The sequence below is a fragment of the Pezoporus occidentalis genome, unplaced genomic scaffold (assembly GCF_034315485.1).
Source record: "Pezoporus occidentalis ecotype Australia unplaced genomic scaffold, CSIRO_AGI_Poc_V1 ctg246, whole genome shotgun sequence".
Taxonomy (NCBI): domain Eukaryota; kingdom Metazoa; phylum Chordata; class Aves; order Psittaciformes; family Psittacidae; genus Pezoporus; species Pezoporus occidentalis.
In genome coordinates, this window is record NW_026914350.1 from 246947 (window position 1) to 384484 (window position 137538).

A 137538-nucleotide genomic window follows, 5' to 3' on the forward strand; every position below is an offset into this window, starting at 1 on the left:
CTGTCTGGAAGCTGGGGTGGACTGAAATAGGTAGGTCCGTACCTGATGTGCTCCTGAGGATTTTTGAGACGCCTTCGGAAATCTTCTCGGACTCTTCTCCTTCCGTATTTGCTTTTACAAATGCTTCTTATTTTGTAATTATCTAAGCACCCCCCCGCCCCTTAGCTCGCAGTGGGAGGGAGAGAGTTAAGATGTCCTGGAAACCCCGCTCGTAAAGCTGCTTACTTCCATTAGAAACACATGAATATCCTGAAATACAAAGTGTCTTTAAAACGGAGGCAGGAATGTTTACCTCAATCCTTGTTGCTTTAGAAATTGTGGAAGAAAACATCTGTGACTGTACTGCTCCAAATTAACCTTCTGGCAGGTAAATTTCATTTGCTCATGAAAATCAAGTTCGATTAAGGTTCTTGCTCCTGCTATCACTTCACTCCGCGTCTTCCAAGACTCCTGGGCTCTGCCGGACCGAGATTATTAGTAGTAACCAAGATCACCGTTTAGCTCCTCCATTATCAGCTAAGACCTTTTAGCGGGTTTAGGGGGATTTAGCTCTGTCACAAACATATATTTGCAGCAATCAGCCACGATTTTCCCCCCACTTAATGCTCATTAATTAGCTCTAAGAAGGGGATGGAAAAATAAGAGTGGATTTATTTGGGCGATAGTTTTTCTGCTCTATTTGTACGATTGCGATTATCCTACAAGAAATGAGAATTCTCCTCAGCCGGGCATTCCCGCGGCAGGGCTCCGGAGGGTGGATGGGGGTGTTACCACACAAAGGCTGGCTTGGAAAAATAAAAACCCTAAACCTTCTATATGCTCTGTCGACAAACTCCGTATTTGCAAAAGCTGATATTTAGCTGAAAACACTTTTTGCTTCTCTAAGGAAAGCGAAATTTTAAGGCCTCTTTAGGAAAGTAAGTGGCCATATTCCTATCGCATGGGGAGATTTACAAATTATTTATATGCTCTCGTTTAAGGCCGAAATCCCGCAGCCCTCACCATGCCAAGACTATCTTTGGCTTTACGGTGCCAGGAATACACAATGACCTGATTCAAAACACTTGTAAGGGCAAAATTCCACCCTCACACCTGCGAAGTGGGTCAAACACATCCGACCACTCTCAGGGCAGCCAAGGGAAGAAAACGCCACTAAAGCTTTTTGTAGTACCTGAGATGGGTATGGCCGTGCACTACGAGGTGGGGCTGCCGCCGAATAGGAAAATCAGTGAGAAATTGCCAGGCTCCAAAAGGATTCAGTACCTTCTAAAATCCTCCTGCTGATCATGGTTGTTCATCCCCTTGCTCCCTAAGGAATTAATAGTCGTTTTGAAGGAAACGTTTTAACAGATGTATTTCTCTCCAAGATGTTTTATACGCTATATAAATGCAAAGCAGTTCGGAAGTTTGCATCAGATCTCTTGGAAAAAATGTTGAGACTCTACCATACGTTTCTATTTGCTATATCCTAACTTTATTTCGGACGAAAAAGGGGAAGAAAAAAAAAAGAAAAGGACAAGAACAAGAAGCAGAAGCAGCAGCTTCGATTGGTCTGTCGGTTGCATGCATGGAAGCATTCAATTATCAAGTTAATGTCCCAAAATGAAGCGTTTGTGGAGCACGGCCAAATCAATCAATAAACTCTTTCTGCCTTTTGGTTAATTTATCCAGCGCACCCTAAGACTTAAGTTGCAAAAAATAAAAGCTCTTCCACAATCGGTAGGGAACGGTATATGTGCAAGGCGGGGGTTGTCTCGGGCATATTTTTATCCCTGGTGTTCAATACAGGGTTCATGATTTTCGAAGAACATCTGTTCTGCTCGATGCCTTCAGCCCTCACCGTTCTTTTCTAATATTTAATGGTAAATACCCTTTAAGGCAGGAAGGAACTATAGCTGGGGAATGAAAACTTACGGGGGGGGGGGGGGGTGTGATATGAAATCTAAAGTAGTTGACGAGGCTTTTCTCCTCTCTTGGTGTCAAGAATTTATTAAAAGTCAGTCAAATTCTAAAAGCAAAGCAAAGGCGTAAAGTTCCGCATCCGACAATAACTGTTATGCTGCTGCTGCATACGCGCCCTGCAGATGCCATTTTGCCTCTTCTGAGGAAACGGTCTCATTGCCTGACTCCCCCCCCCCCCCCCGCCATAGCAAACGGGATAGGGACAGTCGTATCATTGCTCTTATCACCATGAAAAGCATGGCCCTCTTCCCAAATGATCAAATTGAGCTCTAGAGCGAGGGAGAGATGCAGGGAAGGGAGAAAAGAAAAGCTCTTTAATCTAATCTTCCTTCTCCCTTTCTCACACAAGGCTGGAAAAGCCCCAAGTGGGTAAACAAAACAAAAAAACAACCACTAAAACTCAGTAGATCGGATGCTCTCCCTGTACCCCCCTCTTCCCCCCCCCAATCCTCTACCACTTGTGCAGTTTGCACCGGGGCTGAAAGCTACAGTTCTACGCGGCTTCTCCTTGCTCATGGAAAGTCTCTTGGAAAGCAGGGTCAGATGAGGGAGAAGAGCTCCGCGGCTGAAGGAGAGGAGTTTACAAAAGGGGGCCGAACTGGGGAGGGGGAGAGATGTGGAGATTAATATTCTCATGGCTACCCGTTTTTTAACAAATCAGACAGATCTTAGGGCTGTGAATGACAGTTCTCACATTGGCTAGACTGCAACTTTCAACTTGACCTTGGCCTCTAGCCGTGTCTAACCCGTATGTAAAACAACGCTGCCCCATAGAGCTGCCTTCCTTTACCACCTAGTGCCCCCTGCCTCCCCCCCCCCCCCCCCGCCCCCCCTTTGCAACGCGATTTTCAGAAGCAGCCTCGAGCATAACAGACAGAAACAAACCGACCCAGTTCATGCCAGCCAAGCAATGTCTGGCCTGGGGAATCCACAGGTTTCAAAACTGGAGCCTCAAAAAAAAAGGAGAAATATGCAGGGAATAAATATTTGCTTTTGGCCATGAGGAAGAATGCGGAAAAGTGTATGCAAAGTCAGGATGGGAACTCTTTATTGGCTACAACGAAGGAAAAAAGGGCTAAACCGGTGCCAAATTAGCAGGGGAATGACAGCGACTCCAGGTATCCCAACTCATTGGAAAAAGCACCTTGAAAAAAGAAATAAAACAAAACTCCATGGGCGCCAAAGGGCTACTTCTCATGACCGGGAGCTCTGCGCTAGGCAAGGAAAAGCCTGCTCGGTAACAATGTACGTCCCGGGATTGCTCTGCGCTTGTAGCCATGCGGGCAAAACAATGCGACAACGTCAATGGGAAGCACAATAGGATAATAAATACGCCGAGCTGTCAGGCGCAAAACAAAGCAACATGCAATTGTGTGTGTGGGGAATAGAATTAGTTTTCAGGATGGGAGTATTTGGGGCTGTTTTGTCCACATGCGAGAAGGCTGAGAGCTGTTAACAACGAGATGAACGCTGCTTTAGGTCAAGTTTATTGATAGCTCAGTGATGGAGGGTTTAGAGTTCAAGGCTGTACGCAAATGAAGACGGGAAATGTATCTGCGCCGGTGGGAGTGGGAGAATATTAAAAATTGAAATTATTTGGCCCTATGAAAGATTGTAACATTTATCACGAAAAGGGAAAGCAATTGTAAGTTTGTGGGTTTGTTTGGGATTTGTTTTTTTTTTTTTTAGCTTTCGCCTGCAGAGAGGTAGGAGCTTGAAAAAGAATAATTTTCAGCCAATAAACCATATTTTTCCCAGCACGAAAAAGCGCCGTGGGACTGTGTGCGCACTGTACAAGCCTACATGGTATTTTATAGCCAAGAAAGATTCAAGACGAATTGTAGGCCCCGGGTTTTATTATTACAGCAACGAATAATACAGCAGAGTGGCGATGGAGATCCAGTTAACCCTCCCGCTCCCCGAGCGCGTCCTAAAGGATAATAATACATAAATTCGTGATTTCCTGATCTGTTCCTCTTATCTGACTTCTGAGGCTTTGTGGCAAGAGGAGCGAGATGGGTCTTGGGCTTTCGACGGGCGGGAAGGAAGGAGGAAAACACCCGGAAAGGACCCTGAGGCTCTGTTTCCAGAGCCTTATCTGTCCCGGCATGCGGCCCGGGGAACGGCCCGGGAGCCCGTCAGCCATCTCCGGGCAGAGGCACCGGTTCAGGCCGGGGAGGTCGGAGGGGTGCGGCTCGGCCCCCTTCCCGGTATATGAGGGGAGGACTCCGGGGCTCCCGCGGCCCTCGGGGCGGGGATAAGCTGCGCGGGGGAGAAATCCGGCGGGGTGCCGGGGTAGCCCCGCACCTTCAGGAGAGTGCCGCAGGCAACAACGGGGCCAAAATGCTCACTCTTCGGTGGCGAGGGGAGAGAGCGAGGGAGGGTGGGAGGGCCGGAGGGAGGAAGGAGGAAGAAGGGAGGGAGAGGGCTGACGGGCGGTCCCCCCCCACCTCTCCTCCCCCCGCCGCACCCGCGCCCCGCGCTGCAGCAGGACCTCGCCGTGCCCGCCCCCCTGCCCGTGCCCGCGCCCCCGTGCCGGGACCCGGCCCTGCGCTGTTATGGCGTTATTTAATTATCTCCACTTTATTCCTTCAGATGTTTATCAGCTGCTTTGCATATCACGTGGGGGAGCGCGGCCCAATGAGGGCCGGCCTGGCGCGACACTGGCGCGTCAGCCTTGGTCAAGTCCCGCAGATTCAGTATCTCTTTTTTCAGTCTTTGGGGCTTTTAAAAAAGAGCCACTAGTCTCAATGCGGAGCGGGCTATGACAGCCTCCGTGCTCCTCCACCCCCGCTGGATCGAGCCCGTCATGTTCCTCTACGACAACAGCCTGGATGAGATCAATAAGAACATGGACGGGTTTCACGCCGGCAGCAACTTCGCGGCGGCGGCGGCGGCCAACCCCTGCCGCAACCTGATGGCTCACCCCGCGCCCCTGGCCGCCCCCAGCTCCGCTGCCTACACCTCCAGCGAGGCCCCCGCCGCCGGCATGGCTGAGCCCGCTGTCAAGCAGTGCAGCCCCTGCTCGGCCGCCGTGCAGAGCTCCTCTGGCGCCGCGCTACCCTACGGCTACTTCGGCAGCGGCTACTACCCCTGCCGCATGACCCACCACAACGCCATCAAATCCTGCGCCCAGCCCGCCTCCACTTTCGCCGACAAGTACATGGACACTTCGGTCTCCGGCGAGGAGTTCACGTCGCGGGCCAAGGAGTTCGCCTTCTACCAGGGCTACGCCGCCGGGCCCTACCAGCCGGTGCCCGGCTATTTGGATATGCCTGTGGTGCCCGCCATCGGCGGCCCCGGCGAGCCGCGCCACGACCCCCTGCTCCCCATGGACAGCTATCAGCCTTGGGCCATCACCAATGGGTGGAATGGGCAAGTGTACTGCCCCAAGGAGCAGACCCAGCCGCCTCACCTCTGGAAATCCACCCTCCCGGGTAATACACCTGCATGGCTCCCCTGCAACTTCCACCCCCCTTCTCTTCTTCCCCCACTCACTCCTCCCGGGTATTCCGCCGGCGGGGCTCCAGGATTATCCCCGGGCTGACCCTTCCCCGCCCCTCCCGCTATCCGCGGCCCCATCTCGCACATGCCTCGGCTCCGCTGGAGAGGCCCCGGTGCCGCCCCCTGCCCCCCACAGGCTCACGGCGCATCCCGCCTAGCCCGCCCGGCCCTGCTGCCGGCACCGGGAGAGGAAACAGCTGAAAAGGGCCGCAGAGAGGGCTGCGGTACTATTTCCCGTAAGTGCCGGAGCACGCAGCCTAGGGCAATGGCTGCAGCCCCGCGCGGTTCTCCCTCGAGTCTGTGGCCGTGACTGTCTGTCTGACAGCAGCGAGCCCTCCCGTGCCTGAAAGCTGCCTGCGGCGGCCAGGCAGCGGAAACCCCGGAGGCTAAGCCGAGCTTTAGCAGCCGGGCTGGAGCGGGACAGGCAGGGACTGCGCTGTAACTCTCAGCCCTGCACCTCTTGTAGATGTACTAAGCGGTTCGAGCTGTTTTCTAACGCTTCCCTCCGTGGTTTTTCTATTCCAGACGTCGTTTCGCATCCCTCGGACGCGAACTCGTACAGACGTGGGAGAAAGAAACGAGTGCCTTACACAAAGGTCCAGTTAAAAGAACTCGAAAGGGAATACGCTACAAATAAATTCATAACCAAAGACAAACGGAGGAGGATATCTGCGACTACAAATCTATCAGAGAGACAGGTCACAATCTGGTTCCAAAACAGAAGAGTCAAAGAGAAAAAAGTGATCAACAAATTGAAGACCACCAGTTAATGGATTAAAAATGGAGAAGCAGCAACTCAAAAGTTTCAGAACATTTTTTTTCGTGTTCAGATTAAAATAATTATTAATAATAATTAAACAGAGAAAAGACAATGAACCTCTTATTTCAGAACAAGAAATCTGTATCTTTGGAATTATAGCTTCTTTTTTTTTTTCCTTACTTTTGCTTTTTTTTTTTTTTTTAATATTGCTGTTGCAAAAATGGCTAAACCTGACAGTTCTCCTGAAATCCCAAGCAGCCAGCCAGTATCACTGACAGACTGGAAAGCCCATCCGCCCAGCACCGAGAGATACACTTGCAGTTAAGACACGCTTTTCTGAGAAACTTGTAAGTATTTCTACGACCTTATTATTTGAGAAGACTCTTCGTGGCCACAATGCAAGAGGTGATTAACGTGAGGATGTCGATGTGGACACATAATTTGGTTTTCTTCCATTGCAATCCAAACTCTATGTTGAATGACTGCTCAGGTAAACCATAGTGGGGAAAAAAAAACCCAAACAATTACTGTAAGATTTTAAACAATGCATTTAATGTCAAAAAATAATAATAAACTTCGAAGGTACTGAATAAGGATTTCAGAGACATCAGTAATGAAGGAAGCTCTATGGAGGATCTATCTTGATAGCAAATTCTAAAACATCGTGAAGTAGTGGGGATAGGAAGGAAAACATTTGCTTGGAGATGTCTTTCGGTTTTAATTTTTATTTTCAACAGATGATTTCTTGTCATCTGAACTGTTTTTTTGTTGTTGTTTATTTTTCTCCTGGAGACCGTACAATCCATATCTTTTTAAGGACTATGCCTATTATAAACCTTAAATAATCTTCAAGAATTCATACTCTAAGTCCCTGGAAAATTTTTAATGTTTGACTCTGGGTGGATACAAAACCAGTGAACATTGGCATTTCTTTACAGTAGGAAAAAACCAAACCCTTCCTAGAAAAAAAATCCAAGAACTTTTAACTGAAATGCATTTTTTCCCAGAAGTATTTTGATTTATATAATCTATATTTTGATCTATAAGTAATTAGTCGTTTCTCCTTGTTTATTATCTGTTATGAGGCCGCAGTAGAAGGTTTAGGGATTCTTTTTACAGCACCTTTTAATCCAATCAGTTATTTCAACCAGCACATTATTTTGTTTTTATTCACTATAAGAAGCTATCTTGTAAATAAAAAAAAATCAGCGCACTGTGAAAATGTACTTGTGCACCCTTTTTTTTTTTTTTTTTATATTTCTACTGAAAAATGAAAACCCAAGACGTGTAGACAGGTATAGTAGTATTAATACTGTTAATAAAATAGTCACTGTAATAAACCCTGACAGAAATACTCTTTATTTTTCCATACCTACATGCATTTCATCAGAAAAAAAAAATATATATATAATGTATCTGTCTTAATATTGTAATACCGTTGTCTTCCATTACATAGCTTATGTGTATATGGTGGGCTCTTTTTTTCTGGATGGTGTTTATCTGAGGACTGGCATGCCTCATAAGCAGCGTTCCTAAACTGTGAATATTTCAGTAATGTTGAGCAGTGGTTTTGCAGAGGGCTGGGGGCCGGGGGGAGGAAGTGCAGGATGATACCCGCGCAGAGCTGCAACCCTGGCCGGGAAATGGAGGCCAGTGGCCGGCCCTTGGGACAAGGGAAGCTGCCCAGCCCAGCGTTGCCTCGTCGGGAAGGTGGGGGGGGGGGGGGGGAGTTGCTGCATGGCGATGACAGGACGGGCAAGGCCTGAAACCTTGACCTTGAGGAAAAAACAGCCGATTTGTGACCTTGACTTTTGACAGCTACCCGCGCCGGAGGGATCTGCGGGCCGACAGCGCCACCTCGTGGCCGCCGCCGTGCTGCGCCCTCACCTGACCGCGCCCGCGCAGCATCTTCCCTGCCGGCGGGCGCGCACACTTGTGGGACCCGCATATCCCTCTGCGTAGAATACGCCTGAGCCTGCAAGGCAGAGCACGGAGCAAGTTCTGCTTTGCTCTCTCTTTCTAGTGGTGGCAGGACACCGATGAGCCCTAGCCAGGCGTGAGAATCGGCGTTCAGCCAGTACCCGGCGAGGGGATGAAGGTGCAGGGCGAGGAGCCGCCGGTGTCCGGCCGGTGCTGTGAGTGGCGGGAGAGCTCGGTCGGGCACAAAGAGATGTTTGCTTTCGCCGCCCGTCTCCTGCGGTGGTCTGCAGCTCTAATTAGAGCTACTGGGGGACCTTTACGGTGCATTTAGAGGGTATCAGATACCGCGCTCTCTGAGTGCTTCTAGCTTTACATTTGTGAAATTCAAAAGGAGCCACCTCGACAGGGATCAGCTCCAAGCGCTTTCTGCCCCTCAGATCTGGCTGTAACGCGTTCGTGCAATAACTTACGTGAAAAGTACCTGCGGGAGCGGGATCTGTTTTCCAGGAGGCTGGCGTGTCGGGGCTTTGCGCTCCATGAGTGCGGGTTTTTAACTTTCCTGCCGTGTGCCTTTCGGGGTGCGCAGAGACTGCGGAGTGCTGTGGTTTTTCAAGCCGTGAAAACCCGCGGCTGCGGAGCGTGGGAATGTCGGCTGCATCGCTTCAGAGGCCGGACAGGAATATTCTGGGCAAGATTTCCCCCATCCCGCTCAGAAAGTAGGAGGGAAGAGATATAGAAATGGCAGCTGGTTTCCAGGCCGTGCAGTTGAGCTGTGGCTTGGGGTGACCCCGTGTCCCTCTAGGATGGCGGGGAACAGCCCTTTATAACGAGGACTGTGACTGCCGGCGGCCTGGAACAGTGGTCAAAGACCCACGGACACATCACCCGAGAGGGCAACATCCCATGCCTATGAGGTAGGGGCTTGGGATGCACACGGGCCAGGGGACCCGCGTGGGACCCGCCTCGCCCTCGGGGAGCCAGCAGCATCCATGACTCTCGTGGCCTGGGGCTTTCACAGGGGCTGAGGGAGGCAGCAAGCGCCGCGCTGGGTTTGGGGTTACTGAAGCCGCCCGCAGCCTCTCTTCCCGGCTGCACCCTGCGCGGGGTCAGGGGCTGTGGACTGGCTCTTCTGGCCGATCTCGCACCGGCTGTACCTGACGCCCGCCGGCAGATATCCGCCCGTTGTACTGGCTGCACGCACCGGACAGCCGCCTTTCCTCCGCCTCTTTGCAACTCTCTCTCCTGAAGGAGCTCAATTGCCTGGAGAAAGCCACTTGTGAATTACACTTGTTCTCTCTCCGAGTGAATAATTCTATTTATTCCGCTATATTTCGCAACCTGTATAATTATTGCATGAGACACGCCGCAAATTACATGTACTGCAGGTCGGAGATGGGGGAGATAGGCAGGATTCGAATCCTTCGTATCTTAGGCAGGATCTTCTATTTTCACACCATGCCCCAGAGCGATATAATTCAAGGGCTCCTTGAAAGAAACCCACAACGAGAATATGGCCGACACTAGTAAAATAAAAGGGGTTTGGGTTTTGCTGTGTTTTTTTTTCCTTTAATGGTAACTTTTAATCGGACCTAGCGTTTAAAAATTGTTTTCACACTGAACTACCTACCGTTCAAATCTGCTAAACATTTCTAGACTAACCGTGGATTAGCGAATTTAAATTCCCACTACTGTTCAAATAGCTCTGCCGCATATATATTTCACAGGGTAAAAACGGGAGCGTTTGACTCGCGATTGCTGGCAGGAGTAAGGTAACATTTTGGATCGCACCCCTGCTACCATGTAAGTCAGCGTCGAGGCTCTCGCAGGCTTCAACCGGAGGAGCAGGTCATATTTCCCGGCCCTGCAACAGAGAGTCCCCGCGGAGAAGAGGGATCGGGCTGGCTGCGGAGCTCCCCATCCCGCCGGGGTGTCTCCCTCGGTCAACCGGGCGTGTGGCGGCTCTTCTCAGGAGGCTCCACGCTAGGTCCGGCGGTGCCAGCGGCTCCTCTCGTACCTGCTGCCACCTCTTCGGGCCCGACTCGAGGCCGAGCTCGAAAAATGTCCCATGTGAGGGCGAGTGGCTTGTTCAAGTGAGTAAAGGCCGGGAACTCCGGGAACCCAAGATGAGGGGACTGCAGGGAGCGGCGGTGCCCGGCGGAACCCTCTGCTACGCGGATACGAGTGTATGAGGTTTTATGAGCAGCGAAAGATTCCTTGTGTGGGTCTTGCGTGGCCTGCCTGCCCTCGCACCGGTTTCACCGCATGTCGGGCAATCCACGGCTGCACACCGCGCCCCCATCCCTTCGTCCCTCGGCCGGGTCGGTGTGGTCTCGGAGCGTGGGGGAGAGCGTGTGTGTGTGTGTGTGTGGGGGGGGTGTTCGTGTTATTTATTGCCTTCGTTTACCGTCCAAAAGCTGTTGGCACATACATTTTCAAGTACAAATTACTGTTGTATTGCATAGTCCCCTCTCACCAATCTGCCGCCAGAGTCCTAAAATACATCCCTAATATGTTTTGCAAGCAAATATATCACCAACGAAAATAATTAAACAGTGTGATACATTACCTCACGAAGCCCGTCCCTGCACGCAGTTCGGGCAGAATTATTATTATATTCCCCGTGTTACCGAGAATATTTAAATGGGGGTGGTGAACTTACTGTGCCTGGCTCACTGTGCAGAGTTATATGTGCGAGGAGGTTTACTTGAAGACATTAAAAAAAAAAAATAAATAAATAAAAATGCCGGAAGAAGGATTTGAAAAGAAAGCAAACACAAAATTAAAAAACAAAGCGTTCATAACCCAAAGTAGGGTCTCTATTTTCTCAGCTCTCCTGAAATTAAAATATTCAGTATATTAGGTATAATATTTAAGTGGGTGTGCCGAGGGACGCAAGGACAGAGGAGAAAAATTATTACTGCATATTGGGTTTATTTATTGAAACAGTAATGACTGAGCGGTATTTCGCCGTGTAAAATGCAAAACATAAATGAAGACAAAAAAAAAGATTAGTTCAGTTTCACTTCAAGTAATTCTTGTGGGATTCGGCGATGTCTACTTTGATTCCCAGTGTCTGAGCATGTTAGTTTAAAAACACCTAATTCTGGGCGCCCTTGGTCCTTCAGATTTGGAATTCCCATGGTCAGACAGTGGCCTTTACTGCTCTGAGGCGGGCGGGCGGGTACAGCAAATGTTTTGTATTTTTTCCCACCAAGAGAATAAGCCGGTATTTAATCTACTCCGCCTCGAGCTCTTGGCAGTGGCGAAGGCGGTTTGCTATGGGAAATAAAGCTTGACAGGAGCATATTTCTGAAAAGAATAAGTAGAACTGCAAAGCTGTATCTTTTTCTGCCTCCTTTTTGCTCGGAAAGGCTCCTGCTTAAAAACCCTCGGTAGGCGAGATGGCCTCAGCAGCAAACAGAAAAAAAATATGGTGCTCAATATCGACATGCTCAGGAAAGAAAATAGCCCATAGCTTCCAGAGCAGCGCCCTGATTTTGTATGCCTCTGAACGAACGGGTAAGCATCTCGGCCTTTAGCCTATACATTAGTTATTTCAAAAATAAAAAAAAATGGTTATGGCTTAAATAAACCCCCATTCCTGATGCATTTCAGCATTCTCCGTGGGCAGCGTTAGCAATAAAATCAAGACAGCGTTTAATAAAAAAAAAATATTGGCAGGCGCTAAAAGGCCGCTTGTTGCCATTCATAACTTGGAGATGTGTTTTAATGCACTTTAATGATGATTTGAAGAGATGGCCTTGCGCCTTCTCGGCCGCTAAAGGAGTCTAAAATGGGGGGGGGGGGCGAGACAGAGGTTGGCTTTTCCTCGTGGGGCGGCAGAGACGTAGGGCGGTGGGGGCCGGGCTGATGCGCCCCTACCGCGGGTGTTTTAACCACGCCGGGAGCCCTTCCCTGGCCCCCCTGGCCCCCTCCTCCTTGAACGTAGTTGATTCATGACCAAGGGTACAAAATGCAAACGTTCATTAAGTCTTTCTTCCCTTCCTCCTCCCTCTATCCTCCCTCCCGCCTCCGCACCCCCTTCCAAAAAAAAAAAAAGGGAAAAAAAAGGAAAAAGATTTTTTTCTCTTTTTTTTTCGCCTCCAATGAACAGCTTTAGCATGGCGTGCTGAAAGGCAGAAGCTTTGCCCTTTCCTAGATCTGAACTGTGATTAAACATCCCTGAAGAGAGCATCTCTCTTCCTCCCACCGCTTCCCCCCCCCCTCCCTCCCCTCCCTGTAGCGTAGAGGAAAGCGCCCTCTTCTACGTAGGAAAGGTCAAGTCCTACAGCGCACAACCCACGGTCATTACTGTACGGTGACCCGGGGTGTACTGGGGAGGAACGGCCGGGTGTCCCGTGATCAAAAACACTGGGACTTTATTTTTCTTTTTCTTTCCTTTTTTTTTTTTTTTTTTTTCCCTCCTCCTCGTACGATGGGAATCCGTGGAATTAGACAGCATTCTAGCCTCCTGCAATCACCTTGTGTGCAAATCGTCATCGGAAATCCTAGGGAACCAGGAGAAACAGAGAGGAGAAAAACAAATAGCAGTAATAATACTAATTATACCAGCAGTAATCGTCATTAGTCTGTGATATTGCTGCGTTTTGCCTGAAGCTGGCAGGAAGGACGATGTGCCCTAGTGGCTAGATTTCTCTTCGTCGAAAGACAGACCAACAACAACTAGAACAAAAAAATTATATAAAACCACAAATCAACAGCAACCAAGTCACTGAGAGATCGTGAAGGAGTGCTTTGTGACCGGGTATATTTAATCTGTAAAGGAGAAAAGCCAAATAATAAGCAATCTATCCTCATTGATCTGGAGGTCTACAGCCCAGCGCAGGATCCTAGCTGTCAGTCTCCGTGGGGATATATTTTTGCACAGGCGAGAGTCTTCTGGATGGTGGGGTAAGATTTTCATGCTCTTCCTGGAAGCGGCCGAATGTTTCTCCTCTCCCCTTGGCTCGGTGGTGAATTAAGCAAACAAGCCAACACCAAACACCCACCCGGTCCTCCCGCAAAGCCCCTTGCGTGACTGGAGCAAGGTCATTTGAAAGGCTTCTCTGGAGGGTTTCCCAGGCCCCGTCTCTCCCCCCAGTCCACCCCTTTACCTCCCCACCACGCTCCCTTTCTCCCACGGTGTAGGAGGCCGAAGTGCTGCTTCTGCGGGGACGTGGTTGAAGAAGGCTGCTTGGGCTAAGAGAGCCGAAGAGCCCGCTGAGAAAAGTAAGATTGCTTTTCCTAGCTTGGATGCTGGCTCCACCTTTCTCAGATGTGCTGCTTCCCATTCTAGCATAGGTAGAACGTAAAGAAGGCTCCTGGCAGGAAAGTGAACCAGAAGAAGCTGGGGTCAGAGCCCAAGATGTGGGCAGACTTGTAGATAAGAGCTGCTGTTTGCTTAGCTTTGTGCTGCCCCGGGGTGTCTTGAAGATTTGGGTCTGGTTGCGTGGAAATGCGGCTCCTGGGTTTTAATCCCGGTTGGTTTATTGACATGTGTTTGCCTCTGAAATTATTTTTACCGTTCTAGAGATGGGGAGGAGGGTGGACGGCTATGTGTGGAAGAAAGCAGGAGAAGCATGTTGAACCCGTCTGCTTTTCGCCGTTGTCTATGTGTATCTGGCGAGGAAAATGCCAGCCAGGAGATATAACCTGCCAGTTTAAATTAATCAGAACTTCATCGTGATCGCTTTGATTTAAACGCACCAAGCAAAGTGCTTTCATTTATTCCTGACTGCATAAATCGGCCTCTCTAGTCAGCCTGGGAGAGGAGCAATGGAAGAGCAGGGTGTTTTAAGTCTGGTTTTAGCATTCGAGATGCCCTCGGGTAGGCATAAAAGATAATGGATTTTAATACAAAGTAATCCTGAATGGGCATTGTCTCAAGTTAGTGGCTGGTTTATGTTTAAATACGAGAAGGTTTGTAAAGTGAAAATACCGTGCTGCGAACACTTAGCAGGAAAGTAAAACCGAAAGAGAAAGGAGTGACCAACACACTGAGCCCGGTCTGGTTAGGGGGTTTGACTGAATTCCCCCGGCCTCTACAGTGAGGACCTGTCGCGTTGATGTGCCCCGATTTCTGTAAGGAGTGACATTAGTATCAGCCTTTGTTGGAAAGTCGGGAAAGGGGAAATAAATGAGACCGTGAGCAGGTTTCCACCCCGGCATAGGAAAAAGCAGCTATATTAGTCTTAGAGGGAGTGCTATTTTTATGGTATCTTTGGATGACATAGGAGAGAATGGAGAAGAAGGGCTCCTTATAGAGCTGGCTGAGCTATATGGAGGCATGAGATCACATCCTCAGCTGCAGTGAGGATTTTAAGCTCGTGTTAGACAAATAGCTTCCTATAAAGGTTACACAAATACAGGTACCTTCATTGCAATGGAATTCTGAGAGTCCATCAAAATATGAAGTTGGGGCTTTGAAGTCGTTGATTTGACAGCCCCAGTATAGTGATACTTCCTGTACCCGCCCCCTAAAACAATCCTTGATGAAGAAATGCCTTTACTTCGGTGGGTTTCACGATATGTGAATAAGGTTCCCCTATAAAGTTAGCGGTATGGTACAGTAAAATCTGATGTGTTTCTTGGCGAGTTGGGCAAAATAAAAAAACAAACAAACAAACAAAAAAAACTTTATAAATCATTGTTAAAATTCAATGTGGATTAGAGAGAACCCAATATCCTATAAAATTCAATTTAGCTTAGAATCCAAGTCGATTGCTTTGACTTGAATTTCTGTGCAAAGTGTGGGTCTTGGCATCGCAGGAACAGTCTATCTATGACAAGCTTGTCTTGGCATTGAGACATTTCACTTTGTGTAGCTTTCTGCTCTTAATCGAGAGGGCGCATTATATATCTCGTAACTCTGGTGTGATGTTTGCATCGTGAATTTGTAGGGGGGGAAAAATGCTCGTTTATCCGAGGCAACGCAGTAGAATTTTTTTCCCCTCTCACTGAATATATTTCCTGGATTAACAAATCTAAGGTCAAGTTCAAGGCACCAGTTGTAGCAATACTTTTAAATCTAAATGGACATGGGAATGTTTTGGCGGCCTTTTTTTTTTTTCCCCCCCTAAGGTAGAGGGTAAAGCAGCATGCCGGGCTGCGGGCGAACTTTGCTTGGGAGCATCGCTTGAGATGTGGCTGTCCGTAGGGCTAACCGCGTCGTTTAATAGCACTGCACTTTCGAGGGATTTCTGGGGATGTTCCCTAAACCATTTTGATGAATTCCACATAAAGATACATCGGCACGAAAGGGGACTGCTGCCTGCTTCCTACAAACGGCGCTAAAGACTTGGGGTTTGTGTGTCTGGGTGGGAGTCGCTGTGAAGTGCCTGCTTTGCTGTACCGGCGGATTATAACCAGGGAAATTTGCTTTCGCGCTCGTTTTAAGCCCGCCGCTTGGTCTAGACACCCCTCTCCCGCAGCCTAGTTTTGCCGAAGTCTTTTGCACCTGTATGTGGATAGACTGTATGTGTGTGAAATGGATGACTGGATGTGAGTATTCGTGTGTCGGGAAAGTCTCGCAGACAATTCAACGGGAAAAAAAAAAAAAAAAGAAAAAAAAAGAGGCATTTATGGTAGCACCGTCAGTCAACCAATTTCTGATATACTTTGCCGTCTGAGAAAATATCTCCTCATAACCCCCTTATCGCCAAAACTGCATTCTCTTTCACGACCAAGCTACTAAATATAAAATATTCCCGATATAAAACAAACCGAATTTTAGAGGGGTTCAACTCCCAGGAGTGTGGGCAGGCAGGGCTAGAAGACCCGGGGAGGGGAGGGGGGGCGGGAGAGGGCGCTGAGAAAGACTCCCCGCGCTTGGGAAGGCGCCGGGAGTCTGTCACAACAGCCAATTTGGCTGCAAAAGGGCAGGAAAATAGTAGTCGAAAAAGGGAATTTATCCCTCTGGAAGAAGCTTCGTGTCTTGAAAGAAAGAAAAAAAAAAAAAGAGCCCTCGGTATTTTGGCTTGCTGCAGCTGTCGGAATCAGGGTCTGCCTTTAGATAGAGCCCTCGAATGTACAAGGGATGCAAAACAGCCGGGTTGGTCGCCAGCGATGGGTAGATCTCTATAGGTCTGCAGCCGTCTAATCCTAATAGGCAAACTAAACGTGAGGGCTGGGAAGAGGTAAAACGCAGCCACCCTCAGAAGCTTTTCCATCTCAGCGACTTAAAAAGACACAGAAGGCGATGGAGGAAAGGATTTCGGAATCGACACTAAATATCAACCTAAAATATTCTCCTGCCAGATGAGCGCAGCCTTTTGAGATGTTCAAGCCTCTGAAATAATATAACGCGATTAAATACAACAAAAAGAGTCAGAATAACCTTGACTTGAATTGTGTGTGTCCGCCCTTTCTCTTTAGACGTATTTTGCAGTTCTCTAGAAAAATCACAACCGTACAGATTCAGGTTTTGGAAGATAAATATTGTATCCCATACTACAGCACGGGGCTTTCATCTCGCCGATTAAAAATATTAGCTATTATTTGAATTATTATAAACATTTTAGCTAACTATTGAAACACACTCCTATTGCAGTGTTACGGGAACATATTTAGTTAAAAAATAAAAAGAAAAATAAAACCAAAGACTATGTATAGCTTCTTTCCATACCGGACAAAAAGGCAAACAGAAAAGAAGAAACAACAGTAAAGCAATTCCAAGCCCTAAACGTTTAAAACCCAAACTAAGCACTTTTTTTTTTTTTTTTTCCCTGAAGCTGCATTCCTGGTCAATTTTGCGAAGAATTATCGCCTTATGGCCTTATTTTCATTGGGAAAGTTGGGAGCGGTTTGCGCTTTTCTCTGGCAATAAGGTTGCGAATTCCCTAATACTATTTTTTTCTAATAAGCCTTTTAGACTGTAATCAACCCCCAGGTTTACCGAACACTGTCCTAATTTCTGAGACATTTTATCCTGCTCGAGCCGGAACGCACCTCACCCTTCGTAGGCGAGAGGAGCAGCAGCGATTGAAGCCAGCCATCGTGTAATATTTTAATTGGTTACTCTTGAAGCAAATTCCTTTTAGCACAAGTCTCTCCTGTTAATTATAAGCACTCACACTATTGGCAAGGTAAATGGCCGGCTTCAATTTTTTTTTTTTTCCCCCAAGCAAAACCCTGTACAAAAAGACAACAATTTAGATACTTTAGAACTTGACCTCTTGGAGACTAGCGGTAGTAACATAAACAGTCCCCTTCGCACGCCATGTGTATATATAAAAGCTGGCTATCGAGGCGTCCTAGCTCTGTTTATATTCCTCCAAAGAAGAGATGTAGCTTTCTTCCTTTGCTTTGTTTAGTTTAGCTATGGGTAAATGTGCTCACAGTCACTCCACCTCTTGGCCACGCTTCTCCTTTGCAAAAACGTCCTGCAGCAGAGCTCCCAAATTCAGAGCGGTTTTACCCTCTCTAATCCGGCCGAAATACATGGGAAGGCGTAACGAATGCATTTTGCTTCTCCAAACGAAATGCCTGCCTTTGTTTATGTTGTTTTCAGTGAGGTTAGCGAGGGGAAGGCTCAGTTTTCCCTCTTCCTCAACGCTGAAGTCCCAATTACTGTATTAAAAGAGCAATTCAACATTAGACTAAATAATCAACATCCATAATTGTGCTGAACACAGCAACTTAACAGCAGGCTCCCTGCAATTACCCGCACATTCCGGGACTTTAAGCGTACATTATCTCTGTTTCACTTAACAGCAAATAAAGCAGAGAACAGCCTGTGCCTTGGGTATCTACTCACTCCTAGACAAGCTGCACCTCTTGCAGTCTTCCCCATCACCCTCCCAGTTTACTCTGCATGAGGAGCCCAAAAGCATTTTGGGGTCCCCTTACATTGCTAAAGGGCTTAGATAAATAAGCTGCTAGGTTTGGGAATTGTGGGGGGGGGATGGGGATGTGCGAGGGGATACACACACACAACTAGAGCGATGCAAAAGTAGGCATCAGGGCTGCATCTGTGCATGCTGTGCAAGCACACATATGCCCAGACACACGCTCACACCCCACACGCACACACACGCCTATTCGCAGTTGCATTCTCGCCCTTCTTGCCTTAATTTCCTTTTGTTTCCCAGAGGCAGCCCCGACCTCTGGCACGGCAGAGCCTCGCAAGGCGCCGCAGACCCGGCCGCCGAAAGGAGCGAGGAAGAGCCCCATACAAACCTGTGCCAGCTCCGCTCCCCACTTCTAGCCCAAGGGTCTGAAATTTATTGAAATGCAAGAAGGGAGGGGGGGAGGGGGGGGGCTGCAGTGAGCCCGAGGATGTGGCGTCCCGCGATTAAGCGCTGGGCAGCTCTGTCATGTCTGCTCTGACACAAGCTGAAGTTGACTGCCAAAGTGCTATAAAACCGCAGGTCAGTCTAGAACTGTTTTCGGTTCTCCTAGACGCGCCGTGTTCAATTATAGCCTTAAAAGCCCTAATACAAGTGCAAGAATTTGTTTGCCATCACACAGAGGCGGGGCGAGGCTCTGCAGTGGTGGTGCCTTTGTTATCTCAAAGTCACTGAAATCCTTATACATTCCTTTTTGTTGGAACGGATGGGTGTCCGAGTGTGAGCAGGGTGTGGGGAGAGAGTTTTCATCTACGGAATTGAAGGGTGGGGGGACACAGGGAAAAGAAACAGCACTCGGACACCAAAAGAGGGCTTCCGACCCCCCAATCCCACCCCACACCCCCATCCCCCTTCAGAAGCGGAAAGTATAACGTTAAGGAAAAAGCCAACCAGAGCTCTTGCACACACACTCCCCCACCCAAGTTGAAAAAAAAAAAAGGAAATAAAATAAAGAGAGGGAAAAAATAAAGAGGGAAACCCCAAACCCTTTTACAATCCTTAAACGACGCTGCAGTCTTCTGCTGGCAGTTTTGACTATGCGCAAGCTCTTTCCATCCACTTTCTAGCAAATATGTCAAGCTGGAAGATTAATTCATTAATTTCAAGTTCAGCTTGCAGACGTGCAGTAAGCGCAAGAAGTTCTTGCAGCAAACCAAAATAAAGAGTTCATTACAGGGATACGTCCAGAGAATTTGATTTGTGAACGGCAACCCTTGTAAAATAAGAAAAAGGCATATAAACATTAATGCTAATAAATTAGTTTATTCCACTGCAAAGTAATTACTTGATAATACTGAATTTACAGCTTGAATTCAAACGCAATAGTTAACTGTAATGTAGGGAAAATACATAATGAGAATATTTTCTCTGTGCACAACATGATTAGATTTGTTATTAAGTCAGTTACGATAAGCTAAGCAATAAATAAACAAATCGATGTTGACATTTAAATACCGAAGATCTCCAGAATTTACTGGAGAACTTTCTCCGGATATATAAATACTTCCACAACACTGCAGAGGAAGAGGGGGGAAAATCCAAATATTCCTTCCCTAACGTTTTCGTTTCCCTTCCATTAGCCTCCAAAGTCCACGGGGACATGGATCTTGAACTACATCTGATTTCCTAAGAGCACAGACTTCACAATAGCCTTTTGCCGTTCTGTTTTTCTATTTTGATGAAATCCAGCCGGAACCCAAATATTTCTTTTCTGAAATCGAGCATCAGAAGAGCAAAAAAATATTTTCTCCGAGAGCCTAGGGATGTCCATGCCTCAAAAGGTGCTGTATTCTTTGGCGTATTTCTATGTTTTCTTTGGCTCTGCTCATTCGGTGGGCTGTGCATTTTTATTGGCAGAGAAGTACTTTTTAGTCTCTGCCCTGTTCAATCCGCTTTCTATATCATCCCTTTCATGCAACAATAGTAAAAGTTTAACCACGATTTTAAAATAGGTCTCCCTGGGTCTCAGCCTTCAGCGACGGTACGAAGCAAAAAGGAAAGTATCTCGGTACGGCAAGTTTGTTCCTAGGGGTTAACAGTATGTCAAATAATTTTAACTAGGCTTCTGGCAATTAAACTCTACGTATTTGTCAAACTAGGGTAGCCCAATCTCCATTGATTTTCCAAGTATTTGGCGGCAGCGTTGAGGCGGAGAGATCAGCAAACACTCTTAGCTCCGTGGTCTGCAATTTAAAGGGCTTTCTGGAGTTGCGAAGGAGGCAAGGGACTGGGGGGGGGGGGGGGGGAACCTGCGTCCTGGGAACCCGACGTTGTTAACTACCTCCAGCAAAGCTTGACTGAAGCCGAGCGGGGTATTTGAGGTTAATATGTAAGTAAGGGAAGGAAGACACTAAGCGCTTCGGAAGTGAACATGAATGCAAGCATGTAATCTATTCACCATGAAAATCAGTACAGACTTGACCCTGGCACATTCTTCCTAGTTTCAAGAAAAACCCTGCGGGGCGAGGGCTTTTCTTTTTTTTTTTTTTTTTTTTTTTTTTGAGGTGTGATAACTCCAACCGAACTAAACCAAACGGGTAAAAAAAAAAATGGGGTGTGGGGAAATAAGCCCCCGGTCGGTTCCTTGAGGAGCGTTTCCTGCTCGGCAGCAGCTCTCCAGCAGGAGCCATGCCTGGATCTCTGCCGTGCCCTCCGCCCGGAGCCTGCCGTCCGTCCGGAGAACGCCCCAGCCCGCACACGGCCAGCGGGAAGGTCTCACCCTGCCCTGGTGAAACCGCTAAGGCTGTGCCCCAGCGCCAGCTGGCGGCTCGGTCCGAGCGGCCCGGTCCGGGACTTCGGCAGTGGCCCGGTGTGTCCGTGTCCCCCGGGGCTCCCCCCCCCGCGCTCGGCTCGCCCCTGGGCGCCGGCGACGAGCTGTTGCTTCCCCCCGCGCTGGCCACAAAGGGAGCGGGGCCCGGACCCGCCGCTCGTCAATGTCAACGTCGGGCCACGTGACCACACCTCCCTGCCGCCGCCGGGGAGAGCTTTCCACGTCAGCTTACGTCTCCCCATCTCTTACTTCACGGATCTGCTTCAAAGAGGCAGCTGCGTTAGAGAATCATGTTAAGCTCAGCTAATGCGGAGAAGCCGAGGTAGCCCTAATGATGGATTTTGATGAGCGTGTTCCTTGTTCCTCTAACATGTATTTGCCAAGTTGTACTTACTACGTCTCGGGTCCTGATTTTTCCAGCCTCCCTTCTTTTTTGCCCCAGACCCCGTCTTCTCGCCCTATGACATACTCCTACTCCTCCAACCTACCCCAGGTCCAACCTGTGAGAGAAGTTACCTTCAGGGAATATGCCATTGATCCCTCCAGTAAATGGCACCCCAGGAACAATCTGCCCCACTGCTACTCCGCAGAGGAGATCATGCACAGAGACTGCCTGCCTGCCACCAACACTGCTAGCATGGGCGAGATGTTCGGCAAAAACACAGCTAACGTCTACCACCCCAGCAGCAACGTCTCCTCCAATTTCTATAGCACAGTGGGCAGGAACGGGGTCCTGCCCCAGGCTTTCGACCAGTTTTTCGAGACGGCTTATGGCACGGCGGAAAACCTGGCCTCGGCGGACTACTCGGTAGACAAGAGTGGCGAGAAGGCGCCCGCGGCCGCCGGGGCGGCGGCGGCAACTTCAAGTTCGGAGGGCGGCTGCGGCAGGGCGGCGGCGGCGGCGAAGGAGAGGCAGAGGCGGCCGGAGAGCAGCAGCAGCCCGGAGTCATCTTCCGGCAACAATGAGGAGAAATCCGGCAGCTCCAGTACGTATAAAGGCAGCGCCCGAGCGCTTTTAGGAAAGGCAGCTTGAAATCTAGCGCACCGCCGCTGTTAAATTTTTATATGCTGTTTTATAAGCATATAAGGTTTATGAAGGGCCTTTAGATTTCCCCCAACAAAACTTTGTTATAAAAGGCGAGATCACGTGTTTAGTGCTGAAATTGGCCGTGAAATACCCACCGGGTAATGGATGCCTTAAAAAAAAATTCTCTCTCTTTACTTTTTTTTTTTTTTAATAATAATAAAGAAGAGCTCTGTGGTCAGCTCTCGAAAATATAATAACGTCCGTTCGGTGTCTGTAAATTCGGAAAAAAAAAAAAAAAAGAAAAGAGGAGATCCCGACTCCTTTGATATCAATGTAATCCAGTGATTTTATAAAAGCCATGTGTTGCACCAGAAGTCTAGTTAGGAGCTGAATTCAAAGCCTTAGCCGTTTTAACGATTGCACTAGAATAGCGTTTAACAGATAAAGTAGCCGCCTGAACTGCAGCAATATATTAAAAGAAACAAATTAACCTAAAGCTGGCCTTTTTGTCTAAAGGAAGCCATTTTACTAAAGCACTGTGGCAATTATGTGTTGCCTTCTGTCCAACAGTTTGTTACTTACAATTGTTATTCAATCTGTCAAAGTCTGATTTTTTTATGTGGGCTTCTTAAAAGGCAAAGCCAAGATATGGCTAGGGGGAAAAATACCTCGACAATGAACTGTACCAGAAAAGGAAGTTTTTAAACGGATAGGAGCTAGGTTTAACGTAAAGAGCTCCTGAACCCTGAAACCTTTTATATTCTGCTTAATGAACTTTAAAACCGTAATGACTAATCGAGAGGAGAATACCTCGATGTTGCGGAGAGCATGCTTCAAAATAGCCGGCTGGGGGAGAATGATGCGCCTTGGCCCTGGGCTCAGGGCTTTTTTCCCCTGCTGGGGATTAACCTAGGGAAGGAGGGCGAGATCCGAGCGGGTACAGGCTCAAAGAAGGCTGGGCGCGGGATCCCCCTGCCCGCTGCCGCCCTGCCAGCAGCAAGCAGCCAGGTGACGGCTGCTCCCTGGGCAGCTCCGTGTGCACGGCGCCCAGCGAAGTACTCTACAAAGGCTTCCCTCCAGGTCGTGAAACCCGCAGGAACCCCCCACCACCAGCCCTTCCTCCGGCCGCCCGCCTCACCGAGGCAGTGAGGCCGGATCCCTGCTACCCGCTGGGGCTTTCGCCCTGCCTGACACCTGGGGCAGAGGCTGATCCCGGCTTGTCCCGCTCCCTGGCTGCCACCACCGGCCAAGGCGTGGGGCTGGCGCCCAGCCCCGGACCTGCCACCGCCAGCCCTGGAGCGGGCAGAGCCCTTCTTTTCCCTGTTAACGTGTTTTTTTGGACTGTGCCCCCCCCCACCTCTCCTCAGCCCCCCGCCAGGTCTCAAATGCTTCTGCCTTTTTTCGCTCCACAGGTGGACAACGTACCCGTAAAAAGAGATGCCCATACACCAAATATCAGATTAGGGAGTTAGAAAGGGAATTCTTCTTCAGTGTCTACATAAACAAAGAGAAACGCCTCCAGCTCTCCCGAATGCTCAATCTGACCGACCGCCAAGTGAAAATATGGTTTCAAAATAGAAGAATGAAAGAAAAAAAAATTAACAGGGACCGATTACAATATTACTCAGCTAATCCACTACTTTAAAACTCATAGCATTTTTCAAGACGAGATTAAATTCAGATTTCGCCCTTGACAAGGTCAAGCCACGGGGTTACATGGAGGGAGGAGGTGTGTATCTGACGGGACTAGAAGAATCCAAGGTTTTACATACATGTAAATCTACTCTGGAACTTCAATGGTGATTTTACATATATCGATATATTTACATATCAACTGGAATCAATTTGATTTTGACACACATGGCACCCATTTTGGAGCGGGCACGTCACCTCTGGGGGCAAAATCCATACCTCTTACCTTTCCAGGCACTGCTACTCACCCTGCTACCGCTTTCGGGGGACACAGACCGGGGGACGGCATCCTTCTGTCCCCGGACTCGCCCATTCCCTGCCTTCCTTCTCCCCTGGGCGGCTGCGGACCAGGGTCTGGAGATTGCCAGGTCGAGCTCACCCACCTAGGACCACTGCAGAATACAAACTCTGAGAAAAAACCTTTTGTTCTTCCTTAGCAGAAAATATGTCTAAGTTAGAGGCAGTGCTCTACTGCCCGTGTGTTTGAAAGGAGAATTTGAGGGGACGCACACCCAACACAGAGAGAATTAAAGGGAGGGGGGGATGACATGCCTACACCTTCACAAGCCAACCGCGAGCAGTTGTAATGTGGATGTAGTGATGGTTCTAATAATGTTTCCTTTGGGGGTGTGGGGAGGAAAGGGCTAGGGGAAAGAAAGAGAACTAAATGAAAGACTTAATTATTTACTGAAAAAAAAAATATCAGGTATAAATTCGCCATATATCGTAAAGAAACAATCACTGAAAGAAGAAATTAGCAGATTTTTAGCTCTTGTATTATTTATGACAACTGACTATGCGTTGCCATCTTTTAGGAGACAAATCATATTTAAATACTAAAAATAAAAAGGGGGGAGGGGAGAGAAGTGTGAATTTAAGTGTTTTAAAAGAAACAACTCCATAAAGGAAACTAACCTTCTGGCTTCTGGCTCACAAACTTTCTTCAGGAAATACCTGTGGAGAACGACAGTTTAGCAAACACCACACAACACTAATTGAAACTTGGAGTTGTGCAATGCACTAACATTGGATCATTAAAATAACCCCATCGCATGTTCTTTTAAAAGTGACTAGTGAAGAGTTTAAACAGAAGCCAAACAATGTAAATATGGTAATTTTGTTGTTGTCTACTTTAAATGTCAAGAGCTCTACTTTGTAGCCCAGTCGACATATGCAAAGAATTGAGAGATGTTCGGACTTATTTTAAGTATATATAAATATATATATTTCCCTGCAGGAACCAAAGTGTAAAAGAAATAAAAAAAAAAGGAAAAAAAAAAAAACAAAAAAACCACACCCACCCAAGAAATAAAAAAACCCTGAAATTAAAAAAAAAAAAAGAAAATATATATTAAGAAAAAGGAAAATATTTAAAATTCTTCATCAGTTTACAAAGGATACTGTGTTCTATCGTTAAGGTAATTTGCTGTTGAGAGTATCTGAATGTATATTTCATACAGGAATGGTGTTTTACAAGACTTGTAAATAATAAAAGACGAACCCATGACCTATTTTGTTCGAATGCCTTTCTCCCCCTCCCGTTTTTTGTGTTGTTGTTCCTTTGGGGCTAAAGGGTTTGGGATTTCTTTACATGTGCAACAAAGTGGTGATAAGAATGTTTTTTGATTAATAAATTTACCAAATGGATGTAATTTCTTTGTCACGGTTCACGAAATGCAATATCTTGATATGACATCACTGTTTTAAAACATGTATCATCTATATGTATATACAGTTTTCTTTTAATATGCGAAGTATTTGGTTGCATGTATACAGTGGAACAGCGCACAAGGAAAATAAAAAAATGGAAACTTTATATTTTTACTCTGGTGTTAAGTTACTGCATGTTCTTTTATCTGATGTAACTCTGGGACCCGAAATTCCTTGTGACCTTGTTCAGACATTTGGGGAGAATTATTCTTCTTTTGGGAACTTCGCTGCTAAATCTTCTGCTCTGGAGTTAGCAAGTGAACCTGGGCTTGCTCAAGCGTCGTTTTAGGGGGCCGCAGGAAGACGATAATGAAGTATGTTGGTAGCTCGCTATGACTTAGGCCTTTTTCTTACCCTGCCAAGGCCGGCAAGGCAATGTTCTATGCTGAAGGGTTTGATGTGACATTGCCGCTTGCTCCCCACCGCATGCGTCCAGGAGAACTCCTTGGGAAATGCTGGTGGTGTCAGTAGCGTTTGGGATAGGTTTTATAAGCCAAAGGGTATTTGTAACCAAAAGGAAGGTCTAAGCCAGCTGATGGATGTTGAGCCCTAAGAAAATTGTTGTTTTTGAAAAAAAAAAAAAAGGCATGTGGTGGAAAATGGACTGTTTGAAATTGTCCTTGATCTCCAAGGCAGGGAGGAGGTGGACTGAGGCGGGCAGGGGGAGCTAAGGGGAGGATGGCTGGAGGGAGAAATTTAGGGGAGGGAGGGAGGGGGTGAGAAAACCCCAAACAATAACTGAGATATGAATGTGTTTTGAGAAGAGTTTGAAACTTTCATGTTGACCCTAATCCTAAGCAGGAGAAGAAAGTACATTCTGTTTTCACATTGTTTACTGGCTTTGAACTTCTGTATTGCTTGGACATCACCCATAACCTTGAGGTGAAGGACTTACTGACTTTGGGCCTTTGTTGACAACTGCCACCTAGCCAGGCAACCTCTGCCCAAAGGAGATGTTAAAAAGTGAGCGAGGAAAAGGGGACTTTTTGTTTGTTTGTTTGCCTAGTGTACAAGGAGTGATGCCAGTTAAAAGGAGATGGACAGAGGGACAGGCAGTGGGAGAGGGACAGAGGGACAGATGGTGAGCTAAATGGCAATGTAAGCTAAGGCAGCAAGCTTCTTTTCTGGTTAAAAATTAACTGGCATTCTTAGCCAATCCCAGAGACACTTAAGCCATGGAGTTTCTCTGGTCGGGGTTATGATTTCCTAGCCCAATAAAATCGCATCCTCTGTGTTGTTGTGACAATGTGGTCGTAAAAAATGTCCGTGACTTGTCCGTTTGCCTGCACGAAATACATCTCTATAAAGGCAGCGGAGCTTTCCCCACCGAGAGGTGAGTGGCCACTTGCCCTTCATCATCCATCTGTCTGTCCGTCCGCCTGCCCGCCGTCCTGCCGCGGGGCCCCGCGGCAGGACGGCGGGCAGGCGGACGGACAGACGGCGGCGGTTTGAAGGCTGTTTTGCCACAAGATGGCGATCTTCAGATCAATGTCAAAGCCGCCCAAGGCGACGGGAGCAGCCCTGCAAAAAAAAATCTTGGCCTTTGTTCATTTTGCATCCCTGGAGCCGCACGGATAATTATTGCACTTACCGGGCTCCGCGTTACAAAAAGCCGCTCGGGATGCCGGGGGAGGGGAGGGAGCTGACGGGGCTTCTCGGTGGAGTTAAAGCCTCTGAGCTTTGGATTGGAACATGGGCGGAGGTAAGTGTTTTATCCATCTACCCTGAGTGGAGAAGGGAGAGGAGAGGGCACTGGTCGCGGTGGTCCTCAGCCAGCTGGGGTGGCCCCGGATCCAAGGACGGAGCACAAAGGAAAATAACCCTAGGAAGGAAAGCAATGCAAAAAGTTGGTGATTACGACGTGAAATAATATAGAAGGGGCTTTCTGAGTTGCAGTTGACCTTTTACTTTCTCTTCGTAAAGTTTTGGCCATTAGCGTGGAAAAACCCACGTTATCTGGAAATATTTCTTCAGAGTAACTTGTAGTTTTCTTCCAGTTATAAAAAATTTGTAACACTGGAAATATTATGAAACTTGACATTTATGTCTGGAACAGTAGGTGTCTTCAATCAAATAGATCTATGGCAACAGAAACTGCAAATGACAGACAACTCTGATGATCTTATTGGACTTGAACTGTAGTTTAGCTGGGGTCGTTTGGAAACTTTAAAGGATAGGCTGCTTCCTTGCAGCTGGACACAGGCTGTGGTAAACAAATTTTGACACACTTAGGCTAAAAACTCTTTATGTGATTGCATATGAAGTCAATGTTTATATGAGACCAGAGTTAGATTTCCTCTATCTATCTGTTTGTCTATCTATCTGTCTATCTATCTATCTAAAACAGCACATGGGCTGTAAACAAACAATAGTCACGCATTCTCATGTGCTCACGGCTGCTCTGGGTTGTAGCTTTGAAACTCTATCCTGGCTACGAGTATCCCTAACTCCAGGTTACTTTTCTCGCCCATAAAAGTTTCACTTGTTTTTGTTATGTCTCCATTTGAGAAGGGCTGGAGAGAAGGTGATATTATATGGAGGAGATACTTGTTTGGCTGCATATTTAATTCACGTGTCTCTTAGGAGAGATATTCAATTTCAAAATATATGTCGGGGGACGAAAACAAAAAGAAAGAAAGAAAGAGAAAAAAAAAAGGTCATTTACAGACAAGTAATGCAACTTGTCTGTAGTATTCTTAAAGAAAGCGCCCTTTTGCTCTCAGGGAATTGTTGCAAGTGTAGTTAAAAGCACATGCTCAGTCGGTAGAGAGCTGTTTTGAAATGCCTTTCGGAACCGATCGATTTCATCAAAGATGCTGCATTAAAAGCTCGGGAATGTTTCTCTCTAACCTCCCCTTAGCAATGCCAAGAAGTGAGAAGCAACTCCTCGGAAAATAGCAGGATGAGTTGAGGGTCCCTTTGCAACATTTCATTTTACGCCAGTCAAGTTAAACTCAGCATATTTGATCAAATATTTATTTTTCCCCTCGTTGTTTCCCTGCCCCATTCAATACTCGGCTGAATAAATCAAAGGGACCCTAGCAGCAGTTAAAGCGCCCTCTGGTTACGGATTTTTTACTGACGGCCGCAGTCACAGGATAATATTTAAAAAAAACAAACTTGTTTCTTACAATAACTGTTTATTATTTCACATGATTTGGGTTTGCATATTTTGGAGGGAAGTGGCGAAGCCAACTCAGTGTCTACACTGTGTTTAATTAATCGTGTACTCAACTTCAGCTCACATACCACATTAAAACCCCCGGGAGGCTTTTTCATAAACTCTTTGGGTTTCTGTTTTGTTGTCTTCTTCTTTTTTTTCTTTTTTGTCACAATCTTTTAATTAAATGCTCTGAAATCGAAACTTCAGGCCAAAGTGTGTGTCTGAGAGCCAAGTTGTACCGCAACCAAAAAAGACATTTGTGTATGCATCCAGATCTTTTTTAAAGGAAAGACAGCTACAAAAAGGGGAGAAGGGATACAGTTTCAAATGCCTAATACAGCTGTGCGACCCATCTCTTACAGCAGAAGGGGTACACTTAAAAGACGAGCTGGGGTATGTACGATTTCCCTGACACATGTTATAACCCGATACTGCTGTTGCTTCTGCCGGCGTTCGGGGCTCTCTGGACAATAGAAAGCCCCGTTGTTCTCGCCGGTGCCGAGGAAAGGCGAGGAGATGAAGTCCTAATGAGTTGGTTGGGTGTATTTTGTCCTGCCACACACTAGAGTTTAGAGCTCGTCGGACTTACTTGCAAAATATGCTCCTAATCCAAATGAGTAAAACGATACACATATACTATAAAACATGGTTAGGAGAACAAGCCTCCGGATGGCTGGAATAAAATTAAATCTCAGCCTAAGTTTTAACAGGATAATCCGCCAAAACAAGCCAACCTCACCACCACAACCAGCATGAAAGAATTTATAGTAAAGATAAAATTAGTGGGGCCGTCATTTGTCACCTAACTTGGCACAGACACAGTTCCTAAACCTCCTGTTTGAAATCCGCCTTCTTTGGAGCAATTCCAGGAAAAAAAAAAAACAACAAAACCAACAAAAAACCCACCACACAAAAGGAGGAATCTGGCACACACGCACGTTCTTGACAACTGACAGTTCCAGTATTAAATAACTATACTCTGATTGCATTAATTTTTGGAGCTGTATAAAACGTAATTCGCGGCTGTATTCTCAGATAGGCGGTTCATGCACTCCTGCAACAGCCTGCAAGGCCATTTATGTTTTCACGAATTGCCGTTTGCCCGTGTCTACAAATAAAAGCATATTTTAATTAGCTGGCAAAACGCGTCTATGGATTAACAGTGCTGATCTTTTGGGTTATACAAGCCAATAATAATAAGATAAATCACAGTTTAACATGATCCATTTTGCGATTTCCAGTCAGAGTTTGCTCTGGCTGAGCTGTCGGGTTTTATTTATTCCCTTTTTGTTTTTAATTTTAGTCCCACCAATAAAACGGCTTAACGACGCTATTAATGTATCTATCATATTTTTCTTAGATCAATAAAGTTTTATTTTGATATTGTTGTCTATGTACGCCATGAATTTAGATTCTCCATGAAAGCACCTCCTCGCCGGTTTTGATATTTATCAGGATTTTATTTGCTCGGTTTTATAGACCCTCGGATAGCTTTACTTACAGGAGTAGAATTAAAAAGAAAGTATTTCACGTCCCCTGGCGTCCACAATATTCTTTAAAATTTCATTTAAATGGAGGTTAAGCTCCAAGGGACACATTGTTAAGGGTTGGAAATGCAGTAGCTACACCCAGCGCATGCCAAATTAGCTCCGTTTAGTCAGAATTGACCATTATCTTTTATAGTTTCGAATCAAGCGAACATTATTAGTTTTACTTCACTGGGTTTGACGATGCTGGTTACTATTTGCCTTGGCCTTGTTAGCGATTAAAGAAAGCGGAGATAATGCCACTCCGAGCTGAGTTCATGATCTAGACAGAGCCTGTGACTTGACCATCAAACCAACAATGGACACCGCTTCTAAGACCGCACAACCGGGTCCCGCCAACGGAAGCTCCCGCAGGGCCTGACATTCTCCAAGGGCGGGCAACCCCCAGCCTTCTGCTGCAAAACCCACGAGGAGAGCCCAAGAAAACTTTAAACCTTCCAAACTGTCCCCGGCCGCCACGCCTTTTGTCTGATTTCCCTGGACTGGCCTGCAAAGAGGGAGAAGAAGCCAACTCGTGTTTCTTCCAGAGCATTTCGAGTCTTTTCATTCCGGCTGACGAGGACGTCCTTTTATAGGCCTTTTCCCCTTTTAATCCATTTTTTTTTTTTTTTAAGGGAGCTGCTTTTCTTAAAAACAGCTTTGGAAGGATTTCAAGTGTTGCTCCTTGGTTCCGTATGGCTTTTAGGTTTGCAATCCATTTCTATTTAATTTGGCAAATGCAAAATAAACATACCGCAAGAGTGGACTTCCCCGGAGTAATTTTTGTACCTGACTTGTGTAGAGAAATGGATTTGGAAGGCGGCGTTGGGGCTCACGTTTCATTTTATTTAGATCTGTATTTATAACTCTAAGCCTGTTGATAATAGCCTTCCTTTATACCAGCCAATAAACCCCCGTCTTATGTAGTATTAATTTTGTTAGCACCGATATGACCCGCGTAGGAATCTGATAAGGGTTTGTCCGTCGCACATTAACACATCGCGGGGTTAGTCGGGTTGGGAAAACACAAACAATATTACAGGACGAAATACGGGAAGGAAATAACCCACGGAGGGTTTCCATAGGTTGTGGGGTCTACCCCAGTCACTGCATCCTACGGGCCGGTCAGAAAGAAGCCGCGCTGTGATGCTTGCCCCACCTCACTGGAAAAAACAGGCGCCTTTGCATAAGGATTTTATGGGTGTTGCAAAGTTGTAGGTAGAAGCCTCCGCACGCTCCCCCTGCGCTTTCAGCGGGCGCGGAGGGAGGTTGAGGAGGACCCCTCCGGCTCGGCGGGCCCGCGGAAGGGACACTCACCTCCCGCCGTAAGGAGGAGGGGGGAGGAATTCTCCGGGGGAATGTCACTCCGCGGAAAAAGCGTTTCCCCGTGGCAGGCACACACTGCAGGGCGAGACCACGTGGGGGCTTAACAGATCCGTGGGGTGGAGGGGAACGGTTGCTCCTCGGGGCGGCTTGAAAGCTGAGGGCTGGCACCAGGGGATGCTGGGCCCACCGCCCGCTCCGCCGCCACCCTGCCCGCAGGCAGCGGCCCCGCCGCCGCCAGCGCCCTCTTGGGCATGGCAGCTGATGCCAAGCCGCTTCCATCGCCCCGGCCGGTGCTGATGCCCGGCCGGCAGCCTCTTTCCCCGCCTGTTCCACTGGGAACGGAGACAGACCAGACTGCTTCCCCCGGCAGCGTGCGGGAGAGGGGAGCGAGCCTGGCTACTCGGGGTGGCCAGAAAGCGTCGGGCAGCCTCAGTCTCCCTTTAAGCCCGAGTTCCGCGGACCAGGCAGTGAGGCGACTTCGAAAGGGCATAAGAGAGAGATGATGGACGTGAAAGCAAGCCATAATTAAACAATTCATTAGAAAATCTATCTGACTCTCTGTCTGCTTCCCTGTCTGTCTGCTGTCTGCTCCCTCCGCCACAACTGCAAATTGACTGGACCAGGCTGTCTAGTATCTCAGGATTCATCTACTTATTTCTATTATTTAGTACATTGCTTGTGAAAGAGACAGTGCTTTTGAAGAGGCAAAAAGTGAATGACCCAAGGGGGGGGTTGGGAGATAAAAATGATCGCTCAAATATAAACACATCAATAAACAGGGTCCGCAGCATCCTGCGAGGATCCATTTGAACTGCTAGCGCCTGGATTCTTTCTGTGGCATATGTCTAGCTTTATATTTTAAATGGTAATCAGACCTCTGGAAGAATCCAACGTTAACTAAAGCATTCGGAACTGCAACCGCACGATCAATCCTCCCAGAATGGCATTGCTCCCTAAGAAATTCTTCAGCGCAGCAGCAATCATTTTATCTCCAGGAAATTTAAGCCTAGCCTGGCGTCGTGGCGGTGATGTTAGGCTGGAAGCAGCCCCCTTCCTCGGCAGTTTAACGCGAGAGGCACTAGGCCCCTTTACGGTTTCCAATGATCCGTGATAAACAACAACACGTCTTTTATTTCTTAAAAAACGAGACAATCAAATAAAATGAGCAGAGCCTGAGCATAAAACACCGGGCGAGCCGGACTTTATTAATTTCGTGAGACACACACAGGCTTCCCAGGAAGGTGAGCAGGCACTGCCGCCGGAAAGCCTAACCGCGGGGAGAGAGGAGCAATAGTAAAAGCTTCATCTGGACACCGTTTCAGCCTAGGTATAATAAAAATCAGGACCGCCGGGCTATTTTATAGCGGAGAGTGTGATAAGAAAGGAGCAAAACTTGGAGACAGCACAGGCAAAGCCAGCTCCTTGCCTTTCTCCTTCCCCTTTGCTTCCCAGGATCGCGGCTCCGGCCTGGGCGCAGGCGCTTGCCCATATGGACGAAGCGTGTGAGCCAGTGTCTATGGAAATCCATATTACACATTAATATCCATCTATCTCCCAAATTCAGAGGTCGACCTGAGAGCAGCTCTGTGCATACGAAACCAGACGGGGAGGGGTTGCTGGGGAGGCCCGGGCTTCCATTGGCTGCAAGCGTTTGCCGTTGTGCGGGGGTATCTCTAATCATATTCAGCATGTTTTGCACAAGAAATGTCAGCCAGGAAGGGCTATCTGCTCCCTTCGCCAAATTATTCCACAACAATGTCATGCTCCGAGAGCCCGGCTGCAAACTCTTTTTTGGTAGACTCCTTGATCAGCTCGGGCAGAGGGGAAGCGGCGGGAGCAGGAGGAGGAGGCGGAGGAGGAGGCGGCTACTACCCCAACAGTGGTATCTACCTGCCACAGCCGTCCGATCTGTCCTACGGGCTACAAAGCTGCGGACTTTTCCCTGTTTTGAGCAAACGCAATGAAGGTGCTTCTCAAAGCATGGTCCCCAGCTCGCACCCCTACGTGTCAGGGATGGAAGTGTGGCTAGACCCTCCCCGGTCCTGTCGCATGGAAGAGCCGGAGAGCCAGCAGGCCACCTCGTGCTCCTTTGCTCCAAGCATTAAGGAAGAGAGCTCCTACTGCCTCTATGACTCAGAGAAATGCCCGAAGGGCTCGGCTGCCACCGATCTCGCTCCTTTCCCGCGGCTGAGTGCCGAGGTCAACCCAGCCGGCAGCGGCGGCGGGGTCCCCGTCCCGGGCTACTTCCGCCTTTCCCAGTCTTATGGCACCTCCAAGACCTACGGCGCGGGGTCGGCCGGGGCTGCCCCCTTCCCTCTGCAGCCCCCCAGCCGCTTCCAGACGCCTCCATCTTTGCCTCCTGTCCCGGACGCGGGGAGGAAGGAGGACGAGGAGCGCTCTCCCAGCCCCTTGGCGTGTGTCTCCCAGAGGGAGGACGAGACTCAGGCTTCATCTTCCACCGCAGAGGAGCTCTCTCCAGCTCCGTCAGAGAGCAGCAAAGCCTCCCCCGAGAAAGAGCCCGTAGGTAAGCGAATGGTGATGATGGTGATGGTGGTAGTGATGATTAAAAAAAAAAAAAAAAACAGAAAAAGAAAAAAAACTGTTGAGGATCATAGCGGCATCGCGATGCAAAAGGAGGATCCCAGCTGCCCCGCGGGGCTGCCAAGAAGCGCTGCTCAGACTGACCTTCTGAACTTCGTAATATTAGGGCATGGGGTTGCCGTAAAAATTAATGTCCATCCTATAGCTTAAACCCCTTAGAGTCTCCGCTCTGGGCAACTTTAGCCCGCATGCTGCTTAAACATATAGAAAAACAAGATCAATCTTTCCCCTGTGATGTGAAGGTGCCTACCAGATAACAGAGATGTTTGTAAAGCATCCAAAATAAGCAATAGGCAGTGCCAATAAATAAACCTATTAACTCGGTAAGTTATATTTTACGATCCAGAATGCTTTTCGGAATAACAGCCGCGCTGAAATGTGCCATCTATGAACTGCCATCAAATTAGACTGATGAATGCACCGCGAATATCCTTCAACGTCTACACTAGATAACAGGGTTGTTATTTATTCATTCGTTTCTTTATTTCCCTTTCGTCTCCCCATGGCAAAAAAAAAAAAACAACAAAACCTCCCCTTCCCTGGGTGGCAGACTTTTCAGGCGCTTCTCTCCGTCTGCGTTTCAGACGCCCTGTTATTCCTTCAGAGGGCCACACTGGAAAATGATAAGGTCAAAACAAAACAAGAAAGAGGAAAACTACTAGAGAGACAACCCCAAACCAAGAACCACCCTGAGCCATCGAGGGATCAGTGTTACCTCTTTCCTAGCCACTTCCAGTGATAGGAATAAACAGCCTGTAACGGGGGAATTTTAGTTTTGAGGGTTTTGGTGTGTTTTTTGGTTTATTTTGTTTTTTTTCCTTCCCAGAAACGGTTGGATAAGAGAGGGCCGAGGCGAAGCTCCCCGGGAAGGCAGGGAGGCTCCGACTCCTCAGCTCACCTTGTTTTCTAACTCCAGAGCATGCTTGTAAAGTTCAGATCCGCACAGGCTTTGTTTTTTGGAAGCAGGTGCCTGAGGCTGCGTGAAATAAACCTCCAGGCCATTTATCAAGCGACCCCCAGTAGCAGTGGGCTCGGAGAGGCCGAGGGGAAACTAGTAAAAGCCTGTTTTGGAGGGTCGGAGATGAACTACTAAGCGGGGCACTCTGCCCTGCCCGAGGCTGGCCGGAGCTTTTTGAGGAAAGGCAGATCCCCTGCGGATTCAGGATCATTGGGAAACCGGTTTGAAGCTCTCGGTTCCCACAAAGACACCCCACATTACAAGTGCCCGCAAGTGACAGAGCGAGCTTCCCAAACACACACCGGCACACACACAGATGCTCCTTCCACCCTGTCCCTTCCTGGCTCATTGCCTCCTACCCGCTGGTAACGTCCCTTTTTTACTTTCTCAAAACTAGGCAATTCAAAAGGAGAAAATGCAGCAAACTGGCTCACGGCAAAAAGTGGCAGAAAGAAACGGTGCCCCTATACCAAGCATCAAACTCTCGAGCTGGAAAAGGAGTTTCTGTTCAATATGTACCTGACTCGTGAGCGTCGCCTAGAGATCAGCCGCACAGTCCACCTCACAGACAGACAAGTTAAAATCTGGTTTCAGAACCGCAGAATGAAACTGAAGAAAATGAACAGAGAGAATAGGATTCGGGAGCTCACAGCCAACTTTAATTTCTCTTGATGAATCCATAAACATATCTTTATGGTTTAAAGAGCCAGTATCATTTTCCTAGGCTGTAGTCATCCGCACCTGTATGGATTAACGATTTTAGGGGCTCTCAATATGTCCTTAACCTCTTAAGAACTACTTTGGAGTGGGAAGGGAGGGTGAGGGAACACGACTAAAGCTAACTTAATGCACAAAATGCCGTGCGTGAACCTCCCCGCTTCCTTCGGCCTTTCCGGGGACCGGCTTGTTCCTTTAAGCTTTGAAACACAGAAATGCCATTTCGGGAGCTGCAAATATCTTTCCCCCCATATCTCTCTGAAAAGTAAATAAGCTTGGTTAAAGGCGTATTCTTTAAAATTAGAAGCAGTATAACTTGAACTGTACGTAGCTGCACAGTGAAGAATTTAAGCCTTGACATATTTCTATATATTGGGAGCTTTCTTCCCCTCCCCCTTTTCCTTCGAAAAGCAGACTTACAATAATGAAATGCAGGCATACTTTAACAGGGCTTCATGGGAAAGGGTGTTAAGAGAGTTTTTTTTATTTTTTTTTCGCTTTACCTTAAAAGTAAACATTACAGCTTTAAAATTGGCCAGGAAAATGAAATCTCTTCTCTTTAAAGGTATAAAAGCGTTCGTGTTGCTCATGGACTAAATTATGACACTTACCTCTGAATTTCTCTCTCTCTTTCTGGTTGTAGATATTTACTTAACGTAGTTTTGCTTAAATACGTGGAATTAGTGATCTTTTTCTGTCTATAAATAACGTTACCGTTGGTAACGCATGACAAGCACACAGAAATTCCCCTTTGAGAAGGAAGTGGTCACTTTTTCCTCACTAATTTCACTGAAAACTATGTATCTTGATCATCAGACGGACTTTCTGAGCCAGAGTCTGAGATTGCGAGGGAGGAAATGTTCGTCTTCCTTTATACTGTGAAGTTACATGCATTAAAGGGTCAAACATATAGGTGAAAAAAAAATTAAAAAAATAGAAAAAGAAAGAAAGAAAAAAGGGGAAAAGCTATAAATACAGATATGTATAAATGTCTATTATTATTAAAATGCCGATACTGTTTTAAGCAAATGCATTCTATCGTTATTATAAATGTTAGTTCTAGCTATATCTAGTTCTTACCTTAAATCGGAATAAATTAATATTGTAATGCTGCTGTGCGTGAAAAAAGACGATGTTTATGTTCTCATAGAAGAATAAAATACCGTTGAATGAATCCTTTTAATTTTACCTCTTTTTGTGACTGTTTATCCTCAGGTTCTACTTTATGTCTTTGAGAACTTTTACAACAGGAATAGTTGCCTAAACCCCCTGCAATTACTTTAGGAATCTATTTAAATATTACCTAGACGGTCGTAATTTGTCTGGGCCATATAGCGATGGTGCTCTAAGGTTTGTCGGCTTTTGTTCAGTTTTATGACTTGCTAGTATATCTGGATTGTTGCTGTCTTGAACGAGTGGTTTCAGTTGACTGAGGAGCTGCATAGACTGAGGAAGCAAATTACTATTTCTTGAGAGTAGGGAAATGATTTTTTTTTTCTTTAATCAAACACCTACATGTGTGCGGAGATCTTTTACACCAGAGGACGGTGACAAAATTCTAGCTTTATCTCAGGGCTGAGAAGAAATCGTAAAGGTGAGCTCATGGGGGGGGGGGGGGGTACCCCAGCCTCCCCTCCCTGTCAGTGGGCCCCTCCAGACAAGACTATTCGCTACCTGGCTGCATGTGGAAGAGCTTATTTCACCTATACTGCTTTGGGGTTTTATTGGTTGGGCTTTTTTTTTTGTTTGCTTTGCATCCTCCCTTCTTTGCTGCATGTTTAACTGATGGAGTCTTGCACAAAGGGAAGGCAAAAAGAGGTCTGGGAGAAGAGAGAGAGCTAATGCTTCCTTGAGGGTCTATGTATGCTGGGAGGAGGGGGAGACAGACTTTGAACCCTAGCTCCTTGGGAGCCTTTAGCTTCTCGTGATGTTAACATTGGCGTGCATGGCCTTTTTCTTCCCGATTGCATCTGCATGGAGAGGCGAAAGCTGCCCGAGAAGGGTGGGGTGGTGATGGTGATGTTATTATATATTTTTCTTGTTTTCATTAACCCACCCGAGGCTGGCTGGGGACCGAGGAGGGGCGGCGGCTGGGCGGGCGGGAGAGAGGGATGTTTCAGTTACGTTTCTGGTTTTATTTTTGTAGCGGGATCCTTGCGTTAAGGACCACGGCAATGGGAAAGTAATAATTAGCGTCTGAGAACTGCTCTGTGGTTTAGGTAGTTTCATGTTGTTGGGGCTCCACCTTTCTCTCTACAGCACGAAACTGCCTTAATTACTTCAGTTGATATCATCACCAGGTATGCTTGGTGCGAGGGTCCTTTCTGCCCGAAGAAATCTTAGCGCTGAACTGATCTGTAGGCGTCAAGTCCCAATGCCATTGTTCCCCATCTGCAACGGAGCCTCCTTTGATTCCTCAGATAAACACGGCAGCCGAGGGGGGAAGCTTGGCAAGTTCTTCAAGGTTAGCTAGCTCCTAAGCGAGTCCCTGCCTGTTTGCGGGATTTTAATATATCTCGTAGGCTGCATTCAAGGTCAGGTGCGTTTTTGTATTCCGCTCTGCGTGCGTCGAGCTCGGGGGGCTGGAGAACCGGGGGGGGGGGGGGGGGGGAAATGCTCTTTATATTTCTCTGTCTGGATTTATTAAAAAACAGAGACCCGAAAGCCTGCCTGGGGGAGGGAGTCGGGAGAGATCAAGTCTGCCGGCCCCGTTCCGCGTATCCATCACAAACAAGGCCCCGGAGCACAGGGGCAGTGGCCGATCGGACCCCACTCGGGGTGCGGGTGCGCGGCCCCGCCGGCGGCTCTACTCCATGTTGGGGGTGTCTATTGCCCGCCTGGGCCTGTCGCGGGGTCGGCCAACCCCGCTCTACCTCCCGTCAGATCCGCTCCCCCGGGGCATCCCGGCGGCCCGCAAGGCCTCGGTTACGATCACGACTGCGGCGCGGTCGCTCTCCGCGGAGGCGGAACGGGCAACAGCGACCTCTCCGGGCCCGCCGCCGCTGCCACCACAGCCGTCTTTTGTGTCCGCAGAGCGGCCGCTGGCAGGGGCGGTCTCCCGCCGGGCCCTCCGCCAGTTTCGGCACCACAGCGAAGCGGGGCACCCTCGGCAGCAGGAAGGCAGGCAGGGGAAAGTGAAGAAAACTCGATCTCAGTGTGTATGCATTTCTACTTATTTTGTAGCGACTGTGATTATTTTTGCCTAAAAAAAATAAAAACCCAACCCAACTTTCTCAAAACTCGAAATGGGATGCGGGAACTCGGAGGAGTTTGGCTAACGGATTTATCTAGACCCATCCTAGCCTTCCTCAGAGAAGGAGGTGTCCATGGCTGGAACAGGAACAGAATTCGACGTTGCAGTCAAATTTAAGTGTTCATGTCTGCCTCTACCCACACTGCACATCTGACGGGCTATCTGCTGTGATCGTGCTGGGAGTGTGTTTACAGTGTGTATGTCCGTGCCTGCCTCTGCGGTCTTTGTACATAGGTTTGCCTCTGCTTTTTATTTCTCTTCTTTTTTTTTTTTTTTCAGCATCATCCTGATTTTTGATTCCTTTACCCTAATTCTGGGTTTTCATTTTCTCTCCGCCATTGCGAGAATACCTCCGTGCATTCGTAGCACTGGCGATTCCGTGAGAGAGAGATTTGCGGTGGCAGGAAACCCTAGGGAAAGGCGATCCTGAACTTCCCGTTCAGGAGTGTTTGCCAAGTCCCGTGCATTCCTGCCCCGCGCCCGCGCAGCGCCTTCTGCTAAAGTAACAGGGCTTACAGATACCCTTCGCTTAAGAACCGACAGTGTCCTTCCTCTTGCAGCCGGGGGTAAAAGGCAGTAGGCTGGGACCTCTGCTAACTTGGTTATATCGAGGTGGAGAGCAGGGAGTATTTTTGTCCAGGCACGATGGTTCCAACGGTGCTTCGTCCCTGGGAATTCGGATTTCATTGTGCAATTTAATGTGAACGTTGGGAGGCTTTTGCCTCCGAGTGTCTGAGCCACCAAAACCTTCAGTAATTTGCAACGCAAATCGTGGGGAGCCCCCGCTAGCCTTGGTGGCTAGCCTGCAAAATGGGCTTTGAGGAAAAAAGGAGTCTAAAAAGACGAAAAGAGAGATGAATGCCCCAGCGTTATTATCAGCAACGTGACCTCGTGAAAAACGCCTGTAATTATTTGCTGTATTTTATCCCTTGCTCTCTGTACACCCGCTCCTGCCACTTGGCCGCTGACAGTGAGCAAAGGCAGAATTTTACAGGGAAATAAAAATGCAGGCACTTTCTTTAAAGCATTACTGTTATTGTTATTCATTTGCTATTATTTTTGGTGGGCAACCAAAAAAATGAAACCCACTGCAAGTCGAGAACCCAAATTCGAATATAAACATCCAGGACTCCTGCAGCTAAGATTATTTTTTCTGAATGGAAAAAGGAAGTTCTACAATCACATTTCACCACAGCTGACTCTCAATAATAAATACAAATGACGTCGAGTTCCGTCTTTCCAGGAAAGAAATACAGTTATTTTGTACTATTATGGCGTGTCTACACAATGGCAAAAAAAAAAAAAAAAAAAAAGGAGAGATTTATTTGCATCTTTTAAATTATTAGAAAATAACGGGCTCCTTGTTTGTGGAGATCTTGCAACTGTTCCGTAATTTTCGAACTCTAATGGGGGATAATAGTTTCATTATGGGCCTTTGTAATAGTGAATGGGGGGAGAGAGCGTTGTTAAAATCGGATCTCTGTAAGATTTCAGATTAAACTGTTGGGAAGACATGAAAAGAAAAAGAAAGAGAGAAAGAGAGAGGGGGAGCGGGAGAGGGAGAGAGGCAGCCACACAGTGATGTAAAACTAATTAGAACCACACTTTCGCATGCACAATATTTACACGTGATTTTAATTATTACTCAGCCGTCCCTACCATTCGCCGGGCTCTATTTTCAATAAAAGCTATTTCGAGTAAATTGAGCCACTCGCCGAGATTTTTTGTGCTCCCTGCATTCTACTGACCGCGCTCCTTCGCCAACCGCGGGGATAAACAGCGTGAGCCTCCGCCGGAGGAGAAAACCCAGGGAGTCGCAGGCGTGTTTGCAGAGCGCTCAGCCACGACTTTAATTCCTAACACTGGACTTGGATCTGTCCGCCTCTTACTTTCCCCCCGCGCACCCTCCCCTCTTGTAACCCTCCACTCGGTTTCCGATGCCGTTAGCGTGTGTCCTGCAGTCAAAAGGAGGTGCCAGCAAATAACTGTATTTGCACATAAATTTGATTCACCAGATTGCGGGACGGCCGACTGTGAGCGCCCCTTTGATAGCCGCCCGGAGAAGCAGGGTGCCTTTCGGCAGCGGGGAGACGGGGCTTTTTCACCCTTTTCCCCCTGCTGCTTCCCTGCATCGTTAAAGAATTAATCGTCGTGATAAATTCCGGCGTCCGGCTCTGACCGCACTCCTTCCCTCCCGGCCGGGACGAAGTCTCCGTTCACCTCCGGCCGCCCAGCCCCGGCTCCTCTCCCCGGCCTGGCTAGGGTGTCCCCGCTCGCAGCGGCCCCATCCAAGGGCAGGGGCGGGCAGGCACGGAGGGGAGGACTCAGAGGGTGTTCCGGTCACTGCCGCGATCTCCCCGGCCGGGTGGGGTGCGTGATGAAGTGCAGTTTGGTGCGGGCCAGCCCAAATACCCGAGCCAGCCCCTGCCGCTGTGCTCCTCCGTCCCGGCGGCCGGGTTGCTGGAAGGGGGTAAGTTGAATTTGACTTTTCGCTTCTGGCTCTGCTCTGAACGGAACGGTATTATTTACAGTGAGTTCCCAAACTAAACACAATAGTATAATTTAACCTTTCCAAACACTCGTAAATTTTTACTGCTGTGAAACACAGCGATGCAAATGAGCACGCTCATAGTTACTGACTTAATAACAACCCCGTGGTTCCTGAAACAATAACTCCTTGTGAAATATAATAAATACATATTTGACTACACTATACCGCAACTGCTATTTTGTTGTTTTTTAGTTCTTTTTTGTTTTGTTTTGTTTTATTATTGTATCATTTTATGTGAAGGTCTCAGATCACAAGGGTGGTGGAGGTTCTTATTTAATTTTTTTTTCCTCGGGGAACACGACCCACTGATGGGATGATTAATTATGATATAAAATAGTCCGTTTAAACGAAAAAAAAAAAAAAGAAAAGAAAAAGAGGGGAGAGAGAAGGGGGGGGCGTAATACGGAATCTGATCTTTTCATCTCGGTTGGCTGCAATTAAAACAAACCCCGCGTATAACTCAAATATCCCTTTGCATAAAAACATATGGCCTCGCTATAAAAATTATGGCTGGAAAACAGTGACCCATTAATAGCCCGCGGACTGATTTATACTTTATTGTTCTGCTCCCCCCGCCACGTGACCGGGGCAGCCAATGGGCGCCCGGGCTGCCCTCAACTTATTACTGAGTCTACTTCTCCGCCAGCACCAAGTTGTTACGTGAAACCCGCAGCCCCGAACCGCGGCGGGTCCGCCGCCCGCGCCCGCCATGTCGGCTCCCGGGACCCTCAGCAATTACTACGTGGACTCCTTCCTGGTGCCGGAGGGGGACGAGCTGTCGGCGCCCCGCTACCCCCCCGCCCCACTGGGGCCGCCGCCTCCGCGGCCGGCGGCGCTGGCCGAGCACCCCGAGCTGGCCCCCTGCAGCTTCCAGCCCAAGGCGCCCGTCTTCGGCCCCCCCTGGAGCCCCGCGCACCCCGCCGGCGCCAGCGGCGTCCCCGCCGTCTACCACCCCTACGCGCACCACCAGGCGCCGGTGGCACCGCCCGACGGCAGGTACATGCGTTCGTGGCTTGAGCCTGTGCCGGGCTCCTTGTCTTTCCCCGGGTTACCTACCGGCAGGCATTACGGCATTAAACCTGAACCGCTGGCGGCCAGGAGGGCTGACTGTACCACGTTTGACACTCACACTTTGTCTCTCTCTGATTATGCTTGTGGTTCTCCTCCAGTTGATAGGGATAAGCAAAGCCACGAAGGCGCATTCTCTGAAAGCAATGGAGAAAGTGAGGCAAACGGAGAGAAACCGCAGATCGATCCAAGTAAGTGGGACTGCGAGGGTCATGGACTTCAGGGCACTGCGCCGGCGGCGGGGAGGTGGCGAGGCGCTGGGGTTAGTTGCGCGGCCGAGCACCGGCTGCCAGCGCCGCAGCTCCAGCTCTCCGGGGTCTGCCATCTGCGGAAGCTACAGCTGCCTTCCGCAAGCTTGAACGGGATCTAGGATGGCTCGGGCTTTCCAGGCTGAAAGGAAAACAAAAAACCCACCCTACAGCTGCAACTTAACAACAACAACAAAAACCCCACCAGCCAACCCCCAAATCCAGAAAGGCAAAAGCTGCCCCCCTCTCCCTCCTCAGCCACCCCAGCAAACTTCGTGGGACGCGTTTGCATCCTCCTGCCCCAGGCAGACGCCAGGGAGAGGGTGTCTAGAAAGCATCGGATGTGAATCTGGTCTTTTTGAGACGGCTCGCAGGCCTGGGAAGCTCTTGCGGTGCTGAATGCACAAACCTCGCCGTTGACTTGGTCCCTTCCCTCCCCCCTTTCGTCTCTTCTGTGGAAAAACCCGGCCGGGCTGGATGCTCCCATTGCTGCGGAACTGGTGGCAGACCGCCTCGGGGTTGCTATCGCGATTAACGCTGTGCGAATGAGGGTCCTAAGGTGGCGAGGTTTTAATTATGCCAGTTGCAGGCTGACTCGCCAGCTCCCTGGGTCTTGCCAGTGATGATACAGGAGAAGGCCGAAATTAAAAAGTGAAACAATTTCGATGACATATTGGTCTGACTGGTCACTCCCGGGCTGGCAGTTGGGGGGGGGGGGGGGCAGGAAGGAGGGAGGGAGCTAGCAGAGAGAGTGAGGAGGAGAAAGTATTCCAAAATTGCATCCTATAAACAATAAAAAAAGGCGAGAGGAGGTGGGGGCAGCGGGGCTCTGCTGCATGTCGCTGCTTGTGACCTCTCTATGTGTTTGTATTTTGGAGTCCATTGTGTCTCACTATGCTCTGTGCCTGGGGAGACGAGAGGCACCTCTAAACCCCAATATCGGGACACATACGCCGCTTGTCCTGCGTGTATCTCCCTCTCCAGCCCCCTCCTCCTTATGCTCCCACCACCCCCCCGAGCCTGAACTTCTCCTGTTGTTTTCGTTGTAGATAATCCAGCTGCAAACTGGCTCCACGCAAGGTCCACCAGGAAAAAGCGCTGCCCTTACACCAAGCACCAGACGCTGGAACTGGAGAAGGAGTTCCTGTTTAATATGTATCTCACTAGGGACCGCAGATACGAGGTGGCCAGGCTCCTCAATTTAACTGAGAGACAAGTGAAAATCTGGTTTCAGAACAGGAGGATGAAAATGAAGAAAATCAACAAAGATCGAGCAAAGGACGAATGACGGCGACATGGGGGTTAAATTAAAAATGCACAAAGTAAAAAAAAAAAAAAAGGAAAAAGGAAAAAAACTAAGAAAAATAAGTTAAAAACAAAACAAAAAACCCTCCCCTGGAGCCCTGCCATTCAATGCGTCTGGGTCCAGGCCTCATTTTTTTTCCCTTGGCAAATTGTGATTATGATTGTACCTTGATTGTCACAGAGACCAGTTTGCCAGGAGAGGTACAGTAAGACTTTTAATTTTCTAACAGGAAAGAAAAAGGGGGCATTAGCACGAAAAGGCTGTTTAGCTGGCTTGTATAGATCTACCTGTTTCTTCACTTACTGAAAGAAAAAAAAAAAAAAAAAGAAAAAAACTACCTTTTCATAATGCACAACTATTTACGAACTGTATAGTTTAGTCTTACGTAGTTAATTTTATTCGCTCTTTGCGCGGCAGAGAGATCTCTGCTCTAATACTTGAACACTGTGTTTTATTGTGGTAATTATGTTTGTGACTCAATTTATGTGCTTGGGTGCTGTACCGGATGTAATGGTGTAAGCTAGAATTCAATTTGAACTCAGGTTGTTTATTATAAAAATTGCATAGAGTATAGCTCTGTAGTGTATTAAGTCTTTTCTGTATAATTAGACAGTTAACCTTTGATTGTAATATATATATATTATATATATCCCAACGAAAAAAGAGAAAGGAAAAAAAAACAAGGCTCGTCTGGGATGTCTGGGAATTAAGGTTTGAAGCAAGTAATTTTAGTATGCACAGTTGATATATATATAGTACTGTCTTTGTCGGTTGTATATACAATCTATATATTTAAAAAAGTAAAGGAACAGACTAGCTTAAATATTGTTTTTGCACCAGTGAGCAGTTATCAGATTTCGGAGCTATACGTATATGTGAAAAGGGTAACTACCTATGGTTTACGTTTTAATTTTAATCGAATGATTTGATGGTTATTGTAATGAAGGTTAATTTTATTGATAATAAATTATACGCTATAAAACCCTACATTTGGTTATTGTAAATTTGTATCTATTAAAAAAAAAAAAAAAAGACATCGGGGGAGTTATGTTGATGCAGAACGTACACTGTCTATTTTGAAATAGTTACCTCAAGGCCTACTGACCAAATCGTTGTGTTGAAATGATATTTAACTTTTTGCCAAATAAAATATATTGATTCTTTTCTACTTTGTGATGCTTTAAGATTGTTAAGAAAGGGCTCTTCCACAGCACACTGAATTTCGCCCGCAGATGTGGTAGGGGTAGGGCAGCCGCCGAGGCAATATTATTTCGGCGTCAGTTCCATAAACACAGACTTCAGGTGATAAAATTTGCTCTTATTTTGGTCCGAAATGGGCAGATTCAGGTCCCGAATGCCATTGCTTGGCTGGGAGGAGGCTTTGCTTCCCCCCTTCCGGATATAATTTAGGAAGGAGCCGAGGAGGGAGCCCCTTCGCCTAGCAGTGGAGGCACAGCCCCCAGTTAGCGCGGATTTAATAAATTTGCCTGGCGGGGTGGGGGATTTAAGACCAAACCAAAATGTCCGACGTTCTGCGATGGGGACAATAATGTAAATCAGCTCAGACAGCGACATTTAAATTGAGATGGTTAATTAGCCTCCATCAGAAAATGTCTAACACTAAGTGTGCTTCACAAGCGCTGTGTGAAGCGCCTTCATTTTAGGGTTATCCCTTCTAGAGATAATTGCCCATGCAAAATATGTTATTTCAAACATCACTCCCTTTTTTCTTCCCTGCCATCACATTTGGGATTTTTTTTTTCCCTTTCAGATTTCCCGTGGCAAATGAAAATAACGCATTGCATTTTACTAGAGCCTCAGATTATATATGTGTATATATATAGATATAGGTACAGATAAAATTTTACAGACAATTATAGCAGAATTTATGGTGTCAATTTTACTCGCTGATTTAGCCGAAGGAAAGAGGTGGGCTGGCAGCAGGCTAGAGCACAGGAGACAAAATAGGATTTATTTTAAAAAAACACAAGAAGGTTTCCTTGGAGTGGAAGATTTCCACACACACGCCCCCCACCCCTCCGCTACACACACCCCTCCCCCGCCGCCCCAAGCCAAACCAAGCTCAGCAACAAAAGAAAATAACGAAGTCTGTGAGCTTGCTGAAATTTACCCTTGCTTTGGGCGGACATCTTACTGCTCAGAGCAGTTATCCTCCATAATATGAGCCGCAGCACACTTCTGCGGCACACCGAGTCTTGTTTGCAAATATGTCGAATAACAATACAAGCCTTCTTGTTTTACGGGCGTACACTTACACACACATATGTATATTTAAAGAAAAATAAGATGGAACACACTTATGGCATTGGCAGAAGTTGTCGTTAGGAAAATTCAGAGCCATACAGTGCAATAAAAGAAAATGACTGCTGTTACCGTTTATGGGGTGTAAAACGCTGCAGGGCTAAAGACAAAACTTAGGGAGCCGGCAAGAAGTTTACAGATGTGCGGAACTGCGGGAGTGGGAAAAAAGCTTCTGGCTTCACCTTAAAAAAAAAAAAAAAAAAAAGGAGAAATCCGGGGGTAAGATTTGATGAGTTCTAATTAGCAAAAGGGAGCTCGTTCTGGTGTGTACACACACACAAAAAGCCCCTAATTGATCCCTGAGCCAGTATTTGGGGATGCTGGGACGCCCTCTGTTGTTGCAGACAGAGGCAACTTCAAAGAATCCGCATTAAGAGTGTGTAATAAATGACGGGTCTGCAAACTGTCTGGAATTCGGCTCTTAATGAGTTTACAACTGTCCAGCCACAATTAAGATTTTCTACAAAAGGCTTTTCATTTGTTTTGTCTGGCTGTTTTAGATAAAGCGGGCGAGCGGAAATAACAACCTTTTATTGGCCTTCCCCTGCTTAAATCCAGGCTGGGAGGTGGACATTTATCTTCCCGGGCGCTGGCTGGCAGAGGCGCTGGCTCCGTGGGCCACGACGCGGCGAGACGGCGGGAGGCGGCGGTGGCTGTGGCGTGGCGGCGGCGGCAGGTGGCGCTGTGACACCGCGAAAGAGGCTGCTCCTGCCCGCCATCAAGAGCTCGGCCGCCTCCCCGAAAGCTCCTAAAATGTCGACTTTATGGGAGCATAACTCGGGTGGGAACCTCTGGTTTGGTTTTAACAAAGGCCGAGAGCTTTGAGATTCCCCCTCTTCCCTTTCCTTATCCTGGGAGTACAGCGAGGGATCCCCCTCTGGCACCGGGCGCCGTTAGTGTGACGTTCACCGCCTGGCCCCACTGGGTGCACCCATGGCAAAAAGTAAAGCTTGCTCTGCACCAAGAGCGTATCGAGCATTTATTATTCTCAAAACGCCGAATCATTTCCTATTAGCTAATAGAGATGGATGGAGCCCTGGCACTGAACCACTAGCTCCTCTTTCTCTTGGCCCAGACTTTCGCCCTTCTCTGGTGAAGCTCTGAGGCTGCAAACAGGCTGTCCTGACCTTCCGAAGGGCTTCTCTAAAAGGAAATATTGGGAGCAAGGGGGAATTAAGGGGGTCGGGCAGGATGGAAGAGGGTGTCCGGATCAGCCCCAGAGGAGAGCACCCGGAGGGCTTCCCCGTCGGAGTGTTGGATGAAGCGGCGGGTTTTCCAGTGCCCGTCTCCACCTCGCATAGTGGAAAACGGCAGCACCGCAAACCCCCTGTTAGAAAATTATTTACCGGCGATTGAAATTCCTCAACAGCTGTCTTTGATCCAAATGAAAAGCTCTTCTTGTGTCCCAAGCAATTTCAGTTCAGTGGGACCCGCTGTAATTATATGATACAGACGCGAACAGACTGATGTTCTGCAAACTTGACGTGTCTCTCAAAGTCATTCCTAACTTCTCCTCGCCTTCTATTTTGATTTCTTCCAGTAGTTTTCCTATTTTTTCCTCCCTTTTTGCTTTTGTTGGCTTAAGCGTGTTGAGAATGAGGCTTAGTGGGAATTGTGGAGTGTTTTCAGATTGCAGTTGCCAAAAGAGAAGGGGGGAAAGTAAGTGGAAGGAAAATAAAAGCAGAAGGAAAAGAAACATAAAATAGTGTCTGAAGTATGAGCGCAGTATTTTTCAAGTTTAAGGCAGACAAGTAAACAACTAGCTGCGTAGTATTCCGCAACAGAATATTTTTTTCCGCAGCTTATTTAAATTTCCTTAAATCAAAGCCAATCCCTTTATATCGAAATTCAGAATCGGGAAGGAATGCGAGTACTGAGCTATTTTTTACACGCGCTGATTCAAAGATTTGATTCTTTCTAGGGATAGAGAGTAACAGCCACTCCCTACTTTCTAACAAGAGCCTTCAGATCAAATGTTTGTCTACAGTGGCATTGCTAAACTCATTATGATTTTTTTTTCCTTGGGCAATAAAATTATATTGAAATTTAAAAGTGTTTATGCATCGTCATACTAAATAATAACTTGGCACAGTGCGCTCTATTATAATCGTGGTTAAATTACAGCGAGCACAGATTCCGAAACAACAAAATCTTCTCTAGTTTGAACCACATCAAGATACTGTTTAATACACAAGCCATAATCATGTAGTGCTCCCAGGTCGCTTATTACTTATGAATACCGTTTTGACATTACATTTTACTTCCCGGAAAAGCTCAGGAGGAGAAGAAAGGTAGTTCAGAGCTCACAGGAGAAAAAAAAAATAAATACAATGAATCACGCCTAGAGTATTATTTTTAAAGCTTGTGAGAATATCGCGATGACGGAAACCTTGAAATCTGCGCCCGTTCGCCGTTCCCTCGACTGGGGAAAAAAAAATCTGGGAAAGAAATTTAAAAATTTCTATTTAAAACTGCGTTTTCAGACTCAGGGATCCACCCTGATTTTGTGAGCGATAGAACGGGAAATTTCAGCGTCTGTTTCAGAGACAGCGATATGGCTCACGCGCGGGGAGGGGGGTGGGGGGGGTGGGGGGAGAAGCAGTAAATAAGGTGGCAGGGACCCATGTTTAGGGGCCGTTTTAAGGTTTATTTAGAGAAGACTTTTTCAGAAATCTTAAGGGATGGCAGAAAAAAAAAACCAAAGTTGAAAGCAGCGTATATATACACGCACGCACACACATATATATGAAAAAGGTGGCGGCAGTAAACACACAGAAGCAAAGAAAAACATATAAACGTGTAAATTATACAGAAACAGAGAGCTCGAAATACAACCACCCAGCTGATCTATTCGGTTCTATGCTATCCATATTTAAGTCTAGACACTGGCTATATTTGCTGTTTCTTTCTTCTTGCATCTTAGTATGTTGTCACCAGAGGAGCAATTTATTGGTCTAATGTCATCTACTTCAGCCTCTTTGATCTTCTTGGTCGTCGTCTTGTTTGTATCCATTCGTTTAACTTCTTGGGCCTTTTTTCCTTTAAAGCAGTCTCTTCTGCCGCCGTGTTCCCACATCGCAACTGCGACAGCAGGGATATTGTCTAATATTGGCGAATTGGAAGAAATAACAGAATGCGGTGCGTTAACCATCTTCTCCCTTATGCCTGCAAATAATAACTTCATTTTCATGTGCTTAACACTTGGCAAATATCTACATACAGCCACATTTGCGTGCTCTGAAGCACCAATATCTCAGGGATCTGGTTGTAGAGGATTTACTTGCTTCTGTCAGTAACTTATATTCATGAGGCTGCAGTAACCGCGTATAAAGAGTCCCAAAGGGTGCGTATGTATGTGTGTGTGTTGGAGGTGTGTGTGGAGTGTGTGGGGGGAGGATGTCCCACGTTTACAAAAACGTAAAGTTTAGTGCCCGTGCTAAATATCGCCAAGAACAATTTTAACTGGTGAGAAAGTCTTTGTACATGGGGCACCAAACTATAATTGAAAGGAGAATTTCCGGGGCAATTCCATTGTGCTCCTTCCAGTTTATGATGTGCAATACAGTCAGGCAATAAAAGCTGTCTTTACCAGGACTCCCTGTCTGAGGGAAGGAAACTCATTTTACGATCCGTTTAAAGGAAGGGCATAGTGCATCCTCAATGAAGAGCCATTCGCATTGTTGGGGAGCCCACTGTTTAGAAAAGCAGGAACGCTCCCCGTCATCTGAGCGTCCCGCTGCCGTCTCACCCTTAGGACCGTAAGGTATGTAGGACAGTAAAGGTAAAAGGGGCATGAAACAGACTGCTGAGATTTGAAACCCTTTGTAGGCGATTTCTTCAGCGCGGGGGATTTTGGTTTGTTTTTTTCATTTTCAGGTGTTCAGAAAGGTGGTTTTTTTTTCTAGTACTTATTTTTCTTTCTGTTTTTTTTTTCTTTTTTTTTTTTCCCTCTCCTGGGAGAGTGACCCTGACTTTTTGTCCCAAAGGGGGGGCAAACCGGGAGGCTCACTCCAGGGGGACCCCTTGGTTTTACAGCCTCGGGGAACCCCTTTAGGGCCGGCGGTGTGCCACTGGGCCCTGAAAATGGGGGGTACCTCTCCAAAACCCTCTCCCGGCTTACCGCCTGCTTATTTCCCCCTTTACGGGAAAAAAAAAAAAAGAAATAAGGGTGACGAGCAGCCTCCGTAAAACTATATTTTGCCTGATTTCATTTTTCAGAACACCCCCGGTTTGTCTGAGGGACAGTATGTGCGCGTTCCCCCCTCGGGAAATGGGAAGCACTGCACCCCGTCCGCGGGGTGGCGAGGGTGCGGCGGCGGCTGGAGGGCGCTCCCGGGCCCGACGGCAGCGGCGGCGTTCCCGACCCGTCCATGTCCGGGCACCGGCGGGCCGCGGCCGGCACCACCTGTGAGGCGGGCGGGGATTGGCGGACGCCGTCATATGACCGGTCACGTGCTCGAGGCAGCTCAGTCCAAAAGAAAATGGGGTTTGGTGTAAATCTGGGGGTGTAATGTTATCATATATCACGCTACCTCGTAAAACCGACACTGAAGCCTGCCGGACAACAAATCACAGGTCAAAATTATGAGTTCTTCGTATTATGTGAATGCGCTTTTTAGCAAATATACGGCGGGGGCTTCTCTTTTCCAAAATGCAGAGCCTACTTCTTGCTCCTTTGCAAGCAACTCCCAGAGAAGCGGCTATGGACCAGGCGCGGGTGCCTTCGCCTCCTCCATGCCCGGCTTGTACAATGTGAACAGTACCATATATCAAAGCCCGTTCTCTTCCGGATACAGCCTGGGCTCTGATGCCTACAACCTGCATTGTTCCTCTTTTGATCAGAACATTCCCGTCCTCTGCAATGAGCTAACCAAACCCAGCTGTGAGAAAGCGGAGGAAAGCAACCTGCACAACCAGGCTGAGCCTAATTTCCGGATATACCCCTGGATGAGGTCTTCAGGTAGGGGCAAGCGGAGAGGGCTTGAAGCCGTGGCAGCCAGGCAAAGCGTGTCGCCAGAATTATTGTCAGCACAGCCTTTATGGTTTTAATTATAGCCGAGGCGCCATTGCGTAGAAAGCCCGTGGCATTGTATGTAAATGAGTATCATAAAACTTTTTATTGCCCAATTAATGGGTTCTAGCCTCGTAAATTTATTTAACTCCATTTGCTATGGAATTTTAGCATTGAGTTGGTTTGTGCTGTTTGCTGTAGAAATGCGGAGACCTGACCGCGGGCTTCCAGAGCCCCCACGGGTAAGCGGCTCCCCTGCTCTCTGTCGAAGTTGGGCAGAAAAATCCCGCTCGCTGGGAAAAGCGGAGGGGAGAGGGGCGTTCAGGAGCGGGGGCCGGGCTGCTGAGGACTTTGCCAGCCCATGTTGCGGAGACGTGCCACTCTTGTCCCTCCCTGCCCTTTCCACGGAGATAAGGATCTATAGAAATGTACTAAACAGGAAAACGGGGCGGGGGGGGTGGGGGGTGAGGGGTACTGAGGGGGAGAGTGTGTGAAAAAGGAGAGCTCTCAAATCTGGAGCTAAATGCGATGTATTGTTTACGATCCAAGTAGGGTGGGGGTATGTGTGGAGGGAGCCCCCGATATTGAAATAAAATAAATACGGCCCAACCTTTCAGCTCTCTATTTCCACTTGCGAAATGCGAAAGTCTGGAAGGGTTTTAGGGAAATACATCGCCTGGGGGAAAAGTTCCTCCTCCCAAAAGCAATTTCCTCCCCCACTTCTTCTCCTGAATGCTTTCTCTCCACTTTTTCTAGGTCTCGAGGAACTTAATTTTTGCCTTGCCCGAGCAGGGCAGGTCGTGTGGCTGAAATGTCTTTGTTATGGGAAAGTGGGGGGACGGGTGGAAGTGAGAGGAGGGTATCATTCACTGTTGTTCGGCAGCTTTTTTGTTTTTTATTATTTGTTTATAAAAAGCATATTAAGAAGGAAAAGGGAAAAAAATTGGAAGGAGAAAACTTTCTTCTCTCTTCTTGCCTAACTCCTGGCCGTTTGTGCCTGTTTTCAGGTCCAGATAGGAAGCGAGGGCGCCAGACCTATACCCGCTACCAGACCCTGGAGCTGGAGAAGGAATTCCACTTCAATCGTTATCTGACTCGGCGGCGGAGGATAGAGATCGCCCATGCTCTCTGCCTGACGGAGAGGCAGATCAAAATCTGGTTCCAGAACCGGAGGATGAAGTGGAAGAAGGAGCACAAGGAAGAGAGCTCCAGCACCCCGGCTCCCACAGAGCCCATGTCAGCAGCAGCCTCTGTCGAGAAAGTGGAAGAAGACGAGGAAGAGGAGGACTAAGGAATCCCACTCGAGGAAGTGATCTCTTAGTCTAACGTATGCACATGACAGTTGGGAAAGCTCCCTTTAAAGGAGGAAAAAAAAAAAAAAAAGGAGAGAGACTTAATGTTTTTATTAAAAAAAAAAGAATAATTTCCCTCCAATAATCATCTTGCAAGCGGGCGTTTGCAGACATTATAACGTTTCTTGGGGCAGTTTCCCAGCCTTCTGTCCATTCTCCCGTGCTCCCCAGACCTACCCTGTGCCGAACCTTTTGGTAATATCTCCTAAGAGCATTCTACAATCATTTATTTTTTTCGTTTACCCAAAAACGGGTGGGTGGGTTTCTCCATGGGACATTTCACTGGGAGAGGCGCTGCTTGCACAGATAGTAAACCATGACCTTCGAAGTAACTACCTGACTCAGTAGTCCCAATCATGTGTAAGGGGAAAAGTGCATTAGGCTCACATTAAGAAAAACTACCTAATTTTGAATAAGTAGCTCTGCACTTCTCTTTTTCTTTTTTTTTTTTTTTTTTTGTTAATTATTGTTAAAAAAGTATCATAACTAACAGATACACTAACAAAAGGTTAAACAGCAAGTAAGGTGGTGGGGGGGGGAGATGTTCCACAAACCACTACGATCTACAGCAATGATTTGTACTACCTATTTTCCAGACTACCTATATATCTTGCTCCGCCTACCTATCTTTGAAAGTATACTGTATTTTAGTAGTCAAAAGGATGTTACAAGATTACTAATGTGAATTGCAAAATGCTTTTAGAAATGTAAGTGTAGTCATTTGAAAAGCACGCATCCATAGCTTTGGTATAGAATTTGGTACCGAAAAGGCTGAATATATTTAAATTTAAAATAATATATTTATTCCAAAGCAATTATAAATGAAAACCATATGCTGCAATATATCTTTGTTCTTGATTCTTTACTATTCCGAGTGAGGAAGCAAACACACACCAATATTGTACAAAGCGGTTTAATATCTCCCATTGGCTTCTACCTTCGGCTGCCTTTGCCAAAGGCCGTTTTCTTATTCTAGGTTGATCTTGCTTAATATAGCGGAAGTGTTATTTGAAAACTGAATTTAAATGACCATGTAACCACCTTTAAAAAAAACAAACAACAACAAACAACTGTTTGTCCTGATTATCTGTAAGTGTTATTATGTAATACCGTGAATTTTCCTACAATAGCATATACTGGTTGGGTTTTGTTTTTGTTTTTTTTTTTCTTTGTCATTTATATTCGTCTTGGAGCTCATTTGTAAGATCATTTCATAATTTGGGAAGTATGTAATTAATTTGGAAACTTTGTAGCATGGTGTATTGTTAAGAACTCTGTATAAATCCGTCGTAAAGGTTTGGCTAAAGCTCTTTCAAAAATTGTATGTTACAATGTGTTTCGATGTGTTCATTGTGAACATTTGGATATGCCGTGTAAGTATTGGAAGTGGGGAAAAAAAAACGTCCGTGAACTCCCTTTGGAAGTGATACCGTGTTCAAGTATCTCCCACGATAAATGTGTTTTATGTTATACAGAAAATAAATATGCTTGTTGACAATGAATTGTGTTTCTTTATTAGGGAAACTGTTCGAAGGAAGCATCAAAAAATAATTTACATTGACAAATACAGAAATTAGACCATATAAATATTATTTTCAGTAATCAGAATGGGAAAAAATCCAAGGTGATGGATTGATAGGAATCAGTCAATTTCTCTATCTCGTCTTCGTTATTTCCCCCCCCCCCCCAGTGCTGTTGATTAATAAAGCGAAAAGCCTGCTTTATGGGAAGGTTTCCTTCCACTTTTTCCCGTCCTCTCGCAATCCTAAAGCTAGTCCAGGCGGCCGACAAGCGAGCCGAAATCGCGCGCAGTGAAATAATAATTCGTAATAAGCAGAAAGTGCGGTGAGAAACTTCCAAGTGTAAATGATCTGGTCGGGTACGTATGTGGGACGTGCGGGGTATGCAGGCGGCTTTCGAGGGCAGCAGGGGGGCATTAAAAAGGAGGGGAAATCCCCCCGCTTTAGAAAATGTATAATGTTTGCCAGGTACCACGTAATGTCAAGGAGATCTGAAATTTTCAAACTTTATAATAATAATAATAATAATAATAATAATAAAAAAAAAACTTATCCGAAAAGTCCTTTTATTCGCCTGGGTAAATACAGGTAGAACTAGGGTATCATTTGTGCAGAAGTTTCCCTTTTCTACCACACTCTGTTCCTGCTCAACCTACTAATTGCAAATTTAATAAAATTAGTACAAACTCCAGGTCTTTTAAAAAACTCCAGTGCTGCCTCTGTGGTAAGATGGCGCCTCTCTAAGACCTGCCTCTTCTTAGTGATGAGGAAAAGGCCATAAATCCGTTGTTGTTTATGAAAATTTACAACTTTGCAATACAACTTTATGAGTTGTTCGGTTTTTCCATTGGTCGTTGTCGGTCATGTGGATGGTAACCGTGAACATGAACTTTTTTATAATTTCCCTTGCGAGAATAGAGCCGCATTCTTTTGCTGAGCTCTGTCCTGCTTCGGATCTCTCTGGCTTTCAATCCCCATTTCATTTGTTCTTTGTAAGGCAATAGTGAACAAAGTGTGCGGAGGTTCGGCATAAGCAGCCGCCTAGAACACAGATCCGGGATGGCAATTTCCAGTTCCCCCGCTGGAAGGTGTGGCATATTGGATTCAAAGCACTGGCGTGGCAGATTTTCAACTTGCAACCTGGCTAATTTCCTGCTTCTTCTGGCACCAAAAGGAGGGCGATTCGTCTCCTGTGCAGCCAAAGCGACAGCTGTCAAAGTCGCAGGGGCTCCTGTGAGCCAGAACCTAAAAGGTGAGAAATGTATATGACACTACCGTAAACAGGGAAACATAGTTTAATACGTTTAAATATTAGACGTGTAATTAAAGCAAGTGGAAACGTTGGTGGCCAAAAATAGACGTGGCTGCAGCTCGGTTGATTTCGACTTTACCAATGCATGCAAAATTATGCCAAAATAAAATGTCTATTTTCTATTATTTAGCGAGGAAGCCGTGGACTTTTTTTTTTTTTTAACGACATTTATTTCTGGTTGCAATTGCCAGGGGGCTCTGTGACATGCGGGTTATTTTCTAATAATTCAGCTTTACAGCATCATTCCGAGGGGATTTGGTTGTGTGGTTTTTTTTCCAGAGTGAAGGGGGGGGGAAAAAATTACCCCCTCAAACATTAATTTATGTTTTCATTATTTCGCAGCATTAACTTAAAGCTAATTTACGACGGCTGAAATTTAGATGTAATTTATGTTTTAGTATTTCAGAAAAAAAAACACATAAGTTAGCACAATGTCCCCTGGCTTCCCCGGCATGTCCAGGCGAAAGGTTATTTCTAGATGGGGGAAACAGCGCGGAATGTGTCTTCGATTTTCTTTATCAGATCCAGCGCTGCCTGCAAAGCCCCAGTGCCCCTCCGTGGGTTCGTGGGAACGGCTTTCCTGGCGCTTTCTGCCTTGGATAGCTTGCACGCCTCGGCTGCGCGGAACGGATAAACCGATCCCAGCGCCGGAGACGGAGCTTTTGCCCCCTTTTTTTTTTTTTTCCTTTCTCTCCTTGTTGTGACTGTTACCGTGCGGCGCTGGGGCGGGTGGAGCGGCGACTAGCGGGTCGGTGCCCCACGGTGTATGCCGGCGAGGGTGAGCCGACCCCGAGGACAGCGCCCCGGACAACCTCCCAGTCATTCCCCTCCGCCGCTCCCACCTCCCCACGGCGAGCGAGAGGCTCGGAGGGCTTTAAGTATTATCCCCGGCTGTGGTTGTGCTGCCGGGCTGATAAAGCATTGCATTTGCATTGCATTGCGGTATCGTCCGGACTGAAGCTGCAGTGAGCGCAGGATTATTTATTGCGAGGCAGGGGGTGCTCAGTGCTGCCACGGCGTGGCGGGACTGCGGAGGACGGAGCGGAGCCGAGCGGCCCCCGCGGGCCCTGAGAAGGGCAGAGCTGCTCGGGGGAAACCCAAAGAGAATACCCCCAAAATATAAAAAAAAATAGTAACGTTAATCAAAATAATTAAATAATTCCGGCCAACGGTCTTTTACGCCAGCATCGCAACTCGCCCCCGGGCAAGATATTCTGGCAGGACCGGCTCTGCCCCCTCCCCTCCCTTTCTCTTCCCTTCCTTTCCTTTCCCTTCCCCTTCGCTTCTACCGCGGTGTGTGTCAACTGTAAAATATCACCGGGGAAAGCTGGGGAGGAGCCGCCCGCCTCCCCTGCCGACCAGGCTCCCGATACCCCGCCAGTCTAAACAACGGTTCGGCTTGCCCAAACTGTTTGGATTAGGAGCTATTAGGTAAAGGTTGGTTGTGGTGACGCTGCCGAGCATAAGAAGGATTTGTAAGTGGGTTTATATGCAAGGAGAAGGAGGCTTTGAAGCTTAAGAGGGTAACTGGCCCCGCACCTGTATCCGAGTGTGGCTGGGGCAGAGGGCCCAGTTTCGGCGGGAGGAGGACGGTGAGGTGCTCGGGCGAGGAGGTGCTGGGGGTGCGGGGCATCCTGCAAACAAATAAAAGGCTGATAAAATCCGCTGATATCGCCAAGTGTGACTTTGTTGCGGTGGCAAAAATGCAGCGGCTGGCTTTCTGCTTTCCAGAGTGGGGAAACGGTGAAGGGAAACTGCTGTGAAATGTGTCCGGGGAGGGCATTTTCCCCGGCAGATCTGGCGGGCCACAGATTATTGTACTTAGGGGTTTTCTGGGGGGAGGGGGAGGAGCAGAGAGGACGCTTGAATGTGACTGAAGCGGAGATTGCAGTGCAGATTGTTTAGCTGTCACAGTAACTACTCGAACACGACCCAGCAAGGCAAACGTGAACATTTCAGTCCTTTCCATATTATGGGACCAAAGAAGAAATGTTTTCGCTACCTGTGGTCGGCCTTGCGACATTTTGGTTTGAGCACAAACAATAACTTGAAAAAGAGGAGAGAAACAAAAAGAGAGGGGAACCCGCCTCGTCTGTAACCGTTCTATAATATGCAAATATAAGTAAACCTGGCTTGATTTTTTACTTTTGGTCTCTGTGTGATGGATTGAAAAACCCCATCTGGTCACAACTTTAAAAGAGTGAGGCGGTGGGTTTCGCTTGCCACAGTATTCATTTTTCATGGTGCGTTTTCGTTCTGACCTGTGTTGGTGAAAATCTGCTTTTTTAAAACCCCTTTCTATTTAGCGTGCTGTATGCTTGTCTGATGATGTTGTTTCCTTTTTGTAACTATTCGCGCTGAGTAAAAAGAAAATAACTTTTTCTGGAGAAGGCTGACTTTCAGGAAATACGCGTTTCCGAAATGACCTCCCAAAGCACGCAGCTAGTGAGCTGTAATTCTACCAGGTGTGTTTATGGATTAGCCGGGATGAAGAGGTTAAGGAAGCTGGAAAAAAGGGGGAAAAAAAATGGAGGCAATCAACATCTGAATGTGAAAGTCCAGCTGGGACTGTGAACAATACAAACTATTGTGGAGCGATGTTTTAACTCACTACTGTTTTATAGGTATCGTAATCTGCCCCCGGAAATGAGGCAAATAGCCTCCCAACAACAACAAAACTCTCTTTTGAAAGTTACTTTAGGAAACGGGGCTCGTACGAATGCCACTTTCCGTCAGAGTGCCTTTAAAATAAGGGGCTATTCAATCCGTTGTAATGGGCACTGATTATGAGTAAACACAGCTTGGAATGAGCAACCTCATGTTATCTGCAGGAACTGCAGCGTTATGGCTGAATTCAAAGCGCCTCAGCGAATTTCATAAGCACTGTTACTGTCCCTGCCCTGGGCCAAGAATTTTATTTCCGCTGTGGGGTAGCTGCCATTGAAAATTTGAGGCGGAAATGTTTGTTTCATGTAGATATTTGGTTTGGTGTTTTTCCTCTTCTTAAAGACACACATCCGCGTTTAATCAAATTATTCGGAGCAACAACGAAACCGATTGGCTTCTGCTGACTCATTAGAGGGGCTGTATTAATTAGGAATAATCCTACTGGTTCGTTTTCGTATTTGAATGTTTGATTCCCTCGGCTCGACTCTGGCGGAGGGAAACTCGGGGAGCAGAGACACGTGGAACTTTAGCTGGGCTAGTCAGGGGCACCGGGAGACTGCCCAGCCCTTGCCGGGGCCTTCCAGGGAACTTGGTGCAAATCAAAAATCTCATTCTCCAGAAGCCCACCGTTTCCTACCACAGCTGAAACCTCCGCGTTAATTATGAGGGTGTTCATTAAGATATGAGACCTCTTTCATGCAGAACGCGTTAGTTTCTCTCACAAAAGCTAGGTTCGGCTCTGAGGCGGCCTCCGAAGGGAAGCCTCAGAGGAGTAAAAACAACGAAATACATTTAAAAATCGGCTAAAACCTCCGGGATGCGGTTGTGGAATAGCGGTTGGAAAATGGAGAGAGGCCGGCCTTTCCCCCCACCCCATCCCGCTCTGCTTTGCGCGAAGCTGCTCTCCCCTTTTCACGTGCTCCCTCTGCTCAAAACTTTCCCCCCGCAGCATCCACCGCTGCCTCCTTCCTTCCCCCCTTCCTTCGTGTCCCCCTCCTTCCACCGGAGGGCCGGAGCTCTTCACCTACCATCCCCACAGAGTTACGCGGCTCCCTCCCTTCAAAGTTGGCGGCCCCGCGACGGGCGCGTAGCCCCCCTCCACACACCTCCTGCCCCCCCCGTGGGGGAGGATCCCCCCGTCCGCTGCTGTCACATTGCCTGGAAATATTACTACTATTACTGTTATTGTTATTATTATTATTACGATGGGGCTCCCTCCCGCCGGGGGGGGGCGGTGCCGCCCGGGGGCGCGGCTGTCTCCGCGGAGCTGCGCGGGGCGGCGCGGTGGGGCCGGGGCTGCCGGTAAGTTGGCGGCGCGGTGGCGGCGGCCCCGGGGGAGCGGGTGCCGCGCGCGCTCCCATTGGCCGCCCCGCCGTCAGCTGCTCCTATTTTCTGCTGTCGCTTTTGGCGCTCGGCCATCCAGAAACAAACCACTTCGATGACTCCTAATAGTTATCGCCAGATGTACTAATACACAACAAATCACGGTCCGGGCAAGGGGGAAGAGCAAATGAGTTCCTATTTCGTGAATCCCACTTTCCCGGGGAGCCTGCCCGGGGGCCAGGACTCTTTCCTCGGGCAGATCCCCCTTTACCCGGCGGGCTATGATGCTCTCAGGCATTTTCCGGCTTCATACGGGGCAAGCAGCCTGCAGGACAAGACTTACACCTCACCTTGTTTCTACCAACAGTCCAACACCGTCATTGCTTGCAATCGGGCTTCCTATGAGTACGGAGCCTCTTGTTTTTATCCGGACAAGGAGATTAGTAGCGCTTCTCCCTCCAGCAGTGGCAAACAGAGGGGGGCCGGGGACTACCTGCACTTTCCTCCCGATCAACAGTACAAAGCCAGCGGCATCCAAGCCAAAATTGTAAATGACGAAGGCACCGACCGGAAGTACACGAGTCCTGTTTACCCCTGGATGCAGCGGATGAACTCCTGCGCTGGTAAGGCACTCGGATGCAATGGGGAAGGCGGGGGGGGGGGGGGGGGGGGGGGGAGGAAGGAAAAGTTTCTTTCCCCAAGATTTTTTGGTTTGGTTCTTAGACAAAGTACAGGCTGCTGGAGAGACACGGGTCCTGTAGGGCACTGTGTAACAGGAAACCTTCCCAGGTTATTTCAGACCTGGCACGTTGGCACCCTGGGATGATTGACCGAGAGCCCAGCTTGTGGGTTCACTGGTGAAAGTTACAGGGGAATCCTTGGGAAGTAGGCAAAACTAAAAAGAAAAATAATAATAATAAATAGAAAAACCAGGAGCAGAGCAGTTTTACCACTTTCTTAAAGCCACCCCACCGCCCCTGCTCCGCTTCTTCATTGTGTCAGAGAGCGATGAAGGGAATATGCCCTCTGTTCTGAGGATCTAATGCATTTGTGGCACATTCCTCCTCGTCCCCCTCCCCCAGCTCATTAGCCTGTAAGTATTGGAGATTGAGAGCACGTTTCTGGGGCCGTGGGCGCACTTCCATGGCATTGCATTTCTGATTTTCTCTTAGGAGTGAACTTCACGTAATTGAACTATTCTGACCAGGAGGGGTGCTTGGGGGAAGGGGAGGAGGGGGTTATGTATTGGGGTGGCACTTATTTTTAAGAATCCCATAGTAAGACTTTTACTTTCAGTGTCTGTTAATGGCTTCCCTCCTCCCGAGTTTATGTTTGCTGGACTGTGGGTTGCATTTCTCTTTTGGAGAGTTACACTTTTTTTGCAAGACCATTCTGACGCTGTTTTGCATTCAAGGGCAATAAATTCCGGAGCAAATGGCAGAGGCTCTTCTATGATCTTTAGCTGATGTCTATAATTATACTTAAATCACATCCCCTCTGTAGTCACAGCCATGGCAATAGAGCGTGTTTGTGTAAACACACCCGCATATGCGAGCATACGCTCACACACACACACACACACACACACACACATGCGTGCAGCTCCCCGGATCGCACGTGTGTTTGTACATGTGTGTGTATACACAGGCTCGCAACACGCAGAGGGTACACAGTGCTCAGCGATTCACACGGGTGCTACCTACTGCACTTTCCCTAGGTCCACCTTAAAGCCTTTTTGTACCCCAGTTATCCCACCACTTTAAGCATTCTGCACATCCGCATTTACAGCTGGTCAGGCAGGGGAAAAGGAAAAGAGGGACAAAAAGAGAAAGAAAGGGAAAAAAAGCCTCCAGGAAACCACAGCAATTCTCACCCCCCACCCCCACCCCTCTGTGATTGTGCCTGCAAAAGGAGGCAGAATATACTAATCACTCTTTCTGGTCTGAAATCACTGGGCCCTGTCCAATGCGATCGTTTTGTCTTTACTTCTACAGGTACAGTATATGGAACTCATGGGAGACGAGGGAGGCAAACTTACACCAGATACCAAACGCTAGAGTTAGAGAAGGAATTTCATTTTAACAGATACTTAACCCGAAGACGACGTATTGAGATTGCAAACGCTCTCTGCCTTACTGAACGCCAGATTAAAATATGGTTTCAAAACAGGCGGATGAAATGGAAAAAGGAAAACAAATTCATAAATTCCACACAGCCCAGCAGCGAAGAAACAGAGGAAAAGTCAGGGGAGTAGAACCACCTTTAAGAAATGCTACCAGGCCTTTCCTTAGCTCTTACTATTCCTATTACATACTTTGTGTTCCTTCTGCTAGTAAAATCCTGTAGGTTTGTCACAGTCTATTAATTCCTCAAAGGCTTGGTTAAAAGATGTACCTTTGCAATCATCTGTGACTTTCTTTAAATATATGTGGAAGTCCTAGCTTTCGAGCTACAGGCACATATGTATATAACCACCTCCCCAAAGCATAGATAGCATTGCTTAAAGTCTTAGAGAAATGGCCCAGATTTTTAAATGTTTGCGGTAAGCATCTGTGTGTGGGTGAGTGTCCCTGGTGTACCTGTGTGAGAAGAGATCAGCGAGGGATTTTTAATTTTTTTTTAATTAACAATATTCATATTGTAGAAATACGAGAGATTTTAGAAAATGTTGGGTTTCTGTTTTTGCTAAGTCCCGCTACGTCGGGCCATCTCGTTATGCTATGTTTGGGACCTTATGGTCTGCAGGGGAGGAAAAAAAGTTTTATGCATATACAAGATATTTAAAAAGCAAAAAGGAAAAGAAAAATCCTTTAAAAAAAAATTGTTCTATAAACCCCTGAGTATAATCTTGCAGTTAAAGCGAAGATGAATTGCAGAGAGATTTATTTTAAATGCCGCTAAACTGCCTAATGTGCACTACTGGTATTAAAGTAAAAACTCGGCGTTAAACTTCAGGGGAAGCGAGGGAAGAGGTTTTGAGGCTGACGAATTTCTGTGGTTCCCGTTGAGCTTACACTGAGGTTTCGGTGAGCTCAGCTATACACTGAAGGGGCTTTGAATTATGGACTACATTTCTTGGGGCTTCGGGGGCTTGGGTCGATCTTTTTTATTTTGTTTTCTTTATTTTTAATTAAAAGAAAATTGTCTATCATTAAGGCGGTGATCTTCTTCCCCGCTTGCGTGGTATCCTAATTTACATTCGCATTTCTTAGCACTGGAAACAAAAAAATAAATAGGTACTGTAGAGAAAAGTAGCTGCCATAGGAGGCTTTCACTTCGCGTTCTGTACAAGTAAAATGAGCTCAGCGAAAATATTGATTAATATATATGTTATATCTATAGTATGTTGTGTGTGCGTGAGTGTGCGTGTGAAGCTGTGTACAAATACGTTTGTATATGCACCGAGGCTCTTTTGTTTGGAAGGCAGCGCGATTTGGGCTACCGCTCTAAACATTTTAAAACCCAAATCTGGAAAACACTAATGCAAAATGGCTACCGCCGCATTTAGAGGTTTGGTTGGTTTTGTTGGGTGTTGTTTTTTTCCCGAGAGGTGGAAAAACAGCGGCGGCCTTAAAGCTGCCTGGAATTTGACCCCCTAGTAGGAAAAACGCTGCACGATATTTGTCTTTCATAGGTACCTGCCATTTCGCATTGGCAGGAACCGGGTGCCTCTCGAATCCGCCGGCACGGGAAAAAGGGGGGAGAAAAATAAATTAAGATATATATGTAGAGAGAGAAGGGACATAAGCGTGGCCAGCACCCGAGGATGGATCACGCAAAATTTGTAAACTGGTGTAAATAAGCCCCGCAAGGCGGCGAAGGCAGCCACAAAGCAGAGCGCGCCCTGCAAGCCGAGCTTTCCGCTGGCCGCGGCGGAGGAGCTGGCCTTGCCGACCCCGCCGCCCCTCCGCCGCTGCCGGCTGCGGCGTGCCCCGCTCCGCGCCGCCGTCGGGGGCCGTCACCCCGGGCCGACCCTGCGGAGCCGCCGCCATCTCCCTCGCCGCCAGCGGGTGGCGCTGGAGGCCGGCGGACGGGCGGGCGGTGGCGGCGGCGGCGCGCAGCGGCGGCGCGCACGGGGCCGCCCGCGCCCTCCCAACTCCCCCACCAGTGCACGAGTTTACCTCTAGAGGTCATCAGGCAGGATTTACGACTGGACAACAAAAGCACGTGATGTGGAGCCGTACCCCATATTTGGGTGCCTACGTAGGAGGGAACCAAGTACATGTCCCAGTCATTTCCATAATTCATCATAAATTGTGCAAGGGTGCTATAGACGCACAAAACGACCAAGAGCCACAAATCAAGCACACATATCAAAAAACAAATGAGCTCTTATTTTGTAAACTCATTTTGCGGTCGCTATCCAAATGGCCCGGACTACCCGTTACATAATTATGGAGATCACAGCTCGGTGAGCGAGCAATACAGGGACTCCGGCAGCATGCACTCCGGCAGGTACGGATACGGCTACAATGGCATGGACCTCAGCGTCGGGCGCTCTGCTTCCACCCACTTTGGTGCCAGTGAGAGACCCCGCAGTTACCCGGCCAACACCACCTCTGCCTCGACAGAGCCCAGGTACAACCAGCCCGCGACGGCTTCCCACTCGCCTCCCCCCGACCCTCTGCCCTGCACCGCCGTGGCCGGTTCGCCTGTCACCAGCGAGAGTCACCACGGGGTGAAAAACTCCCTCGCCAACTCCACCAGCACTTCGTCCAATTCCAGCAGCAACACGCACATCAGCAGGGACGGGGTTGGCACCTCATCCGGGACTGAGGAAGACACTCCAGCAAGCAGCGAGCAGGCAAGTGCCCCGACCGACCAAAGCACAGCCCAGCCTTCACAGCCCCAGATCTACCCCTGGATGCGAAAACTGCACATAAGTCATGGTAAAGCAAATACCCTGTTCTTTCTTTATTTCTCTGGCGAAAAAGGAGGATTTAATGTAAACCGGGTGGCTGTGCCGAGCAAGGTCGGGGAGAGGGGAGAGGAGGGCGTGAGAGCGGGCAGCCTCTTCACACAGCACAACTCTGCTCTCAGGGAAACAGGCTCCCTTCTCCGGGAGAGCCGTGTCCCCTCTTCAAAAACATGAAAAGAAATATAAAGAACCCGCCCGGCCCCAGTAACCCAGCCCGGCTGGCTCCCAGCGCCGGCCCCGGCGGGCAGCGAGAGAGCAGTAAGAGCCTTCCAGAAGGGGCTCGGGAGCAGAGGCTGCTCCCGGCTCTCCTCTCGAAGGGGGCTCCTCCAGTGGGAACCGCGCGGCTGACCCCATTTATTTTGCCGAGCCATATTAAAAAGAGAATAGGAAAGGGCGAGGAGGGCAGTTTTCACTGCTGGGAAGCCGTAGGGAGGGGGAGGAGGGGCGAGTAGACCCAAACTCCGGGGAGAGGGCTCGAGGGAGCGGGGAAGCGGAGCAACTTTCCGCCCTGGGTACTTGCCCTGCCCTGGGTGCTGGGGGAGCAGCCGGGGGCCAGGAGCCTCCCAGAGCCTTCCCCAGCTCAGCCGTGGGAAAGGGCTGCAAGCTTCAGCTTTGCTCTCCCAGCCCTGAACACACAGCTAGCAGAAGAAGCATCCTCCAAAACAGTTTATCTGCGGAAGGCGGGAGGGGTGGGGTGTTACCCTTCCAAAAATGACCCAAAAAAATTCGATTAAAAAATAAAATTCGAACGCTAAATGCAAGCGAAATCTCACCGAAACCACCAAATCCCCCTCCCCCAAGCCTTTCCTAAAAGGGGCTGGAGGAGGAAACTTGTTGAGCGTTTATCCAAACCAGAAACAAAACCAAGCAGGATTGAGAGTAACGGTCCTGGACGCTGGTAGCTGCAGTAAGTCACGGAAGATCCGAGCGGCTGCTGAGAATCTAAATCATGTACTTTTCTCTTCCAGACAACATAGGGGGACCAGAAGGGAAAAGGGCTCGGACTGCTTACACCCGCTATCAGACCTTGGAGCTGGAAAAGGAATTTCACTTCAATAGATACCTGACCCGCAGAAGAAGGATTGAAATAGCACATGCTCTTTGCCTCTCAGAGAGACAAATAAAGATCTGGTTCCAAAACAGGAGAATGAAATGGAAAAAGGATAATAAGCTGAAAAGTATGAGCATGGCAGCTGCAGGAGGGGCATTCCGTCCCTGAGCGTTTGATCAATTAAAAGTACTGAGCAGTATTAGCTGACCCTGCGTCTCATGTCAGTACTAAGTTGACTTTCTAAAACTTCCTTGTGTTACTTCTGTGAAGAAACCCTGTTCTTGTCACCCTTATTCATCTTTTAATCATGAGCCTGTTTATTACCATTCTCTCGCGTGTATAAGTAGATCTGCTTTTATCGTACATTTCTTTGTCTTGAATGGCTTTGTCTTGAAAAAATAATAGATGTTTTAACTTATTTATATGAAGCGAGCTGTGTTACTTGAAGTAACTGTTAAAACAAAACTAAACTAAACAGAAAAAAAAAAAGACGACAAAAAAAAAAAGGAACGGAAAAAAAAGGAGAGAGAGAAAGAAACCCTCCCCCGGTTTAGTACAAATGTTATGTGTTGCACTCAACCTGCTTAACTGTGCATGTGTGGTCAAGTGTTAATGTCTGTATAGCTCCAAGCTGTTAAAAATATTTTTATTCAAACTACCTATATAATTCCTGTGTAATTAATGCTGTTGTAGAGGTGAAATAATGAAATCAACTGAACTTGTCTTACGTGTAGTGAATAGTGAATCTGTGACGAAAACTGTGATTCCAAGCAGTATGTCCTTGCTGTGCCTTTGTATATGACTCTTTGCACGAACTCTTAGAAGTGGCTCTTATTAAGCGCAGCTTCTGTGATGTATGTTTTTTGTGAACAAAGTTACAAATATAGTCAAAGTCTGGCTGTTTGAGCAAACTGTGATCAGCTTTTTTTTTATTATTATTTGTTTTTAAAAAAAATGACTGGAAATCAACAAAAAAATAAACTTTCTATTGTAAAGTTTTCGTGACCTGGTTTGTGCAAAGCAAGAAGTTGTGCTTCCTGATTTGCCTCTGAAAAAAAAAACTAATTAACTCATGCAGAGTTTGTAATATTATTTTACCTGGCTCTTGCTGCACGTTGCAAATGGTAGGTGCTGCTATTGTCCGCTACCACTATTTTTAATTGAAAGTTTGACCACAAGTACCTTCTTACTGGTTTCTCGCTAGATGGAAAGCTGCATCGCAGGACCACAGTCAACACCCTTTGTGGGTGAATCAGCTGTTAGAAGTTTGTTGATGGTTAAGGAAAAAAAAAAAGAGAACACCCACCCATGTGCTTTGTTAAAACACGCTGCTAACTCCAAGACGTGTTTGCATCGCTCTAGATTTTCTCCTGTGGTTTCAATAAGTATATTTGCAGGACAGACACCTCCGAGCCCTCTGCGTCTATTAATAACCTCACTAGCCACATTCCCACTTTTCGCCCTTTAAAGATTTTTGGTTTTCTTCGCTACAATTAGTTTGCTATAAACGTAATGTTACTTACCCCATCAGAGCTTGAATGGTTAACTCTTCTGAGCTTCTAAGAGCAACTAAAGATTTGCACATTTACTGACGGGTTACATTGATGCCTTCCCTTAAAAGTTATAAAACAGTAAACTTTATAAGCCCCAGTTCCGGCTATATGACATTTGGGTGCCAAATGAATAGGGTTTTGTCTATGAATTAGATCGTAAAATCATCCATAGCACAGACAGATAGGCTCACTGGCTATAAAAAGTCACGTGGTGCCATTAAAGTAAGTTTTATGGTTTTGGGGAGTTGACATCCAACATTATATACCACATAACATATAATCTCACTGACGCTGGACTTCATTTGACTCTTTTGCAGGCTACGTGTGCCTCCTGGCCATTCAAATTGTCAGGTTTAGGGACAGAAGTATCCAAACCACAAGTTCTCAATACTGTATGAAAAATGGCTCCTTGCAAGTCAAAGGTAAGTTTTGTGCACAAGTTCCTTGAAGTTTATTTGGACAGTGGGGATGCCGAGGCTCCCGCTCGCTCTAGCTGCCTCTCGCCTCTCTCTTTTTTCTCTTTCTCTTTACCTTTCCCTTTCCTTTCCTCTCCGCCTGGAGCTTTTCAGGACGGTCCCACTGAGCCCGAGAGGCAGGATCAACCACTAAAGATCCAGGTTGCGATGCAATTTCTCCCTCCCCGCTCCCCCCCCCCCCCCCCCCATTCCTTCACTCGCAGCAGCTAGCTCTCTATTTTAACGATCAAATCAAAGTAAACCACAATAAGCGACTTTGGCAGAGATGGATTTTGGGGCCTAACTTTAATCACTTTGACTACCGCAGAAGATAATTACTTCCTTTCCTCCAATTGACTCTCCAACTTTGGAGAGGTTTTGTTTAGCAAGGAGTAGTTACTGCAGGCGATTAAAAAAAGGGGGAAACAAAATAGATAAGGTTTGATATTATCTGGGCAGTGTCTTATGTAGGCGTGATAGAGTTGGAGGCATGCTGATACGTTAATAATCTTTGGTTTGGCTAAATATGTTGCACATCAGAGCTAGTATTAAGATGGCACAGACTGTACTGGGCACTTAAGACTCTTGTTTTCGGCACTGGGCTGTGCAGAAGGCTGTAGCTATGTATATATGTCCATCTGCGAGTGTATAGTATGTTTCGGGGTTGTGCATTTATAACATTGCTATAACTTTTCCCAGTTCTTATACGTAATTGCATAAGTATAAATATATTTATATTATGCGTGTGTGTGCATGCATGTACAACTCAATGTGTGTGTCCGTGTAAAGCCATGCACATGCATATGTGTGTCTAATATCAGTGTATTTATGTATACAAAGGGTGTGTACGTGTGTATATAGATATATGTTCCTGTGACTTTTTTCTTTCTTTTTTTTTTTTTTAAAAGCGAACCAATTGACTGTAACTTGTAGCATTAATACAAGAGACTGCAGGTCATTAGAGTGCTGCAAATTATGAAATACGGGCTTGCTTTATTGAAGATTGTAAATATCCCCTTAGCTCTGCTCTCTCCCTCTCTCCCTTATATTGCTGGCTGCCATTGTGGGGTAGGCCCCAGCTGCGTGTTTACTTCAACATTCTTTTTATTTAAGTGGACTGTTCTCACTAGAGTGTGATTACTCAGCAATAAACTTTATGGCCGGATTTTACTTTAGTCTTTGAATTTCCAGGACTTGAATGAAAACATGAATGAAAGGGTGAAAGGAACTCTGTCTTTCTCTGGGTAGCATTAAGACCTGATCTTACCCTCAGAGCTGTTACTTAGCTGAGTGATCTCAGGGGGCACAAACTGACTAGTTAGGGAAGAGACTTGAGCACTGCTTCCAAAAAATATATGTTTGTATATACATATCTCATCTATCTATCTTCAAGCTGGATGTATCGCTTTCTCTGCTCAGGTTTGGAGTAGCAGGGATTCAGCAGATTGCATTGTTTTCCTTCATGTGACATAAAGTCAGGTTTGCAAAAGAACAGGGTGGTTTGAGGAGAGCTGGAAGACAGGCTTTGTTTTATTTTGCTAGTGCTATCTCCTTTGAATATTGAGGTTTAGGCTGTATCTGTTACTTTGAGTGAAAATGAGAGAAAGGTGCAACGGTACAAGTGGGTGAGGTTGTTGTGTACCTCTTCAAGGTCTGCACATTGCTGACTGAATACTATTTTTAATTTATTTATTTGTCTTTAACGTTAAAGAAACGGTTGTACAAACCGTTGGCTTAGCTCAAATATCTCAGAGTTTTACAATATTTAGTATTTAGAGTCAACCTCCTGTGTCAGATAAATGGAGTCTGAAGCCTTTGTGTCTGTGTATCCTTCCTTTCAACACTAAACAAACACATATGCATACACTTTATATTTTTTTAAATAAGAAAGACTTTAAAATTACATATCCAAATGCACATTTGAAAATAATTTCCGTAATAAACAGCTGGAGATTTTATAGTGCACTAGCTGTCACATTTCTGTCAATAGGAATACCAGAAAGTTATGTATGATAAGCGTGCATTATATTATATGCCATAAAATTTTATAGTTTTAAGTAAAAGCATGAAAACCCTTTAAAAGTTTGGGCTTTATATTCCTTTTCTAAGGAATATAATTCGCTTGTAAACGGGAATGATACTAGACACAAACCATTCGCGATTACTCAATATTCAACAATGCTGCGTTATTTGAATGATCCAGTGAATACAGAAACACACTCACACTCGTTCGACTACTATTTTAGGAACCTGGATATCACCGCAGATAGTAATTTTTCATTGTCTAGGGCGAAAAGCTTTGCTACTAGGGATTTTCACGTTTTTGAATGTGGCTTCTGGACCACATTCCACATAAAGGAGTGTACAGATTCGCGAAGTATGGAAAAGAAAAAAAACAACCAAACCCACAAGCATATAAACCCACCCACCCGTACTGCAAGAAACTCTCCACGACAAGAGAAAGTTAGCTAGAAGCGACAAGTTTTCCATATCTCTGGCCCTGCCCTCTCCCGAGCAGCACGGTTGAGGCCATTCAAATCCAGAAACTCAGTCAGATTTTTCTAATCCGCTTTACATCTGAAATTCAAGTGAACCCAGCCTGCCGAACTTTACCAAAATATTCCCAGGTCCGAATTGTTTTTCGAGGGAAAAATATCATGGAGAATAATCGCTGGGAATGAGAAGAGAGGTCTTATCTGTGCACATTATTTTTCTGCTCTGTTTGGGGGATTAATGCAGGCGAGTTTGTTTAACTTTAGGCATGGCAAGGGGTGTTATGCAATTTGAAATACAGTTTACTTAATCCTTTGAAAGAAATACTTGAGTACAGTGTGTCATGTCTAAGCATAAGGACAATTAAAGATTAGGCAACTCCCTTAATTTGTGTAACTAGTGACTTCGCAAGGCATAACTTTCTCTAAAGCAGAAGTATAACAACCCGGTGGAAAGTCATCCGTAAATTACAGCTCTGCAGCCTTGTCTAAACCATGCAAACGCCCTAATTGCAGAACATTATGGGGAAATTATTATTCTGCCGTTTCCTTACATTCAATAAGTGTGTATCTGTGGAAGGGTGACAATGAAGGGGTTTGCAATCTGCTCCATGGGAAATTGAATGGAACAGATCATGATGGGCGGATCATGAGGTTTCGATTTCAAACCCTGGATACTGAGGCAGTGCCTTTTCCCTCCCCGCAAATACAGATTCAACGCATTAAACGCAGACATATCTAAATCTCTTGGCCAAGTCAAGACATCACTTTGCTTTCTTTGTCCTTTCTCTTTCCTGCCCTTAAAATCTCACGGATTTGCTGCTAGAGCTGCTAGCCAGAGCACAAACCCACATCTCCCACAGCCACCTGGTCATCGTTGAAAATATTATTCCTTTCGAATTAAAGCATCCTCACGAATATCTCTCTGGAAGGCAAATACACTTGGACCATCACAGTCACATGTGTCTGTGGCTACACGCACAAACAATATCAAATCTGACATAAAGAACGTGTAAAATTCGCAAGGATAAGGAATCGCATAAGGAATGTTTCCTATATCCCCTCCCCAAAAAAATGTCTTTTCAATAATAATATTTGCTATGAAGGTTATTGGGTAATTATTGCAATTTTGTGGAACAGTCCTTGCTTGAGGTGAAGTCTTGTCTCTGGATAACAAATGGCAGCCCGTGCAGTTCACTGCCAGGTTAAGTAAATGCAGAAAAGATAAATCTGCACACCCTAGGAATCACCAGCAGAGCTCGCTTTAGACCAAGTTCACAGTCAACTCGTTTGCCTAGACAAGGCTTCGCAAACAATTAGAGTTTTTTCTTTATGTTTAAATCAAGGAGAAATGACTAAGACCTTTGCAGCAGAGAGCTGCAGCTTTTCCCCCAACGCTCGTCGCTACATTCCTTCCAACCTCACGCCCAGAACTTACCCAGCATTTCACCTGCAATTGTAATCATATAGCGCCTTTGAGTAAGAGGCTTCCCTCCAACGCTGCCGAAAGGCTGCTGTGCAATCTAACAGCACTTTACAAAGCTGCGAGATTAAAGAAAATAAAAGAAAAAAGGCAATAATTAAAAATTAAAAAAGTATCCGATTTCTCAACATCAAGAAAGAAAAAGAAAAAAAAAAAAAACAACCCTTAGAAAGCTGGGGGAAAGGGGAGAACTATTGAAACAAACAGTGCGAGTCTCTTACTCCTAAAAGAAGCTGCATAGCTTTTGTATATCTTTGTGGTTAAGGGCGTTACAACTGCAGGTCAAAAAGTTGAGGGTCAAAAGTTTACGTTTTGCACCACTCTTAGTCATTCGCCCAGACAGAGTTTGATGTCAATGTTATAGCCGAGATCTTGACTATCAGCACAAAAGATAAAATAGCTTTGAGTTACGTGTGTATCACAGTATGGACTCCAGGTGAACCCTGCTGACTGAATGACCTCAATTACCGAGGAAAGGATAGAAAATTCCTCTTTTCAAGAGTAATACGCATTGTTTTTCATCTTGAATTATCGGCCACATTTGTGTCTGAATATCTCGGGTTCAGCCGTGGCAGGTAAACACGCGTGTTACCCCCACGGCAGCCACTGGTGTTGCCTCCTCCGACAGCCAGGTAGCAAACTGTTTCACCCTTGTTTATTATATAATAACCTACTTTAAGAGGTTTAATGTTGAGCCTTCTCACTTTGCAAAATGGCAGAAAGATAAGATAGGAGCGAAGCTATTAACGCCTGTATCGATCTTAGCCGCGTCTTTGCCTTTGCTCTCATTTCTGTAGTGACCACTAAACTGTACTTAAACAGGACATGCCGGAGATAATACAGGTTATATGTTTGGTCCGAAGGAGCTCATCTAAAATGCTGGGCGGTGGGGCCGTGTTGTGCTACCGATGGAAAATATTGCGGGGAAGCTGGCGGTGTGCTCCTCCGTGATTACGAAGATTCTCACAGCTTTCGGGAACTACCCAAGGCAGCAGTTCCCAGCGAAATGGAGAGCGGGGAGTTGGTTTTTTTTTTCCCTATCCCTCCGTTCCCTTGGCTTCCCTCCCTCCAAAGAAAAAGTTCTGTGGCAGTTCTTTGCGCAAAGATTTATTCCCACATAGCTAGGATTTTTTGTTCCCAGTGCCGCCTTGGTGCTGAAGCTTTAGCTCCTGCGTTAGGCGACTCTGGAGGGAGAACTGGCCAATATTGAACAGTGAATTTCATTCTGGGGGAGATCACTGCAGACCAGCTTCAGCCTGAAATGGTGAGGAAGAAGGTTTGATGGTGGAGAGAAAGGATGTTTCCAAATATTCCTAAACTGATAGGAAATTTGTGGAGGAGTGGCGAGAGGAATCCTGGAAAGAGCTCACCTCACCCCCATCCTTGTATTTGCTGCCTTTCCACGCCAAAGGCAGGAGGCTACACCGGCCTCTGCGTAGCTGTTGTGCGGTAATCCTTTGCGAGAGACACAGCTGGGTCGTGGTAGGCGAGTGCTACTCCTTGAGAAGAAATATGCGAGATGAGCCAAAGCGATTACTGGAGATTTTGCCTAAAGTACCTGCTGAAGCCTGGGAAGTAGATAGTGCAAGTGTTTGCTCAGCGTGTAGACCGTGTTCACAAGTTGCTGCTATTGCTCACATGTAGCGAGCCCTGGCATTGCACGTTTGGGGAGCCTGCCCTCGCTGGAGATAGTGTATAACCTTTCACATCCAGAGTATTTATTTGGTGTAAGAGGGAAGCCTGATAACAAGCTAAAAGCCGTAGCCAAATATCTATTTGGTTAGAGAATAGCAGCCGGATTGTTTCCAAGAATAACAATACGTCTTTGATATACCCCCAATGAAAGCAGTTACTATAACCGGCTTACTCATGAGTAGGTGACCGAAATCCGTTTACTTCCTCACCAAAACAATTAGTGTCTCGAACTCCATATTTTCTATCTGTTTTAGAATGAATACATCAATGAGAGTATTTTCAAAGTAAAGTTGACTCTGAGATTTCAATAAATTGCAATTTCTTCCTTCTGAATTGTCCTTCAAATTATTCCCTAAAACCAAAATAAAATAAAATGAAGTATATAAAGCAACAACCTGGAGCAGAACAGTTAATAACTTGAGACGAATTCTTTCTGTCCTTTCACTCTCTGCATCGGCATACTGCTCTCTGGCGTGGAAGGTCTGCTCAAAAGACCATTCATTTCAAATCGGGGCACAAATCACATTTTACGTATTTATTTAACTGCGCCAGGGCAGACCGAGCAAATCCCGCCAACCACCCCCATTGTTACAAGGAGCCTCGGTCCCAGGGAAGCCACCGCTTTTGCCAAATGCTGAACTTGGGACAAAACTGCCAGCATTGCCCCAGCAGCGACCGTAGGAAAGAAGCAGGAGCAGCCTCGGGGGCTGTATCATTCCCAGGAACAAAGGAGGGAATACAGTCGATACATTCCGTAACGTTTACATTCTCCCGCGATTTTTTCTTAATTTTCCCTTAGAAGTAATGACCTGGGCAAAGCACCCCGCTATCTAAAAGACACTGTTATAGACCTTTTAGAAAAACTAAGTCCAAGGCCGAGGTGAACTTCAGGTCACCGCGTCTAACAAATATGAAAATGTCGCCTGGTGAAGGGCACGCCTTGTTATTTAACAAAGACTGTCAATGTGTAAGATTAATAAGAAACAAAATGCACACGGTGTCACTTTTCGGTCACTTTGAAACTTGGGACAGCCTCGCATTCAAGACGGGAAAGCTGGGGCTAAATATATTCAAAATGGTTCAAATCAAATTCAAAACAGGCTGCTAGTGTGATTCTCCCTCCTCCTACCGTTCTCGGTAGAGAATGACTGGACACGGCGAAAGGTTGACTTGAATTACTATTATTATTTTTATTACTACTGCTATTCTTGCTGTTATTATTTTATCTTTCGGAGTAATTACGTTTTAGCAGCGCATGTGAAGGGTAGCAGGAGTGCTTGCTTGCTTCACAAGAAAAAGGGGGATTCCCTTTCCCCCCCTCTTTGGGTATGTATGAGGCTGCCTCTTCTTGGTGCATGAAAGAAAATTGACTCTCCCTCTCAACTTAATTCCGGTGGGGTTCCCATCTCTTCCTCTGCCAGCCTCAGCCGGGAAACTCTCCCTCCCTTATTAACTGATTAAAGCCTCCTTCGCCAGTGAAATCGAGCCTCTAGTCTTTCTACAAAAAAAAAAAAAAAAAAAAAAAGAAAAGAAAAGAAAAGAAAAAAGTGAGCTGGCCTATTTTTTTCCTCTCCTTTTCTTTCTTTGTGAGCTTAGGATGATGCTACAAGTTTGTTAAAGGGAAGTACGGGGGGGGGGAAAGAGGGTTTCTGAGATTGTTTATTACAGCCATAAATCTTGCAGTAAAATGTCGAAATGGCCGTGTGCAAGATAACACTTGGTGGTCTTGGCTGGGTTCTTGTTTATGATAACAAAACCACAAAGACATGGAACAGGCCTTTTGGAGGTCCTGTCTCAGCACATCTTCGCAGGCTAACAGAACCACAAGAAAATAACAGGACTTCATCTGAGCAGCTCAGGTCACCTTGCAGATTTACAGTCGTATAGAAAATTGCATCCTTCTCTCTGTAACCGAGTGCCAGAGCCCCACGGTAGAAAGAGGGACAGTGAAACAAGTATACTTTGAGATCTAACTATGGTAAATAATACGAAACAGAGACCGGTTAGCTCGGCCAATATACCGCTGAGCTTACAAACTAAGACACCACTTTTCGTTGCGTTTTACCGTGGCGTGGGAGCACGGCAGCTTGCTGGGGTGCTCTGGCCATGGTGTCTCAGGACTTGTGCCCAGCATAATATTTTTAGGATATTCCCTTGTGCTGGGATATTAGGATATTCATCTGGTGCTGGCCGGCAGGTATTTGTATGTATGTGTCTGTACGTGTGCATGTATCTCTTTATGCCGGGATAATGTTGTCTGCTCGTGGTGGACTTTGGCAATCTTTGGTTTTTTACAGTCATGTGGATGAGAGCTTTATTCTTTTACAACAGGGGTTGCTGTTGGTTTTGTAGGGGTTTTGTTGTTTGGGTTTTTTGCACCGTCAGTCTTTTTCTTTTTCTTTTTTTTTTTTTTTTTAATATATATTGATAAATAAAACGATCTCCCGTTTCCTGTCAAATGTGTGTTGTTGAACAGCTATGGCTGTCTCTGTGTGCATGTGTGTAACCGCATTTCCTCTCCATGCAGAGTAAATAGAGAAACTTATCTATTACCCCAGTAAAAGAGTTCCATAGATGTGCTGTTGGAAATGAGTAAGTAAATGTGTTTTAACTCTCTTTACAAATTAGACATTCGATAGGAGGAGGAAATGAGTGATTGTTTAGATAAGCACCCCAGTATACCCAAGTGCTGGAAATGTTCTAACATATTACAAGCCGCCTGCAATGTGCGTGCCTGTGTGTGTATATATAAAATATAAATCGATACGATATGTGCCTTGTTAGATAGAATATATATTGAAATAGAATTTTATTGCATATATCCATTATCTATAAAACTGCAAAAGACAATAATCTGAATTTAAACCAGGCTAACTGTTAATGTAATATCTTTAGGAGGGCAAGATCTAAATCGTGTCGTATTTATGCTTGATATATTAGATGTATTTTAGCATACCAGTAGATGAGATTACCCACTCAGCAATTATATTCTCAAAGGGTGCGGTAAATATTTCTGTGTGTTTAGATGCTTTCCTGAAAAGGACGGGGAGAAAAATTCCCAAAAGTTAACTTCTAACGCTATAGGTACCAGACTAGTTGATGTGCAATAAGTACTTTTTTTTTCCCTTAGAATAAGAGCGTAATTAATTTAACCATCAAATTTCAATTACCTAAGGTCAAGGCAGTTGCCTTTTTCCCCTCTGAGCTGCAAATATCGTTAACAATCTCAGTTTTAGCCACGCAGAAGTGCCCCAGTGCCCTCTCCCCTCCACGCCAAGGTTTATAGGTTCCTTCTGAGAAGGCACTAGCTATTTCACTTGGAATAGAAAATTAAGAAATAAGGCCAGGACGAGGCATACTAAAACGACGGACTTAAATTCGTGGTTTGGAAACCGCTCCTCCACGGGGAGGGGTGCTCGCAGGGAGCCCTACCATCGCCGCTGGGAAGTACTTGATGCCGTCGTGTCCGCCTTCCCCTCTTTCCTCTTCCCCCTCTCTTCCCCGATATTTTCAGCCTCGCTACATCCCTCACACCCCGCCAGCCATGCAAGGACTCTCTTCTGCCCCCCCGCCACCTTCGTACGAACTTTTGCATCTCTCCCTCCAGTTAGCACAGCTTCGAAGGTGCAAAGTTTTGGCCCCCGCGCTTCCGGCAGGCCGGCTGCTGTCAGCGGCGACGGGGCACTGGGAGCAGACCCAGCAGTGCTGCAGCTGGCCCGTGCCCGGCAGCCGCTGCCGCCCTCTGCCGCGCGCAGCCCCGACTCCAGGCGTTTGGAGCCGGGTTCGTTTAAAAGGATTGTGCAACGCCTTGTGCAATGCCTGCCTCCCTCTGGATCGTGCAGCTGGCTTCCTTGCCCCGCTTCCTACGCTCTCCCGCGGGGAACGGAGAAACAAAAATGTGCCCGGACGAAGAGAGGGGAGAAAGACTGCCAGAGCTGGGTTAGTTTTATCTCGCTTGACACCGCCACTGCCGGTCGCGGCCGGGGTCGGAGCAGGGGATGCTGGTGAGGAGCGGCCGCTGGCGTCCGGCAGCCCCCGGCGGGGCGCTCACTTGCCGGGCAGCCGCAGCACGGGGAGGAGGCGCATCAGCGGCCCCCGCGGTGGGTCCGTGGGCTCGGAGCTGCCCAGCGGCTGTTCGCCCTCCTTCCATTTCCTGATCCGGGGTCCGCGGCCCCGCGCGGTAATTGGCGCTGGCGGTCAGGTGGTGGTGGGGTGGCGGGGGGTGAAGAGGGGTGTGTGTGCATTTGGGTGTTGTGTGTGTTGTAAGCACTCCAGGGGTGGGAAGAGAGGAAGGGAGGGGAGTGCGACTGGGAAGGGGGGGGGGGGGGAGCTGGAGGCCCAAACTTTGGTAGCGGCGAGCACTTGACAGCAGCGGGAGGGGGAGAGGGAGGGAGGGGAGAAAGGGGGGGAAGGGGAGGGGCCTCACCGAGCCCAGAAAAACGACAACGCGAGAAAAATTAGTATTTTTGCACTTCACAAATTAATGACCATGAGTTCGTTTTTGATAAACTCCAACTACATCGAGCCCAAATTCCCTCCCTGCGAGGAGTACACGCAGCACAGCGGCAGCGCCGGCAGCTCCGCCAGCTACCACCCGCACCACCCGCACCCGCATGCCCCGCCGCAGCCGCCGCCGCACCTGCACGCCGCGCACCCGGGCCCAGCGCTGCCCGAGTACTTCCCGCGGCCGCGCAGGGAACCGGGCTACCAGGCTCCTGCAGCGCCGACGGGGCCGGCGGGGCCGCCTCCCGAGGCTCTCTACCCGGCGCAGGGACCCTCCTACCCCCAGGCGCCCTACAGCTACAGCAGCGCCGGCAGCGCCGCCCCGGGCCCCGAGCAGCCGCCCCCGGGCGCCTCGCCGCCGCCGCCCGCCAAGGGCCACCCCGGCCCGGCCCAGCCCCTGCTCCCAGGCCATGCCCTGCAGCGCCGTTGCGAAGCGGCCCCCACCGCCGCGGCCGGCACCGGGCCCGGCTGCCAGCTGCTGTCCGACAAGAGCCTGCCCGGGCTGAAGGGAAAGGAGCCAGTGGTCTACCCCTGGATGAAGAAGATCCATGTGAGCACGGGTGAGTTGCTCTTGCCAGGGGGAGGTGGGGATGCAGAGGAGGGAAGGGGGGAGGGTGCTCCCGGGGCCGGGATGGGTCGTTGCGTGTGTGGCGCTTTTTTTTTATCTTCCTTCTCCCTCCACGTTTCCTAATAAAAAAAAAAAAAAAAGTGAGAAACCTTTTGTATCCGGGGCCCTTTATCAAAAGATTTACGAGACGCCAAACTGTTAGGGCAGTAATTATAGCCCCCATAAATTTAATTGCCCTGCAGTGGCTCTGGGCCATGTGTCTTTGAAGCTTTTCTTCTAACCCAAATGCCCATCACCATTTTTTATTGCTCCTCGATTGTCCCCACTGTCGATAGGCTGAGAAACAATTTTTCTTGCCGTTTATGTATCCTACGTGAACCTGGTGTCAAGTTATTATATAATGATTATGTTCCATCGCTCCCCCCCCCCCCTTCTCTCCTTTTCTTTCTCCTCCGCGTGTATGTGTATGTTCATGTGCCCGTGTGTGCGCCTGTATGTGCACGTTTCAGTCAACCCCAATTACAACGGAGGGGAGCCCAAGAGGTCTCGCACTGCCTACACCAGACAGCAGGTCCTGGAGCTAGAGAAGGAGTTCCACTTCAACCGCTACCTGACCAGAAGGCGACGCATCGAGATCGCTCACACCCTCTGCCTCTCCGAGCGCCAGGTCAAGATCTGGTTCCAGAACAGGCGCATGAAGTGGAAGAAAGACCATAAACTGCCTAACACAAAGATGCGCTCCTCAAACCAGTCCGCACTGAGCCAGCAGTCCAAAGCACAGACACAGGGCCACCCCCACCCGCTCGATGGGGCTACACCCAACGCAGCCGCGCTATAAATACGTGGGTTTTTTTCCCCCTAATATATATATATTTACCTATCTATTGGGGTTTTCCAGCTGCTCCGTGTTGGAGGCTGGTGGTTTGGACCAAACAACTGTATAAAACAAAACAGGAGCAGGAAAGGAAGACGAGACGTGCCCAAGAACGGACACATGTTTAAACCAAAACCCGGACGATTGTCTACATTGTATATAGATAATGGTTCCATGCCCATCATTTTATTCTATTTATGGAAACGCTCCCTTGCCCTCGGTGTAAGAGAGGGCTGGATGCTGTCACGGACGAATTCTCTGTACCTAAGATGGACTCTTTTTTTCCTTTTTTTTTTTTTTTTTAAAGAGAACACTTTACGAATAAAAGACTGTTAAAACAAAGCAAAGACCTCGTGAGACACTTGTGTGAGGCATTGACTCGAATAGCGCTGTTTTGTGGCGTGTTCGTGGGTTCCCATGTGCGGGTGTGTGAGTGTGCACACGCACTTATACACACACCCTGACACGGGAGAGAGAACGAACACAGCCATGGAAGGTGAAGGACTTACGGAAAATGTCCCCTTATGCTGTCGAAGGGAAATGTTTTATGTATCAAAGGTAACTTAACTGGGTTTAAGTGTATCTCCCGCAGTAGCTGTGATCTTAGTTTTTCTCCACATTCCCTATTGCATTTATTTAAAGAAATATTACTACAAAGGCTGTCGCTGTCTTTATATTTTGCACCGTCTAAATCGTTTTGGGTCCATGTACAATTTGTGGATTTTTGGTGTGATGTATAACAGTGCCAAATGCTGGTAATAAAAAATATTCTGTACAAAAGAATTAAACGCTTGAAACACAAGTCCACTCAGTGCTGTTTCATCCACCTTGTGCTTGTGTTGGCACCAGGAATGGAAAACAACGGTTTTGACCTGGATTCATCTTGTCGATAGGGTAATGGTGTCTTTAAATATGTCCTGACTCCTCCTAATTGCCTGGCCAGAAAAAAGAGCGCTGCAGGACGAGGAAAGGTCTTGCTTCACCGTGTAGGTGAGTGGTGCTGTCTTTAGCGGACTTGGGGGAGAATCAGCCCGGCTGTCCATCACTGTCCGTGCGACGTCTAGTTTGAGGTGCTTTACAGAGAAACCCTGCTTCTACTGGAGGCCAGCAAGCTCTCATTACGGGTTTTGCTGGAGAAGTCACACATGCTCCTCACGATAACACTTTAAATCTTTAGCCAGCCGTAATTTATTCGCTCATTTTCACCCGATTATGATTTCTCAACTGACCAGCACTTTGGAAGGGAAAAACATGGGCGGTAACTTAGTTTCTCTAAGCTTTTCTGTTTCCTTCTTATTTTCTTTCAAAGACTGTTTCAAAATGTGTTGAGAAAGCCTCGGCACAAACATAAATTTGGGTACAACTCAAGAGGTTTATTTGACTGAAATGGTTGAAACAGCTGTGGCAAAATGGGGTTCCAGTGGCTCCAGCTCAGGCTTCGCATCTTGCTGCTTCCAGGCAGCTAAGGAGGGCAGGCAAAGCGGTGCTGATAATGGGGAGCCTTGCTCAGGGCTTCCTCAATGAAGAGTGGCACTGAATCGGGTAAGAAAAGGCTTAGAAAAGAGCTCAAGTGTTAGTAAATCTTCTAGGGAAGGCCTGAAGGCCATGACTGAGTTACACAAATGCATTCAAGAGCGGGATTTTTTGAATCAGTGCTTCTCTTCGGGTGAGTGAGGCTGCCAGAACCAGGTGCATCATCACCCTTGGGTGAAGTAGCACCAGGCCTCAAGGGTATTGCCAGCATCCCTGCCTGGTCATGGAACAGGGGTCGTCCTGGAGGAAAATGTAACATGCCACTGGCAAACCACGTTCAGCATCAGAGAGATGGCAGTTGTAAAATGCCCTCAGCAAACACCCCTGTCTCCAAACATGACCAAGAAGCAGGCCTGGAAAATGTGCTTCCACTCTCATGTTGATGTTTATTAAACCTTGAATTGCCAGCTGCCTCCTTATAGAGGGAGAAAAATATAGTTGCGAAGTAACTATCTGCAAGCATGTAACACTTAGTTTTGTTTATTGCTTAAGAATCTCTCAATATATTTATAGCCAAAATTAGGACAACCGAGCAAAATTCGAGCTGAAACATATTAACTGGAGATCCAGGATTTCTTTAGTGTGCAGTCTATGCGTATAAACCTGGTTTGCTTCCATTGTAAAAAGAAATGAAATCACACTGCAAATAGCAATTTTAGAGAGAATCATTAATCACCTCCTACAATAAATACTTCTTTGTAATTCAACAGCGGTTCTGAAAGGCATTCTCTTGGAAAAGTCTGTGAAGATGCAAAGGATTTCCCTGGAAAAAAAAAAAAAAAAAAAAAGGTGGTCATGTGTAAAGACACAGCAACTTGGCTGTCTGCTAAAAAAATGTACACTCTTGCTGGAGATTGAACCGCGGACTGCAAAATACCCCATGGCAGATTATCATCGTTTAAGGTAAATTTTCCTCTTTCTCCCTCTTCCCCCTCTGCCTGCGCTGGGAGCAGGAGCTGCTCCCGGGCTGGGAGCCCTGTGTTCCCCGTCCCATACCGCCCGTCTTTACAATAACTTCCAAAATTACACCGTCCAGTTTAAATTCTCGCATTGTGCTCCCTTTGCTAAGGCAACCGGGAGTTCACCAAGAGGACAAATTTTCTATCCCATTAATTGTTTTTTTTAGAGGAGCAGACTGACCCTTCAAACCCTTGACCTTTAAAGACAGTATTCTTTTTAACCCGGCACTTGGACCTAAATGTCTCTTCGCCCCCCTCCCTCTCTCCCGCTCTCCCGGTGTCTCTTACACACGGATTTATCTGCCCTGGCCACAAAGGCGAGAGCGGCCCAAAACGCTGAAGTTTGTCAATCTTTCAAAGAAAGACCAGATCACCTCAGAGTCAATTCAGGGGCCGCAGGGAACGGCACGCCGGTAACCCCGGTACCCACTTCTCCTCCCTCCCCCCCCAAGAAAAAATGCTCCTTCTCCAAGATCCTACTCCCTGCTTTTCCTGCAAGATCTTGCTGTACCTGGATTTTTATTGCACAGGAAACTCAGCTGTGAGAAGCACCTTGTTATATTTAACAGCTAGAGCCATCCTGCATTGGAGGATTACGCAATGCTGGGATTTTTTTTTTTTCGTTTTCCTTTTATTTTTTTTCTTTCTCTCGCTCTTTTTTTTTTTTTTTTCCCCTTCAGGGTGCTTGCCTTCCCTTGGCCTTCTTGCCCAGTGTTTGTAAACGAGGAAGGGGTAGGGGAAGCTCTCATACAAGCAGACGTCTTGACAGGCATGCCAAGAAAATCCAGCCCCTTCCGTGTCCCCTCTTGCCCCTGCTGGTGCCCGATCCGGGCAGCCCCGGACCCGCCCGCCGTTCCCACACCTCCGCCGGAGCCAGGCGGGCGGCGCGGCCCCTGGAGCCCCGCACACTGTAGAGGCTCTCCCAGGGTCCGGAGGCTCCCGGCCTGGCCGTGCCTTGACGTGTGGGGTGGGGGTCACCAGGGGGCCATCCACTCGAGCGCCTGGGTCCGGCCCACAAGGGTCCCAGTGGGGTCGGGGCTCTCCCCGTGAGCAGGGGAAACTCCGTAGCTACCTCCGAAGGCCCCAGGTATCCACGCCGGCTTCGCCTGGGCCCGCGGACGGGCCGTCCGACCCGCGGAGGGCAGCTCCTGGTGCTACCTGCCAGCAGCGTTTACAGCCCCAGGTCCTGCAGACAGTAACGATCTGAGCTGAACTGGCTAATTTGGGAGACAAACGGGGTGCAAACCTGCCCCATCCCGCTGCACAGAGCGGGACAAACCCATGTTACTAATGCCCAAGGGCTCTCCTTAGAAACTGAGGAGCTGTCAAAACCAGGAAAGATTAGGAGACCCAAGTACAAGGATCCCTGCACTCGCAGATAAAGGTGTTGCGTCTGTTCTGGTGGAGATATTGAAATTTTAATCTTCAGGATCACGTGACTCATTAAATAATTAATGCGGCTAGTCAGGAATGGATCTGTGGCCGTCAGTCCTCACTAGGAGTGATCCTCTCAGAAGTGAAACTCAATTCCTTATTACTGGAGTTTGTTTTTCTTCTTTTTTTTTCCTTTTCTTTTCCCTTAAAAAAAAAAAACAAACAAAAAACCCACCTGATTTATCTTGAAAGATTCTAAACTTCTTAAGCAAGCAATAGGGTCTGTGTTGGTAAGTAGGTAGTGTGTATTTCTAGCTTGATGACTTTAATTGTTTGTGCTTGCTTTGTCTGCTGAGCATTTGCTTAACAAGTTTAATATTTAGAAATGTTAAATCTTTGTTTTAGCTGCCTTGTGGTCACATTACGGCTTTTGGTGATTAAGTGTTACCGAGGCAAACACATTTGATAATGTTCTAATTCACAGTGTGGAAGGCTGGGTGCCACAGTGCAGTAGGACCTGCTTTGTTCAATTTTCCTGGCGTTAATAAATCACCGGCTCCTAATGCAGGGCCAAAAAAGCAATGGAAAGGCAGTGAGCATTGTACAGGAAAAGTCATGGGCGAATTTCTCTATGACTCATTAGTCTGAACGATTTATGTACGGACTTAAAGTGCCGCAATGAGTATTAGAGTTTGGGATAACAACAAATTTAAAAAAAAAAAAAAAAAGGAAAAAGCGTCATAGCGTTTGTAAAGTGCTTTACTGCTACTTAGCAACTCTTTCAAGGAGCAGCATAGTATAAGGGGCTGTGGCGCTGTAAAATATGGTAGCGTGACTTCCTCGCTCCAAAATAAATAACAGAAAGTCGCTGGCACCACTTTGAGATACACACTTCATCTTTAACATGAGTGGGGCAACCCAGTCACGACACGTTTGATAGATGGTTATTGCCGTTTGTAACATGCCTATTGATTAGGGATCAAAACGACTAAGGTATGAGCCTAAGCATAAAATGCCAGGGGGATCCTCCTGCGCCGGAGCCGAGTGGGGCGGAAGGTAGAGCTCAGAACAACCCTGGGCAGCCCCGCCAGGGCTCTGAGATCACAGACTGAATTTGCCATTTTCTTTTGTGTTTGCCAGTAGATTTTAACAGTCAGCGCTCTCAAATTTATGAGACGGCAATAAACAGCTTAGTAGGCTATTATGGCATGATTTTATGTAGACTGGAGTTCAACACCAAATTTAAAATTATTAGCGTAATTATGGAACTACTAAATTACCAAAGCAAAATCTCTCCTCGAAAAGTTCTCCCAAGACAGAGTTAATAATTCCAAGGCTCAGATGACACCCTTCCGCAAGAGCGGCGTTATTAAATTATTAGCATTTACATTTACTGACAATTTTAAGATGCGTTAGGCGGCTTTTATTAGCGAGAATGAATACGAAAGGGACATTATTATATCTGACAAATTCCGATGTAAACGTGATTCAGTAAGTGGCATGCGAATAATCTGACTATTGTCTTTTTGGATTGTGCAATATTTTTTATTTTAGGGGAAGAGAAGCCGTTCACTTTTTTCCCTCTTTCAATGGTTTTCAGTCTGTCAAAAAAAAAAAAAAGGGGGGGGGGCTTTGGGCCCTATCCTGCCTCAGTGAGGAATTTTTTCAATTTTTAGGCTTTTCTTAGTGGTGGCAGGATCGGGCCCTGCTAACCGTTTGAATAAAAGCCCAACCACAATACGCCCCGCATTTAAACTGGAACACTTTCCGCGTTTTATTCAGCAGAGATGAACGCCACGACTTGCGTTTAATGTCTGTTCTTGATTAAATGATCCTAAACAAAGGTTTCCCAGAGGAAAATAAAGCAGACATTCATGTAACAAGAGTTTGGAATGACAATATTTCCAAACACTTGGAGACAGAAGGCATAGCTGTCTACGGGGAGGGAAAAGAAAAAAAAAAAAAAAGGAAGAAAAAAACCCCACACCATCCGCACGCTTTTATTTCTCAGCTCCCCGTGCTCTTCACCCGGGTGGGAACCCACGTAAGCTCCGCGCCAGGAGCCCGCTCCTGCTCCTCCATCCCTGTCTGTCCCGCTCCGCAGCTCTCCCAGCGTACCCGGCAAAGCATGTATTGCCTATGAAGGAGCAAAACACCTCCCCCTGCACTCCCCGGTAAGGCACTGTTTGTTGCTTGTTTACAGGGAGCCCCAAAAAAGAGCCGCTGGGCTGGGGCGGTGGAAACCGGGAGCGCTCCCGAGCGGTTCCGCGCAGCTGGAGGAGGTAAGAGCAGGGAAGTGGCCAGGCTCTGCTTTTGCGCCGATCGCAACTGTAAGCAAGCCATTTGCCTGGTACCTGCATGCAGAACAAGCCTGCTTGAATAAGATTTTGTTGTTGTTGTCGTGATAAATATTTAACCTAGCTGGATTTTTTCTTTTTTTTTCCTTTTCCCTGGATTGGCTCTATTCATCTTCTGAGGGTGGTGAATGCGCGTGTCTGGGCAGACAAAGAATCGTATGGGACCTGAGTGATCGCCATCCTTATAAAGGCATTGGGGGACAGGAAGGATGCAAAGTCATTTGAAGAGCGAAAGAGGTTGAGAATTTCTTTGTCCATTCTTAGTTCCTTCCCGAATCAAAAGGCATAAGGCGAGGGACAGCGGGCTGGAGCCATGTCTGCGCTGAGTGCCTCGTCGCGGCTTGTCTATTTGCCTCCTCGAAGGTCTCCGTAGCCAGTTCTGCAAACGTGGGGAGTGCATGTGGGGATATTAGAAAACCTGATGTTCTGTCTGAGTGCATGCACCAGAATAAGTTTCGTGAATTCGCCTGACCCGGCCTGCTTTGCACAGGACGGATGTTGGTGTTTGGTGGTTCAGAGCTGCTGGAGTGCTTCACATATGCTGGGTTCCTAGGCAGGAGAAAAGAAATGCTTTTCATAGTGACAATTTTCTTGTGCCGGCTGCCGAGAGGGGAGGATTACACAGAATTAGCTCAAATTCCTGGTAGATTTACCTACTTATTTTTGGACGCTGATGTACAATTAGTATATTTTACTACCTTTTAAAAGCGGTCATAAATTACGGGACTACAAGGGCTCTTTGTGTTGACTTAATGGGCTGCTTAAATCTTAACTACAAAAAGGCTCTGCAAATGTCTATTCACGCTTGTATTGGGAAATTAAAAGCGAAAATACGGCACGAAGGAACCTTCCACCGGGGGCACGTACCCGCAGCATTGCCTGCAGAGATATTTGGGATTCCTTTACGGACCCAACACTGGCAGACTCAGCTGACTCTGGGCAGAACTTCTCTCATAAGCACAGTTGATAGCTCTGTTCTTTTTATCTGCTTGGAAATGATCAAAGACCAACTTTATCTCTATCAGATGCACAGATGTAGGTAAACAGCTCTGCATCCCAGCAGATTTCAAATCTTTCAAGGAAGCGAGGAAATAAATACTTAGATAGTACAGTGATTCCTATTTCGTCTCCACATGGGATTTACTTCTTAACAACTGGCACGAAAGTAAACTTGAAAGGCAGTAAAAACTCTAGATCTAATGATATTGAAGGTAACTTTGAATACCATTAATGGTAAAAGCGGCTATTAATGCCAGAGCTGGCACAAAGGATCTCTCTTAATGAAGGCACGTTATGAAGTCAGATCTGTTTGTCGTTACTGAGCGTGGAATTTCAGCTCAGCTCGAAACCATGTGTATAAAGCACAGAAAAATCAGTAGCAGACCTACTGACAAACTCCACTTTTTTTTTTTTTTTCTGCTAGAAACCATGCTTCAGGTCTCCGAATTATCGAGGTAATAAAACACAATGTTGAATGTCCAGGAACAGGAACAAAGCAATATATGGGGTGGCAGGGGAATTCTAGCTCCTGCGCCTCGCAAGATCATTTGATTTTGTATTTGGAAACTCGTAATCGCGATACTAGAGCAAAGCAAGCTTTCTCCAAAATCGGCGGAAGAGAATAATTTTCAGCTGCCATCCAGGACAACATAAAGTTAGGCAGACTCCCCCTTCCGCCCTCACAAAGCACACCCTGTGGAAGGTATTCACACGTCAAGAAGTTACTTTTCTTAAGAATTAATTAGTTTTCCCACTACATACACGAAGTTAATTGTTAAACAGTAGTTTTAGGATTAACTTGGCCATTAATACTAATAAAGATGTTCATAGAAACAGGGTTTTGAAGCCAACAGCCACAGCTAGCGTTAAGGCATTTAAGCTGACTTATGATTGTGATTTATTGCTTTTGTAGTTTCTATTTGCTCAGGACTGTAACTTCTAAGGCCATCTTTCTACTTTTGACACAAAGCAGTCGATAACTTTTCTGCAACAGCTCCAAGAAAGACTCGCTCTGCTTTTTTCAACATCTACTCCTTTCCCCATTATTTCCAGTTTCATTGTTGCAGAAGAACTTCCCTGTGTGTTTCTTTTATAGAATCTAAGCGCACAGTTTTTAAAAGTGCCGTGAGTCCATTTCGAGTAAATACCAGCCTTGGTTTACAGTAAGTACGAGAGCTGTGGAGGTCCCAGTCGTGCTGATAGCTACAAACTTGGGCATGTTGTGTGTATCAAGTGATCTCTCCTTTTCAAAGGTCTATAAAAGTTTTATTCCAGTTCTTAGTGAGGGATAATAGATGTGTACCCTGCTACTAGTTTAGTCATTTCCATATGAAAAATTGCAAATCCTTCTTCCGCTGTAATGTCACGCTGACTTTGCTGCATTGTCCACTACTACACACTGTTACTGATGGGTTTAAATTCCAGTAGCCCGCTTTTACTAGTCAAGCGGGAGTGCCCAAGGTTTGCCCATAGCACTAAAAATCACCTTTAAAAAGAAAACTTCCACTTTTCAGTGACGTGCAGGTGAAACAGTATACCCCATACAGTTAGCTGGAAGTTTTCTTTGGGTTCATGGGGGATAGTGGGAAGATTTAGGCAAGGGTATATATATCACGATGCAAAATGCTGGAGTCACAGAACTGGACAAGGAACAAGTTAAAAGCGTGAATTGTCTGATTTTCTTTGACTCCTTCCAGAAAAGTTAGTGAGTTGAGGGTTTATTTTGTTTGTTTAGCTTATTGTGTCAATAGCACAAGTTAAACAGTCCTACAGGGAAGATGTGTGTTTGCACACAGGCGAAGCTGCCTGGCTCGAGGGCCGCATGCAACTTTGCTCTTCTCTTTTTTTTTCTTAATTTTTTTTCCCCCCTTAGGCAGAGAGATCCCCTCCCCAATTTTTTTTTCATCGTTAGAAACCTATAATTTTGTGCATCACTCAAACTAGCTGTATAGGAAATGCGTAAGCACAGGTTTAACAGCAAGGTCCCAAAAGGTTTTGCAAAATTCAGAGCCACGCCAGTGAAGGAAGGTGTATTCTTCATAGTGTGTTACAAGGACAAATATCAACTAGCTTCTTAGAAGAGACTCTTTTGGGCCTTTGTCAGGTAATTACAGGTCTTTTTAGTTTCTACAGGAGTCCTGATGTAGCGTGTGGGAGTTGAGCAAGCCCTGTACAATGGCAGGGCTGAGACGGCTGGGGGTGGGGGGAAGGGTGGTAATCGTCCCACTTAGAAGGGGGCTGGAAATAATACTATTAGGATTTGGGCTTTCTTCGGGGGTTGCAGAGGATACGCGACGTGGAGCAGAGCGGCGGGCCTGGGGAGCAAATGCCGGTTAATTAGGCTAAGTATTAAAGTGCAGCGTAACCCCATATTATATGAAAATTTCCTCTTACCTTCCAATGGGCTTTGTGCAAAGAAATATTGATGTGGGAGGAAAAAGAACCAAACCGCTCTTCCTCCCCCCCTTCCCAGTCATCAGCATGTCTTGGATTTTTTTATTTTTTTTTTCTCCTCCCTTAAAAACTCTCCTTTAACACATTGTGTTGAGGCTTTAGAAAGCAAAGGCTCGCGCTAAGAAACCCTGTTCCTTCAATGATTCCCTATTTCAAATAAAAGGATTTAAGTTGACGTATGACCACGTGAGCACATAATACAGTGCATTATTGTGGCATTTGGAGTGGAGACCCGGGCTGGCTCCGTCTGCGATTACGCTTTTCCAGTTTCTGTTCAGAGCAAGCACTGCTTTCTTCTTTTTTTTTTTTTTTTTTCCCCTTTCCTCCTGCCCCCACCACCGTCCCCGCAAGAGCTGGCCATTTCACTGACAGCTTTCGTTCCTTATGGAAAGGTTATTGTCGAGCCGAGAGGACGAAATGCTTCGTTAGAAAGGATGGATTTTATTTTAAGGTATTTCCGTTGATTGTTCATTTCTGTGGTGAGTTATGGCTGTTCGAGGCAAAGGTCAGTGGCGGAGGCTGGAGGGAGTGCGTGTGTGTGTGTGTGCGTGCGGGTGTGTGGGCACCCGGAGCCGGGCTGCTTCTCTCTTTGTTTCAATTTGCTGCGGTAAATATTCAACTCTCCCCTCACAGGGAGCAGATCAGGGAGAGTTTGCTGCTTTATTTATTTTTCTCCATAGAGATCCCACACTGCTGTTGATGCCCAGCTGCCTCCACTCCAGCCCCTCCATTGCCATCTTATCATTATTTATGACCTGCTAGAGATGGGAAGCCTCTTTTATTGTCGTGTTTGGGTGTTTCCCCCGCTTTAATTTTATTTTACTTTTTTATCATTTTATTTGTGTGTTTGTTTATGCATTTATGCACTTGGGGAAGTGTGGGAACACAACTGGGAGGAGTGCTCCTCTGTCGGGGTCGTACTCGAGTGTGGTGGCGGTTATTCTTTTATGGGGGTTTATTCGGCCGCTGCCGCTCCGTAAATCGATGACTGTGTGATCACGCTGCCATTTTATTTATGATGCTTTGGTGGTACGTTGTTTACCGTGTGCGGAGGGCTGCGTGGGTGCTCAGATCTGGGGCAAAGCTTCCCCTTTCCAAAAAAGCCGAGGGAGCTTCCCGTTTTTTCTCCGCTGTGAGAAAGAGCTGAACCAAGAGCCAGTCATGGCTTCTAACAATAAATCGGCTTTAGAAATGTGGGCTTCTTTTTTCCCCTCTCTCTGAATGGGAATCTGGAAAGAGAGAATAAAAAGGGGAAGAGTGGAAATTATCTTCTAGGAGAATATATGCTAGTTCTAATTTCACATCCATGTCGTCGTTTACATAAATAAAGATATATCCATAAATGAGGATAAATATATTAAATATTTGCATACACTTATAAATACGTGTGTGTAGCTATATATAAAGAATGCACTCTACATTTTGAAAATTAAAGAGTACTTGACTAGCCAAGGAGAGCAAAATGCTACAGAAAAAAACACATTTCCCCTTTTGTCCCTGCTTGGGGAAGGTCAGAGCGCTGGGGTTCACTTTAGTCACTCCACGTCTCTCACCCATTCCTGCTGTAGCGTTTGGTACCCAGTCACTAGGTGCTTGTAATTACTCATCTTCTGAGGGGTCAAAAAGAGAGGGAGAGGGGAAGGCAGGAGAACTATGGTAAAAAACTCCGCTGAAAACAAACCAAAATTAAAGGTTATACCCACCCGGAGCTATTCGCGGCTGTTCTGCAGAGACCTGTTTGGCCTGGTTTCTTGCTTTCCTGCTCTTTAAGCCGCTCTCAGAGCAAAGCTGACCCAAGGAAATGCTTTTTCCCCTTCTCACAATACTGAAACACGTTGTACTTTCTCAGACCCGGCGTCCCTCTTCAGGGAGGGGAGGAGAGCTATTTCGTTCCCAGTTGTGTGTCTAAAAGCCAAGGTTGGCTTTGCCGTGTTTTGAAATGGGCCAAAACATGCCTCAAAAACAAAGTGCAAGCTTTAATTGCAGCTGAATTACTTGGCAGCGTTTCCTCTGATTTATGACCCAGTTCGGATGCATATTGACCCAGTTAAAACACTCATAAATAATACAGTTCTGCTCTAGAGCAAGAGAAGGCAAGAAGAGTTTTGGAGGAGAGAGAGATTTCAGGGAGTTGTGTAAATAATCTCAGACTTCTAAGCAAATAACAAAGAGCGCGTTGGCATTCTTCAGAGTCAGAGAATAGAAACAATAATTTTGACTAACCACGGCTTGCTTAGATAGTCCACCCCCTCTCTAAGGCAGCTAATATCATCTCCTAACTCTCTAACTACTTGGACAGGCACCGCTTCTAGAATTGGTTCTCTTTTTCAGAAACTCCCTGCATTGCTATTTCATCACTGAGAGATCCCCCCAAATCAGTCTTGAATTATGGTGCTCCCTCCTTCCATTTCGGAGCATCCAAGGACAAAGCTCTTTACAGGCACTATTTTATTCGGAAACTAAAAGTAATTACATTAAAAGGGAGGGGGGAAGAGGGGAAGGAAGTCCCGCAGAGTGGAACCCTTCGGGAAGAAAAAGCAGCCAAGTTTTGACCTAGGAAGCAGCCCCAAATGATGCTGGTCCCTCCCTGTGCTGAACCCTATCGGTCTCCGCGGAATGAAGCAGAAAGAAAATATTCGGCCTCTGGGAGTGAAAGACAGATAAAAGCAGCGGGGATCTGCGCGCTGGGACACTTATCCCAACACCATAGGAGACATAAAAAAAAATAATCATCTTCTAATGTTTAAAATTATCTCTTTAGGGAGAGAGAGGGCGTGGGGAAACTGGGCTAATAGGCGAAATCTCGCAAAATACTCTTTGCAGGCAGTGAGACGAATGGAGGAAACACTTCAGTATTCCTACGAACCACTTCGGTTCTCACGATTAAAGTCCCTTGCAAATCCTTCAATTTTAGAAAGACCCCCTTCCCCCCCCCCCCCCCCCCTTCCCCGCTCTTAAATACAGACATGTAGTCACAGTATCCTGCTGGAGTCGGCTCCCAAGTTTAAACACGCTCCCAGGAAAAGGTGGCCCAGGCTCTCGGCAGGCTCCCCACATCGGCGGGTCCCCGGCGGCCGCAGGTTCCTGCAGTCCCGGACTCGCTTTCCCTCTCCAAATCCTCCTTTCCAGCCCGGGGACTCCGTCGGGGCGCAGCTCTGCGGCTCGCTATTTGGTCGGGCAAGTGGGCGACTGGCCGATCAGCAGTTTCAGAAGAAAGTGTGGGGTTGATTATTGACTAAAAAGACTTTTTTTTTTTTTCTTCCGATGCAACATTCAAGGGGTTGTTTGAAGCAAAACGCATACGCGGGATTTCTGCCTCTCCTCCTACGCTCCCTGCTTCCCCTTTCATGTGGTGCCTTCTCACTTATGCCATAAGGAGCAAGTGTTTTCTGTTTTAGTGCTCTGTTTACAGCTTTGGTGCATGAAGTCATAAATCTTGCATAGCCATAAATGACAAAAACCATTGGTATGCGTAAGAGGCCACCCCAGCCTTATAGTGCTTTCTATTTCTCGCTTCCCTCTCGCTTTGTTTGTGCTTTAAGATGACGCCGGGCTCCCTCGTGCTTTAACCGCACTACTTATATTTGTAATGCCTTAATTAACGAAGTAACGTCAAATTTACACCTAGGCATTATCCGGAGCCTCCGCTGAATGCACGAAGCCCACAGTCCTGTTACCGCTTGCCAGAGGGGCAGGGGCTGCAACTTTATTTAAGTTCTCGTTTGCACGGTTGCTGCCGTTATTCTGTTGCAGGGAAAAAGGGGGGAGTGAACACCACCACCCCCCCCCAAAACCCAGGGCGCTGGAGGAATTGCTGAGCGCCCTTCCCAGCTCTGCCGATGAGCGGGAGGTGAATCTGCTCGGCGCCAGGCCCGCGTCCACGCGGGACTGCTCCCCACGGTTCCCCGCTGCGGGCACCCGGATCGCCTGTGCAGCACGTGTGTGTGTGTGTGTGTGTGTGTGAGCGCTTCTGTGCCCGTCCCGGGAGCTGGGGATGTTTGGCGGGGGGGGGGGGTGTCGAGGGGTGTTTGTATGTACATCTGTGTGCCTGTGCGCTCACGCATGCATGAGTTAATAATTAGTAACTCTAATGATTTCCAGCGTGGCTCTGGAAGCATTGCCCAGAGCGGGGATCCTGGTGGGCTTCGGTTTGCTCTCCCAATCCAGCCCCGGCTCTCCGGGCTTTGCTCTCCTCCCCGGGACTCATCAGGGGCTTTGCGGGGCTCCCGGAGGAGGGGAGCGGCAGAGGAGCTATTTCGCAGACGCCCCCCAAGCCCACCGGTAAGAGGGACAAACCCAAGCCCCCCCCTCGGCAGCACCCCCGGAGCCTGGTGAGAGCGAGCGACCCTTTGTGAGCGCCGTTTGTCTTCATTAGCATAATTTTCCTAGACTTCGGTGACGCCCGGGTGCGGGGGGGCCGCACTCCTTCAGTGCTGCGCTCCTCCGCTCCCTCCCCAGCCCCCGCCCTGCCCCAGGCTTCCCCAGTCGGCAGCCTTTCTTTCTTCCTTCCTTTTTTTTTTTTTTTCCCTTTCTCCTTTTTACTTATTTTTTTACCCACTCCACTCCCCCCACACCCCCCTTTCTCCTTCCCTTTCTCTCCATCCCTTCCCAGAGAAGCCCTGGGAAACATCCCCATCCTCCGTGCCCCGCTCAGGGGGAACCCGGCACGCAGGGGACCGGCTCGCAGCAGGGTGGGCAGCCTGGAGCAGGAGGGGAGCAGGGGAGGCTGGTGTCTGGAGGAACCGTCCCCATCCCGTGCGGGGCAGGCTGGGGGGTGCCGGGTGCGGAGAAGCTGAGCCGGTGCCCACCCCGTGGCCGCAGGGACCGGGCCGTGGCAGGCAGCGCCTGCTCCTGGGGTCGTGTCGGCTCCAAAAAAATTGAAAGGAAAAAAAAAAAAAAAGAGAGAGAGGGCGAGGGAGAGAGCGAGCATGCTGGCTTCCGCCTCAGTCGTCAGAAGTTAAGGTAAGCAGGCCACAAATACGCTGCTATCAGTCGTGAATGGCGGAGTTTATGTCCCAGTGATTTATGACCGTAGACTTAAATGTCGGTTCAAGAAGAGTTCACAAGCTGGGGCTTCCTTCCAGGCAGTGACTGATACCCTTACACTTCGTGTTCAGGCAGCTTTCTCTCCTGTCTTCCCCCCCCGTCCCCCGGCCCCCCCCCCCCCCCCTTCCTTCTCTCAACTTTGTCTTTATCTTTCAGGAAATCTTTCAGGGGGGCTGCCTGTTTTTTTGTCCTAGAGTCAGAGTTTGGGGCTCGGCTGGGGCTTACAGGGCAAAGATGAGGTGTGCTTGGGAAGGGGGGAGGTGGAGGGAAAGAGATGGGTAGGGAATAGCTTAAACGGGGTGCGGGGGAAACGGGGGCACTTGCGTCCCCAAGCAGCTTTCATCTCTGTCTCCAGGCAGAGGGTGGGGGGAGAGAAGTTGGTGAAGGGCCGAGAGGTGTATTGCACAAGTAGAGATGGATCCTATCAAGTGGGCCCTGCAAAAATTGGGGGCCCATATGTGTCTGTGAGACTTGGCCTTTTGTCTCCGAGGGGAAAGGAGAGCTCTTCCCATCCCGGGCACCGGCTGAGGTGACAGACTCCCCCCCAAGCTCCCCTTCTCCCGTTAGGTCGCTATTATTACAGCGATCCTTGTCGCTCTTAATCCCGCTATTCCCGCTTTCGCCAGGAATGGCCGGGCGCTCCTCAGGTTACCCCTGCTCCTCCAGAACTTTGTAGGAAGTGATTAAGTTGGCGAAGCCAAAGGCGGTAGCTGATGATTTTTTTTATTGCTATTTTTTTTTCCCCTCTTGCTGGCAGGCTGCCGAAGCCTCAATAATATTTTTGCTTTCGGAGCAAGGTTGCCCATTGTCTGCGGGCAGGAGGCTGCGGGAACAGCGCGTCCCGCGTCCCGCATCCCGGTTCAGTGTTGCCTTCCCTGCTTGCACCGGCAGACTTCCCAGCTGGCAGGGGAGACGAAATATTTGATGTCGCGATCATGAAAGTCAGGTGCCTTTGTAAAATCACTGCTGGCTCATTATTTCCTCTTTCTCCTCTGGTAGTGATGCCTATATTCTCTCTTTTAAAGGAATTGAGAAAAATCACACCAGGCCTCGATAGCATCAGGAAGAAGAGGCGAGGAGCTGGAAATTATGCGCGCTCTTCAGATCTCCATTGCTTTATTAGCTCGATAACATCCAAAGAGCTTGATTAGTGCAATGACAGGGTAGCCGCCCTGCTGTAGGTGTGTTACCTTCACTTTGTTACGATCTAACAAAGGGAATACTGTTTTCTAAGAACTTGTATAACTTGAAAGGCGTAGAATGAGCTCGTTTGGTGCATGTGTTGTGTAAGGTTTTTCGCCCCTAAGCATTTGTCCTCGTTAGATGTTTGGGGGAAAAGTATCCAGCTGGTTAAGTACAGGGAAAGTGGCAAAAGAAACGTGAGTTCTTCTGATCCGAAAAGACGTGGTTGTTTGTCAGCAAGGGGGGGGGGGGGGCGGTAAGGAACACACTTTAATTTCTGAGAACGTGAGCGCGTGTGGAAAGAGCTCCTAGATAGGAGACTATGCACAGGTCTCCTCTCTCATGAATGCAGGAGATTCTTTAACTGGTTATTTCCAGGCAGGTGACCTGTAGACTTTAACCTGGTGGGGGAAAAAATAAACAAATCCATAAAGAAAGAAAGACGGGGGACAAAAGAGGAGGGGAGAGAAAGGGATTCGCCCGGGCAGGAAAAGCATTCTCTGGGTTTGTGTCCACCCTCTCCCTAGCCAAGTGACCCTCATACATCAAATTACATAGCAGTTTCCAAGACAGAACCTATTATCGCTAAGTTGGAAGAAAAGTTCAGGCCGTGGTCATGGAGATGAACGCTGGTTTTTCAGGTTCCTGGTGTGTTTTTTTTTTCCCCAATCCATCATGTTTTAACAGGTAGGATCTGGCTGATTCCACGGAAAGTTGGTGTCTTGAAAATAACTGTTGAAAACAAAAGCCCAAACCAACTACCGCCCGAGCACCCAACCTGCCCAGCTGGCCTGGCCGAGGCGGTTTCGCCCTGCTCTAGGTGCAGCTAGGGCTCCGGCCCCACTCGCTGGTGGGAAGCGGGCGGGCAGCTGCGCGGGGCGGCCCCAGCCTTACTTCGGGGCCGGCCTGGAGCCGTCTCTGCCGGGGTGCGAGACCCGGGAGGCTCGGGGAGGTGTGCAACCGCAGAGGGGAGAAGGCGCTGGCTTTGTTTATTTTACCATCGAGCATTTCATAGCCAAGCCGAAATCTGTCGCTTAGGATCGGTGTGTTTAAATATCCCTGGCTAGGAAACCTTTCCACCCCGCTCCTGCCCCCTGGCACATGTAGACAGGAACAATCCCGTGTATTTCTTTGAAGTTGTATGGAGAGCCATAACCTGGAGAGAAAATAAAACAATGCCGGTTACAGGAGAGGGCTTGATCCTAGAACTGGAATGAAGGAACAACCCATCCCCTTTGCATTACCGATTCCTCGATCACCTTTACCTCAGAGACTGGTACTAAAACAGCCTCTCAGTGACAAATGATCAACCCTCTTGTGCTGTTTCGTAAGAAGCAAGAAAATACCCTAGAAAGCCCCTATCCCAGTGCAGCAAAGCACATATTTGTAGCTGCCAGTAAATCCAGGCAGCTTTTATATCGAAATGTTCTGCGCCTGAGGCCAAGTCATGCTGCTAAATATTGCTGACCACTTTTTCTTTTATGGCTTTCATGTCACTTAGCTATTGAAAGTAAGATGGATTTGTACCATTTCTTCACCCTGCTCTGCTCTCCCCACACCCCAGGTCTGCCCGGAGAGGCCATTGGAGGAAGAGCGCCACGTGACAGAGGGGTGCCAATGTTATTCTCCGAGGGTGTCAAGACCCTGTCAGTTTGCGAAATAAATATTGGGAAACAACGAAATGCAAAAAGCGACCTACTACGACAGCTCTGCAATCTATGGTGCCTACCCCTACCAAGGAGCAAATGGTTTCACTTATAATGCGAGTCAGCAGCAATATCCTCCATCTTCATCACTTGTGGAAACTGAGTACCACCGCCCCGCGTGCTCTCTCCAGTCGCCCGGCAGCTCTGTGTCCCACCACAAGGCCAATGACATCAGTGAGAGTTGCATGAGGACCCTTCCCAGCCAGCCTCTCCAGCCCCCTGGCCTTGCCGACCCACAGGCCCCACCGCAGCCAGCTCCAGCCCAGCAGGCACAGCCTCCACCTCCATCCTCTGTCTCACCATCTCAAAATGCCAGCAGCAACCCTGCCCCAGCCAATCCCACGAAGAGCGCAGCTCTTAACTCGCCCACCATGTCCAAACAGATATTCCCATGGATGAAAGAGTCTCGGCAAAACACAAAGCAGAAAAACAGCAGTTCCAGTTCAGGTATGAAACATGCTCCCCCCTTTCTCTGGGTACCCCTGGGCTGGCCACCCATCCAGCAGGGAGGAGGGCAGCCCTGCTCACCTTTGCTTCAGGGAGGGAAAGGAGGAGGCATTTTTCCTCTCCAAGTTGACCCCCTCAAGCTTGTGGAAAGGGGTTGCCACCACTCACAAGGGGAGCTTAGGGAACAAACCACTCCCTGCAAAGCTTTCCCAGCTTTGCAGGATGGGTCTGAAGTGATTTTGTTTCCTATGGCTAAGCCACTTGTGCCTTCCTGCATCTATCACATTTCTTATGTAATCCCCCCTCTAGTAAATCATCTCAGTGTGGAACAGCCCAGGCCTTAAGCCAGAGGCCTGTCCCAAGTACTTTGTTGGCATGGAGCTCTTAGATTAATAAGACAGTGACCTATCTCTGCTGAAGTGTAACAAGAATAAAATAGCTCATAATCACATGCAGGCAGGATCAATGCCCTGCACGCAGTCAGAACTTCTTCCTATTTTAACAAGCTGATTGGCAAAGTTACAAGCCTTGTAAACAAAAATCATTCCAGAATGCCATGAACTTCAGCCCATAAAATATTATTTGAGGGAGGGAAGTGTATATTAACACGTTTATTACTTGAGGAAACCCAAATCGATAACACCAGTGGTAGCTCCAATGCCTAAGAGTTGGACTTATATTAACCTCTTCCTCCCTTTTCCTTAAATGTGCCTTTAAAATAGAGTTCAAAACTTTAGCAAATGTCTTTGCCAGTCTGCTTTTTAAAGCCCTGGTAACAGTGCTGTTTATAGCCTTCCATATCATATATTTGTTTTATTAAAAAGCAATAACATGTAAATATGTCTGTGTGCCTATATGCAAGCCTAGCCACTGTATGTTCTATGTATATCTATCTATGTTTCCAATCACTACCATATGTTTATGCTATATGCTAGATATGACAGAAATGCTATACTGTAAATTTAATGCTTATATGTTGTAATGTTATGTTGTAGATACCTAGCTTTCAGGCATCTGTGGATGATATGTATAGATCAGGCTTTTCAGAGAAAGAGGGCAGCAGGTCTTTACAGCAGTGGAGAACAGCTAGTTCTTGAAGACCCTGATCCCACCACGTGAGCAGAGCCATAGTTTCACCTTCAAGGTTACTAAACTCCACTTGTGTTTCCTTAAACTTTTCCTATTCCTTTATGCAAAGCTCAAGATACATTGTATGCTGCCATTCTTAAAAGTCATATAGTGCTGCTAGTGAGGTGAAGGAGGTCTGTTGAGGTTTATAGCTTGGCATGACAGGTCATGCTATAGGGGAGAGTACTCATTGCATACATGTGCACCCATCTCATGTCCAAGAGCTGGACTCTCCAGGTGCTGGTGTTGTTGGCTATTGTCTGTGGTTCTTGTGTTGGGGTGCACCGTGCTGATTGTGTTCTTTGTGTGATTTACATAGGTGAGAGTTGTGCTGGTGATAAAAGCCCTCCAGGGCAAGCCTCCTCTAAGCGAGCCCGTACAGCTTACACAAGTGCCCAGCTGGTAGAACTGGAAAAGGAGTTCCACTTCAATAGGTACCTTTGCAGGCCACGAAGGGTAGAGATGGCTAATTTGCTCAATCTCACGGAAAGACAGATCAAAATCTGGTTTCAGAACCGCAGAATGAAATACAAAAAGGATCAAAAGGGCAAGGGCATGATGACCTCTTCAGGAGGACAGTCCCCAAGCAGAAGCCCCGTCCCTCCAGCTGCTGGGGGATATCTAAACTCTATGCATTCTTTAGTAAACAGTGTCCCTTATGAGCCCCAGTCGCCTCCGCCATTTAACAAGCCTCATCAAAACACCTATGGCATCCCTGCATCGTATACTGCTCCTCTTAATAATTGCCCGCCTCCTCAAAAGAGATACACGGGGACAGCAGCTGTGACACCTGAATATGATACTCATCCTCTTCAAGGTAATGGTTATGGGAATCCACATATACAGGGAAGCCCCGTCTATGTAGGGGGCAACTACGTGGAGACCATGGCCAATTCTGGGCCTTCCATCTTTGGTCTAACTCATCTCCCTCATCCTCCTCCCTCTGCCAACATGGACTACAGCGGGGCTGGGCCAATGGCCAACAATCACCACCATGGACCTTGTGATCCGCACCCAACATACACAGACCTTACCGCTCACCATCCTTCTCAGGGAAGAATTCAGGAAGCACCCAAACTCACCCATCTGTAAGAGACAGGAGTCACTAAGTGGAACACCAAGCCCCCAGCATTTGGAGAGTACTCATCCCTTCCCTTCTCTCTCCTCCCCCTACCATGTGCCCTCCCCTTCTCGTTTCTTTTGTTTGTTTTGGTTGGTTTTGTTTCCTTTGGTAAAAGCGTTTTCTAGTTTATGTGACGTAGCAATATTTGTTGCTTGAATTGCTCTATAGTTTCACTAGTGGATATTTATCTTCTTGAACTGTAGCCTTGTGTCTCACTTTGGGAGTATGCAGAGGCTTTATACTTTACCTTCTACACTTTTATCAAAACAGGGTATATGAACAAATTTTCTATAAAAGGAATTCTTAATGTGAATTTGTTCGTACATGATTGATCCCACGGGGAAGCAATTTTTTTTATTGCACTTCTTTTAAATAGCAAGAAAGACATCAAAAGCGCTTGGACAGGGACTCCCTGGACAATTATTAATACGTGTAAGTCTTTCAATGTGTGTATGCTGGTGAACATTCAGATTTATTTATTTTTTTTTTTGCAAACATTGAATAATCTAAGTGTTTAAAATTTTATTTATCCCCATTTGTTCATATTTATATATATATAAAAAATCTGTACCCTGAATATTCAGGAGGTATTTACCAGGCCATATGTTAGATGGCATATTGGCAAGCGTTGGAAGTAGCATTTGAAAGGAAACTATAACTCCTTTTATTAAAAATGGTGATAACGATGATGATGACGATGCAATAAAATCTGGGAAAAAAGATCACGGTTTCAATACTTTATGCTTGTAACATCCAGCTAGGCGGGAAGCGTGTGAAGCTGAAAAGGCTAAATTTGCTTTGAAAATTATACATTCCTTGCTGCTCACGTTCTGGGGAAAAGAAAAAAAAAAAGCAAAACAAAAAAATAAAGTTTTTATTCTGAATAATAAAGAGTTAAGAACATGTTCTTCACAGCACAAGGGAAGGGAGAGCCCTACATGACATGGGGAGTTGGGAAACTCGTCTGGAAGCTCACACGAGGATCCGTTCACTCACCCGAAGGGCTTCGCGATGCCTTTTCAGCATTTTATAGGCAGGGAGAAGGATGGTTTTTCCCCTTCTTTTTTTCCTTTTCTTTAGGAAAAAAAAAAAAACAACACCTTTCTTTTTTTTTTTTTTTTTTTTTCTCCCTTTCCCAGCGGGGTTTCGCGGCCGCCTCCTCCTGCGCCCGCTGCGCTGTGCCCGCCCGGCGTGGAAAACAGGCGGGCGCTGATGGCCCCCTCGCCGGGGCTCCGGGGGAGACAGTCCCTGGTGCAGCACGCGGAGCTTCCGCTGGCTCCCCGGCGGGCCTGCCGGCCGGGTATGTGTATCTGTGAATGAAACACAAGGGAACAGAGCTCCGGATAAAGCCCCGCGTGGGTGCTGAAGTGCCGCCGGGCCCCGGGCTCGCCCGCTGCGAAAGAAGGGAGCTGGGCGGCGGAGCCCCCCCAGCCCTTGGGAGGAAAGACGGTGTGGCAGGGCCTCTGCTAAAGGGGATGGATGCCGAGCATCGCTGCCTCCGGACACGACTCCTTCCACTCCCGCAGCCGTTTTGACCCTTTTCTTTAAAGCGGATTTAATTTTTTTTTCCTTTAAATACATATATTTATATTTAATTATTATTTTTCATTCTATTTTGAGGTGATTTCGTGTTTGCTGAGCTTCTTCCCTTCCCACCGCAGCCTGAAGCTGTGGGGGAGGGGAGCCTTGTGTTCCCTCTCTTCCCGCGGGGGTGTGCATGCGTGTGGATGTGTGTGCTTGTGTGTGCGTGTCTACGGTGTGTGTGGGAACACGGTATTACACAAGAACGACTGTCCCGGCCCCAAACGGGCACCGGCGGGGGTCCCCTGTCCGAGTCGGCTCGATGTGGAAGGCAGAAACTAGCCAGCGTGTGTTTAAATGCGATTTTTCTTCCTTTCATGCGAAATGTCTGTAATATTTAGATTGAAACTTGAGAGATAAATCAAAATGGACCTTAATAGACTAGGTAAAATATACCCCTGCACGTATATAAAGACATATTCCTATGCTGTGAGATAATAACACACGCTGTTCACCATCTGTATCATTTAAAGCACAGAAAAAAATGTCGCCATTTTGGTCTCATGCTGAAATATTATTAATCTTTGGGCTTTATCTTGTTCCCAGAACCATCATTGCCTGATGCTGAAGCCTTGTCATGCATCCATGAATCTATATAGAGCTTTTCTGCATAAATAGATAAAGCATGCTCAGTCAGAGAAAGGGATTGCAAATATATTTATACCGTGCTGTTTATTGTGTATATAGATATGTAACCGTGGAACGAAAGGTTATGTAGTCTGATATTTTTCATTGAAACCTGATTATTACCCAACACAGACCAATGACTGATTATTGTTTTGCAGGCGAAGGAAGCATTTTTGCAACATTGCAAGAAGCTGCTCTTTTCAAATGAGTGCCCGTTATAAAATTCAAGCCGGCCCCCCACCCATCGGAGCAGTTAGGTTAGATACAACAAAAGGTAACAGTACAGCCGGTGATTCTTACTGTGGGGATCCTTTAAAAGCACGAAGTACGTTTAGGAAAATGTCCAAAGAGAAGGAATTTGGCGTTTTACCCCCTCTCCCCACTCGGAAGAAAATAAAATACAAGCGATTTTCTCCCTTCTTTACAGAAACCATGTTCAACCGCCAGGTTGCGAATGAGAATTTGTATTTTTGCATTTAAGATTCGCCCGATTAAAAGATCCCTCTGGAGGCAGCAGTAATCGATTTGCCCAAGAATTTCGCGTCCTCTTTCCAAAGGTTTTTTGTTCCAGGTGGTTTTTGTATTAGACTGACCAAAAGAAACAAATGTGCAGAATAGAGACACCCACACAGGTTTTACTCACAAAGCCTGGTTATAGTCCAAACCTCTCTCTTTATTTTTTGTCATCCTGCTGTTAATCCCAATATTTTCCAGAGAGGAAAAAAAGAAAAAAATTAAAGAAAAGAAAAGCCTGACCCCGAGGTAGGCGCTGAGAAGCAAAATAAAACCGGACTTTTCCCACAAGCAGCCCAGTCCTCTGCCAGCATATTTTAAAAGCAGCTTTTTTCCTTGTTTACTTGCGTTTCTTGCTCTGCCTCTTTTCTCGGCCACATTTGATCTTGGAAAGAGCAAGAAGCTTTAAATGTGTTCTTAAGGGCCAGTAGCTGTCAAACCTTTTGGCGGCCAAGATTGATCGCGCGCAGGCACCACCAGAGCTTTGTTTGGACTAAAAGCAAGAAAATTAAACCCCTTGCATTTTCCAACAGCATCGATATTTGTAAGGCATCCCTTTTGAGGGATTAAATGACAAGTCTCGTTCTATATTTTATTTAAACAAGCAACCAGCAAAAAGCCCATTTAAAGTCTCCCGGCCACTCCCCTCCCCCTCTCTCCAATGCCTTCGCAGATATGCTACATCTTGTGGGTGCATTAACTTAAAACCGATTTTTAAAATGCACTTCGTGCAGGCTGGACGCAGGCTGATCCGCTGAGTGCCTGGGGTCTTGTTTTTTCCTTTTTTCCCCCCTCTTCCATTTCCTTCTTCCATCCTTTTTTTTTTTTTCTTTTAAATTACGAAGACTGTTGCTGACCCCTTTTTGACAGCTCCGAAAATAAAGCGAGGCGGCTCGGCATCGCCCTGGCGATGGTCCCTGGCTCCTGGAGAACACGAAGAGCGGCTCGGAAGCTCCTTCCCTCTCCGGCCCCTGCGCCCCCCACCCCGCCGGGCCCCCCGGCTCCACGGGAAGGCAAGTCCCATCCGGGCTGCCGGGGGCGGCTGCGACCGCAAGATTCATCAGGCTGGTGGCTGTGGCCAGCATTGTCATCGTTCTCCCTCAGCCTGGTCGGAAAACTGTGCCCAAGGCATCCAAATTCGGGAGTTCCCTCGATCTAGCAGGGGCGACAGGAGGCGGCGGCGGCGAGAGCCAAGCGTAGGTAGCGAGTGCCCGCCCGTCTCTCAAGTCACAACCCCGCAGCATTTGCGCTCAGCCTGGCCCGTGAAAACAAACCCGCTACCAGCCCATATATTTCCTGGTAATCGAAAATACTCACCAGAGCCAGCCTACTACGGTTATTAAGCAAATTATTGCAGCAGACGGGAATATCGTTTGCAAGCTAAGGCACAGGATTTGTTTTTTTTTTTAAAGAGGCAACAGCCAGACGAGTTTTCAGACTCGCGATTTGGCTCGCCCAGAGAGGTACTCCTAGGGTTATGTTTTACGGTCCAATCCCTGGAAGCCAACTGGAGATGGAAGTCATGAAGTACAAGGGCTGCTGCCTATGTGACTCTTCCCCTAGAAGCAAGGTTGCTGAGGAAGATCCTGTTAAACAATGGCTCATCACCGGCGGCCAATTGTTCTCCGTACTGTACACCCGATAGCCACCAAAAACGGGAAAAAAAAAAAAAAAAGGAGGAAAAAAAGGGGAAAAAAAGAAAAAACACAAAGAAAGAAAGATAAGAAGAAACAAACAAGAAAAAAAAAAAAGGAAAGAAACCAAAAACCCCACACGGGAAGAAAAAGGAGCCCATCGAGACTAGGTCTGGAAGAAGAAACTAGTTTTAGAGGAAGTGCCATTTTTTCCTAGGAAGAAAAAATCAAGACACTCTGCTTCAGAGTCCAGTCTTGGTGCAACTTCTTATGCGGGGGCCTGGCGGTGTCAAAACTTTGAAGATTAATGGATTACTTTGTTAATGACTCAAGGTGTCAGATTGAGGTGCTTAAATGATTTGTGAGGTGCAAAGCGTTTTCCTGACAGTCCCAAACAATGAGAGAAGAGTGTGCGGGTGGAGGCGAGGGAGGCAGCAGGCTGCAGGACAAGCAGCCACACACACACTCACACACACTCGCAGCCTCTCACACAAACATATCCACGCACATGCACCCTTCCCCCCCTCTCCCCCCCCCCCCGATCATTTCAGATTAGGACGCCAAGGGGATAGATACTCGAGATATCATTTCCCACTTTAAAAAAAGTGTAAATAAATCCTTTCTGGCCCCCAATGAGGCGTTCCTTCCCGACTTTTTTGGATCAATCAAACAGACAGTGGCTTCTTTTGATTAAAGCCCAAATTGTCATTGGGCAGAGGCAATCATGTGACAGCCAATTCGGTCCAATTTCAACCTTGTCTCCATGAATTCAATAGTTTAATAGTAGCACGGTCCCCATACGGCTGTAATCAGTGAATTAGAAAAAAAACACCCCACCAGCGATCTTCTATGCTATATTTTTTTCTCCTCTCTCTCCTTTTTCCTGGGCCTTCCCCCCCCCGAGTCCCCTGAATCCGAGCGAACTTTTTCTCCGCGGGGGCTGCCAGTTGAAGGCCATGAATTTCGCATTTGAGCGAGAGATCGGTTTTATCAATAGCCAGCCATCGCTTGCTGAGTGCCTGACATCTTTTCCCCCTGTCGGTGATACATTTCAAAGTTCATCAATCAAGAACTCGACGCTTTCACACTCGACACTGATTCCTCCTCCTTTCGAGCAGACCATCCCCAGCCTGAACCCCGGCAGCCACCCTCGCCACAGCGGCGGCGGTCGCCCCAAGGCGAGCCCCCGCGGCCGCAGCGGCAGCCCGGGCCCCGCCGGCGCCCCGCCGCAGCCGGAGTACCCCTGGATGAAAGAGAAAAAGGCGTCCAAGCGATCCTCGCTGCCGCCCGCCTCGGCCTCCTCCTCAGCCGCCGGACCTGCCTGCCTCAGCCACAAAGGTCAGTCCAAAGACTCGCCGCCGGCCCCGCTGGGCCGCTTTTTTTGGCTCCCCGCATCTCCCTGGCTTCGCGGGGGGACGAGGCGGAGGGGCGGGCGGGCGGGAGGATGGCGCTGGCCGGGCTAGCGGGAAACCCAAACTTTCCCCCAAGTTGCTTAATGCGGGATGATTTATTTGAGTTGGAGCTGACCTCTCTTGTCTCGCCGTCTTAGAGTTAGGATATTTGACAGTAATGAAGAGTGATAGATTGCTCCCGCTTAGCTAAGCAGCTGATGCATTAATTATAAATTGCGGTATGGCTAATATAAAGTTTGCTCTGGTGTGGGGAGGTTGGGTAGCTGGATGCAGTGATTTGGCAGAGGTGGCCGAGGGGCACGCAGCACCAGGCACTCAGCACTGCAACACAATGGCTTTACTGCGTCCAAAGGCGGCCATTTTGTTGCAGTTGCTATTTTATGCTATATGGACATATAGATATAGACACATACGTGTAGAAAGAGCACTTCCCCTCCCCCCCCCCCCCCCCCCCCCCCCGGGATGCGATGTGCTGGGGTGCTGAAACTCAACCCGTGCATTTATCTGTTTTGTGTGTGCGTGCGTCTGGGTTCACTTTGTCTGCTCTGGCGGTGGTGATTTGGGGTGCGCGTGGTGGTTGTGGTTTTCTTTTTCTTTTTTGTTTTTTATTTTCTGTTTTTTAACAGACCCCCTTGAAATCCCCGATAGCGGTAGCGGTGGATCTAGGCGGCTGAGGACGGCTTACACCAACACCCAGCTTTTGGAGCTAGAGAAAGAATTTCATTTCAACAAGTATCTCTGTAGACCAAGGAGGGTTGAGATTGCAGCCTTGCTGGATCTGACTGAGAGACAAGTCAAAGTCTGGTTCCAGAACAGGAGGATGAAGCACAAGAGACAGACCCAGTGCAAGGAGAACCAGAACAGCGACGGGAAATTTAAGACCCTAGAGGATCCCGAGAAAACGGTGGAGGAGGAGGAAGAAGAGAAATCCCTCTTCGAGCAAGCCCTCAGCAACGTCTCCGGTGCTCTCTTGGAGAGGGAAGGCTACGTTTTCCAGCAGAATGCCCTCTCCCAGCAGCAGGCACAGAATGCGCACAATGGCGAGTCCCAAACTTTCCCCGTTTCGCCTTTAACGAGCAATGACAAAAATCTGAAACATTTTCAACATCAGTCACCCACTGTTCAAAACTGCCTCTCAACAATGGCCCAGAACTGTGCAGCTGGCCTGAACAATGACAGTCCTGAGGCCCTAGATGTCACTTCTTTACAGGACTTTAACGTTTTCTCCACAGATTCCTGCCTACAGCTTTCAGATGCAGTTTCCCCCAGTTTGCCAGGATCTCTAGACAGTCCCGTAGATATTTCTGCTGACAGTTTTGACTTTTTTACAGACACACTCACTACGATTGACTTGCAACATCTGAATTACTGAGAAATTAAAGACGTCCTCTCCAAGGGTCCTGCTTTCTCCTCCTTATTCTTCTTCTTTACTTTCTCCCCGTTAATTAATTTTATTTTATTTCCCCCCTTCCCTTTTTCTGGTCAGTATTTTCTGGTTTTTACCTCTCTCTGCTATGCCATTTTGCCGTTTCTTACAAAGTTTTAGTTGCGTTCGTTTCTAACCTAGCCACATTCTAGGTCCTTCTATGAAAGCAATATATGAGGTCTGTAAGAAAGTGATCGTATAGGAATTGTATCTTCACTTTCTTTTTATTTTTGTATTGCATTAGGATGCATTGTCATAAGTATTTTTGGTAGAATAAATTCTTGTTTGCTACAAGGAGCTTCCTCTTTTTTCTTTCTCTTCCATCTTTCTTTCTCTCTCTCCTTTCAAGACTGATAACATGACGGGTATTCCTTCCCATCCCTTGTATTATTAATTTACTAATAATCAAAATTCAGCATTCTGACTGGGAGCTCTCCCTTTTTGCCAATTTAGGACATTTATTAGAGAGGGAAAATAGGTTCACATTCTTTATTGCAAGGGTTTTCACGCGGAATAAAGAACAGAACAAAACAAAACAAAGCAACAAAAAGAAACCAGAGAAACTAAAATCATTCGCAGCTTTGATGGAAACCTCTTCCTTTTAATGTATAAATGTAACATCTTATCTCTGTGAGGATACAAAGCTTGGAAATGCTGAGCTGTAACAAAAGCATGAACGAGCACTTTCTCTTGCAGGGAAAACACAAGAGAGACTCAGTAGGATAAGCGTCTCCTGCAGAAACTAGCCTGTTACATACAAGAAAAGCATTTTTATTTCTTTTGGGGGGAGGGGGAATCCTGTTTTTCTAGAAATTAGTGTTTAGCAGCCAGCAAGCTGTTTCAGGAAGCATATTTTAGAAAATACCAGACCTCACAGAGAAGGGGCTTGGTTACTTCTCACGTGTTGAGCGGTCCAAGAAATCAGCCGTAGAAGGAGAAGAAATTGAGAAGTTAGTGCCTGTAAAATCAAAAGGGTGGCAGAAACACAGGATAAAAAGCATAGGGAGGAATCAGCCCCTTCAGCCGTCCTTTTGATGAGCAGTGCAGGGACACAACAGAAGATACGTTTTTTCTGTTTAAACCTTCTTGCGGGACAAAGGACTGATAACGAAAAGGAGAAACTCTGACTTTAAAGTTGCAATTTCTTCGGGGCTCCCCCCTCTCTGCTGGCGGCAGCAAAGATGGGCTTTCAGAAACCTCCAACAAATTGCCTGCCACCCGGCCAGCGGACTCCAAAACGCAGGGTGAGCCCCGTCCTTCGGGCTAAAACTGAGCAACAGATGCCAACGAGGCTCTGCCGCTCCAGGGCTGGGGGACCCCGGGCGGGTACGATCGCGTCTCCCTGTGTGTGTGTGTGTGTGTGTGAGTGCGTGTGATTACATTACACGGGCGAGTGAGGTTTGTGGCCGAGGCTCTGCTGTCCGTCTGTGCGAGGAGTGCTTCTCCCAGCCTTACAACACGTTGTGGAGCTGGAATGCGTGGGTTATAGCTGGAAGGGCTGAACGCAGTTCTTCCGAAAGTCATAAATCAAACTCTTTCTATGAATGAGAATGTCATCAAAGAGATCAATTGCAGGAACACATGCACAAATAAAAATCCTCTTACGTATTTGCCGGGGCTGGGGATCCCCGTCTAAAACCATTAAGTGAGAAGGCGTTTAGTCATAAGTCATTTTTATTGCTCTTTTAAAACAACAGCTTGGCTGAGCTGTGGACGCGGCGAAACCTCGGCCCTGCTTCTTCTCCTCTCTGCTCTAGCCCTGTCCCTGCGGAGAGCGAGCAGCCTCATCGGCATTTTAACTCCTCTGCCACTGGGCTAAATTGGACAGCAAAGAGCACGTACGGGCTTGGGGTTTCTTTTGTTCCCAGAGTTCTGCATTCTGGCAATGCTTAAGGGGGGAAAAAAAAAAGGGGGGGGGGAAGAAAAAAAAAATGCGATACGAGATCTAAACTTCTCGCAAACGCTGTTTAAATAAATAGGGAACTCAGAAAACAGGAGTCGCCTCCGAGTCTCCCGGTAAGCCCTGGAGCCACAGCGGGGGCACAATCTCACGGAAAATCCTAAATCGCTGGAATCACTCCCAGTTCTGAGACAGGAAAAGTGGAGCAGAGCCGCAGAGGGGAGCGGAGGGGCCGGGGCAGCCGGCGGGCAAAGGGGAACGGGCTGCACCACCCCCTTTCTGGGCAGCTGATGTTGCCCCCATGCACAGTACAGGCAGCAAACCCCCAAAGCCCCGTCAGAGAGACAATGCAACAAAAGAGACAATGGCACGAAAAAGGGAGAGGGAAAAGGATTTCAGAGTGCTGGACACTGTAGGAGAAGGGCTGTAATTCGGAGGAATTTACAGGTAAAATGTATCTATTTATAGTAAAATATAATTTTCCTTGGCTGGCTGAAAAAGCACTGAAAAGATACCAGCCTTTTTATTAGTAAACAGTCCCAGTGGCCTGCCTTTTTTCTCCTCCTTACGCAGTATTTATCACAACTGCTTTACAAGAATGAAATAAATGTGTTTATAGCTGTAACCATAGCCAAAATTGGTGCAGTATAATGAGATAAATGCCTCTGGAGTGTTATTGCTCTTGTCCTCTACCCTCTGGAGTTTAAGAAACTGAACCTTTCCAGAAGGCTCTTAACCATCTGTGCTCGTGTAGTAAATCAGAACAAATAGAAATACTGAGGGCATACGGGTAGATGCGTGGTGGAGAGAGGAGCTCGCTGACTTTGCCTGGCAGTAGAGAGGCCATGGAGGTGGCATGGGGTAATGGCTGACCTAATGGTGGTAGGAGAGCTTTGCACCTATGAGAGGATGTTATAGTCGATGTGAGAGGGAGGAGCGTGAGGGTCTGTGTGTATGTGCTCGTGAGCAGGGAGAGGTGGCAGGGTAGAAGAGCCTTTTGGATTTCAAACCAAGCAAGAACTGAGCGTGAGAACAGAAGGATGTAGAAGCCGGCTGGAAATGCACCTGCAGAAATAGAGGGGACAGCCCCTCCTGGGGCTGGTGGCATGGGACATGATTTTCCATCCATCCATCCATCCATCCATCCATCCATCCATCCATCCATCCATCCATCCATCCCAGGGGGTAACGTTTCGCAGGACGCCTCTCTGAAGCCTGTTGGTGCCGTCCTCCCCCCCCCGTAGAAGGCTGGGTGCGCCGGGACGGACGGATGCCTCCCCTTTCCTTTTCCGCACACGTAAACTGAATACATCCCACCTCTCTCCCTCCTTCTTTGCCCACGGACCCTTTAATTTTTAACGTGAGAATGGGGAGGGGTATGGGTTTGAGTCCATGCTCAGCACAGTTCCCAAGGGTCCAGGGGCCGCCTCTGCCACTGGCCATCTGCCACCTCCCGCCAATGCCGGACGGGGTGGCAGAGCGCAGGGACAAAGGGGCCGGGGCGGTGGGCCCTGCACCTCCCGCCGCCCCTCTACCCCTGCTCTGGGCCGCCTCCCGGGCAGCCGGGCTGCGACCCGAGGCACTCCGGGCAGCCTCCCCGCCTCCCGGTCCAAGGGCGGGTGGCAGTGGCACCGCGGGGTCCCAGCAGATGGGCTGCGAAGGCCGCGGGCCCCCGCCCAAACATCCGTCCCCCTGCCCCTGCTCTTCCTCCCCTACCCCAGCCCCGGGCTGGTGCGGGGATCCCGGCAGGGGTGCAGGGGGAGCAAGGATACGAGCCAGGGAGAGGCCGGTAGGCCCGGGAGAGCACAATGGCCGTCAGTCCCAAAAGCGGCTCATTTCCATGTTAATGTCCGCGGCCGCCTGGTGATGCGGCTGGACAAGCCCCTTTAACTCTTGGTTTGGCGTCGCGCTGGGACTGCGGCGGGGCAGGACCAGCGACATCCCTCGGTCCCGTCCTCATCCCATCTCCAATCCCATCTAATCCCCATCCATATCCTCAGTCCCATTCCTATTCTCCGCCTTATCTTCAACCCCGTCCCTATCTCCTTTCTCATTCTTCGTTCCCATAGCTCTCCGCACCCCATTCACAGTTCCATCCCCATCCTCGTTTCCAGGGCTGATGCTCCCAGCGCTGTCCCAGACGCCCTCCTCCCCAGCCTCTCGGCGCGTACCGCGGATTCAACAGCCCCCGCACCCCCGTGGCCCCGGCCGGGAGATGGGGTGGGGGGGTGTGTGCGGCGGAGGTGCCCAGCGCCAGCATGACAGCGCCCACAGCAGGGGATGTGCAGGGACGCCCTGGCTACAGCAGCACTCACCCTGGAGGGGACGGCTGGTGGGCTCCGCGGGCGGGGAGCAGCCTCCGCATCTCTCTTGCCTTCCCCTCTCAGCCGGCGGGCGGGACCCCGGTGGTGGCGGGGCGACAGCCCAGCCCCCCCTCTGTCCCTCGGGGGGTGGCCGCCACCGCCCTGCCCCGCGGTGCCGTTCCGTGCAGCGCCGCCGGAGCGCTCAGCTTTTAAATGCCCTCGACGCGGCGATCTATCAGCGCCAGGAGCCGGGGAAGTCCCGCAGGCGCCGCAGCCATTGGCTGCCGCCCCCCACGTGCCTGCCCGCTGCCTGTACCTTCGTGTCATTTTCCTGCCGGCCCCATGGAGGAAGTGGGAAAGTTGGCGCGGCCCCGCCGGACGCTGAAGACCCGGTGGCGGCGTGACAGAGGGACACAGCGAGGATGAGCTCTTTCCTCGAGTACCCCGTCCTCGGTGGCGAGGCGGGGGGCTGCGCCGCCCGCGCCTACCACCCTGACCACGGAATTACAACTTTCCAGCCTTGCGCCGTCAGCGCCGGCAGCTGCAGCGGGGAGGACCGCTTCCTCACGGGCCGCGGGGTGCCCATCAGCCCCCACCGCCACCATCACCACCACCCCTCGGCCCAGCCCGCCGCCTACCAGCACCACGGCGGCCTGGGGGTGTCCTACGCACACCCCGGCTGCGGCCCGACCTACGGCGCGCAGGGCTTCGGACCGGCATACGGCCCATACCCCTTGGGGCAGGACGCGGAGATGGGCGGCGGCTTCCCCCCCTGCGCCCCGGCAGTGTACTCGGGGAGCATATCCTCGTCCTCCGCTGCCGCGCAGCACCCGCACCAGGGCTACGCCGGGGGGCCCGCTCAGTACGTGCCTCCCCCCTACGGGCAGGAGCAGCAGAGCCTGTCCCTGGGCACCTACAACCATGCCCTGTCTCCCCTCCACGCTGGCCACCGGGAAAACGCCCGCTCCCCCTCCGCTGAGACCTTGCCACCAGCGCAAACCTTCGACTGGATGAAAGTGAAAAGAAACCCACCCAAAACAGGTCAGTGGCCTGCTGGAGGGCCGGGGCGGGGTCCGCTCCTCTCCTTCTCTCTCTCACCCGGCCGTGGGTGCGGGGGAAACGGCTCGGTGCCCACGGGGTACCGGACAGGTGGGGCGGCCCGCACCTCTGGGAGCAGCCCCTGCTGTCTGCCCACGGCGCTGGCAGCCAGAGCCGCTTATTCCCGACTCCCCCTCTCCGCCTCTCCCGCGGTCATATTTCTTGTAATTCATAAACCACTTATCAAGTTTCCTCTGACACTAGAGGCTGACTCCGCTTTAGCACCTAGCACTCCATCACTCACCCTGCCGGGGCTTCCCCCTTATCCTAAGAAGTTCTTGCTCCCTATCACTTAGCCGGTGTAGACATATTGATTACGTCGCCTATAAATCATTCGCGCTTACTTACTGTTGAATGTCCCCTCGCAGGCAAAGCTGGCGAATACGGCTTCGTGGGGCAGCCCAACACAGTCAGAACTAACTTCACCACCAAGCAGCTCACTGAGCTGGAGAAAGAGTTTCATTTCAACAAGTACCTGACCCGGGCCAGGCGGGTAGAAATCGCTGCCTCCCTCCAGCTCAACGAGACACAGGTGAAGATCTGGTTCCAGAACCGGAGGATGAAGCAAAAGAAGAGGGAGAAAGAGGGGCTTCTGCCTATCTCCCCTGCCACCCCCACGGGCTGCGAGGAGAAGGCAGAGGAGTCGTCGGAGAAGTCCTGCTCCTCGCCCTGCACCGCCTCGCCTGCCTCCTCCGCCGCTTCGGACACACTCGCTGGCTCCAACTGAGACCCGCCGAGCCCCGACGGCCGCCTGACGAGAGGGCCCCGCCAGCGCAGCTCGCTTCCTTTCACCGCCGTTATGTCGGTCTCCCGGTTGGTCCCTTGGTCGGTCGCTCTCCCTGAGAGGTCCCGGCTCCCCCTTCCCCCACCCAGTTCCCCTTTCTCATGCCGTCTAGTCCCGGGGGTACCGGCTCCACCGCCCTCTCGCCTCCCATCGGCCGGCTCCCGGCACCTCGGTGCCAGGGGTTTTCTCCTCCCAACCCCGGCAACCGTCCCAAACTTTTTCTGCTGGAGGATCTGTGTTGGCACACGAGTCTCCCTCCTCCACTGCAGGGACGGTCCTCCGAGTTTCCCGAAGTGGCAGACAGGTTATCTAGGGTACATAACCTCATGAAGAGATGCACTATTGCAAGTGTTTACACGACTAATAGGACTTTCATCCCCTTAATTTAATGTATTCTTTGTTCGTGTCTATGAGTTTGTTGCTTGTAAATACTTTGTCCGAGAGATTTATCTTTTTACAGATTTTTCTAGAGATGACGTTTCGATTATCAGGTTAAGCAGGGTGAGCACATTTGCCAAACTGGATCCACTTTTATATTGGTAAAGCTGATGACCGTATCAAGTAAACGTCTTAAGCTCAAGCAGATACCTCAAGACAAAAAAGAGTAGCGCTATTTCTTTAAATGTGACAAACAAGGCTTCAATTGCACTAGGTTTTGTAAACCTTACCCAGTGTGCTTGCCCCCTCTTCCCCAAAGCTGTGCTGGATTATGCTCAACCAAAGGGTATAACTGTCCAAAAGACCTCACCTCTTCCTAGTTTCCTACTAACCTTACTTTCGACTCGATGTCTTTTCAACCTACTTGTGAATGTGCCGAATGGCCAAATGAATGTATAATTTCTGTGGTTGGTGTCCAGACCATTGCATGATGCACCGTGCTTTGCTGTACTGCGGGTACACTGAGTTCTATCAGTTGTAGTGTGTGAGCGAAATGTCCTCCTCATTTTCTGTACAATCATGAAAGGCTCTGGGATTCCTCCAGTGATGGAAGCCAGGGCAAGATTTACGGGTCCTTATAATGTCTGTAATAAATATATTCCACTTTCAGGTAGCCCTTGTATGCCTACCTCTGTGTGATGTCAGTGCTGAGTCACAGGATGGGCTCAACTTTGGTTTCCCTTATTTTCCACTGCTGAGGCCTTTCCAAGAGGGAAAGGGAGGAAAAGTCTCCCAGTGTAACTCCTCATGAGTTGTTTTCCCAGGGCCAGAACTCTGGCTGCCTAGCCTTACTCATAACACAAAGCTTCTTCCTTTTCTATGCTCAATTAACAATATTTTTAGGAAATATCAGGCCCTCCTCTCCTCCTCCATAACTGGGAGGAATTTATGATCCTGTTCTATTTCTGAAGCACAAACACAAGAACTTCCTGGGTCAAGTGCTAACCTTTTCACCTCGGGGTGGATGCTGACACTTATGTAAACAGAGCACCCTTCAAAAGCAGAAACTGTCTTCGGCCAGTCTTTCCTCACATCGAAGGGCCCTCACCAACGGCTGCACATTCAATTAGCCTGGGCCCTGAGCTGATCCAGCTTCTCCTTCTTGCTGCTCTGTCCTAAGCTCCCAAACATGGTGGCTGGTGGGTGTCAAGCTGGGAGATGTCTCCCAGGTGCTTGGCTGGGTGCCCGTGTTGTTAATCCTGGCCTATTCACCACCACCACTTTTTTTTTTTTTTTTTTTTCTGTGTGTGTGTGTTGAGAGGGGGGGTGGTGAAAGTAAGTTTTAGCAGGTAAATATAATTAGATTTCCAAGGGATGTCAAGTGGAGAGCGGTCCGGGTCGGGTCGGGGGCGCATGTGTGGAGAGCAAGCAGGTGGCAGGAGGGACCAGAGAAATGCACAGCTGGCCGGGGAGCATGTCCCTCAACTCACTGATGCCTCTTGAATTTCAGTGCAAACAAGCGCAGCATCTCCTTCCCTTGGCCCAGCTGCGGAGGGATGGGTGCTCCCTGGCTTCTCCCGGGGCCGAGCTGCACACGCAGGATTTGCTTTGCGGGATCCGCAGAGAGGCCACGAAATTTTCTTCACTTCAGTGTCAAAAGAGACAAGCCCTGATTTGCAAGGCGCGGCGGCCATATCAAGAGCTGAGCTATCTGCAAAGGAGCAGGGCTGTCTCCAAAGGCTCCAGCCGATGCCCCTATTTCTTTCATTTCCCCGACTGCCATATACTTTACCTTTTGTTTATTAGTGTAAAGCCACAAAGCAAAACAGATGGCTTTCTTCCAGAGACTTGGATGTGTTAAAGTGGCATTTACATGCCAATAAGGGTATTTAAATATCGAAATCTGGATCTAAATATTGCTGGAATCCGGATCTGCAACCCGGCTCCCCTGGTGTTGACTTAATGCGTTAAAAAGAGCGGCCATAAATTATAACCTAAATGCGAGAGACAAGACACTTGTCAGAGCGTCAATCTTGCGGTGAGCGATTCATCGGCAAAGAATCCCTTGTCCTTCCAAGCCCAAACCCCAGGTTATCTTTTTTTTTTTTTTTTTTTTTCGCAGTACTAGATCGATTTCAAACTGTCACCCCAAATTTCCCGATCCTGGCTAATTTTGTTAGCAGTATTATTATTTCGATACGATCAGTCTTTCGGGATGGGGAGTGTGGGAAAGACAAATGAAAATCTCTACCTTGGAGCTTCTACCACAAAGATATCGCTAAATAAATAAATAAATAAATAAATAAATCACAGCTTGCTTTGGCCTGATGGAGACCCTTCGGGTCGTAGGGATCTTTTTGTTTTCATACCTTTCCAAATTTATTTTAATTTTTCTCTCTGGACTCTCAGCAGGACAAAAAAAAAAAAACAAAACCAACCCCCCCCCCCCCCCCCCCAGCAGAGGAAAAAAACCCAAACCAAACCAAGAAACTCCAACCCAAACCGCATCTAAATGTTTAACGGAGTTTAGCATCTTCCTATCATAATTAGGGCCATTTCTGCTGTTCACCTTTAAAGTTTACTTTTGGAGGCTATTGAGATGCTTTGGTGTTTTCCTCTGGGGCAATCAGATTGAAACCGATCAATATTTACTCAGTCTGAAAGGGCTGTTGAAAAGGCAGCTAACAACAAACTGCTTAGCTGCTCTCCCCTCTTTAATCTCAGGTTCACCGAAAGTTCAAGCAGAAATGAATTCGGTGATGGGTCACTTTAGAATAAATCCCAGTAGTTAATCTCACAGCCTTGGTAAAGGCGACAATTAGACTCATCCCTCTCGCTCTCGCTGTCTCCCCGGCAGTGGCAACTTTCCGCTCATTTTTGCCCAGCCGATTTTACTAAATTTTAACCACTTTTCGCTCTTTTGCGGAGACAGCAACGCCCCAGCTTCTCCTCCGCTCCTTGCGGCAGCCGACGCCTGCATAAGGGCTGGTACTCCCGGCGAGAGATACCAGGGGTGCGGGAAACATCCCACCGCAAGGGATCCTCATTTACACGGAGGGGTCCAGAGGCAAACGGGGGAACGCTTGGAGAACCCCCCGGCAGAGACGAGGGTGGCTGTGGGAGGCGCTGACGAGGCCGTACTCCCCTCTCCATCTTTGATGGAGAAAGGGTAGAGGGAAAGCTGGGCAAAGCGCAATGGACGTCGCTGCTAATTGCAAGGACTCTTCAAAGGCCAAAGTTCACGCAATCACTGCATAAATGCATGCTTAATAGGGATTTATTAGTACCACTCTAATGACAGCTCACGTTTGGGCTATAGACTCGAGCGGGTTTTCACCGGCAAATTGCTTCTCATCCCACTCTCAGCGAAGAATTGCCGGGGGACCCCGGGCACGAAAGTCGATGAGCTCCGTGGCCGGCCCCGGGGTAACTCCGACCGGAGCCGCGGCAGAGTCTGGGCAGCCGGGGAGGGCAACCTGAAGAGGCGTAGTCTGTAGTTTTTAGAGGGTCCGTGAGGTTTCTTGAATCGATTCAGAATGTTTTTCCGCATAATCTTAGGAGCAAAATGTCTTGTTTGTTTTTCTTTAGCAGTTAGCTCTGTGAGACAGCAGTAAATTTGTGACCACAGAAAGGGAATACATAAATAGCGAAATTAATAATATATGGATAAATGGCAATGTAATATTAAAGGTCTTTCTTTTCTCTTTCTTTCTTTCTTTCTTTCTTTCTTTCTTTCTTTCTTTCTTTCTTTCTTTCTTTCTTTCTTTCTTTCTTTCTTTCTTTCTTTCTTTCTTTCTTTCCTTCTTTCCTTCTTTCCTTCCTTCCTTCTTTCTTTCTTTCTTTCTTTCTTTCTTTCTTTCTTTCTTTCTTTCTTTCTTTCTTTCTTTCTTTCTTTCTTTCTTTCTTTCTTTCTTTCTTTCTTTCTTTCTTTCTTTCTTTCTTCTTTCTTTCTTCTTTCTTTCTTTCTTTCTTTCTCTTTCTTTCTTTCTTTCTTTCTTTCTTTCTTTCTTTCTTTCTTTCTTTCTTTCTTTCTTTCTTTCTTTCTTTCTTTCTTTCTTTCTTTCTTTCCTTCTTTCTTTCTTTCCTTCTTTCTTTCCTTCCTTCCTTCCTTCCTTCCTTCCTTCCTTCCTTCCTTCCTTCCTTCCTTCCTTCCTTCCTTCCTTCCTTCCTTCCTTCTCTCTCCTTCCTTCCTTCCTTCCTTCCTTCTTCCTTCCTTCCTTCCTTCCTTCCTTCCTTCTTCCTCTTCCTCCCTTCTCTCTCTCCTTCTCTCTCTCTTCCTTCTCTCTCTCTCCCTCCCTCCCTCCCTCCCTTCTCTCTCTTTCCTCTCTTTCTCTCTCTCTCCTCCTTTCTTCCTTTACTTTCCTCCTCCTCTCTCTCTTCTTACCTTCTTTCTTCTCATCTTTCTTTCCTTCTCACTTTTTCTCTCCCTTTTCCCTTTCTCCTTTTCCAAGGCAAATATTCCTTTTTTTTTTTTTTTCCCCCAGGCACATTGCTCGCCGACTTTCACTATTAACATTACCCTTTCATAGTTTCTGTGTCTTAAAATATTACAGGTCACAATTAATTCTGTTTCAAGCTCAGAAAGACCATTGGAATCAACGGGAACTCTAGGGAAAATAAGTTTTCCCTTGTGCCTAAGAATTTGGGGTGAAACTGTTGATTTTGATCATGCGAGGAGTACTCTTTGCCATGCAACTTTGAAAGGATTACACATTCCAATACTACGAGCAGAGATTGGCCTGGAAAATGCTTCCATGCCATTTTTTTATAGGGCAGTGACAGGTTTTAAGCATTTGTTCCAAAGGGAGAATGTTTCAGCCATTACTTTTAAAATTATTTTGGCTTCCCAATCTATTTCCCTTGAAAATGTGTATCTCGTAAAGTTAAAACAGGACTACTGATTCTCATAAAAATGTACCCAAATAATGATCTACCTCGATTACAATGAAACCAAGCAGCTAGTTTATGACTTTGCCAAGAGCTCAGTTTATAAATACAAACTCAACGTATTGCAAAAATTCTCCTTGTCCAAGAAAGTAAAAGTAGCAAAAAGAAAACAAACAAACAAAACAAGCCCAAACGAGGGACGGCGAGAGGACACAAAGTCAATCTCAGCCACCAACTCTTGTGTTCACATGGGTCTAAGACGTGGTGTAGCCAGCGGGAAGCGGGGGATTAGGAAAATACAGGGGCTCATGGAGCGTTTCGCTCGCAACAGTTGTTGGAGCGTGTAGGAAGTGTTGGAGCGGTCGGGAGCCGGGGGAGTTGACCGCTGCCTGCCCGGCGTCCCGGCGCGGCGCAGCGGCTGCTCTTTGCATGCGATACGCCTGGTTTTGCGCATAAGTATTTATACATTTTCTAATTCTAACCTACGCGGGGGTTGTAACTCGGCAGGACACTCGCCGCCAGGAGGAAAATAATAAAATAAAATAAAATAATTTAAAAAAGGCAATATGCTATCGATTACTAAAATATAAAAAAGAAATAAATCCAAGGAAATATCTGCTTTGATTGAACTCTTCGCTAACGCGTTTTGTAGGGATCGATTGCATTCGCAGCTGTCCTCTGGTTTGATCTTCGGGAAATGACTAATACGAGGAAAATTCGTTGTGTGCATTGTAATAACAACGAAGCGGGGCTGCGGCCGCCGGGCCGCTCCGCGCCTCTCCGCGTGTGACTCCCCAAGGTCCCGTTGCAGAGAGGACAAAAGCCGAGCTCAGCCGGGGTGCCCGGCGGCCCGCCTCCCGCGCTGCCGGTGGCATGGCAGGGCTGAGGCAGGGGTATCGCTTCTGCTGTCCTTTGTCTATTAATACAGCCATCACCAAATCCCAGATAACTTCCCCTTGCTCTGTCAACACCCCTCCGGTCCAGGCTGTGCTGGGGGAAGAGGGATGGGACCTGCCAACGGGGTCTCGTAGCAAGGGGGTGCCCCTTTTAGGGGTAACTTGGTGACAGATGTTGACGTTTCTAGGGAGCTCGGTAAACAGAAAGTTGGACTGGACTTTTTCATAGCCCATGTGGTTTTCATCATTTCTCGTCAGGCTCAGACCAAAGGCAGAAGCTTCCTTCTTCACACTCCTCATCCCCTCTCATCTTCAGCAGTCACTCAGCCCCAGTGACATGGAATAAAGAGCAGAGAAAACACAGGAGACCGGTTTCGTTAAGTAATGAAAAGGGATGGGGGTGAGGATGAGGCTGGCGGTGGAAATGGGGGATGGAAGGGAGTGGGAACCTCTCTTCCATTGTACACCAGCAAGCCTTCAGGTGCAAAGCACATCTGCGTAAATCACAGACTCCATCTGGGGACAGAGCAGGGGGAGCACATTGCAGGAGTCTCAGAGAATAACCACTTGTCCAGACTTCTCCCTGCCTTCCTAAGAAGGTGAAGGTTATGGAAAGGGCTAAGCCACAGAGGTGGGGATCTGTAGACAGTTTTAATTGAATCTCCTCTGTACCAGTAAAACAAAGCTTTTTTTTGACTTTACAACAGGTCTACTACCTCAACTAACTCCTGTGCAAAAACATCAGTTGCAGTGGAAATGCCACCCAAGTCTCAATTTATTTTTGTAGCATAGTTGTAAAATATTCCTGTTAGCACCCAGCAATGGCAGAGACTTTAACCAGACTAGTCTATTTTGCAAAAAATTAAATCCCTGCAGTGCTGCTCTGTAGTATCAGTGTATTTAATATCCATGCATGGTTCTGAGGATGGATGGCTCATAGACCAAAATGCGTTGGCTGGGGTAGTGTTATGTTCCTCATGCTGGGGGGGGGGGGGGGGGGGGGGGCAGGGGGGGGAAGTAAAGTAAAGAAAGAAAGTGAAAAAAAAAAAAATCAAATCACTGTCTAGAAACTGAAAGGTGATCCTGTGCGAGGTGAGCCAGCAGAGTCATGCATATTTCACCATGCAAAACATTTTATCTTCGAGGAACACTCCTTCCAGCAAACAGTATTAGCACAAACAATGCTCAGACATGGAAGTGGGTATTGCAGACAGGCAGGACCCTGTGGGGCTTTGTAGTTTATTACCATTCCCCCTCCACCCCCCCAATATTTTATTTTTTGTATTTCTGACAGTGCTAGAAGGCAAGGCAACAATCATGAAAATAGAAGGGGAGGCAAAAAGGGCCTGAGAAGACCCATCCTCAGTGATATACCTCAGCTCACACTGCACAGGAAACACCTAATGTCTTCATCTGTAGGAACATGTTCCCCCAGAACTTAGATTCATTTGAAGAATGTTAGCAGATGTTTAATATTAGCAGAGACTTGTACCTGACCCCACACATAAATCGGATTTGAGTGGGACCTATTGTGGCTCGTTTCCCAGGAAGATTCAGATCACCTAGGACGCTCGGGTCTGCAAATCAAAAGATTAGCCTCCTTAAACCTATTAATCCAGGAAAAAGAGAAACTTTTCTCTCTTTAGATCACAACTGTCTCACCCCAGGATTTGAACAGCACAGTAAAGCTTATAATTAACATAACCCAAACACACTGGAAATTCTGCTGAGACTCCTCTAACAGGCATCTCAAAATGGCTTGATTGCAAATCAGGTGAGAGATTCTAGAAATCTACATAATCTTGGTGTGTTCACAGTTTTGAGCACAGTAATGTGTTTTGAGACCAGTTAACCATACAGGTTAAGTCTCACTTTCATGGGAGCTGGAACAGAAGAAGACACAACTATTACCCTGAGCTCCGGATCAGGCCTTAACTGCAAACTCTGTATTCAGTAATGAGCAAAAATTTCTCCTCTGATTTTAACTGCAGACAACAGGGCAGACTGTGCACTGAAAGCAGTTGAAACATAACAAGAAATCCTATGGCCAGACATTGAAAGTTTTTTGTACGCATATGTGAGCAACCACAGGGGAATCCAGCTTGTGAAAGGGAAAGATGATGCATTTAAAATATTTACTGCTATCAGAAATAACAATTTTGCCATCCTATCCAGTAGGTGTGAATCAAAATAAATGCAAGCCGTTTAGGTTTACATATAAATCTTAGTTGCAACCTTAACTATAATGCTGTTCAAAATACAGGAATGGAGGAGGCCGTTTAGTAACTTGTCTTAACCAGGATTAAATATAGAGCACATAATGGAACCATCTTTTGCAGACCTTTTTCATTAAAATCTGTAGAATCTTGCCTTAGAAAGTACTGCAGAGAGCTTTTTTTGAGCCACTATCCATTTCTCAATGTGACATTCTATAATTTAAAATAATAAGTGAAAATTAATTACCACAAATGCAGCATTTAGAGCAACAGTGAGCCCAGCTAACATTGATTTCCCTCTGTGTGTCTCCTTCCCTCTTTCTTTATAAACTTTATGTACTCTGTCGATACAAAACTACCCACTTTGATAATAAATCTGTTGTTTCAAGCTAGGATACTACAGTTTCCTTTTCCATGTAATTTATAGTTATATCGATTCTAAAGCTGTGGTTCTCTATTTCCCCTCTATCGTATTAAAAATGAGTTCTAATTGCAAGGCAAATGATCTTTGGTTGAAGCACCTCACAGTATTTTAACTGTGGCTAAGGAGACTTAATTTGATTAATAGAGAAATGAAAGCCTTGAACATTTAAAATTATAATTTTCAGTTTAGGGAAAAAAGACAGAGAAAGAATGGAGGTTAATGGAGCCAGGGAGAGCATTCATAGATCAGCACGAGCAGATGTTCTTTTGCTTTTCTGTCAACATATCTGGTTTGTTGTGCATACAGAAAAACAAGCTTTTCAACTCACCACGATTTAAGCCTGTTGCCAGCTTTGCTTGCCTGCAGGATATCTGCTTATCTAGCATGGGAGCAGGATCAGGCCTCCTCCCCTTTGGTCTAGAAGCAAAACAACTTTTCACATGGGCTGTGAGGTTTGTCACACTCCCTCCTCCTTTGCACACACATTTTCAATACTTAGATCTTTGTTTCATAAAATTCCTTTTGTCTTAGAGACCAAAACACTGTCCAGAAGATGAATAGAAGAGCTGAACAATATTAACAGCATTCAGGTGTGTGTTTGCTGAGAGGAGAAAAGAAGGATCTGGCCCCTTCCTTGAGGGCAGCATGCGTGTCCAGCCTTGTGGGATGGCAGTCCCTGCACATCTGTACAGGGTTCCCTGTACTGCTGGTGACTGCACTCAGTTCGTAACCTCAGCGAGAAGGATGCTGTTACTTCATACAGGAAATTCAAATAGCCATTCTCAGTGAAGCACCTTTGAGAGCTCCCTCATGTGCTAATGTGTCTGAGGTGTCTATGTTGAAGGAAAAGAGTGATCTATGGGTGCATAGGTGTGTCCTTGATGATTCATGGCAATGAGGCACGTTTTTTCATTTTTTAATCCTTGAAGCAGGTCTTTTGTTTAGTGCAATTCCATATCAGTTTGGAACAGCAGCACTAAAGGTGATGGAGTCCAGCCTGAGCCTTAAAATTAGGTTTGTTTGTCTCTAAATATTCTCCAGGACAAGGAATATATTAGAAAAAAAATCCAAACAATCTGCATTTCAGTGAAGATTAAATAATCTAAGATTTATCACTCACATCTCAGAGGGTAGGACTTTGTTAATGTACAAAAATGTTTAAAGTAAAAATGATATCAGGCATCAGAAAAGACTAACTCCTGCTGTATTTGTGCTATATAAAACACCCTAGCAGTTTCAGTGGGGAGTTTCTCAGGAAAAGGACTGTGGAAGTAGCCCTCAAAGTCACTACTTGGGGAATGAACACTATCTGAGCTCAAAGAGAAGAGGGAGAAGGGAATGAAATGTGTCAGCGGCCTTGTCTTGTGACTTAACTGCTCAATGTGAGTTTGTCCGAAGGCAAGCACCATACTCTACGCTATCAGAAGGACATTCTTTCATGTGTAAACAGGAGGATGTGTGCTTAGCCAAAGCACCACTATTGAAAATACTGCTTTTTCAAAATGTAAAGAGTTGCAGAAGTTCTTATTGGGAAAACTGAGGGAAGAAATCACTCCTTGCACACAGCTTACTCTCTTATTTAAAATAATAAGAATAATAAAGCTTTATCTAGATGTTTCCCAGATGCTTATCCACACCGAGGAGAAAAGCCCTTCAGGATCTGTTCACTGGTGCTCCAAGCTTTTCCAGTTTTCCAGCCCTTGGTGCAGCCAATGCTTTAATCCAGGTTAGGATGAAAGTGGTCAAAAGGGCAAGACTGATGTGGGGAAACAAGAGGGACCACCATGCAGGGGCTTTGCTGGCCATTGCTGCCACTGTACCCAAGGATATGTGCTACAGAGCAGTGAGGTAGCTGGAAGGAGAGACTGCTGCCCAGGCTGGGCAGGAGCAGGGGGACATCATAGAGAACAGAGACTTTGGTGGTGATACCTTTTCCAGGAACAATGTGAAGCTGCTATAGTGCATGGAGAGGTATTCCAAGTTGCATTTCACATGACCATTCAAGACAGTTGTTATTCCTTAATGTGTTTTATAATTCCTCTAGGTTTCTTCCTTTCTGTACTCTTTACTCTAGCTTGGATCCCATCACCCATGGTTTTGTGCTTTTGGATGTAACACAGGAGCTTGCTTTTCTTTAAAAGGCATGTGGATCATGTGATAGAAAATGAATGACAATTATTTCTAATCAATTTTTTACAAAAGCAAACATCTTCTTCCCTCCTTCCTTCCCTCCTTCCCTCCTTCCCTCCTTTCCTGCTTTCCTGCTTTCCTCCTTTTCTCCTTCTCTCCTTCTCTCCTTCCTTCCTTGCCTCCTTCCCCACTCCCTCCCTTCCTTCCACAGTCTGAAAATATTACCCTTGTCAGCCAGGTGCGACTGTAAGACATATGTATACCTCTTTCTGGGATGTCCCACAAGATTTATACTCGGATGTGTGAGAAGGAAAGGAGGATGTATGGTTTCCCCAGATTCCTATCTGCTTTTTCAGTGAGTGGTTTTAAAGTGAGACTTTGATCCAAGCAATGATAACTCTGCTGAAGGTAAGGATGGTGTTTTGCTCTCTGATATTTGTTTGTAGTTTGCTGTTGATTTCAAGTCTTCCCCCAATTTCTTCAGTCTGGAATTCACAGACTCAGAATTCTGCTGCAGGGAAAACATGGAAATTATTTTTCCCTTGCCACAAAGTGTTTTCTAATAGTTGCCTCCTTTTCTGCTGTCTTTTTTTCTGCTTTAATATCTTTAATAAGTGTTACCATCTGCCTGGGTGCCTAAGCAGTACACATTGTGAACAAGGCCAAGAGTTTCTGAGGGGCTTGGAAGGTGTTGTTTACTATTAGGTGTAATGAAGATTGTTGACTTTGCCTGGGGCAGGTGGGCTGGGGCTGGGGCACACATAGAAATGCAGAACATGTGCTGGGGCTGAGCTATCTACAGTTCTCCTATAAGGAGGTTTGACTGTTGAGCTAGCAGCACTTACTTAGTATGCAGAGACTCTTTTCTCCTGCCATTCTCTGGCCCCTAACATGGTTAACCTTCGAGAGAAAGGCGCAACATATTGTAATGCTACTAACTGGTCGAAAAGCACTATCAATTTTAGACGTGATAGGTACATGTCAGAATCAGCATAATTAACTGGAATGACAATCCTGTTAAATGCGTTCATGCCATTGCACTGGCAATAAAGCATGTGTAAATTTACAATTAAGGCCTGTCTTTCTTCTATACCTTGGAGACTAGTGACAAACATTAAGAAGTTGTATAGCATCAGGAACTGAAGGGAGGTATTTATCACAATAAAAACATCAGGTGATGCATTTCCCAGATTATCTGTCCTTCTTATGCAAATACTCCTTTTGCTGGAAATTTCAGGCTAAATAATAATTATGTTTCTGATCTGAAAGGTGATAATTTCACGCTCTGAATTTTTGTCTTCATTTGGAAGGTGGGTGAGAACCATGTTGTTTAGCTACCTTCCATAAAGGAATTTGAAATAGTTCTCATTTCACATTACACATCAAGCTGCACTTGCTTTATATTGGGCACATTGCACATTGCATATCCACTGACAAATTTTCAGGGATGCTACAAGACATTTCCCTACATTGTACACAGATGCTACAGCCCCTGCTACAGTGATGGCTGGAAAGCATCAGCACAAGTAAGATAAAGGTGATTTAAAGTGCATCTGTGAGTCAGGCAGTGAACTGACAGCCATCTTTAACCAGCCTGACCCTGGGATGACCCTGAGCTCAGCTGGTTGTGAGATAGTTGGGTCTATTATGGGACAAAGGATCATATGTCTGACAGGATGCAGAAAGCACATTATAGGATCACAGCTGAGTAACAGTGCAAGACATAATGTACATTTATTTGATGAACAACACAAGCAAATCTTGCCAAGAAAATTTAATTTCAACTATTTTGTTTATTTCAAGTCAATCTCTTTCTGCTGCCTATTTCCAGAAATTCATATTTGCTAGCTTTTTCTTTTCTAGGAATGAAACAGATGATCATGCTAGAGAAATTTATAAAGCATGTAGAATGTACACTGATAAATTCATATAATGGAGTTGCATATTTCTATTGTATTTCCTGCTTCCCATGTGGGCTCAATCTGCATCTATTCGACATTAAATTTTGAACACTTTTGCCTAAAACCACATATAATTTGGTCAAGTGAGGCTGGAAATGTCAGAACAAGTGCAGCAGTGGTTAGAGAGAAAGCCGTGGGCTTGAAACTGCATATGGCCTCGTATGTAACTGCACTCATGTGAACAGTGCCAGGAGACCACAATTTGATGTGACAGGGTTCTCAAGAAGGGAAATACCTGGGTACCTTTCCAGGCTTCACTTCCTTCACATCTAGTCTTAGGGATAACACTGTGGCAAGGGATCTGATATACTCAATTTCAGCGCAGGGAATTAGGCTGCTAGAGATACAAGTAATCTGTTTAACCTTGTGCATCAAGAATTAGATCAGCTTTAGCCTCTCCTCTGCAGAGCTCATTGTATGCCACAGAAAGGAATGATTGCCAGGCTGAAGACATGGAAGCTGAGGCTGGGGCAGCAAGGAGCTTGTCTGAGCCACTTGGCTGGTCACTTACCAACCTCTGAGCTCTGACCCTGCTGCTGACCACACCAGTTCTCTGATCTGGAGGAAAGGGAGGATGGGTATCTCATTGCCTTAGAGGCAGCACTCAGCACAGTGCTGCACAGTCTCTGCCAAGCCCCTTGGTTGGACTCAGGAGCTCTGGCATCAGTAAGAAATCCTTTGCAGGCAAGATAATGGTACTATTGGACTAAATGGGCTTCACATTGTGTCCCATCTCCTGAAAAAACAAATCAAACCCCAAAATAGAGTGGTTAGTAGCACTCCCCCAGCCTCCAGTGGTTAAGCTGCTGGTGTGATAGGCAAAAGAGGTGGAAAGATGGAGAAGGGGGAGAGCATGTCTGTCAGAAGACAAATCTCTTGTTCCCCTGCAAGGGAGGCAGGACCTCATCTGCCACACTTCCTGGCAGTGCTGTGTCCCTATTCTGCTGCTCCCCCAAAGCTGCTATCCGGCATCCCTGGGTGGGAGGCAAAAGGGAGGCAAAAGCTTCAATCAACAGAAGGAAAATTGAGAGTTAACCCGCTGCTTTTCCTGCTGCCCCCACAGCTGATGTGGCGGGGTGATGAGAGAGGTGGGATGAAGCACCACACCACAGGCAAAGCAGAGAGCAGTGCTTCACGTCAGCCAGCTTTCAAGGGGATGGGGGGTTAATCTGCTTCCCTGGCCCTGTTGTCAGTAGCTGCACGTCCTATTGCTCCGGGCAGGCTTGGATCTGGCTCGGAGTCCTATACAAACAGCTCACTCTTTACAGAGCTACTGCGCTGGGTGACCTCTTCTAATGTATTGCTGGTTTATATTTGGGCTGATTGCTTCCAAAGGGTAAATGACACGAAGTGAATTAGTGTGACCTCATTAGCATGGCTCACACTGGTAAATGGATGACCACCATTAGGAAGGCTCTGTTGTGGCAGTGCTTCCATCGTGTTACCTGCGGATAGTATCATCTTCTTGCTATAACCTGCTGCAAAGATTTATGCAGTATGCTAACTTGCATGCTACAGCTGCTTTCTGTCTTATAAATATTGACTTCTGTGCCAAAAACAACAACTTGGTACAACAGGAATTAATCTCCTGCTTGACTGATGCATCTTTACAGATCAGTTTGTTTAGAAAACAGAGCTCAAGCGAGTTTCATGATTTAGAAAAATACTTTATAAGTTGATCTAAAATATGGGCCACGATAAGCAGAAGCATCATTAAAGTGACATGGGGGGTATATTTTGCCTTTTAGGTTTTCCTAACTGTGCCATCTGTTTGTCATCTTGTCTTGTGTGAAATTTAAATCCTGATCCTGAATCTTTTCTGTACGTTGCATTTCTCCAATAATTTCTCTATCACACTATCCAAATGGGTTTAATTTGCTTGATTTTTTTTTTTTTTAATAAAAAAAGTCTTTAGGTGATTTAATTTATCAAAACACTTGCAGATGTTATATCTTTTGTCCTCAGCAATAGCATTACAATACTAGGGGAGCAAAGTGCATTCCCCACCTGAGGTTAGACACTAAGATGAAGTCACAATATTGCAGGATTCTGGAGCTGATAGTAGATAGCAATATAGAGTTAAGGTACTAAAAGACAGAACATCAGCCTATCTTAACCAAGGTCCTTCTAGGAAGACTTTTGCACTATAATGCCTAAACAAAGAGATTTTAGTGTGCAAAGAAACCATTTAGAATATTAGATCTAAAGATGAACTTAGAGTATTTTGACAATTGCCCTTTATTGAAGTTCAGGTGTTCAGGGCTCCTACTTTAGCCTTTTTTTAAGCCTGTCCATACTGTGCATGAGAATAAGAGAAGTGGGTGTACTGTGACGGAATTTTCCACTCGCTTATGCTTTTATGGATCACGTGAAAAATAGGAAGCTGTTGTGGCTTAGGACAATGTTGACTCAGTTCTGTTACCGCGTATTACAGTCTTATACTCCATAGGACAGACCTGTCTGGCTTGCAATTGGATTTCTGTTTGGATGGAGACTTTAGTGCTAGTTCTTCACTGATTTTAATGAAGCTCATTGCCATGCATCCTTGAATAAGCTGCTGGTGGGAGGACTTCCACTTCTGTGGTGAAACTCATGCTTCTGAAATAGAGCCAGTCACTGGGTTTTTCACAGTCCCTACCCAGGCAGGTGTTCAATTTGTGCAATGTTGCAGTGATGTCTTCAGAGACCATGCTCTCCCCACTGAAATTCTCATTTAGGCCACTAAAATCTGTGGCAAAATACTCATAACCACTATGGGGTGGATCATGGATCTGGCTGTGGCTGTCACTAATATGAGGTTTGAGAAATCCTAAACTGCAACCCCTGTGAAGGCTGAAATAATCTGAATGGCTCATGTTAGTTATTCCACACAACTAGTTAATTCTGCCATAAAGTTGATATATATCACAGAAGAAAAAAAAAACAATGGAAAATACTACAGGTGTATAGTATGAACAGATTACTAGACTTTTATAAGCTAACTTGTTGTGTAGTGAAATTGGGCATTTAGGCTTTGCACTGATAAACCGTTAGCTTTAATTTTTTGACAGTTGACTCCCATGCTTGCTCAGTGCTTAAGCACCCAAGGACGTAGACGTTTGAACTTGACGTTTGGTTGAGATGTATGGCAGTCTCGGAAATGGAGTTTAAAAAAAAATCTGATATTTATCCATAGGAGATGTATTTAAAATGATGGTGCTCAGTGTCTTCAAACAAGAGTTGTTTTTCTATTTCCAGGGGAGACAGCTAAGTAAAGTAAACCAACACTGTATTTTAAGCTTCATCCTGTATGGGTCCTAGTAATGCAAATATTCTCACGTGGAAAAAGAGTATTTATTTTGTGGTCCAACCTCCAGAAAAAAACCCACCACCCTGAACTGATTAAAATCACTTTCTTTCAATAGGAATTGTAATCAGTAGGAATCTGCATCAATAGGACTTTGAAAATGTTAACTGAGAATTCAATTTATGTTGTGATTATAAGCAGTGCAGCAGTAATAGCTATTGGTTTTCATTTACAGAAAGCAAAACCAGACACCAGCACCTAGGTAGTATTCCTGATCTGTGTTACGGGGGTGATCAGCAGGAGCTGTGTCTGCAGGCCCAGAACTGGCCAGGTTCACGTGAATCTTTAACTAGTCTATAAAAGCTGCCCAATCTCTCAGCCTAGCTGTCTGTGCTCCTGTAGAGTGGGTTGCTCTGATGTTTTATATTATTTCAGAAAAACATGATTTTATTGCATACTGGGCAGAATAATCTATGTGTTTCCGAGAAAGTGAAGGGTTGGTGGAAAGGGTTTTCTTCCTTGTCCAGCTTCAATCTTGAGATCTTAATCAAACAAGCAGATCAGAGTCAGTGATATACAGACAATGTCTGGGGCTTTCATGGCTCTCTTGAGGCATAGTCCATTAATATTTCAGTCTCTGACAGCGCTGGGAAACAGTTTTTGGTGTGCTGCACAGTATTACTGACTTGCTTAGGCTCTGACATTGCATGCACTTGTGATTCTGTCCCAGATGTAGAAAGCTAAGCATAGGAATTACTCTGGATTTCTTGGATCAGAGCAAACCTATGAACAGTCATCCTGTTGCTTCAGTATCAGCTGAGCCCAGCTCCAGGCCAGCACAACTGCAAGGAAAGACTTCAGGCAGAGACGGTGTACATGGGATGCTGTGAACCCATTAAGTTTCTTGAAAAGTCCCCTTGGACTATGAGTCCATCAGAGTGGATGAGGTGAGTATTTCTGGGTTGTGGGTTCAGCATGGTCATTCCATTACATCTGGAGAAGAAGAATAGATCTTTCCTTTTCCCATGTCTTCCTCCTTGCTTTCCTTCTCTTCTTTTAAGGTGAACCTGAATGAGACAGCTAGCAAAAAGCCAGCATAAAGTGAGTGAAAGATCTAGCCTTGAGCCCTATTCATTGCTCTGAAGAAGTTGATTTAACCAGAGGCCGTGGCAGGAAAAGAGGCAGGAATTGCATTTCCCCAGGTGTCATGGAAGTTACTCTTGGCATGTTTGTTTTTTTTCCCTTAATTTCATATACTTGTAAATTTCTCCCAGGCTCCTCTAGAGCTGAAAGTTTTGATACTTGACCTTGGCTCATAAAAGGAGTTTTTTTTTTTCTGCTAAAGTTTGGAGGAAAATTCTTTGTTCCAACTTTGAGCCACAGAACAGTGAGACAATGAAATTTCTTCCAGGCTACAACTTAAAATCAAGCAAGCAAACAAACAAAAAATACCCCAGAGAAGATAATGTCTAATTTTGATGTCTGAATGTTCTTCTGTAAAGGCCAGTGTCCTAGCCTAGCTGCAATTCCACAAAATTCAAGGAATGCCATGCACAGAAGACTCCTAAGCAAAACCTCATGTTTGGAAACCAGAGTGTTGAGAAACAATTTCTAAGTGTGCATGGGAAAAATATTCCTTCGAGAAACACAAACAAAGGAAAACCCTTCAGTGTGACAACCTGGGAAGTGGAGAAGAGCTGACTATTCCATTTGGCTGGAATACCACATTGGGGTGAGGCTGGTGTGGGGGCTTTGGAAATGCTTTCAAACATACCCACCTCAGCATAGTGAGGACTTGCCCATCCCATTCAACTACTGGCCTTTTGAAAACCAGGTCAAGCACTGAATTTTAATAACTGGCTTGTGCACTCAAAATGTTCCAAGCAAGGTGTTTGTTCCTGGTAAAATTTAAACAGCAAGTTTGCAGCACATATTCCACCATTGAATTTAATGTTGATTTTAAAATATGTTGAAAATTGCCTTAAAATCAGTTTAAATCTTCTAACAACTTAAAGAGATGGTTGAGTGAAGAGATGGTGGGAATATATCTCAATTGTTAATATGGATCCATAGACACAGGTGGATTTGGGCTTTGCAGTTGTAATCACCCCTCTCTGATCCAGTAGTGAGTGGATGCCTGCTTAACTGGACTATGGGATGCCCAAGCATATAGATGTGCTGTTAGCCACAACACTCCCTTGTGTTCTATTTGTTGCAGAAATTTGGTGAGCATAAACATTTTTCATTCAATGGCCCATCTAGACCTGGACTTTGATATGGATACGCAGATTCTATTTAAATATTCAAGTACTCATCCTTCATAAATCACCAAGTTGATTTTGTTTTTTTTAAGCTGTGAAGTGCTAAGCCTGTTCTTTTGGCCTGATATTGTATGATGACAAATGAAAGCCTGTAAAATAGCTGATGACATGAAATACCACCAGGAATATGTAATGAAAGCAAAATAATTGTGTTTATAAAATCAAGGCTTATCATGCTGTGTTTAGCTAGGCTTTTATTTCAGCGGCGCTCAAATGAGGGTTCTTCTTACTGGTTTTGTCTTACTAACATGCACACATCTCATACCGGCAAATAGAGCAATCCCTATTGAGAATAATATGCCCATTGTTGTCATAATGGATCTCCATTGACACATTTAACAGCTTGAAGGTATACACTTCAGACACTATAACTTACACTAATTAATCTTTATTACATCATTAGTGCCTTGTAAAAAAAACAACAAACCAAAACAGAACCTCTGCAAGAACATGCCATTGAAATTAATGAATATGCTTGACTTAGTAAAGTAAAAGATAAACTTTATTTTGAAACAGATGCTCTAAGAACCTTATGCAAACAGTGAGTGGATAAACCCAGCCGAGTGAAACTGTTCTCCATTACTGTAGAGTATAACTGCAGCATACTCTTATTTGATGATGAGTTACGGGTTTCTGTGTTTAGAATTCAGAGGATTACTAAAGAGATTATCTGATCTGTCAATCAAACTGATATCTTGATGGCTTGGTATACTGCTACAGATTTAGCAAAGTGTCATTATTCTAATGCTCATTCTGGGTGTCATGGTTAACCAACATCTTAATTACATATCATGAATAATCTCTCCAATGGCTTATGATTGTAATAGAGGTCTCAGTAGTCATATATAAACAGAGTCCATAGCTAGGAGTCACTTAATGCTTCAGGGTCCCACTGAATGACTGCTATAATAAAGAATTCAGTAAGCTGTACCCATATTGAGTGGAATGAATTTGCTTGTGACCTGCTATGGAAACCAAGCACCCTCCATCCTGTCCAGGGGACTCAGACAACCATTCAGAAAGTCCAGGTACAGCAAACACAAGCTTCATCATGGCTAAATACCCTGCCAAAGAAACTAATTAACTGAAGTTGAAATAATCCGTTCATATCTACAGCTGCTATTAATGTGATGGTGAAGAGAAAAAGCCACAGAGCAGTCAGATGAAAACAATTTTTTCTCATTAAGTAGCAGCCTGCACCCAGGTGCCTAGGAGAACCTAGAGGCTTTGCAATGCCCTGCTGTCCCCAGGGTAAATATTCCAATGCACCTGTCTTCTTTACCTCACCTTCTCTGTTTTCCTAAATAAGCTTTTTGTTCTCATCCCTCCATTTGTCTGTTTATTTCACACAAGAGGAGGGACATTTTGGTGAGGAAGAGAGGGTTTCCTAAGTAGTCATGAACACATAGCTGCATGCTACCTGAGCGCTCATGGTGTGGAATAAATCACATTTTGCAATAACAGCCATGTAAAATTACTTGGAAATAAGGACGGGAAGGAGGGTGTGTGTATAAGGTAACAGTGTCACACAGCAGAGAAGGAACATGCAGATACTCCCCAAAATCCAGTAAACCCCCCCTTGATTAGAATGAATGGTTTCAGTACAGCACTTCTTAATTTACCTGCCTTAGATTTCTCCAGCATGTTACATGTGCCATTCAGGAAACCCAGGATATAACTGCTGAAAGACCTAACCTGATTGAAACATGAAAGCTTATCCTGGTGGCAGCTGCCAGGGCTGACTGTTCTCCATCACAGCCTGAAGTGGAATTGCAGCAGAACAGGGACAGTGGGCTACCACTGCCCCCTCGTAGCCCTGCAGAGAAAGGGAATGTCACTAACATAGCTGGATTGCTTAAACCAGGGTATTGCTAAAGGAAGTTGGTTTCACTGAAAATTGTTATTACAGAATACAGCTACAGATATAAGCTTCTGTCATTAGAGAAGCTTGGGGATCAGTTTCAAAGGGATGCTTTAAAACGGCTGAGTGCTTATTCTTACAATGATGCAAACTCATCTGGGTTGTGCAGTGCACCCTCATCTAAAATGTAGATACCTAAAAATCAGGGCCGTTAATTCTTTGTCTGGGTACTGAAAACAAGCACAACAGTTATGGTGGTTAATATATATGACACATTCCTGTGATATAAAGACAAACAAAGCAGTTAAGCATTGGACATGTTTTCTGTGACTTTCTGCCATAGCTGAGTACAGACAGTATAAAAAGGATCAGATTCTCAGGTGGTGTAAGCTGGTAATAGCGCACCAAACTCATAGCTAGGCTAGCTGATGGGAGATAAACCATTTCTTTCAGGAAGATCTAGGAAAAAAGCTTAAAGGACAAACAAATATGAATTACAGTAACTGCATTTTCTTTATCATAGTCAGGCTCTATTTATAGCCATTTTCCATGGAAGTTCTCCAGTTTCTGTCTCTAGACACAGCTATCCATATGAAGTACACTTGAGTATTTGTTCAGGATTGCTCACATGCTTATCCTTACAGGAAATGGAAATGACCTGAAATTATTTGCTACGGCAAAGCTGCATGGGCTAACGTAAGAATAGTCATAGCTTAGAAGAAAATATGGCCAAAATGAGCCAAATTATTCACAGCTAGCATTAATTTTTTTGGTGCGTTGTTATAGGGTATCTTAATGTTTGTCTAATTGAACTTTTGCCGGCTGTGCCTGGTATGTGTAACAGGTTCTCTGTAACCGAGACACAAACCAATGATCTGCAAATACTAACTGTGCCCTGTAGCAGTTATGACTTTAATGAGAGGAACAGAGGAGAGAGCTACAAAGTTTGTTTTACCCTGGCATGGGACAATGACTGGTGAAAGCTTCATGATCCTTATGGTGGGGTGGGCCACCTCGCTTTACCACTTGCACATCAGGACAGATCTTTTCTGCCATAGGGTCATTGACTTCCACACATTAAAAGACATCCCTCTACTGGAGAGGGGCAAATCCCCATGTTTCTTACTTTGGGCTCAATAGCATCAAATGAACAAAGTGACCTTGCATACACATTATCCAAAATGATGTGCATGCCGCGTTGTTCCCTGTTCAAAGAAACAGCATTCTGCTTTAAAAATAAAATGGTAGAAATGGGCAATTTAACGGCATGTAGCAAGCAGTTTTCAGCTTTCCCTGCTGTGAATCAAGTCCATGGCTTCCTGTCTTAATCAGAATTTTATTTAAATAAGTTTCGTTGTACCACAATAAACAAAATAGGCAATTCATTCTGTTGCAATGAGATGTGTCGTCTGCAGGGCCAGTTCAAAGCTTCTCAGCAGTGTTGGCAGGGTTGACTTTTGCAGCCCCAAGGTTGGAGGACTGGGCTCATCCTGCCGCTACATGGGGAAGGACGAAAGAAGGGCTGGAATGGAGGAGTATCCTGGAGAGCCAGGCCTGCTACTCTTATGCCACTGGGGTGGGACATCTGCCACATCCCCTTACTTGACTTTCCAGGGCTCTGCTGGTAGGTAACACAAAAGCTATTTTGCCGCTCCGACTAGTCATCTGCTTGAGGTAACTGCTGACTTCGCCAGCGGCAGTGCCGGCTGTGGTTATTAGTTTGTCATTCTGAATGCACTCTGAAGGCAGAGTGAATACTGGGGCCAGTCTGAGCCACAGTGGGAGAGAGGCTTCAATTGGCAATGTGCCTGTGAAACTGCCTTTCCCCCAGCGAACGGCTGGCTGTTCTTGTTTACTACTTTATGTAGGTATTATTTCCACCTCCTGCAGCACCGCTGTGAAATGTGTGTCTTGCCTTTGAACTCAAAGATCAGGGCAAATTCTCTCCTTCAACAGAGTTTGACTTAGGTTGGGCAGGGTGAAAGGGAGAGAGACAGCCTTAGTTTGATCCTGGATGTAATTTAGATTTACTGAGAAATGTTAAACCCAGGGTCTGTCCTGCCTTCTTGACAATCAGCATTCCTACTGCACCAATGCCACCCCTATCTCCTTCATCTCTGCTTGCCTGTCGGACTCTCTCTCTTTTTGAGGGGCTCACCATAAATGATGTGGCCTGGAAGAAATAAAGAATCTGAATTCAGGGAGTTAACTAAATTTACCAAACTCGGGGAACGTGGGATTGTGTAATCTTTTACTGATTCTAACTCTCTTAACTTGCTGTTTTCAGGCATCAGGAATAAAAACCTGTTCCAGTCCAAAATTGGTTGAAGGAGCTTTCTTAGAATAGGACTGCAATGGTTTAACAAACAAGGTGGCCTGATCTTAAATCTAATTACAAATTCTCAGCTGAATTACTGCAAAGTTCCTGTAGTAACTCTGGTGCCAGACATTACCAGAGGGGGGTAACATTACTTCCTTGGGGCCAACATAGCTTGCATGCGCAAGTGCAACCTTTCTTGTGATGTCTGTGGTACCTCGTGTGGGAGATGTTTTAAGTGCTTCAGATTAATCTCTGGCCTTCAACTGTTCCACAGCCCTGCCTGGAGTGATTTAGGGCAAGAAAGATGACTCAAGGTTGGTCTTGCATGTGGATCCTTCCTAAAAGATCTGGTATCACTTGCAATCAGCACAGGCAAGATACAGGCTGCTTATCCTTAGGCTAGAAAGTGCTGTGTCTTAGGAACAAACTGGGGGTTGAAAGAGTTTTGGGAGCACCCTCTCTGGGGTTGCTGCTGCTCTGGGGACAGTCAGCTGGGAAGCGCTGGTCCTTCCCCCACAAACACTTCTCCAGCTCATAAGGTATCCTATGATGAATATATGCAACAGTTATGGCCTTAAATACTTAGGTTAAAGCAGTAATTGTAGCTAATCACTGAAGGGAATAATGAGACATTTCTAGATATCAGATGACCTTACCACAGTAATACCTGTCTTGTCACGTTTTATTGTCTAGTGACACGAGGAAGGTTTTGAAGATAATTGAATGGCAGGCATTCACGAGTGCAGTGGGTGATTAAAGGAGCAAATAGCCTAACAAGCATGGTCAGGTACTGTGTGCATTTCAGCTGTTCATTTTGCTGAAGGCCAACAATTTATGCTGCACCCAGTGGCTACCGACTCTCTTCAGACTAGGTACATGCAGTAAAACTGGAATGTTAATTGGGGCCGACTACAAGGCCTTAAAGGGACCGTGTCCTTGCAGGTACTGGTGATACCTTACTCTAAGTTGCTTCACTCTATAATTTAAACCTTGGTCATTGAAATACTTACGGGAAAGAATTAATACTAAAGGTGACACATTTTGACATATATTGGACATTCTCATTTCAAAGTGAAATCCAGTGCTAATTTTTTTCCTGCATTTGAGATGACAAATATTTTTAAACTACTGCCTGTGGTATATGAGAGACACACTGTAATAATAAATGTGGAAAAATGCCAGTGTCGTGGAATTATTGACAGGTCTGATAAAATTCAGTTTCTCCAATATCATTCCAGCTAAACAGAATGAATGGGGTATTAGACTCCCAGGGTCTATGGCTGCAGGTATATTACTCACTAGACAGCTTCCCAGCTATGCATTTAAGGGGGAAAGGCCAAGGTTATGCTTTAAAGTACAAGCTCGCCAGTATTATTTCTACAGCAGGTAGCTGTCTTGCTACTTGCAGGATTATTGACTGGCTTTGTAAATGATGTTATAATCTGTGTCATACTGCTCTCCTCCCAGGTTTATAACTGAAGTAGGGATTCTTGAAACTTGGGAACAGTTCAAGAAGTAACTCCCAAAGAAATTGTTTAAATGTCAGCTGCCCAGGCTCAGTTTCCCAAAGGTATTTAAGGTCTAACTCTCCAGTGGCTAAATTCCCACCAAGGCCAGAGGGAATTTAAGTACCCCCACAGGATTCAGGTTTTCAGATATCATTGTGAATTTGACCTCTAGCGTCTGTAAAGCCTCCTGTTGAGTGGCATAAAATGTTTCCTGCTCTCCAGAGATTAAGCATATTGGTTAGCTACACTAATCCCCATCTGTCACTAGAAAAAAAAAGGTGGAACTGAGATCAGTAGCTGGAAAGCAAGTGTCTCTCCAGTATAACACTAACTTGCTGAACCATCAAGCCGAGATAGGCTTGGAGGTTTGCCACATTGTCTGTTTTCTCATGCACTGGACATTGACAGCAGCTGAGATCCTCATATTGCCCAGACTCTCATGTCATGAGAACTGTACAGTGATTACAGATGGAGGGTGTTGGTTACATCTGTTTCAGGGCTGCTCCACTCTCTCTGCTAACAACCTGAACTGCCTCAGGCCAATTCCCTGTTGTTTGTGTCTCTCTTACCTTTTCTCACACTTGTTCATGAGGCAATCTATTGATACTTCTTCTGTATGGACATGGCTGCCTTATCAGCTCATGTCACCAGCTGGACAGCAGGCTAGAAGGGACAGATACGGTTGTGGCGAGGTTTGAATATGATTAAATGCACAAAGTCTTAGCAGGTTTTAGCTTTGCAGCTCCAAAGATCACATA

General features: G+C 46.9%; 11 protein-coding genes and 5 long non-coding RNA genes across 34 annotated transcripts; 12 read left to right on the forward strand and 4 right to left on the reverse strand.

The window, feature by feature from the left end:
• Nucleotides 1–4626: 4626 nt before the first annotated feature.
• On the forward strand, nt 4627–7619 carry HOXA13 (homeobox A13). The gene is made up of 2 exons (XM_062622767.1): nt 4627–5399; nt 5992–7619. The coding sequence occupies exons 1-2, from the start codon at nt 4727–4729 to the stop codon at nt 6234–6236; spliced, it is 918 nt and encodes a 305-aa protein (XP_062478751.1). The 5' UTR covers nt 4627–4726; the 3' UTR covers nt 6237–7619.
• A 4904-nt stretch (nt 7620–12523) lies between these two features.
• Nucleotides 12524–24120, reverse strand: LOC134165711 (uncharacterized). The gene is made up of 2 exons (XR_009965622.1): nt 23707–24120; nt 12524–12654 (listed from the first exon to the last, which is right to left on the reverse strand). It is a non-coding gene; the product is annotated as an uncharacterized LOC134165711 (long non-coding RNA).
• Nucleotides 13263–24781, forward strand: HOXA11 (homeobox A11). 3 transcript variants are annotated; one of them, XM_062622758.1, is made up of 3 exons: nt 13263–13375; nt 21204–21747; nt 23201–24781. In XM_062622758.1, exons 2-3 carry the CDS (start codon nt 21222–21224, stop codon nt 23431–23433), a joined length of 759 nt encoding a protein of 252 aa, XP_062478742.1. In that variant the 5' UTR covers nt 13263–13375; nt 21204–21221; the 3' UTR covers nt 23434–24781. The 3 variants fall into 3 exon arrangements, with proteins under 3 accessions (XP_062478742.1, XP_062478743.1, XP_062478741.1); XM_062622759.1 differs by lacking the exon at nt 13263–13375 and adding an exon at nt 20538–21083; XM_062622757.1 differs by lacking the exon at nt 13263–13375 and having other exon boundaries at nt 20538–21747.
• Nucleotides 24782–26637: 1856 nt separating this feature from the next.
• On the forward strand, nt 26638–29686 carry LOC134165694 (uncharacterized). The gene is made up of 2 exons (XR_009965617.1): nt 26638–26892; nt 27914–29686. It is a non-coding gene; the product is annotated as an uncharacterized LOC134165694 (long non-coding RNA).
• A 2330-nt stretch (nt 29687–32016) lies between these two features.
• On the forward strand, nt 32017–36655 carry HOXA10 (homeobox A10). Its single transcript, XM_062622756.1, has 2 exons — nt 32017–33729; nt 35162–36655. The coding sequence occupies exons 1-2, from the start codon at nt 32910–32912 to the stop codon at nt 35434–35436; spliced, it is 1095 nt and encodes a 364-aa protein (XP_062478740.1). The 5' UTR covers nt 32017–32909; the 3' UTR covers nt 35437–36655.
• Nucleotides 36656–40031: 3376 nt separating this feature from the next.
• Nucleotides 40032–42550, reverse strand: LOC134165710 (uncharacterized). The gene is made up of 2 exons (XR_009965621.1): nt 42415–42550; nt 40032–40234 (listed from the first exon to the last, which is right to left on the reverse strand). It is a non-coding gene; the product is annotated as an uncharacterized LOC134165710 (long non-coding RNA).
• Nucleotides 41684–45075, forward strand: HOXA9 (homeobox A9). Its single transcript, XM_062622760.1, has 2 exons — nt 41684–42544; nt 43651–45075. The coding sequence occupies exons 1-2, from the start codon at nt 41995–41997 to the stop codon at nt 43887–43889; spliced, it is 789 nt and encodes a 262-aa protein (XP_062478744.1). The 5' UTR covers nt 41684–41994; the 3' UTR covers nt 43890–45075.
• A 5588-nt stretch (nt 45076–50663) lies between these two features.
• Nucleotides 50664–53662, forward strand: HOXA7 (homeobox A7). The gene is made up of 2 exons (XM_062622755.1): nt 50664–51189; nt 52248–53662. The coding sequence occupies exons 1-2, from the start codon at nt 50814–50816 to the stop codon at nt 52529–52531; spliced, it is 660 nt and encodes a 219-aa protein (XP_062478739.1). The 5' UTR covers nt 50664–50813; the 3' UTR covers nt 52532–53662.
• A 1562-nt stretch (nt 53663–55224) lies between these two features.
• HOXA6 (homeobox A6) lies at nt 55225–61714 on the forward strand. Of its 3 annotated transcripts, none has more exons than XM_062622753.1 (3): nt 55225–55364; nt 59782–60037; nt 61409–61714. In XM_062622753.1, the coding sequence occupies exons 2-3, from the start codon at nt 60013–60015 to the stop codon at nt 61666–61668; spliced, it is 285 nt and encodes a 94-aa protein (XP_062478737.1). In that variant the 5' UTR covers nt 55225–55364; nt 59782–60012; the 3' UTR covers nt 61669–61714. The 3 variants fall into 3 exon arrangements, with proteins under 3 accessions (XP_062478737.1, XP_062478738.1, XP_062478735.1); XM_062622754.1 differs by having other exon boundaries at nt 59877–60037; XM_062622751.1 differs by lacking the exon at nt 55225–55364 and having other exon boundaries at nt 59364–60037.
• HOXA3 (homeobox A3) lies at nt 55225–100036 on the forward strand. 13 transcript variants are annotated; one of them, XM_062622733.1, is made up of 6 exons: nt 55225–55364; nt 67254–67358; nt 81250–81442; nt 84884–85154; nt 96475–97063; nt 98511–100036. In XM_062622733.1, exons 5-6 carry the CDS (start codon nt 96592–96594, stop codon nt 99281–99283), a joined length of 1245 nt encoding a protein of 414 aa, XP_062478717.1. In that variant the 5' UTR covers nt 55225–55364; nt 67254–67358; nt 81250–81442; nt 84884–85154; nt 96475–96591; the 3' UTR covers nt 99284–100036. The 13 variants fall into 13 exon arrangements, with proteins under 13 accessions (XP_062478717.1, XP_062478723.1, XP_062478716.1 ...); XM_062622739.1 differs by having other exon boundaries at nt 84884–85046; XM_062622732.1 differs by having other exon boundaries at nt 85076–85154.
• On the forward strand, nt 62961–66294 carry HOXA5 (homeobox A5). 2 transcript variants are annotated; one of them, XM_062622750.1, is made up of 3 exons: nt 62961–63992; nt 64140–64303; nt 65301–66294. In XM_062622750.1, the coding sequence occupies exons 1-3, from the start codon at nt 63739–63741 to the stop codon at nt 65549–65551; spliced, it is 669 nt and encodes a 222-aa protein (XP_062478734.1). In that variant the 5' UTR covers nt 62961–63738; the 3' UTR covers nt 65552–66294. The 2 variants fall into 2 exon arrangements, with proteins under 2 accessions (XP_062478734.1, XP_062478733.1); XM_062622749.1 differs by having other exon boundaries at nt 62961–64303.
• Nucleotides 77398–79808, forward strand: HOXA4 (homeobox A4). The gene is made up of 2 exons (XM_062622748.1): nt 77398–78124; nt 78642–79808. Exons 1-2 carry the CDS (start codon nt 77545–77547, stop codon nt 78968–78970), a joined length of 909 nt encoding a protein of 302 aa, XP_062478732.1. The 5' UTR covers nt 77398–77544; the 3' UTR covers nt 78971–79808.
• LOC134165704 (uncharacterized) lies at nt 89104–92128 on the reverse strand. The gene is made up of 2 exons (XR_009965618.1): nt 91649–92128; nt 89104–89911 (listed from the first exon to the last, which is right to left on the reverse strand). It is a non-coding gene; the product is annotated as an uncharacterized LOC134165704 (long non-coding RNA).
• A 1937-nt stretch (nt 100037–101973) lies between the features above and the next one.
• Nucleotides 101974–106801, forward strand: HOXA2 (homeobox A2). Its single transcript, XM_062622746.1, has 2 exons — nt 101974–105007; nt 105708–106801. Exons 1-2 carry the CDS (start codon nt 104626–104628, stop codon nt 106451–106453), a joined length of 1128 nt encoding a protein of 375 aa, XP_062478730.1. The 5' UTR covers nt 101974–104625; the 3' UTR covers nt 106454–106801.
• Nucleotides 106802–106982: 181 nt separating this feature from the next.
• On the reverse strand, nt 106983–111029 carry LOC134165705 (uncharacterized). Of its 2 annotated transcripts, none has more exons than XR_009965619.1 (2): nt 110723–111029; nt 106983–108395 (listed from the first exon to the last, which is right to left on the reverse strand). It is a non-coding gene; the product is annotated as an uncharacterized LOC134165705 (long non-coding RNA). The 2 variants fall into 2 exon arrangements; XR_009965620.1 differs by lacking the exon at nt 110723–111029 and adding an exon at nt 109473–109546.
• Nucleotides 111018–113643, forward strand: HOXA1 (homeobox A1). The gene is made up of 2 exons (XM_062622747.1): nt 111018–111751; nt 112177–113643. Exons 1-2 carry the CDS (start codon nt 111133–111135, stop codon nt 112533–112535), a joined length of 978 nt encoding a protein of 325 aa, XP_062478731.1. The 5' UTR covers nt 111018–111132; the 3' UTR covers nt 112536–113643.
• The last annotated feature ends 23895 nt before the right edge of the window (nt 113644–137538 follow it).

Excerpts from the sequence above, each read along its gene's own strand:
- HOXA13 (XM_062622767.1), top strand. The coding sequence starts at position 4,727 with ATGACAGCCTCCGTGCTCCTCCACCCCCGCTGGATCGAGCCCGTCATG. Across the intron at positions 5,400-5,991 it reads CTGGAAATCCACCCTCCCGG|ACGTCGTTTCGCATCCCTCG; the intron begins GTAATACACCTG and ends TTTCTATTCCAG.
- HOXA11 (XM_062622757.1), top strand. The coding sequence starts at position 21,093 with ATGATGGATTTTGATGAGCGTGTTCCTTGTTCCTCTAACATGTATTTG. Across the intron at positions 21,748-23,200 it reads GGAGAAATCCGGCAGCTCCA|GTGGACAACGTACCCGTAAA; the intron begins GTACGTATAAAG and ends TTCGCTCCACAG.
- HOXA10 (XM_062622756.1), top strand. The coding sequence starts at position 32,910 with ATGTCAGCCAGGAAGGGCTATCTGCTCCCTTCGCCAAATTATTCCACA. Across the intron at positions 33,730-35,161 it reads CCCCGAGAAAGAGCCCGTAG|GCAATTCAAAAGGAGAAAAT; the intron begins GTAAGCGAATGG and ends TCTCAAAACTAG.
- HOXA9 (XM_062622760.1), top strand. The coding sequence starts at position 41,995 with ATGTCGGCTCCCGGGACCCTCAGCAATTACTACGTGGACTCCTTCCTG. Across the intron at positions 42,545-43,650 it reads GAAACCGCAGATCGATCCAA|ATAATCCAGCTGCAAACTGG; the intron begins GTAAGTGGGACT and ends TTTTCGTTGTAG.
- HOXA7 (XM_062622755.1), top strand. The coding sequence starts at position 50,814 with ATGAGTTCTTCGTATTATGTGAATGCGCTTTTTAGCAAATATACGGCG. Across the intron at positions 51,190-52,247 it reads CCCCTGGATGAGGTCTTCAG|GTCCAGATAGGAAGCGAGGG; the intron begins GTAGGGGCAAGC and ends GCCTGTTTTCAG.
- HOXA6 (XM_062622751.1), top strand. The coding sequence starts at position 59,602 with ATGAGTTCCTATTTCGTGAATCCCACTTTCCCGGGGAGCCTGCCCGGG. Across the intron at positions 60,038-61,408 it reads GCGGATGAACTCCTGCGCTG|GTACAGTATATGGAACTCAT; the intron begins GTAAGGCACTCG and ends TTACTTCTACAG.
- HOXA5 (XM_062622749.1), top strand. The coding sequence starts at position 63,739 with ATGAGCTCTTATTTTGTAAACTCATTTTGCGGTCGCTATCCAAATGGC. Across the intron at positions 64,304-65,300 it reads AAAACTGCACATAAGTCATG|ACAACATAGGGGGACCAGAA; the intron begins GTAAAGCAAATA and ends TTTCTCTTCCAG.
- HOXA4 (XM_062622748.1), top strand. The coding sequence starts at position 77,545 with ATGACCATGAGTTCGTTTTTGATAAACTCCAACTACATCGAGCCCAAA. Across the intron at positions 78,125-78,641 it reads GAAGATCCATGTGAGCACGG|TCAACCCCAATTACAACGGA; the intron begins GTGAGTTGCTCT and ends TGCACGTTTCAG.
- HOXA3 (XM_062622733.1), top strand. The coding sequence starts at position 96,592 with ATGCAAAAAGCGACCTACTACGACAGCTCTGCAATCTATGGTGCCTAC. Across the intron at positions 97,064-98,510 it reads AAACAGCAGTTCCAGTTCAG|GTGAGAGTTGTGCTGGTGAT; the intron begins GTATGAAACATG and ends TGATTTACATAG.
- HOXA2 (XM_062622746.1), top strand. The coding sequence starts at position 104,626 with ATGAATTTCGCATTTGAGCGAGAGATCGGTTTTATCAATAGCCAGCCA. Across the intron at positions 105,008-105,707 it reads TGCCTGCCTCAGCCACAAAG|ACCCCCTTGAAATCCCCGAT; the intron begins GTCAGTCCAAAG and ends GTTTTTTAACAG.
- HOXA1 (XM_062622747.1), top strand. The coding sequence starts at position 111,133 with ATGAGCTCTTTCCTCGAGTACCCCGTCCTCGGTGGCGAGGCGGGGGGC. Across the intron at positions 111,752-112,176 it reads AAGAAACCCACCCAAAACAG|GCAAAGCTGGCGAATACGGC; the intron begins GTCAGTGGCCTG and ends GTCCCCTCGCAG.